The 118,621-nt window shown below is 39.3% G+C and overlaps 1 protein-coding gene across 4 annotated transcripts; it reads right to left on the bottom strand.

Annotated features, from left to right (window-relative positions):
• Positions 1–33,892: 33,892 nt before the first annotated feature.
• TTC39B (tetratricopeptide repeat domain 39B) lies at positions 33,893–110,159 on the bottom strand. 4 transcript variants are annotated; one of them, XM_048291225.1, is made up of 19 exons: positions 110,002–110,158; positions 85,614–85,648; positions 58,974–59,078; positions 56,450–56,581; positions 54,532–54,608; positions 53,383–53,450; positions 51,333–51,397; positions 51,063–51,168; positions 49,650–49,715; positions 47,953–48,061; positions 47,035–47,102; positions 46,888–46,947; positions 46,425–46,586; positions 45,243–45,334; positions 44,827–44,947; positions 42,786–42,897; positions 39,426–39,543; positions 38,214–38,330; positions 33,893–37,845 (listed from the first exon to the last, which is right to left on the bottom strand). In XM_048291225.1, the coding sequence occupies exons 1-19, from the start codon at positions 110,053–110,055 to the stop codon at positions 37,749–37,751; spliced, it is 1,764 nt and encodes a 587-aa protein (XP_048147182.1). In that variant the 5' UTR covers positions 110,056–110,158; the 3' UTR covers positions 33,893–37,748. The 4 variants fall into 4 exon arrangements, with proteins under 4 accessions (XP_048147182.1, XP_048147184.1, XP_048147185.1 ...); XM_048291227.1 differs by lacking the exon at positions 110,002–110,158 and adding an exon at positions 98,648–98,695; XM_048291226.1 differs by having other exon boundaries at positions 37,773–37,845; positions 38,210–38,330; positions 110,002–110,159.
• Between the last annotated feature and the right edge of the window lie 8,462 nt (positions 110,160–118,621).

The raw sequence follows: 118,621 nt of genomic DNA, 5'->3' as shown, positions 1-118,621 counted from the left end.
GAGTTCACAAACACAAAAGTAAAAATGAAATTCACAACCAAACAGATTGCTGGTTATTTTCCCTCTTTATCCAAAAGAATTTTCTGGAGCATTAGCAAGGAAGCACTATACAAGATATTCCTTGGAGTTTTCTCCTAGGAAGCTGAGGTTCTGCTGGTTATCAGGTACAGCCAGAAAGAAACATGTTCAGTTTTTCAGTACGATGTAATTAATGTATATAACACAAGAAAGGAGATGGTCCTTGCTGCAAGGAGTACATCCATTTCCCCTTCCAGTTCAGAGGCACTGAAAAGCTTCATCCAAGACCAAGACACCAGAAAGAGCTTCTCTGCTTAGTCAAACCCTCACTCACCCACAGTCACCAAGTGGCAGTGGTGCTCTGGAAAAGTTGCTGCAGTAGAGAACTGAATAGAGAGATGCCTACACAGAAACATTCCAACCTGCAGACTCTGTAACTCCTGTCCTGCATGTTGTCATACTTCAGAACATGTTCCTGGGTGGCTTTGGTGACTTTGATAAAGAGCCCAATGGTTTGGGGCCCAGAAATCAAAAGATCTGGATTCAGATGACAACTGCACTCTTACAAGCATGGACATGCAACAAAGCAGCCTTTGAGATCTGGTAGTACAGCTGCATGAGGGAAGAGCCTTAGTTGTGGCTGTCTTCCACACTATCGTTCTTGTTCTTGGGAAAGAAAAAGACTGGAAATTATATTTAGTCATTGCTACTGAGTTTTGTGTGACATGGGTTTAACTCTTCTTGTAATCAAAAATAGAGGCATCAAGTGACATTCCAAATGTGGCAGAGGTTTCTATGCTAATGAGTTCAAATTGATAAAGCATTAATTACACTGTTGAGTTTCTCTCCTTATAAGTATCAGAAAACATTCTTTCCAAAAGACAGTTGTCAAACTTGCCAGCATTTAATGAATGTCTCAGAGACCTAACCTTTAGGGAGATATTTTCAGCTCCAAAAAAAATTGATCCCTTAATTTATGAACCATGACATTGTTGTGTTGTCTGAAAAAAAGAAGCTGTGACCTGAAGGGAGTTTTAAACTGCATAAACCTCCAATAAAATGATAGAAAGGTAAGACGTTAAACTTCAGGGAATGAGGAATGTCACCCACTCCACTGACAATAGCCACTTACTAAATACAAGGAAGAGTGTATTTACCCTACTGCAAAGCCTCAAACTAGCAGAAAAATACTGCTATTTATTCAAGTTGCATTTAGAGGTTCAGTTTAGGTTAAGTAGCAGGAGGAATCTTTCCACAAGGACACCTGCCCTTCAATTTCTAACAGGTAAAGAACTTGGCAGAGACATGTCAAGATGCTCACTGGACTGAGCATAATACTGAAACCTAAAAATTCTGGATACTGGCTTCAACTCAAAAGCTGTAGTCCAGGTTCCTGGAAAGTATTTCATATCTCAATTTTCCTACAAAACAAAAACACCACTCAACTCAGTTAGTGTTAAATGATCCACTGATGACTAATTTGAATCAAAGCTATTTGAAGTCATGGTTGATCTTAAGGAGTCAAGATGCATATTCGTAAACTGCTGAGAATCTCAACTAGAAGATGTTCTAGAGAATAACAATGGTATTTATTTCACATACCATGGGAAATATTTATTCATGTTTAGTAAGACTGATTTCTAAAATAATACAGTCTTTTTATTAAAACAGTGTAGTCTTCTGGCAAAACAAACACCACCACCACCACCACAACAGCAACAAAACCAACAGCAACAAAACCCAAACCAAACAAACAACCCAAATAAACAAATAAATAAACAAATGGTCATCTAGTCCAAAAAAAAAACCTAAAAAAACCTAAAAAAACAAAGGAGATAAAGACAGTCAAGGTATTATCTTCATCTAAGTTACAGCAAATAAAACTGGGGTTTTTATAAGTCTGGAAATCTAGATTCTTCGGGTAAAGGAAAAAATTCTATAAAATCTGATTTATGCCTCAAAGTCTTCCTCTCTAATGTTCTCTATAACTTTTTTCTCAGCACCTAAGATTATTACAGGAGGCCTGGTAGAGTACATAACTCATCTTTAGAGTAAGTTCCACATGATCAAATGAAGACACATCATTTGCTTTTGTGGAGTTTCTTCTAAAATTATATGCCATATAAATGGCACAAATACCATTTCTCCTCATTTGGTGCAGATAAGTTCATTAGGAACTCTTTCTGTATTTGTTTAAAATCACAGAATCACAAAATTATTTGAGTTGGAAGTGACCTTCAAAGGTCATCTAGTCCAATCCCATATCCACTGCAACATTGCAATTACTCATCAAGAGTATTAAGTCTCATAGACAGTCACTGTAATGGAGTCTCCTACAGGCCATGTCCCTATTTTCAAATTCTCAGCAATGCAAGTGTTTGTTGTGTGATTTTCTTTGCTTTTCCATAAGAAAAAATGGAGCATAGCTCCATAATGTGTCCCTGTAGGCAAGAGGGCTGGGAATTGTGATTGCTTATTAGGTGTTCGGATACAGTAGGAAAGGGCATGAGGAATGAAAATCAAGGGCATGATGCTTCCTTAGTCAGTATTTTTTGTAATTTTTTTAAGGCTTCTCTATTTTTAGTAACTGTCTCTATGTATGTTCTCCATGTTTGTGGAAAAGAAATGTCTGATATTTCAGTTAAAGTCTAACAAAGCATTGTGTCACAGGTGATACTCTTAATTGAGCCTCATGTAATGTCAAGCAATGTGTCTCAAAATAATCCACTTCATGTTTGGATACGCCTCCAGGGAGTTAAGCCGTGTATTGCAACACAGCAAGCATTAGCATATAAACTTTATCAATCTCATACAACTTTTACAGGAAATATTCTAATGCATCAGTCTCTTACATGGAGCACAGCTGTCAGAAGATCAAATGCACGGTGTCATTGCTGACTGCTTCACTGGCAAATACATGCCGAGAATCTATAATGGTAAAGTTCTTCACCAAATACAAATTATTCAAATTTCTAGCTGTAGAAGGGGCATTAGACATAGAAAATGGCATTCTGGAAAATACAACAAGGCAGAAAAAAAATACTTGGTTTGTGTCAAGCAGATAAAAAGATCAGAATGTTGCCTGAATGTTTGAGACAAATGTGAGTGACATTTCCAGTAAAATGAGTAGCTCCTTTAAGAAATCCATAATTAGTGCTATTATCTCTAATTTTAAAGACTTTGACATTCTTTGTATCTTAGGCTAGACTCTCAGATGTTGCAGAGGAACAGTGAATGGACATCTTCAAAGACTTTGGCATCTTGGCAACCCCTGCAGTCCTTTGCCTGAATATATCTAGAGCATGTCACCACTAGTAAGGTTTCTTCAAATTATAAATCCATAAAGATTAGCATACTTGCTGTAAACCATAAAAACACCTCTTCATACCCATGGTGTTATTTTCAGAGAAGTGAGAGGGACTAGGCACAGCTGGATACAAAGCAGCAAAGTCTTCCTCCAGGCCCTCCAGGGCAGCCTCACTGAGGCATATATGGCCACTGGGGTTGTGGGATTATGTGACTGGAGAGGCTTGTCCCTCCCTGGGCCAGGATTGTAGAGACACATAACAATTTGGTAGGAAGAGAAATTCAGCTACCACCATTCTGCAGAACACTTTCTGCAGGATTAAAAGACATGCTTGTGTGTGTAAGCTTCATCACAAAATTTCAATTGTAGAAATTTTGAGTATTTGTACTTGTGCTCCCAGCACCTATATAGGTATTGATTCTTTGTCTTCAAAGCTCCTGCCACACCCTTCTCGTCTGCAGTAAAAAGATAAAGGTTAGACATTTCAAATCTCCAGGTAGCATGGTGTAAAATGGGGGGTAGCAGCTAAGACGACCATAAGCATTTTTAGCTTTTGAGGGTGGCTAGCATCTGGTCTGTCACAGGAGTCACACATGAGGTCAGGATGAACCCTTTTCTACCCCTTCCTGATCAGAGATCCTAGAGAGGCTGAGTGCCACAAAAATCATCTCTTTGGCAACATCGGAGAGCAGTACTTACTGGAGACCTTGGAGGAATGGCAATGTCCCTTTAATAGGGGAAATAACTGTATTCCCGCTTGAAATGAGCTGGCCTATTCTTTAATGCAGCTAACAAGGGATAGAAAAAACAATTTTTCACACATAAAGAAGCATAGGAGAGAAAGGGAAAACACTATCTTTTCAAAATGTAGGCTAAAAAAAGGCTAAAAATAATCCCAAAAGCCATGAAGGATTGTCTCATGCTGACAGTCTGCCCAATTCTTTCAGTAGTGCTTACAACTGGGCTTCAAAATACACGTTCAAAATGCCCGTGTTTTCCCTCTCTTTCTTAAATGTCTGTTGTTCCATGTCCAGTCATTCCACCAAAACCCACAGATCACATGTCCTCATTAATTCAAAGGGGGAATTGTTCTCATAATTAAACTACTATCCAATTTAGTTCAAACTGGAAGACTTTTAGGAATATTACCTTATTGCCATTAAAGTAATTTGCACTCAGGAATGGTTCCTTGGTTGTTTTAATTGAGATCAATCAAAGTGAATTTAGCGAGGCTCTGGAGATTTTTATCCAAAGTCTTTGAAAACTGAGCCTTTTGTGGGGCAGGGCCTTTATTTTTGCTTTAGACCACATATGGATTTAGACCACAGCTGGTACAAATGGATTTTCATCTCAGTTAATGCTTCTAACGTTTCGCTGACTTTCCCTATTTAGCTCACACTGCCACTGACTATGAAAGATCTGAAAAAAGAGTTTTCCAAGCAATGTCATAGATTTTATTTTTGTATTCTACAGAAGGGTGTAAGTTCTGCAAAGGCAGATTACTTCTCAGAAATGTAGTATGGTAGGACTAATACATAGCAGATACCGCTCCCGACCTTAAGTGGTAGCTCCAGAGAACCCATACCTTTTAGAATATTGAAATTATCCTGTGCTTGTCCTTGCGCATGCTATACAGAGCATCCATACTGATACCCAGGAATGCTAATCTTCATAAAGAAATTGCCTTGCCTCCGAAGTCTACGTTTTTACCTACAGCAGTGCTTTAACTAATTGTGATGACATATTCCCGAAACCATTGCAATCCCTAACTGTTCAGAAGGTATGCAGAAGTCTTTAAGCACAGAGTAGTGCTTTCATCTCCTATAATCCTCTAAAAAGGTTACTTCTGAAGAATTTTCATATCTTCGTATCTTCAAAATTTCATATTGAGTGGGTGAATATCTTGATATTCAGCTGAAGTATTATTAAGATGAGAGGCTAATTAAAGAATATTGAAGGAGCTTTCTGAGATAGAAGAAAAGAATCCCCACTTGTTTTCACCTGCTGAGGACAGCTTAGGGAATTCTAGGAAGATATTTTATTTTAATTCTAACAGCATCAGATATGATTCTTGCTAGCAATGAATGAAACACAGCACCTGGAAAAGTGAAGAATTCTCCAGAAAATCCCCACATGTGGGTATTCCTGTCATCTCTCCACTATCAAAGCCCAGCTGTGGCACAAGCAGTACTCCCTGTTATGTGGGCAGATACAGGCCTAAGGAAGGTAGGACAGAATGGGCAATGGTTTGAGAGATAAAGCCAAAAAGAAAAGAAGATGAGGGGAGAACAAAGACTGCCTTGCAAAACAGAGCCTGAAACCCAGGCACCAGCTATGGCCAACAACTTCTTCTCACACAGCCCAAGGCACACCTTTGTTTCAACACTCTCACCGAACAGCATAATAGTCTTAAGACATGATCTGTTGAGACCAAAGAAATGCTTCCATAGCCTGACACAGATGTACAAACAGATACAAATCCGCAAGAATTTTACAGGAAATTATGCAAATAATGCAATTAAGTCTGGTCATTGAAAGGAAGGAATTACATTATATCTTTTCAAGAACCATGCTTAGGATTACAGTAGATATTACAAAGAGAAGGAGAAAATTCTTAAGCAAGAACCTCTAAATGTCTGAGAAAGAATCTTGAAGAAGTGTTTTGAGTTGTGTTAACTTCATGGTCTTCCATATCTGAAAAGGGAAATGGCAAAAGACACATCACAAAACACCTGAACATGCTATGAAGAACAGAGACTCTTCTAATAATTCAGCATGTAGTCACTGTACTTGGTAGATTCTCCGTTTAAAAAAAAAACATTAAAGGCAATTCTTCCTTCTCTTGCTCTTTCCCTTATTTTTTGCAGTCTTTGTTTTTCCAAGACTTTGAAGGACAAGATTTAGCTCTATTTCAGTTTCACCTGGAAGTGCCTAGTATTTATTCAGTGTCTGTTTCTTACTTGAGCCATTCCAGAATTTTTGCTTTGTAAATTGGTAAGCTGTTATCTTGGTTTTCTAAACCTCTGTTCTTTACTAAAATTTAGATGCTTGGATGCCTTCACCTTGAAATGGTTCCACATCTACAGCTAATTCAGTTTTCTTTTTTAGTTTTTCTATATCAAAATTTCAGGTAGACAAGGAATCAGAAGTCATTCAGTTTCCTCCCTGCACGGGCCAGAGGATGAGCCCAGTAAAAAAAAAAAAATATTAAAGTAAATCTACTTCATTTAAAACCTCTTTCCATCCGAGGTTCTTTACAGAGTAACAGTGAATGATAATGTGAGGTGTCTTTTCTCTTGGTGGTTTGTCCAAACAGAGTTTTAAATTAATCAGACTAGGTCTGACTGAAAAAGCACAAAATGTCTTGAGGCGTGTAGTGTGTTGTCCAGAAAAAAATATGCTTGCAGAAAGAGCTGGGATGTTGTGGAAGAACAGAAATATGAATGAGGGACAAAGAAAGTTGTCCCATTTTCTGACTTTCCCATGCTAAAGGTACCCAAGGTTAGATCCAAACTGTGACAGCACTGAATCACATAAATTGAACCAGCTGCAGTATTTCCAGGCCACCAACAAACCTCATGGAATCATAGATTGACAGAATGTTCTGGTTTGGAAGGGACCTTAAAGATCATCTATCCTAACACCCCTGCCATGGACAGCAGTGTCTTTTACAAGATCAGGTTGCTCCAAGTCTCATTAACCCTCATTTCATAGAATGGGTTGGGGCAGATCACAAGTGTTGTTAGATTGAAATATACAATTACTTTATTAGTACAGACAGATGGACGAGAAAGACAAAGAGAGCCTGGGCAGAGTGATTAGAGACTTACTCAGCCTTAACAGCACTGCAGTATTCAGGGCTGGAACTATGAAAACAAGGGATGTACACAGCTAAATTTAGATTGTACGTCTCAGCCACTGGCAGCTGTGGAAAATGGCATTTTCCAGACTGAATTCAGTGTCACACTGAATAATCTCAAAAAAATAATCTACCTTAAGTTAAAAAATGCTAAGTTCTTTGGAGACATGTGTGACTGCATGCCCAAAGGAAGCTTTTCCTGTGAGGCACCACCATGCTGAGCAAATGCTGCCTGGCTGATGTGGAAAGGGTTCACTTGACACCTGCTGATATGTAGCCATGCCAACACGGAGCTTTGTCCTGGAAGATACAGCAGTCGTGAGTTAAGGCACTAACACCCAGGAGAGATGCAGGAGCATCTGACCCCAGCTCCAGTAGATTGTGACTACCTTTGTCCAGACCTCACTGGCCCTGAAGCAGGGTCAGCAGAGGAGACGGCCTCAGAGCTCCTCAGCAATCAGCACAAGAACTGAGATAGCCACCAGGCTATTTGCAGCCACCAGCTGAAACAGATGAGAGTTTAGAATTGTAAAATGACATTAATTAAGCTTTTATTCAAAGAAGGAATCTCTACTTGAATCTAAAAAACCAGGGTCTTGATCTGACTCTGATTTAACCTCTATGAAAAAAAAAAAAAATAGTAGTATTGTGAGTATATACAAAGTCTTTCAGTGGGTGAATCTTGGTTAATTTTCAGAAGGCTTTGCTCCTTAACCAGCCAAACCAAATACAGTGCCCAATAAGATGGAAGTTCTCCAAAAATGACTTTTTATAGCTTTTGAGGAGAGATAATCCTTTCCTCTGCAGACATATGAACTGACAGATTGTACTTCCTAGCAGTTTAGTCCATCACTACCTGCAGCAATGTTATTGAATATTTAAGGAGACTTCAAAACCTGAAAAAGACATTTCTTACAATACACTTTGGTTTAAAAAAAGTTTTAATGTCACAAATGTATAGACTGCACTTAAAATTATCTGTGAAGAGCACATATTTAAATGTGCATCATAAGGTCACCAATATAAAGAGTATCAAACTCCTCTTCACTAATGTTCAAAGTTTGAACCAGGACAAGCCAAAAGACTCACCAGTGGCATTTACTGGACTATTCAGTCTTGCAGCAAATACCTTTATTAAAACAAGACAATGCAGATTTCAACAAAAACCCTATTAAGAGCCTAGCCAAAAACTGTAGTTTGATCCTTTTAAGTCACATACTCAGGTCACATCTGTAATTACATAGAAGGGAATTATACAGGCAGTATCAAAGACCTCTTACATGTGGTGACAGATGTGATCTTGAGTCGTGATCTTTATAACATAATTAATTTCACTATGTTGAGACTATTGTAGTCTGCTAATTGCTCTTTTGTCCTAAGAAAAGGTATAAAGAATGGTTTCTAAAGGATTTATTGATGTAAAAGAGTTTGAAATCATAACACAAGAGAAGTTTGCCCTATTTTTAAAATAAACAAACAACCACTTATCTCTCTTTCCATGCATGCAACATGAGAAATTTGCTATGTTGGGAGAGAGGGGAAGTATGTTCACAAGTGAAGCCACTTGCATGGCCATAAAGTTTACAGGAAAAGCCATCCAAACACTTTTCAAGCGTCCTTCTCTTACTAACTGTTTAGACCACACATGTGCATCCATAGTGTATGTCCTCTAACACTGAATTCACAAGGAAGTATCATGGTTGGGTGCCATGCCACTGTTGGAAGACACTTTGTGCACTGCTTATATCCTGGGAAAGCCCAGATCAGGGCTGATAGGGCAGCACTCCACTCGGAGAAACCAGCATCAGACGGACCTACTCTTTTCACATGTGCTTCCCACATTGGCTCCAGACCAAAGTGGGAAACTCCAGGCCTCAGCTTGTGTTCTCCAGCTTGGGCACAGAGAGGGCTGGAGGCTGGAGCCCAGTGATAAATACAGACATGGTGTCAGTTGGGCAGGCCCTGGGGTAGCTCAAGATGGAGGAGCAGGCTGCTAGCAGAAATCCCAGCTGTAGCAGATCTGGCTCCTGTGAGTGAATGCAAACAGCATTCCTTCCTCAGGCACAACCTGGGCTGGTCTGTGTCCCCAGCATGATAGGAAACCCATCTCCTGTGAACTGGCAGGTCTGACTGGGGTGAGAGTTGTGTGATGAAACAGCTAACAGTGCATGTTTCTTTCCTTTCACCAAGCCTATTCCCTCCCTTCATAAGGCTGCTGTAGCACTTTTACAGAAAATTGAGATGTCAGCAAAACCTCATCTTTCAAACACTTAGCACAGATGTACAAGCCATCACACGATGTTTTGCTTGTGGCCGAAGAAGGCAATGACTTACATATGCTGTTAACTAGCTTGTGCTCTGGGCTGAAAAAAATAGTGTAAAACAGCATGGTATTTAGAACCAGAAACCAAAACTACAGGATGAAGAAGAGGGCCATTAGTACAACTGAGGGATGCAATAATAAACTGCTAATTACTGTACATTAGCAAATTTTGGAGGGTCTCCATATTTTTAACAAGAATTCATTCTTTATATCCTTGATCTCTTTCTACTGCAACTTCTTAATATAGTTTACTTCCTCCCCAAAGAGGGACTTGCAGAAACAGGGAATTACTTAGTCAAGCTTTTCTAGCCTTTAGGGAAGTATAGCCAATTGCTTTTATAAGCAACGTCTGAAGTTTAAGGGCAAGTTCTTAACCAGACCTCAGTGTTTAATGTAAACTATATGCCAACTTTGGCATAAAAGTAAGATAGTGTTGGCCAGCAGATACCCCTTACTTCTCCCACATCCTTCCCTTTTTCCTGACTTTCCCTTTCTTCTTCAGCACTATGCAGGATACTGACCAACTGGCAAACAAATTGTCTGTCTGATAGAAAACTTTTTTTGTCTCTAATACTGTGACTTTATTCCCAAAGCTGACCTTAACAGGAATGTTACAAACAGGGGTGCAGGAAAGCTAAAAAACCACAGAGTTCTGTTCAGGTTTGAGATGGAAGACCACCTCCACTGAAATCAGTAAAACCTGTGACAATTGTGATTTTTACCTTTAGGACAAGGCTTTACTCCTTAGGATCCACAGATTTTGATTGAGCATAGAGAAGACAATCATACAAATAGATGAAAGACCTTTTAACCTTAACCAGTGTTTTAAAGTCTCTATATACACCAACAGTCCCAGGCAAAACACATTTTAGACCTCCATTTCTGAAATATTTGAGTAGCCCAAACACGTACCAGTGACAGAAAGTCACTATGTTTCAAATCGAAAAGAGAAGTGGAAGGTCTTGAAGTTATAATTTTAAAAAAAAATTCTTAATCCTAATTGATGACCTGTCTCCTCTGTATTAGTGTGTTCAGCCCACGTTTTCTCACTCCCAGTCTTCATTCAAGTCATAGATGTAACCCTCTGGAGCCTCATTCCTCTCAACTCTGAACCTGTGTCCTGACAATTTTTAACACCTTCCTCTTTTTCAGGAGTCTGTCGCAGTGAATCCCCTCAGTTGTGTCAGTACTAGAAGGGCCATGAAATTCCCATGTATACGGCAATTTGCAGCCCTGTGTTTGGATGTCCTCCTGCAATGCTCTGATTTGCAGAAGTGCTGAGCATCTGGCATCCCCTCCTTGCTGGTGCCAGGTGTTAAAGATTTCAGGTGAAACATCACACCATCAGAGGCCTGACAATAAGATCAGATGCAGTATTTTTAGCAGTGTATTAAGTTCAAACCATATTCTATCAATGTGCTTCACAACTAGAAAAATTCAGTTACCTTGATTTTAAACACTAGTCAAAGATCTACTTATCCTTTAGGCCAAGTGTCCAGCCTGTAATCCTGCAATGAATTACTATTGTCTAGGTGGATCTTTGCACTCTCATGGAGCCTCACGGAAATAAATCTTGTTCTCCCCATTCAGAGTTTATCAGGGATCCAAACTTCATCATATATCAGCAATTCAGTAGAAGTACTATCAGCAAGCAAAGCAGAAATCCTGCCAGTGCCAAAAACCCTGCCAAATGGATTGTTGTTTCCATTTAAAAATTGGATGCAACCACACAGCACTGTCAAACAGAAATGCCTATCCTCCTTTTCACAGTGCACTGAAGGATCCCCTCCATCCTCCCTCACATTCAGCCAGGTCCCAGCAATGCAACAGTGTATTCACTGCTCTCTCATTTTGCTAGGCTGAGCTCAGGCAGGCAAGAACTTGAAACCAGAAAGGTCATCCCTTTCTGAGTCTGTTCTACAACAGATGGTTACAATCAGCTTTTCCCAGTAAGCACAAATGAAGAATGATGTTTAAATTCTTAGCATCCTCTAGATAACATCTCATGTAAACAGAAGTAAATTGCATATAAGAAAAGTCTTTAAATGTATTTAAAGGGACTACCTCTATTTCAGCATTCCCCTCTGAAACCAACACCATGACTTCTTGAATATCCACAGCTCAAGGGACCCCACGTTTGTTTCTGCCATATTAACCAAACCAGTTCTTGCTAAGAACACTGCCAAATACCAGAGACAACAGAATATGGAGCAAGTACATCACCCTTCATTAACAAAGTAATTGCCAGAGTTACTATTCATACTGGCTTTGCACAATATAATTTGATTCTGTAATGAGAGCAATCTCTCTTCACTACCTACACCAAACATTCTTAAAATCAAGAGGCCTGTATTACATCCATATGACTAATTAGCATGCCATTCTCAGCCTTGCTAAAACAGGATACTAGTATAATGAAAAACATATTTCTGAAAGGTGGGAGGTGGGAGCAGCTGGACAGGAATGTTCCCGAAAAAAACAAACTGGTAATAATGGCAAGAGTCAACATAGTTGACACCTGCTTCATCATTTAGAGTTTAATGGCAAAAGAAACTTTGTTTAGGAAGTTAAACATAATATTTCTCGCAGCAAATAAACACGTCTTTGCTAATGCTGCTTTATAACCTGCTGGTGGTTACATTTCTGAAGCATTTGCTTACTTTGGAAGAAATTTGCTCCTTCCCCATGAGAAAAGTGTTTCCCATAATTTTTGCCATGAGCAGAGGGAGCTCAAGGGTCAGGGGCCCATCCAGACTATCTTTGTAGGAAAAGCCAAATAGTATTTTGTCTGCTAGCTTACAACCTTATTTTCCCATTCTCTTTGCTCTCATCCTTTCACTCAAATTACCTTTAGGGGAATGTGGAAAAAAAATTACACATTCAAATTTTTGGATCTCCTTCCACTAATACTGCAAAGATGCAAGTGTATGAGAGAGAGAGAAGTCTATTGGAGCAGAAATTTCTATTTTGGTCAGAACATTAGATCTTGACTCTTCAAACTGCTGTAAGGTGTATAAGAAACTGGTAAAATTTTTCTCTCACTAGAGTCAAGAAATTGAAAACCCGGGCAAAAGATACAGTAAAAAGAAACCAGGGAATTTCAAAGGTTGGTGTTTGTTAAACTTTTGTTAACAGCTTTTTATCCTGATTTTAATAGTGGTGTGGCTAACACTTTGAAATGTCTTCCTGTCAGTCAAAGAACACGTGCTGACAACACATATGTGAGCCTTCTTCTGTGTCAGGAGATCCTTCACCTGAACCAGCACTGAGCAGAGCAACTATTTCTGATGCTTATTAGGAAAGAAAACAAGCAAAGAGGCTCTTCTTAAAATCTGAGAAGCAGGTCAAGTAGAAAAGATCAGCTCTTTCTAACAGACAGGAAAGTCAAAAAAGTATATTTAAAAGCTCTTTTATAGGTTATATTTCAGTCCCTCACAAAATAATATAATAATTGCAGTGTCAAATATTTTGTTTCCTGTTCAAAACAGTTAAATATTTACTAGTCAGATTTCACTGTATGAACTCAGTTCATTTTGTGTTTAAACACAAAAAAAATTCACTTTACTGGGAGATGCTTGTTTTGGAGCAAGAAGAATGTAGGTTGATAAAGAGGCACAATGATAGTATAGCATGATAAACATATCTGTAGTCCTCCTTTGTGTTCCTGAACACTGGATGGATGTCTTCTCCCATAGAATAGGAGGAGCAGTTCTGTTAATTCAAAACAGTGTATCCTCTTGAAAAAAAACCAAAACACTTGCTAGTAAGATATCCAGTTTAAGTGTTGTACCTGCATGATACCTATGTTTCTTTTTTCAAAATCATTAGTAGGTTGAAGGAGTCACCATATTCAATTCATTATTTCTATAGGAGCCCTGCAATTTTGATCAAAATAAGCAGGAGGACAAACCTAAATGCAGGCAGAAAAACATCTGTATTTCACTTCCAGCAACACTATAAATTGTTCACTTTCCTGTGACTGGAACTTTTAATCCCTGCTGAAGAAAGAGTCCTCCCATTTTTTCAAACTGTGCCCGGTTTGTGTGATGGATGTAGCTAGCCGTCCCTAGGACCGTGGTCTGTCTCTCAGGACACTGTACTGCTTGCAATATCCACATCTAGGGAATTGCCTTCCTAGAGAGTCTTAGAAAGTTTTAGAAGTCTAAATATACTACATGACTTACCTTGCCCAAAGATGAAACCGTGAAAAGTCACATTATGTACCCTGAGCTACTAAAACTTCTCTGTGATTAATACAGCCAGAGACAGCTAGAGTTGAACCACTGCACTGAGACCTGCTCTCACAATAGGCAGCCAGCCAAGCATAATTTTAGTGTGTGCCAGACAATTCCATGAAAGACAAATAACCATGAAACATCAGGCATATGTCCCTTAGACTATACCTTAATCTGCTTTTAGTGAAAACTAGAAGTTTTCTCAGTGTGACTGAACACATATGACTTCCCTCCACTGCTGTGAACATACTGCTTATTCACCATTTTCTCCAGAGGTAGAAGCAAAGGCATGTGTTTGGTGAGAGTGACAAAGAAACAGTGTTATGACCTCTGGGGTAACTCAGCATACTGCGTCTTCAAGGAGTAAAAAAATTCAAATCCTGAGTTTCTTCTGACAGATACTAAAACTCCCAAGATAGCCAGAAAACATAATAAGTAAAGGCTCCCTTAATCATTTTCAGCACATTGCATTTTATTAGTAGTAGTTTTGTCCCAGGCAAGCATTTAAGAGCTGAAAAAAAAATTCCACATTCTCTAAGACTTAACGATACTTTTTCTTTATTCTCTCAATATTTATTCATCAGCTTTGTGCATACAGAAAAAAAAAAACAAGTTAAGATAAGGCCCAATGGGAATTAAAATAAACCACAAACTGTGTTCCCATCTAGACATTAATCAGGTAGCATTAGTTTGAACTTTAATCCTGTATTAATGAAGTACTGAAAGAAAGAACAAGCCAACAGTGAATAATCACAAATTAATGTTTGAGAGACTTATAGAAGACAACTTGGGACATGTGTATGCTAATATAGAACACTTACCTGTGTAAACAATTATCTATTTAAAGTAATCCACAGGTAACACAGAGACTAAGCCGCAACCTTAGAGTTGCCAGAAGCTGCCACTACAAGTACACTTCAACACATGGTGTGGTCATATCACTGCTTAGACATGCTCAGCAAGAGGATCCTTACACTTCTTCAGCCTACATGAACAATTGTCTCTCTTCCCAAACCTCTTTTGTGGTTAAGCACAAGTCTGGTATAATGGCTAGTGGGTGTTACACAAAATCATTGCTGTTTTCTTTCTGAAACATTAGAATTTTTAGCATGTAGGATTATTTTTGAGATCTTAGGACTTTGCTTCCATGGAAGTGGCAGACGCTACTGGAAATGACAGGTCCAAGTCATGGAGTTTGGATCTGAGTCTGGTCTTGGAGAAATGCAAAGTTCCTGGAGAAATGCAAAGCTCCTGAGGTCTCCAGCAGTCTTTGACTTACAGGGCAGAGCTTCAGAAAAGCAGCTGAACAGGGAAGTATTGTCTGCTCTTCTGTCCTTGTGAGATTCATATAAGTTCCAGAAGAAACAGCTGCTTTCCATGCCAACACAGAAATCTATTCACATGCAAAGATTTGCTATTTACCTCCATGCATGAATTTTTTGTCCATTAAAGCTTAAAAGAGGAGGAAAGTAATACAACAGAAACTTCTTACTCATCACTGGAAAATGTATTGAAAACACTTCAAAATTTGTAAAATATGGGTACACCAATACCAGAGATGTGTTTTAAAGTAGCTGATATGTTCCTGCCCTGAGGAGATCACCACGTAGGGGCAAGCACAAGGGCCAAATTCTGCCATCAAAAGCTGCTAAGCTACTTTGCTCATATAGAATATCAGTGTCTTCATTGGATCTCCTGTTCAAGTGTTTTATGTACTACTACATACATTTCTTATGGAGTTTATGCTTGTACAGAAATTCAACTTTTCCTTAAAGAAATCAGCTGGAATGTTCCCAGTTTTAGTTGTCCAGTTCATTGTGACCCCAAACCACTTTCTTCTAAAATGGATGATAAAAAATACTATCCATTCATCACTGTTAAAAAAAAAAGTTGTCACAGTCTTCTCACTAATAACAAAAAATCCTGAGTAAGAACCTTACCACGTTCTATGTTTAATGATTCTGAAGGCCACAAAATAAATCCTGTGAACTGATCATTTCATTCTCTTTTGCACAAATTTATAATTAAAAAAAAACATTAGGAATACCAGAGTCAACCAAACCTAATAGTATTAAATTGTCTTAGGGAGTTGTCTTTTCACCCCCTTTCACATGAATCTACATACACACATGGCATATTTCAAGCATGGACTGTACAAGGGCATATCAGGTTCGCATCCCTGCCCATAACTTCTCTGGTGCAGTGGTAAAGCAATTTGTTCTGTGTCAGTAACAGCATTCATGGCATTGTGCTGATAAGGAATCCTAGGATGTGATTTATTCCTAGAGCAGCTGTAGTTGAAATTCCAGCTGTGTTACATTCTCTTAGTTAAACCAGCTGTAATTTACAGCCGGATCTTTGCAAAAGGCAGGGAGATACTGGAAAGATGAAAAAGGAAAGCATCTCCAGAGACACAGTACCTTACAGGCTCCAGGGCACTTGGCAAAAGGTTTGGCTTGGTTAATCGTCTTCTGCGTGACAAGGAACATACGGCTTTCACACTTACAAAAGTTCTTGAGAAAGCATCTCAGAGAAGGGAACATTAAACCTCAAGCAGCTACATTTGGTGAAGGGCAAAGGGAGGCAAGAGCAGTATCTTACCTGGCAAGAGCTAAAACAGCACCAAAAATTCTTACTGGATCTGGAAACTGAAAATTACAGCTAAGGGAAATAATATGTTTTGCAGTGGGCCATGCACACCCATCTGGGGAGAAATTCTTCCAACAGTCATAGAGACGGCAGAAAGAAAAAAATTCTTACCCTGTGGTAGATTTCCACACCTTCCCAATCTGGTGAATTTGGCTAAAAACGATCCCCAGGCATAAAATTATTGTCTGTTTAGAAAAATTATATGGCCACACTGCCTTTGGGAGCTGCTAAATATTAAGACAGAATTTGCAGTTGTCAATTGTCCATGGAAAGCTTGTACAGAACAGAGGGCAGGAAGAGGAACAAAAATGGCTGAAATGTATAGTCACCTCTCTGTTTTCTGCCCTTTTTCCTCAGCCCCCACTTTTGGCACTGTGGGAGGTGCAGCTGAGGATGGCAACCCTTCACAGATCCAATGAATATTCATTATATTTTTGAAGTCTTTTGGAAAATGCACTTTTAAGATGAGAATGAGAATAAAAATAACTCCCAAAAATGACATTAATAACAGGGATTCAGTTCCTTACTTATTAGGGTCAGTGTTTGCTCTGCTGTAGAAGGAGGAACTTCAGCCTGTGCCTTTTCTGAGTAAGTCTTCTCTTTTTTATGGAGATACTTTACATCTGGAGATGTAGCTTCAAAGTCACATAAACATATTGTCCAATTGCAGTGGATTTCCAATACAGAACTTAGGAACTTTTCTACTCTCTGAAGAAAAAATATTAAACAAACAACCAACCAAACACAAAAACAAACCACAAAAAAACCCCACCAAAAAACAGCAACAAAAAACCAACCCAACCAACCAAACCAAAACAAAGTAAAAAGAACCAACAACAAATTACACCACCAAAAAACTCAAGTAAATTGCAATTCTAGTATTTAAAACACTGTTCTTGGCAGTGTTTAACTGATTAAGCCAATTTTCAAGACACTTTCAGAAAAAACCAACAATTTATTTCTCCATTTCTTGTTAATCTACTTGCCTTCATTCTCCAAGTCCTATTTAGTTTCAAAAAATATCAGTTGAGGGTAATCATAAGCAAAATCAAACTGACAGAAAATTACACCTAAACTGGAACTACAGAAAGATATACTTTTCATGCCAAACTGAGTACCATTTCTTGTCTCTCACTGTTATTTGACTGCTATGAGGACATGTACACTTGCCAGAGCTGAAGACATTTGACTAAAACTGCTCCTAAACATGAAGGATGCAGGAAGCAAATGCAAGAGAAGATTCTAGGAATGTCAACCCCACCCCCCCACTATTTTACTCTGTTTTGCAGACACAGCCAGACTCGGTGGTAAATAGATTTCAGTATGAGTTAAGGGAAATATTTTTTCTTTAATAGATTCAAACAACCCCGATGTATGTTACAAGATTCAATGTTTTTGCCTTAAGTATTACAGAACTTTTACAGATGGGTATCGTAGGCCAGGCTGTGAATAACAGGTACTGTGCAAATACCTTGAAAATGCCAATCTTGAGCTTGCTCAGAGACAACCAAGAAATTGCCACTGAAAATCTTGTTCTCCTGAAAATTTCTGCATGAAAACTCCAGCTGTCACATTATCTTCTGAAGTCATAAGTGAACAGTGAAATATCTGCCATAAAAAAAGCAACCATCTGTGACAGACCTTGGAATGAATGTCTTTCACTTGATGCTACAAATTTTGGTCGGCCCAATAACAGCTTCTGTAAAAGTATCTCATTTCAGAGCAAAGCTCACTATACAGCATGGATGTCATCAACTGATGAACAAATCCAAACAAGATCACAGTGCAGCTGCAGCAGTTGCTAGAGGCATGCAGTGAACAAAGTGGGAACTCCCACAGAGAGGGCAGTGATTCCCACCTAACACTGGAATTGGGAAAATGTGTGAGAGAATAACATCTCCAGGTTGTAATGAAAGAACAATGCCAACAAGACTTCCTCCTCCTCCACCCTGCAGACCAGAAAGTATTTTACTAGCTAACAAGCAAGACCTCCAGCCAGTGGGAGCTGAGGGAGTAAAAGCTGCAAAATTATATTGCCAGACTTCCTGGATGACTGAGCTTGACTGCTTAATAGAAAATGGAATTCTGACAAGAAGAAATTATAGACTGATGGGTAAACAAGCTGAACTCTGGCTAAATACAAGGCTTGTTGGCTATAAATTTTGTCTTATGTATCAGATCCCAGAAAGTGTTGAGGCAACGCAACGGCAGTAGGTCAGAAAACCATATGTAGTCAAACACTTACAAAGCCACTGTCCTGCATTTTAATTGTGGCAAGTGGGTGCATGTTTTTTCTTTGTAGCAAATTCCAAGTAAAATATACTGATCAAAATCATAAAGATGAATAACACTGGAACATTTCATCAGACCAAGGTGCATGGGATAAAAGCTCCTAAAAAGAGTTCATACAGTGAGTGTTAATTTGTGAGACTATGATTGTGAAGTTATTGCCTGGAATAACTTCCCAAACTGAAAGTGAGGCTAGGTCAATCAAATGAGTACCATAATGCACCAACTCTAGTTTAGCATTTTGTCCCACAAAAAGCACCTGTACAAGTCTGCCTTTTAAGTAGCGACCCCTAGTATACTTCACCCCTAATATACCTCTAGTTATAAATGTAACATTCACTCTATTCCTCAGGTCTTTCTATTAAAACCTGCATATATTTTGAGCAATTACCAATTTTAATAATTACTAATTATGAAATTTTTTTTTCAAATTATCTAAATAATCCTAGGAAAGCTCATAAGGACTGATGCAGAGAATTCGCACAAAGGTTAACAGCAAAGAGTGCAACACAGTGGAAAACTGAGGCCTTTTACAGAATGTGTGCTGAACAAAGTCATTCCAGAAAAATTAAAAACAGTTGCTAGAACATCTCTTCCCAGTGGAGAAATTACTGGTATTCATGGGAATGTTTCATGACATTCCTTCTGAATTTATGTGTAATTCCTGATTCCTTTACAGATTTTCTGCAAAGTGACTTTTTCTAGTCTTTGCATGAGAGGATGAAATAATGAAATCCCACAGGCAGCTTAAAATGTTGCCTGCCAGCCTTCTATTTTATAAATGACCAGCCAGGTGCCTTGTGAATAGTTTCATTATTTGAATGATGCATCTCTATTACTAATGGCTGAAGAGCAGTCAATTGAGCCATGAATAATATCTACAAATCACAAGAGAAATTACAACCAGACTAGCAATAACTTACTTGCAATTGTGCTTTCATGCTTCAAATTCCAGCAACGTAGCCAGATCAGATATCCAAGTGAGAGAGGAAACAGGACCCTGAAATCCCAGGAATGCCGCAGCAAAGGACAGGAGGCATACTTTATATTCACAAGGAAAACTGGCAATTTTCTTTGATTGCTACTCTGAATTTGCAGATACTGCACAGCTAGTAGATAAAGTGAAGGATGAGGATTATCCATTAAAAACAAACAAACAACACCAAACACAATAAGCCAAACAAAATGTATCAGGGCTTCTGAAAGTCATCTAAATTGGGGATATTACTTTGAAATATATTTAAACAAACACCACAAAACCATGAGTCCCTTCCCCCAACTTGCAGCTTTTCCCACAACTGCTTTTGAGGGTCCACTCTTGAAGTTTTTTGGGGTACAATTTTAAGGTTGAGCCGTTCAGAAACAAAAGTTCTCTTCACCCATCTCTGGGAGCATTTCATCTCTAAGAACAAAGGCCCTTCTCCTTCCCTGAGAGCAAAGGGTCCTCCTCATCTTCATCGTTAGGACTATCTCTGGGAGCATCTCTAGGAACTGAGGTTTTCTCCTTTCCCATTTGGAGCAAAAGTCCTCATCACTTCCATCTCTCCCTGTCCAAACTTCTCATGAAATTACAGCTGCATCAGCATCTGCCTATCTCAGCGCAGGTGCTTTTGCTTACGAGCTGAACACTCCACCCCCCAGATCTTCATGGAATTACAACGGGATACTCTGATATATCATAGCTTCACAACAGACTTTCAGCTTTAAGCATCTCCTCTCTCTCTTCCCTCAGGTTTTCAGCTCTTCATAGCACTAAAAGGGTTAATCTCACCTTGGCCTTGCAGCTGGAATGTGGCTTATCGAAGTGGAGGGGGCGGGGGGAGGGAGCCAAGCTGCTCCGGCTGCCCACGGCAAGGCAGTGGGGGCGGTTCCACAGGTGGAACAGGTCCATCGGCTCCAGGATGGCCGTGGCCTGGCCCAGCCTGGCCCGAGCAGGGCCTGGGCCGGGCCCGCTGGCCCCCACACGGGGCCCGCAGCCACCTGTGCCAGCGCCGGAAACGAGAGAGAGACTCTGCCTCGGGGTTTACTATTCTTAAGTGTGGATCACAGAGGCGGTCACAACTTTAAGTGGCTTAAAGAACTGTCCATATTCAAACTGGCCAGCTGATAGGTTCTATCAGGTCACAGAGGAAGCTGTAAGCACCCCTTAGCAAGGAAATCACTTCCAGGCCTATGCTTGCTAACCTATGACACTCATTCTTCTTATAACAACAGTCAGAGGTAGACCTTAAGGACCATGACTGCAAAACCTTTCCCCATTTCTGTAGTTTAAGCCTCTCTTATTGACTAGGAGAGGAACATTTTCCTCACAGCAGTATGCTGCACTTCTGTTTCACTTAGTACTGTCTATTCCTTACTGCGATGCGTCTTAGACTCCCATTTTAGCCCCAACAGAACCAGTGTAACATAGCTTCTCAGGAAGGCTATGAGCTCCTGCTGTTTTGCTTTGCTTTTTTAGGGACCAGTTTTCCCCCAGGAAATATAACTGCCACATCCTAATCTGAGCGCATAGATGAAAAATGAGGAGCTGGTTGCATGCAGAAAGTCCATGGGGAAAAAGAGGAGGAAACAATAGGGCCAGAAAATGGAGAGGAAATCTTACCTTAAACCTTGGGAGAACACAATTAAGATGAACACAAATTCAGACAAGATCAACAGGTTATATGGGGAATATGCAGGGTGTAGAGAGAGCACAAACAAGGAGATAGAAAACAGGGTATTGTACTGTGAATATGATCACACTAGGTGAATATGTTAATAGATCTACTGAGCATGCTGGTTAAAGCATCCAGAAATACATGGTGGGGGAGAAGGAGGGGGCAGGCGAGGGCTGAAAAGGAGAGTAAAGACTTGATCCAAGGATGAGAAAAGAATTAACAGAGTTCTCCCACAGAAAGCCAATATGCTCTCCTCAGTTTAAATGGACGCTGCAGATGTCAGATTTTAAAACAACTCCCATTATTGTTTCAGGATCTCATGGCTGGAAATGCAAATAAACAGGCACAGAATAATGAAATGATCTGCCAGTGGATGCATGGCTTGTCATCATTACCACTCAGAACAGCAAATTCCAGTTCAGACCACAGTTCCATTCCAATCTGATTGGTTTCAGTCTTGCCCCCTCAACACACTTCATTCTTGCTAATGAGGAAGCAATCTCTTTTTCACAGACCCAGAAACATTCCCACACAGGACTTGCTTGCAGTGGAATAGAGGGCCTTTGTTCTCTGTCTAAATTCAGTGTCGTTAAAAACAAGCCAAACAGCTGCAACAACAGTTTCAACCAAGCAGTCATCCCAGAAAATGAACCTCCCTGGTTCTTTTCAAATCTTCTGTTAAAATCTCTCTATTGCTTCTTGTTTCTTTCCCTAGTTTTCTTCACTCTCTCTTCCTAGTGAAGAAATACAACAGAAAACATATCCACACAAAAATAAGCACATTACATGCACAGTGTCTTATACTGTAAATGTGGTAACAAGTATTTCCAGGGTTTTTGGAAAGAGCCAGTCCACAGCCCCTTGTGCTTTCAGCTCTTTTCTTAGTGTTCCTGTGCATCAGATATCCACTTTTTTTCCTTCCAAATGCTCCCAAGACAGATTCCTCTGTAAAGCCCATGGATGGTTAGCAGAAATGTCACTGGTCCATCCCAAGGCAGATCCTGATCTCTGTTTCACCTCCCTACTTACTCTGTGTCACTGCTTGAATTGGATTCCATGGTTCCTGAAACACAGGAGTCCTTTTCATTATATGCTGGAGGGACCTCTTAAGTTTCTTGAAGATCATCCGTGTTTCTGTAGTATGAGGAATGCCATGTGCTCCCTCACACTTAATAATGATACCAAACAAATGGTAGCACCAGAGGATACTTATTATTAAAAAAAAAATGGCAGCACTTTTTTCTTATTTTAACTAATGCTTGATCTATGGTATCAACAAACCAGGCCTGTGTTTCATGGATACATTGTTTTGCTTTTTAAATAGCAAAAAAAGGGGGCATTTTTCCAGCCGCTTATTCAGTAATCTCAAAGAGCAGTACACACAGAAAGGGAATACTCCATTGCAGCAGCTATAGGCTTTTTCACAGATCAGTTCAGAAAAGAAAATGTTTGAATTAGGAGCAATAATGGCTCCTTTTTGGCAAGTGAAAGAACACAAACATTATTTGGATGAGGTCCAAGCAAAGCTTTCCCAGCACATGTTATCTTGTCTGAGGTTCAAGGCCTGCAAAAAAACCCCACATCCAACTACAGCTTGTGAAGTTTGCCACCTACTGAAGAAAGCACAGCACAGCAATACCAGAAAAAAAGGTGAAAAAATTTTTTCTATTGCGCTGAAGCTATTAGATGTTACAAACATATTTGCTCTTGTAGACTGGTCATTAAGGCTTCTGGATACCTCTATACAGATGCCAAAACATCAAATTAACGACAGAAATACTTCTCCTCTTCCTCCTCCTTGATACATAAAACCTTAAAGACAGTGTTTCACCCTGATTCAGTCATAGATTTTGTCTTACAAACCTAGAAATTACTGGAAAGAATGACTCCCAGCTTCATCAGGGAACATAATTTCCCAGAGATCTGACGTGTTGAGATGTCCTAGGTCTCAAACTGCTAGGCAATAAAAATTCATGCTGTAGCCTTTTCTAGAATTATAATGGTAATTTTTATGTAATTCACAGGCCCATTAGAAGTACTATTAAGAAATTGAGAGTCTGCCTTTACAGCTGGAGCATTGAGAAATACTACCTGTTAAAGTTCAGAAAGATCTGTTGTGGCTTGTAAAGACGTCTCAGCATGCTTTAGTGTGAAAAGCATAGCACAGAACACAGCCCTGGAGCAAGGCAGAGGGTGCCCGTACAGAATGTGGAGACATCACTGACAATGACTGGGTTGCTTTCATTTCACATTCACTTAGGCAAAATATGTATAAACACAAAAATGCTATTAATAACCTTAATGGAGCCATGAAAAAAAATGAAAACATCAGAACATAAAAGGTGCAGAAGACTCAAAGCCCATCTTGGTATTTCCTTAGCATGTGGTCATGAGTATATAAATAAAGCCTCACCAAAATATTACCTCCCCACTTACAGCACAGCAGAGAGCAACATCTCCACAGCAGGTTTCATCTGCCTCCTGTCGGAGCAAAAATCATCGGCTCTGGCTGCTCACAGGTGGATGTTGTGGATGAAATGGGAGCTTCAGACAAAGTCTATTAAAGAAGCCCTGTCACTGAGTCACAATATGCCAAGAAAACTCCTTGCTTTCTAAACTCCTCCTCAGAGAGAGGAGTCTTGGGGCAACTGGATCTCATTTTAGCTTCAGACTCTCACCGGTTTCAGTTTTCATAACTGTGTCTCACAATGATGGAAAATCCGATATATTTGTGAAAGATGAGTTATTTATTAAGAGAAATTAACAGACAGATCTGAATCAGAATTACTTTCAGTATAAAGCTAAAAACACTAGTCATCCATGACAAAAAAAAGGCAAAATACACTGTATTAAAACAATTATGTATTAAAGCTAGGAAAAGAAACATTAAGTAGAAGTTTTGATGTATTTCACCACACTTCTTTTCATGGAATACTTCTTTCTCCTTATATCAATCCCTGGGAAGTAACCATGAAGAGACATCCCAATCCATGGGAGAAACTCCATATACTTCAAGTATGTATAAGAATCTAAATGAATGAAAGTGTACTGGACTTTATAGCATAAAGAATGTGGCTGCCAATCATATGCCTCCAGGCCAGTTTAGCATCTTATCTGTCAAACTTTACTTCAAAGTGACAGATGTGTCCTTGAAGATGGTAAGCCAAATTGGGCTTTTAGGATATCCAACACCAAAAATTACTGGTGCCTCCAGTAACTCACCACAAATAGTTTTCTTTTTTTGTATCTTCTGACCGGACCCCAGGCCAAGCAGATAAGCTTTGTCAGGGTGAAGTACTCTGCCCCAAGTGGGCACCTGTTTGAACCTGGAAATCAGAGCTAGCAGCATCATCCTGCACCAGAAGAAATCACACCACATCTATAGCAAATGAGTACCTCTGCCTAAGCATGTGACAGTGACCCCACGGCCCTCTGAATGGAGTGAGTAAGCTGGGCTCACCTCCTGCAATAAACTTCTATGCTAGTGCCTGTGCTGCAGCTGCAGAGCAAGCATTAACACAGGAGAAGTGGTACACAGAAATTCATAATCCTAAGTTTCACACTGCTATGTCACTGCTACGTGAAATTATGCCTAAGTGGAATTTATTCATTTATTTTAAATAGATGTTTAAGTAGCACACATATTTATGCACACATATTCATATGTATGTCTGTATCTGCAAGAATGTGTATATATACACCATGGTAACCGATATCAAACAAATGCATTTTAATAGAGATGTACACGAAGTACGTGTACAGTAAAACAAAGATGCTGAACACGATCCCAGGTTCTGGTAAATGGGTAACATCCTTCAAAGTCTTCACCTCTGACAGAAATGGTTCTGCAAACTAATACCCACATGGATAAATATGGGGATATATTTCATCCTACACAGATAGAAAATCTGTGTTTGGCTGGTACAACCTAAAATTCTGAAATACTTCTTGACAGAAAGCCCATTACTACTGCAAGGCTCCAGGAATGGCACACACATCTCTACCCCAATTACTGCGCACTCAGTATACTTCCAGCTCCACACAAAGGCTTAATTCACTACGCACTGAGCTGGTGTCCACTGCTGTGAACTTCTGTGTCAACACTTTCAGAGCCCCACACTGGCACTCATCAGGGCTGTACAGAGCCCATGGGGCTCTGACGCGGGCAAGGCAAGAGTGCTCTGCTTCCCAGAACACCAGTGGAAAAGGGTAATTGCTGGTCTTCCAGTATATAGGTTGAGAAAATGACTGGGTGAGTGAATGGCTTACTCTTGCAGGAGGCAAATTGAATCCCCTGCTGAGATGTTCCGGGTCAATCAAATTTTAATGCCACAGCAAAGCTGACATACTCAGTTCATACTGTGATGAAGAGAGCAGTGGCTTCTGGAAAACTTGCTCTCAGAAAATCTTATAACGGTGGCCCCTAAAATAAAAGTAATTAATTTTTAAATTATTGTAGACAATGGAGGATAATGAAATAGATTTGTATACTCTACACTTCTTTGGGTTTTTTTCTGGTGGGCTAAATTAACTTAGGGGAGAACATTTTGGTTTTTAAGTGCATTAAAACCTTTACTTACAATTGGAAGTAATTTGCCACAGAATGTCCCATAAAATCAGCTGCATACCCATCTGGCCCTGGTGCCTTATTATCTAATATTTCTTGCAGGTCTTCTTTATTTCTTCCAAGCCACGCAGCTTGGTAACTCTTTTTGTTTTCATAACAAGAGCAGCAAGGATCTGTCAGGAGATATCACCTCTCTGTTTACTGCTATGCTGCCCTCCATGCTCACAGCATGCACAGCTCTTTCCTCAGCAGCCCCTGTTTTACACTCCTTTCTCATTTTCAATGTCTATCTGCAACCCCCCAGTATGAAAATTGCAGATTTGAAGTTTTGCAATGCTTGCTTTCTCTTCTGTGGGTGGAGCAAGACATCAGTGCATCAGGAAGCTTAAGTCCAGTAACAGCACCAAGCTCAGTCTCTCCAGGTCAGCCACAGTTGTGCTCCTGCTCTTCTCCAGAATGGGAACAGACCCCAAGTGTGAATTGCATGAGATCCAAATGGGCAATGCACAAGACTCAGAGAAGTCTGAAAACAATTAACATCCATCAGTCTCAACCACCCCCTCCAATGTCATTTCAGATACTTCTTTACCCTTCGCACCCTAAATGTTGAAAGAAGGCTGTCCAGCCCCCAATACCACCTCCATGGTTTGGATCTGTCATGTACTGTACCTACAGACCTCCATACCAAGGTGTCCTCTCAGCTGGTATTTTGGCTATCTGCCCTGACATGTACTCATGCACCTGCAGGCAGTGCAGCCAAAAAGGCAATTACCAATTTACCAGTTTCTGGAACCACAAACCCACAAGACCATTTTTTAAAGATGTTTTACCTTGGCAATACCAATAGAATTTTTTTAGTCTTCAAATCTTGCTTTCTGCTTTTGAGACTCCTGTTTCCTTTGTGAGTAACCTTTCTCTATATCCTGCAGATGTCTGTATTCAGTCCTCCAACTGATTCTCCAGCAATTAGAAGATTGTCCTCAATAAAACTGCACACATTTCTCAGCTTCTGCTAATCTTATTACAGCTACAGCTATTTCTTTCATATCCTGGAAAATAACTCCCACAGCATTTTGTATTCCCAATTTCAATCAGCTCCTGTAAAGAGCAACCCCTTTTTTCTCTGTAATTTCAGAATCCTTTGTTGTTCGTGTTGTCAAGGATGAGGTTACCTCCTGGCAGTCAGTGCCCTCCATGGCGAATAGTGTCTTTCCCTTCTGAGAAGTGCTGATCTGGTCATTGAAGTTATTTTCTCGGAATAAGATAAAGATAGTAAAGGGGGGGAAAAAAAATCAAGAGGTTGCAAGATCCCATGACAGGTGTTGTTCCAGAGCCTCTGCCCACTCACTGCAAGTCTGGGGCAGCACCATAAGCCTGCAGTTTCTGCTGTACTCATATTGATCCTGCCTCTGCCCCAGTCAGGGAGAATGGGATGTTTTCCTCGGTATTAGTGGGGGAGCCCGAGCAGCACTCTCCCAGCCCTGTCGGGAGACCAGCTGGTGGGTGCTACCTGTCATCACCTACCCCAGCATCCTTCATCAGGAGTATCACTGGCAGCTCTTTCAGGACCTTGTTCTGATTTTGTTGGGCTGGTCATAGAACTGTCCTGAAGCCCCTCTATGGGGCTTCCTTACTTTTAAAAACACACTGTTCAACAATTACACATTTTTCATTGTGTAGTGATACACTTTTATAAACTTTAAAATAAATGATTTAACTGTTTCTGAAGTTGCCTTCCTGGGCAAGACCTAACCTTCAGTAAAGATGCAACCATCCCCATGGCAGGAGGTGAATCAATCTCCATCACTCTTGATTTCTTTTTGGTGTCTGGTTGTAAGACAGACCAGTTTCAAGACTAAGATCAAACCTAGTTACAAATGAGCCCAATTTTAACACCTGTCACTGGAAAAGTGCCACATCACCCACAGTGCCCTCTCACATATTAAAAATAGTGCTCACTGTACAGGTTTTTTAAGTAGGAAAGTTTAGATCTGTAATTTTCTTTACATGACCTGCCCTGTTTAGTTTCCCTGTTCACCAAGTGTAGAGTGTCATCCATACCATCTGTATGAAGAATGCCTGCAGCATGTTAAGAGGTCTGGAATCTCTCAAGCTCAAGGCTCTGTTTTTACACACAAGTGTGCTTATTATTTCCACATGAACATCAGTAAATACCCTGATTATAACCAGCTCCACCTGCAAATCTTGAGCAGGGATCAGCAGGTAGGAACATTTTGTCATTGAGGACTCTTTGAAACTGGGACATCCCAAGCACTGCTGCTGTGTCTCACTGCCCTGGACACAGAGGTGGGGGACTGTGACTAGGTCATTCTCAGTGATAGTGGCTTGTCTCACATCAGCAGAAAAGTTGGATTTCTCTGCTGACCTCTGGTTCTGGCCATCCTGTATCTCATGCTCTGCAGTTGAGCAGGCTCACAGCGTCATTTTTTGCTACTGCAGTCTCATCTTACATGCTCTGAGTGCGAGAAATGGCTTATGTGATGCACCTCATGTCCAGCCAGATACCAAAACAGCAGTTCAAGCCTGGAAAGACTGTTAGCCTGGGGTGCTCTGCTTAGAGGAAAGTCTCACCACAGAAACCACTTAGCCCAGTTCCCAGTGTGCACTCCCTGGCCAGCAGAGGTGACTGTGATCCCCCAGCTGCTAGAAGGCTCACTCTGTACTATGGTGGGCAGCAACCCCTCTGACAGATCAGCCCAAAGCCTGGTGACCCTCCAGTCTCCTGCACAGGGGTTGCTGACAAAAGCAGGTCTGTGACGGAGAACATAGGGTTCTTGTTTACTGGGCTTTTTTACTTTAACAAGGGCACCTTGCAGGGTTTGGCATCTTGTTTTCTCACCTGTCCCTCCTCATGCTCACCATGTGTGCCTGTCATTAACCAGGGTCACTTCCACACATAGCCAAGCCAGACGGAATGTGAGCCAATAGCAGGCCAAGCCAGGTGCCCAAGATATGGGCTGCTCCCCTGGCTGAACATGGTACCCCCCGATGCTTCTGTCTTCAATACAGAGCATTATTGCCCTGCCCTGTGAGCTGCTGGACTGTGCCACACTGTCTGCTCCCTCCATTTACCTGGCAAAGGAGGAGGGCTGGGCAGAAACCAGCTAATGTAGGCTTGAGTTTTCATGGAGTTGGGAGAAGAGAGAGAAGATAAACTTGGTCTTGCAAAGGGTGAGCAAAGACTGTGGAGCAGGGGAGCAGGAAATTTTCTTTGAGCAAGACCACCACCCCTCCCAGCTTCTGTCTTCCAGGTTTGAACTCTGGAAGACCCATAGAAGGCATCAGTCACAAAAGGAGGGTGAAATCTACTAGTGGTGAAGGGCCTGTTGTCTGCTACAGAATCTGGACAAGATGCCTCCAACATAAGACTGAGTAAACACAATTTTGTTCTATAACTATTCTTTTCCTGCCAAAAACTTCTGTCTTCTGTGCATTCTGCTTGGATTGAATTGCATAGTACTCAGACTCCTACCTCAAGTCTCAAAAGAAGGGATTTTATGTGGTGCGCGTTTGCAGTCAGCTATCACAAAGGTATCTTCACTTTGTAAATAAAGAAGCAATAAACACTATTTCCACTGCTGCGTGTTTCATCTTACTTTGTTGTTACTTGCATGTATAAGAGCCAGTTTTGCTGGTTTTTACTGGAACCGAAATGCATACAGCTGAGACTTGAATTTGGACCTTGAAACACTAATTGAGCCCCTAAAAGGCTCAGACACAGTATCACGATTGTTAACAAACAGCTGCTTCCACAAACACTGTTGGAGTTAAACCAATACAAGCAAGATTTTGCTGATGGTATATTGTTTCCTAGGGCCTGATTCTCCTCCGGGGAGGAGAAGAAAATCCTACACCAAGAAACTGCTAAATGGCACAGCAGGCCACTGGGGAACTCCGTATGATGCAACTGCTGCAGTAGAAGCTTCTTGTTTCTTCACAAGACTCTGCAAGGTACTCCCAAAGCCTCTTTAGCAACAAAAACCACGCATGTGTTTTCCAGTAATACAGTACAGCTGGTCACAGGAGACCAGTTAACAGGATCAGACAGTCAGGTTGCACCAAGCACACTGGAATCCATAGGGACACACTGGCTAGATAATGGTGGGTTGTTTGGCACTTATAAAGTAGGTGTTACAATGCAGAGTCTTTTTTGTGAGATTGAGTGGGGCTACTGACCCTACTACCACACAATTTGGGTAGCAGCTGCCAGTATTTAGTTAGAACAGGACAGTTTAAGGGTTCCTTAAATGTTTCCTAAGAAATAGCTGGGAGAAAGAGCCTACAGCTACATTCATCTAACTACTTTCTGACAAGCAATGTTTTTGATTATAATAGTTAACAATACAATGGACTCTCATTGCTATAATTTTTCACCTATTGACAGCTGTCAAATCCATGCTACAAAAGCATTGTAACTTAAGAACTTCCAGATGACCGAGCTATTTCTGAAACTGTGTAACACCCCTGAAGGTTCTTCCAGTTGCAAAGTAAGCACTCTGGGGTTTTTTGGTTGGTGGGTTGGGTTGGTTTTCTTTTTGGTTTTGTTTTTTGTTTGTTTGTGGGGTTTATTTTTATTTTTGTTTGTTTAGAACACCACCACCTCTGGATTACATTGCCTCCACTTAGTTAGCAAGTGAGTACTCTGCACCATAATTTCTCTTACTAGACACACTTCTGTCACAATCGTCGTGATAGAAATCTGTTTTTTATCCTTTCATATTAATCTGTTTGGCCCCACAGTCTAAGGTGACATCAATTGTTCACGTGCTACAGAAACTCCTATCCAACATACTCTTACTTATCCTTCACACATGAATTTCTCTTGAATTTTCTCCTTTTCTGAGTCACCATCCCCTTTCCATGGGGGTAACTGCCACAGCCAGCAAAGACAAGCAAGTATCTCAGCTGCACATGACCCCAGGGAAGCACAGAGCTAGACAACAGTGGAAGACAAAAGATTTTTCTTTGAAGACTCTCCTACCAATTTCAGATAGTCTAGCAGAGAGGCAAGAAAACGAATCCCACTCTGCTGTCCTAGGAAAGCAGGAAAAAAATCAAGGAAAAAAAATTAATGCAAAGGGATGGATCTCTTTCTCCTTTTTTAGCCCCAGAAGGAAAACAGGTGCTGACAAATTATCACTATTGCAATGGGGTTTCATACATCGGAAACACTGGGCATGTAATAGTTTCCAAAGTCCATCTCGACAAAATTTCCAGAAGTCACACTAGAGGATATTCAGATTGGTAGACCTAATCTCATTTAGGTGCACAGGTAAGATTCCTGAAGTTAAGGAAACCTGCTTGTTTCAGAAACCAGAATTCCATTTTTTGTCCTGCCATTGTCAATCAGTAAAATTTAAATTCAATTTTGCAGTGAACCCAGTACCAAAACTGCTATCTTTATTGCAACATACTCTTTGGGTAACACATCAAATAAACACAGAAGTCTTAATAAAAACTAACAAAAAAAAACCCCCAAAAAACAAAACAAAAAACAAAAAAAACAAACAAACAAAAAAAAAAAAACCAACAAAAAAAAACCACGATGGAAAACAGAACATAATGCAAGGTCCACCACTTTACCAAGTGGCACTGAGAACCAGCAGTGTTTAGACAAGAAAATATGTAACTTGATTTTAAATAGATTGCTTGACTCCAAACTCCCAAGGTATCAATGGAGAGAGATACCTCCTGGAGAGAAAGACGTGAGGAGATGGTTGATAAGAAACTCAACAGGAGCTGGCAATGTGCACTTACAGCCCAGATAGCCAACCACACCCTGCACCAAAAGAAGCAGCCTGGCCAGCAGGGTGAGGGAGGGGATTCAGCACCTGTAGCAACAGGACAAGGAGGAATGGGTACAAATTGAAAAAGGGAAATTTAGGTTAGCTATTGAGAAGAAATTCGTTACTGTGAGGGTGGTGAGGCACTGGAGCAGGTTTCCCAGAGAAGCTGTGGATGCCACATCCCCGGTAGTGTTGAAGGCCAGGTTGGACATAGCCTTGAGCAACCTGATTTAAGGGAAGGTGCCCCTGCCCATGGTGGGGGGTGAGGTTGGGACCAGATGATGTTTAAGGTCCCTTCCAATCTGTAAGATTCTCCAAGTAACTATTCACACACAGCACATATCCAACACGTTAAGTTAGCTGATCTGGCTCTTTCTCAGATTTCCTTAAAAGACTGGCTTGTTCACTAGGAAATGTTATTAGTCAACAGCATACAGTATTTTGGGTTGCAGGTTTTATTTTTCAGGCAAGGCTTATTTATTTTCTTCTGTTTAACCTATTGAAATCTTAGCCTGTAAGTTGATAATCACTAGATGTATTGTCACTGGCCTCCAGGGTTCACTTTCACCTTTTTCCCTTTTCTTTCAGCTCACAAAAATCTGATTTGAAGCAGCTTCCACTTCAAAGATTCATTATGAAGTAGACACAATGATTATAGTATCATTAGTATTACTGATTGCAATAAATGAAGTAAGTTGCTTCCACAGCATATGAATAGTCTAATAAAATTAATGTAAACTACAGCACAAGTAATTTCCATTTGGGTTGTGAAAAGAAACTGATCTTAAATTTTATCCATATGATAAAAAAGAAAAAAGGCTAAACTTTCTTCAAAGTGTAAAACGTGTAAAACCAATTAATAGCAGGTGAAGAAACATCAGACATTCTCTCATTTTCAACAAGTTTTCAATGTTCCTATGTAAAAACTAATACAGATAGATTTGAAGCAACTTTACTGATATGACTAGAATTTGGAAAGAGGTTTAAGCCATGCATCTTTTCAAGTAAAGCTTGAGCATGCATATTCTACACCACATGAAATTTTAAACTACAGCTAGATTCCTTTGTAGAATGCTGCTTATGTTCATCGATGCACACAATACAGAACGTCTCTTAAAAGAGAGAGAAACAATCTAATCAAGGTGGGCTGAGTGTTACAAACTAAAGTTTTATATCTGTACCTGAGTATATTTAGGCATCATGTTTTGCCTGGACATAAGTTACATCACCTTGAGTAAAACTGTCATGAAAATAACATAATACTTAAATTCATACTGCCCTCTTTTCTACAACCAAGTTTAATTCTGAAGATCTCCTATTGCTCTGGAACAAGTTAAGCCTAATGTAAGCTATATAAGTAGAATTAACCTAATTTTGCATATCCCGCCACCCTGACTGTAAATACTAAAGTAATCTCTCAGGTGGGATTTTAGTAAAACCTTAACTTTTCCCACAGTCACATGACATGAACACCGAGTATTCTCCGTGCTTCAATAGCATAGATACTGAATCTGGCCCACTGAAATTTTCATGGACCAAAAGACCTGACACTGAAAACAGACATCTCCTACTGCTTACATGTTTGAAGAATTTTTGTCTTTAAATAAGTGACTAGATCTAGGAAGATGTTGCTACCTGGAATTACTAGCTGACATGTGCTTCTCTACAGACTGGAAGTACATGCTTACACTACTAGAAAAAGGCGAGTATTTAATCTTGCAATCACTAAGCATTAAATTTGCCCCGCTAACAATGGACTCTTTTTTTTCCAGAGGGTACTCTTCTACCAATTGCATTGTTAAGAGCCACACTACTTCTTTATCCATTTGTCCTAAAGCATTTATAACCAGATTAAGGAAAAAAACCTGCAAACCAGAACCCAAAACACAATTAAAAAAATCTCCAAACACCAGCAGCACAACAAAAATCCCCCAAGCAAAGAAAAAAACCCCTGTAACTTATTTTATATTTGCTATCTACATTCAAAAGACCCTCTATTCACTCAATAGATCTTGACAGCTTCGTACAACCTCTCAGTCTGGATAGGTTGTATAAGAGCTCTATGCCCAAGGTAGCATGTTCAAACTAGAGATCAGGCCTTTTTTGATGATAATGCTTTGGTAAATCTCAGCTGAAGGTTCTTGATGTACAACTGGAATACAGTGCCAAAGTCAGCACTCGGTAGCACAAGCATATGTGATTTATTCCTCTGAAGTGAACATCCATTCCAGTGCATCACAATGAACATTTCTACATGCTCTTTAAGCCAGAACATACTTCATTCCTCATTTTCTGTTTTTCTGCCCTCACTGCTTACTCATCAAATACCAAATAAAAATGTGCAAATCTCAGTAGATCAGAAGCAAAAAAACTGCAGCACCAGAGCAAATATAAACATTCTTTGTTGAACTAGGCAGTATAAGAATACACAGAAACAAAAGACATGAAACATTAAGATTAGTAGTAAAATAATTGCAAAGTCTAAGCTGAATTTGTTACAAGAAATTACTTGTTTTACACATTACTTTGCAAGATGTTTCAGAAACATAACAAGATCAGATTATTGTACATTTCTCTGGCCATAAAGTGCTACATACAGCTGCTACCCATGTGCATTAGAACAGATATGTAACAATCTTGCAACAGCTTTCTTTCAACATATATTTGCTTTCAATCTCTATTAAAAACTGATGAATAAAGACTTATAAACCATGGTACAACAATCTTTCAACAGATTAAACATTTGGTTGATATGCACAGACAAGAAATTTTCTGTAAGTTTCTAAGTAGGTAATTCTTAATCAAAGAGAAGCTTTGTCCTATAACCAGGCTAATTTTTTATTGCTTGTCTTAAAAAAAATACACATCTATTATCAGAAAGAACTAAACGACCTTTTGTAATAGCGTAACTGTAATCTTAGCCTTGATTGCTTAAACTAACAAATTAAATTTGCCCTTGTATATATTATAATTCCTACTATTATCAAGAGAGGGTATAGCATCATAGGTATATTATCAGCTTTGCTTAGTTTCAAAGTATAATATTCAAAATATTCAAAGCACAATATTCAAAATTCCCATGGAGGATGAGCATGTGAGGTGAATATTATAAACAGCAGTTAAGACTAAATCAGACTGTATTTAAGGCCCAGTACAGTATACAGCAGATTAAAAAAAAAATAATAAAAGCCACAGACCCTTTGTCTGAACCCCTAGACAGAACACTTAACTCAGACATAATGTACTAAATAATACTGCATCACTGATGCATTGTGTCAGGGAGACATGCACTTTTCTGCAGCATTTGGAAAACTAAGCATCTCTTGCAGCTCTGTGGAGACCTACCTTAACTGAAGGGTTACAAATCACTCCCACACATTTATATTTCCACCATTAACAACTTGGAAAAAAATGTCCAGAATAAAGCTTAAAGCTAGGAATCCTGATCAATCCTTCTAGCAAAAACAAAACAGCAGCACAGAAAGGAGACAAGCTCTAAACACTACTTAATATTGAGTCCCCAAAACACTACAGAGGGTATTGCAAATTTGTGCCAATCAGCCTGTTCTCCGCATGAGTGCAAAAAGGCTGATCCAAAAGAACAAAGTATAACATACACAGGGAACTAAAATTGCCTATGGAAAGCTGAACTGAAGGAAACAGTTCTTTTTACTCTCTCTTCAGTCAGTAACATCACCCGTGGCAAAAAGTACACTGCTACTTGCAGCTTTGTCCTAAACTTTGAAAAAATAAGTTTCTAAGGAATATCATTGCTCATTTTTTGTTAATTTTGATTTCTATCTCAAATCACCCATCAAATATTAGCTGTAAGACACTTCCCACAAAAACAAGAGATCAGAGACTACATCATGCTCCATTCTGAGAGTCTGTAGTCCCAGTTTTAACTCTTCTAGAGCAAATACTATTTGGAACACAAATGACAGAAGTTTCACTGGCAATTGTTGACATCACCTTCCACAGGAAAATGAAGCAGACCCCAATCCAATAATCAGATTAAACCAAAATAATCCTAAATGGAACACATAATGCCCACAGATGCATTAAAAGTATTTTCTGAAAATATATGAGTTTATGCTCACTACAGTTTACAATCAGATTTTATATATAAATGGGCAAATCTTTAGAGAAGTCAGTTGGCAACATATGCTAATCTCTGTTTTGAAGTTTAGCTACAGTCAATTGAATATATTTGAAAATAAACATGCTTATTTTATCAGTAATTCAGTGTCTCAGGTATCTAAGCTTCAAACCTACATGTATATAATTTTACACAGTAACTTAGTTACACATTTACAATACGCAGAAATCCAAACCAACAAAGAAAAACAGACTTTGGATGAGGTTTCCATTTTAAACCTGTTATGTTTATTTAGCTAATACTTTTAAACTCTTACTTCTCCTGTAAATATACCACCGTATTACAGAATTATAAGCAATTAAATGACCCTGTTATTTATAAGTCATAGAAGAAAGCTGTGTTCTCAGTAACCTGAGAAGAATTGCTATAGCATTTAGATTATACTGACTGTTCAATTAGAAACTTCAGTTACTCATTTACTGAGGACACATTTTTCACCTATTTCTTTTGTCCTGATTTTGCTTGGGTGGTAGTTAAGGGCAGCGAATCACATACATGAGCACAGGTACTGTGAATTTACTGTGCAGAAGTAAACATAGTGGCATTGATAAAAAATGGAAATGGCAAGTTTTGCAATAGCTAGTGAAAGAAGAGTTATTTGGTGTATACTTATATAAAAATCAAATCTATTCTTAAGAAGAGACAGCTAGAATCTGTGTATCTAAAGAAATGGGAAATGCAATTTGATACCGTTGTTTGCATATAAGCATGAAAAGAAAAATGCGTGCACTTATAAGTATCCCAATTTTACTGCATATTTTTGGTAGAAATTAGACTAGAATATGCACATTTTCTTAACTGCAAATTTAAAAGTGGATTCACTTTTCAATGCACAATCAACTTCCCTTAATATGAATTATTCTCGTTATTAGGAAAATACATAAATCTCCCAATTTTCTATTTACTTTGGTTAGGATCCAAGAACAGAGAATACCAACTAGGGTGCTAGTCTACGATTAAATGATTGTTTCAAAAAGGAAAAGAACAATCCTTTCTCCAGATCCATGACAGGGAAGATGGGAAACAATCAGTTTCCGTTGTGCCAAGAATTATTTGGGGGAGACACCAGGCAAAATTTCCCAGTGCTTTCTCACTGGGAAAGACATCCTGTGTAAGTTCCAATGTGAATGTTCTCAGTGCAAGCTTTTTTTTTTAAACAGGTTAAATAAATCTGTCAGGATCAACTTAAGACTGCTGATTCTACTTTAGAACAAGGACATAATGTCCTTTGTAGCTCTGCTTTTCTACAACTGAAAAATATCCCCCGTAAGCACTTCTTTGGAATCAAACAGACCTGCAAAGACATTATAACTGTAGCCCTGCTTAGCTTCATCTGACAGAGTAAAAATATTGCACTTCAGTTAGGTTCATTTTGTTCCCAAAATGAAATTAAATCAAAGATGACTAATTCTTTCCTCTGGAACACAAATTTTAGAGTATGGTATGCCAAATGTGGGTAAGGTTATCTGCAGACATTGCATTTTTGTTCCAGAGGCAATAAAGTCTCAAGTGTACTGCAGAAAATCAAACTTTCAAAAAATGCAGAAATTATCACCAGTTCCACTGCATAACCAGCATCTGTTCTCATATTAAAAAAAGTGTTTTCATTAAATTTTATTGCACCATCACCTTTTTTTAAAAAAATATCCCCCATTCAAGTAAAATATTAAATTATTTTTATCAAACAAAAAACAAGGTCTTCTTTAAAACAGCACGTAGATACAGTATAGGTGCTATACAGAAAAAGTCTAAAATAACGACACACATAAAATCAGAAGTGACAGAAAACAATCATTATGTTCTTCTCTATGATTAAAAAAAGATTGCAAAAAGATTGTGTAGGCTATTTATTGATGCATGAAAAGCATCCCTCCTCATTCAAGGTGTTGAAGCAGGTGACACCTTCAAGCTGTCAAGTGCTGCATGAATTCTGAAGTGCAACCTGGACTCCATGGAGTATTCCTTGTAGTTGTTTCTGCAAAACAGACAACTTATTTTAAGAAAAGGATGTTTGGACTGGATTGTTTCTACTTCATATGTTCACAAGATAACAGTCTTCATTCCTTCAACAGATTGACAGACAGATGAGTTATGAGACATTTAAAGCTACACCACAAACTGAGCAAAGAAGATTTAGACCAGTACTGAAATTAAATGTCCTGATAAACTGAACCCATGTCTTCAATTCAACTATATTAGAAAAGTTCTCCAAATCAAGAACACAGATTTATAACTACTTGTATTTTGCAAGGAAGCTGTCAAGAAGAAAACATGTGCTTTCATTGCTACAAATACCCAGCTACACTTAATTTACAAGGTCATTAAAAAAAAAAATCCACTTACTTTGCAGTTTCTATGTATCTTATTGCTTTTTCTCTCTCATCCTGTTGTTTGTACAGAAGACCCAATTCATACAAGGTGAATGGCACCAAGTAGCTGTCATATTTTATTTGCTTCTCACTAGAAAACCAGAAAAAATACAGAAATGGTTACTTACAACCGTGTCTCAAGTGACCAGTTAACTTTTAAAAGCAATCACTGCCTGTAACAGCACATAGCCAGAAAACCACTCTGGAACCTTTTTTACTGGTTAACTCTGTACACATAAATAAATAGTCTTAAAGCACTGTAGCAGCCCTAGACATGTAGAAAATAAAGCTGAACAAAACGTAGGTATTCAATTCAGAAGACTATTCCTTTCACCCATGCACTTTATGAAGAACTGTTGTCTTTAGATTTTTTTTAGTATCTCAGCTGTAAAAGCCTGCTAGTTGCCAACTACCTTTGGAAAAAGATTTTTCAGAAATAGTGTTCCTTTAACTTGCAACCAATCAACCCCCTCTGCCCTGCAACTTGCAAAGTGCTTGACTAAACTCCCATGGGATCTTAGAAACAGCAAGAGAAAACAAGACGGCAAGAGGATTAAAACACACATAATTCTCAACAACAAATTCTATTATTTATTAATTTTTCTAAATCACTTGTTAGAAAAATTGCACATCTAAAAATGCTTCTTCAGCCCAAATACTTAGAAACTCCCAAGAAGTTTTCAACTACAACCAGTACCTGACTCATGTTTTATATAGAAAAGCTATTACAGCTGGTATAGATCTGACACCTGAAATATTTGATAAATCCATAAAACAGGAAAAACAACTCTTTGAAACATGTAACAACTTCTCATCTACATGGGGAAGCATGAACTACTGAAGTACTAAATACTGAATTAAAAAAAACCAAACAAACAGGAAACCTAAGTGAATTGTCCTTACCTACAGATAGCTCTGCAAATACAATTCCAAATGTATTTGTATATGTTACCTGACAGTTCGATTTATTTAGTCTAAAACACCACCACATATATAAAGCTATATTAAGTGTTAAATTGCTACAGAAAAATACAGTTTTCTGGTTCTCTAACTACTTTCAGAGGTATTTTAATTCCAGCTCCGTAACAGGATGCTTAATTATTCAAAATTCTAACATGACAGGTACAACAGGAGTATCAGAAATGTTACCAAAAGCTATAAAATCCATTTCTGTTATTTTTTTTACCTTTGAATTACTTTACTGAAACATAATTCAGCTTGCATGAGTCTTCCCAAGTGTTTCAGGCAGAGGCCTTTTAGTAGCTGCAACATGCACACATCATCCACATAGTATTCATTGTGATCTAACAGTAAAAGCGAGATACGTCAAACAATTTGAAGACATCATGAAAAGGAAAACTAGATTTTCAGTATGTATTCAGTATGTATGGAGGGAGTATGTATTCAGACTCAGGACCTTGTTTCTCATGTTCTATATCTCAAAATGTACATAACCTTCAGGCAGGATTTAAAATACTGTCTACTAAAGAAGATGCGTCCATGACATCCTTACCTTTCTCTTAAAAGACAGGCAAAGAAGAAATAAGAAATTGAAACATTCAACAAACAGGCATAAACTGTCATTAACTAAAGATTTCTTACTCTCAACAGCTAAAACTAGAGTGAGACAGAAACCATTGCATTATCTTAACAGCTTCCCCTGTTACAGACAGGCAGACCTCCAGTAGTACCAGTAACATAAAAGAACCACACAAAACCACACTACACCTCTATCTTACAAAGCTCCTCAGAAGCATCATTTTGCAGTACATATTCAAGAAACCATGTTTATTAGTAATTCTATCATCTCCAGTGTTTAAGAAGCCTCAGTAGTAGTGTATAACTTTTGAAAAATTGAATGAAGTTTTATGTTCAATAAGACTGAAGATATCAGATGAACGAGGGTGTTTGAATCAATTCAAAATTTACTTAGCAAGTGTGATCCTTTTTTGTTCCCCTAGTTTGTAGCATTTGCTGGGTACAATGAAGGAAAAGAAAGGAAAGGAAACATATGGATAGACAGATGGCACCACATACATTAACAATTCAGGAAGCAAAACACTCTCCCTTCAGATCATGTTGTTTACAACTAATTGCCAGCTCTCTAAGGTCACGTTCATTTTTTGCTTAATAGTCTGCCAAGAAATCCTATGTAAACAGTTCTGAAACATGCAAGACTAATGCATTTTAGGATTCAGCAAAGTGCTTTGCCACTACGTTCAGCCTTATTTCTGCCTGTGTTTAAACCCAGAAAGTCTTGATAGATTGTAACTGACAGACTGCGCTTTTAGTGAGAGCACAAGTGCAGCACATGAGTACTTTGCATTCTCTCCAGCCTGTTTGTTAGGCTGAGCTATTGGATTCTGTGACTGTCTCCTGAAGGACTCATTCATTGAAATTACGGGGGCATGCACTGATGTCAGTAAGGGCTCGTCAGTCTTTAACAACTTCAACTAGTATCTCCCTGTTATTTCCCAAAAGAATAAAAGCTATTATGCCAAAACATTAACACTAAATGACAACAAACGTACAGGCCAATTTAACACAGACAACCTTGCAATAAATGTGGGAGAACCATCTTTACAGCTGCAGTGCTCTGAAGTATCATTACCAGGATTAAAAAACACACAAAAAATGAATTTTTCTTGAAGTTACATATTCTTTTTTTATGTCTTGGAAATAAAAAAACTGAAAAAGTAAGTTTCCCAGAAATCCTGTGGAAAAAAACCAAACCAAACCAAAAAACCCCCATCTCTAAAGTCTTTCATTTGTACCTTCTACCATCTCTTATTTTCAGCTCCATACAACATAAAATTGCTTTCAATCCTTGAGAGATTCCAAGCTGTGCCTATTCACTTGAAACAAATGAAATAAAAAGCAGTTCTAGGAAGTCTCAATCCCTAAGTGACCTTAGTGTATAATCAACACCCTTTTTTTACAGCATCTTAGCAATCCTTTGATGCTACTACTACTAAAAACTGTCTCTTAAAATTCTATTGTAACCTTGTCATACTCTGCTAGCAGCCTTAATCACTTTTTCTTAGGGATTCAGCAGCAACTCTGGTAATCAGAGTCTTTATTTTCTCTGATTCCATACCTTTAAAAGCAGATCAAGATCACATATATGAAGTCCAGAATAAAATTACATTTGACTGAAGTTATTACTAAAAAAAGACACAGAAAGTATATACACTTCCAGACTACCTCCTGTTTGCAAACAATGAATTTCCATAAGAAAAACACAGTGGTTTTATTTCTGTTGCTTTTATTTTGGTACCTTGTACATCTTCTTAGAGATTTGACAGGAAATTTACTTCACTGTTACAACTGATGAGCACTTCCAGTACAAACCTCTGCATAATACAGCACTGGATTTCCAACAGGTTCTGCCAGAACCCTCCATGTGGGGCTCATGGGAATTACTTTATTTTCAAGTATCTTGCATATCACTACAGTTTTGCTTTAACATTACAACAACAAAAAAAGAAAACATTTGAGATTTAAGAGGCACACTAGCGATTCTGCAGAAGAGTGAAAAGCACCACAAAAAATAAAGGGACCCAACTCAAACATAGCATGCAAGTTACTCTAATTTGGTTTCTTATACCATCCAGATTTGACCATTATATATTTCTTGCATGTCCTTATATAATTTCTTATGTATTGCCTCAATTTACACTGTAAATCATATTTAGATATATCTTACATTTCAGAATTGCTGTTTTAACCATTGGTAAAACTAAGTTGCTAAATTGTTGATAAGTGCGACTAAAATCTGGGTTCAACAGAAATTATTTTTAGTGAATTATCATTTAAAAACTTTCACATGCAAAATGACAGTATTTATTCTAGAAAAACTCCAAAGAGGATTCTACCAAAAAATTCACAACAGGTGACAGCACCCACCTGATAAAATCTGATAAAATCAAGGACTTGTGCAGTAAACCAGTTGCAATAATGGAATTTAAATTCTTTTACGAGTAAGTTATGTGCTGATCCTCTAAACATTACCCCAAGATGCAAAATCATGGTCAAAGTTCATTTTTTAAGTATAGTTTATTTTACAACTAGCAAACGTTTTATTTTGCCAGAAAGTAAAACAAAAAACCAGACTCATTCATGCATAGCACTTTATTATATCTTTTATACTTAGTCATAGTCTACACTGCATGTGTCCTCTGTAATAAAGTTAAGTGTGATATAAATTGGTTTAGAAAAAGTATTTTTCAGACATTTTAGTCATTAGCAGATCATGGTCCAAGAACACTCCCAAAGACAAGAAAAACTAAGCTAGACCAGTCATGTTCTGTAACTAATAACCTCATGTCCTTGAGTTTTCTGTATTCGTCTGCAGCATCACTTGATCTGCATAAAGAACATACTGAAGAACCACTCCTAACTTTCATGTTCAAAATTTCCATACTTGGACTTAATTAGCACATTGTCAAAGTCAACATTCAATTTGCAGAGTATCAGAAGACAGAAGCATAGCAAAATGTCAGCATTTCTTATAAGATTATTAATTCCACCTTAATTGATCACTTACTAGTTTCATTTTGTAGAGCAGTCTCTTCTTTTTCAATTGTTACCAGTAAGTTTTCAGTGAGGTCCGCTCTTTTGCCCACAACTGCAAATCCATTCCAGACATACATCATTTCCTGACCAAAAAAAAAAAAACCAACCCTGAAGAAAAAATTGGTAGGAAAAACTCATGAAATTGCATAAATATTTAACTAAAGAGTGTCTCTGAAAAGGCTGTTGTGGAACATTTTGAGTACATAAAAATACTACAAAAGTTTGTTTTAAACAATACAAAATGTTTATGAATAGGAAAGGAAAAATTACGTTGAATGTGTGTTGGCAAAGTTAACCTGGGTTTCCAAGTTTTGAATGTTCTGAACCTTTTTAATGGATCATACTATCATGTATTTTCACAGATCTTCAAAAATTAAACTGAACAGATTTTATCACATGACAGTTTACCATGACCCACATAACACATCAGCAAAACTGGGTGGTTTAGGTTCAACTTGTGGCCTCTGCCACATGAACTAGAGAAAGAGCTAAAAGTAGTTTCTTTCTATAGGATGATAGTTAAATTTGGTGTGCATTTGAGTGTGTGCTTGTATATACAGTATACTTACATAAGTATGCACACAAAAACACACTCTTGTGTTTATATGTATATAGATGCTCTAATCTATAGACCATTACCTTCCATACAGAGCAAAACTGGAAGTAGATACAACTTTCTGGATAAAAATGTGATTCCAGTAGGCACATCCAACATATGATTTTACTACAATTTCTACAAAATCTTGTTGGAAAAAACTCAAGGCAAATCCCGGAAACAAATCTTCCCAGATGCCTCAGCACAACAATAAGCAATATGCTTGTTTTGATACATTATCACGTGGTAAAACTTAAGGAGAATGAGATTTAAAGCTACCCAACAGGGAGCTTTGACAAGATCTTTACTCAGTCATCACAAACTAAAGCATCATTTGTTCCATTGTAATTACACCTCTGAAATATGAAGCCTAATGTCATTCTGAAACTGATACAATACATTGTTGCAGTATTTCCACTTCCATTTGTATTGTAAATATGTGGGTTTGCAGAAGGAGAAAAAATCTGGCTCTCTCAAAATCTGAAATAGTGTTATTAACACCAACTACATCATGCTAGATTTGTTTCAATTCTGCAGTCTTTTCTAACTTATACATACTGAAATAAACCATACGCTATGTTTAGTTGTGCTTAATCCATAATGAAAAAAATTCTTAAATTAAAAGATACTGGATTTGACAGCAAGACCAAACGTATATACTCACAGCTTACAAGCACTCTGCTGCACAAGCCCAAGATAACTTTTACTTAGTCCTCTACATGCAATTTAATATAGAATAAATTTTAGAACTGGTAGACTAATTTTCTTTGTACTCCTCTTTCTATATCGATGGGCTTTAACATAAGAAATTCCTTCTCGAATTAGGTTTTTCATGTACAGTTGTTGGTAAATTATGCATGTACAAAGATTTTAGCATACACATATGAAAAGTATCATTGCTGTGCACATATAAACAGACTGCAATACTAATGCCACTTAAGTTAAAATATGGGAAATAAGAATAGCATTCATAAAGTATCTTTAACTTCTGCATGTTTTACTCAGACTTAATATGAGGAAGGAAAAATACTACAACCAAAACCAACCACCACTCCTCATTTTTATCAGGAGAGCAAAAATACTGAAGTACTTCATAACTTCCTAATGAGTCTAGAAGACAAGGATTAAAATCGTGCCAACCTAAAGAAAATGAATGCAGGTTTCTGTATGACTGAACTTTTCATGTGAAAAATCTGGCACTTGTTTCGGACTGCTACTTAGTTGGTTACTACCAGCCCCTGATCCAGCCCCTAATACTTTTCATAAAAATCACATTGCATGAATGCAGTACTTCTTCAAAAAAAACTTCAAAAATGCAGACACATAATACCTAACAATATTATTCCTCCCCTGTATAGTGAAGTATACTGATTTGTTTTCTGTTTCAAAAGGATGAAAACAAAGCAAGAACAAATACCAAGACAGGTAGTATCAGCTTCACTGGTTGAGGACATGCATAGCGTCGAGCTTTCCTTACTGCAAACTTCTCAGTTGGGATAGATTTTCCTGCAATTCTCTGTTTTAGACCATCCACTTGCCTACAAGAAGGGAAAACGGAAAACATAAGTTGTTTATTGTTTTTTTTAATCTCATTTCAGTTAACAAGATTTACTGTTTGCCTCTGAAATATAACATCTTAAAATTGTTTTACACCACACAGACCAGAGCTGTAGGATGTATCTTTGCTGATAAAAGCAGTATTTTAAATAGTCTAATGCTAAAAGCAAAGGGAAAAATTGAAACGTTTATAGTTATAAGCAGGAAGTTAAGTCACACAAGACAAATACAGGGGGGGAAAAAGAGTGCACATCCAGCTGCTTTATAAAAGTTTACCTGAATAAAGACACTACGTCCTCACCAGTCCTCTTCAAATCATCCTCTGAAAGCATACACAGAATTGCTGCCTTCTGGAATACATATATTGCCTATTTCAAAAAGAAAAAACAACATATTACCACATCTAATTTGCTGTGTTCAATCAATACACTAAAGACTCAAATCTCACACTCCAAATGCTGCAGCAAAGTGTTTCTAGGAATTCTCAAGCAGGTAGAACTACAAAAGTTTAGCATTCCCTTTGTCACACAGTCTATGCTGTAATTTTATTTTCAATGTATTTACTAATATTTTTAGTTACTTAGTCAGAAAGTTAAAGGTGCCTCCTGCAAAGAACAGGAGAATTTATTATGCAAACCACTGTTAAAGAGATGAGGTTAAATGACCTAACTGTTCCGAAGTCCATTACTGTTATTATATGATCTATTACATGTAGAGACATGCTTGAAAAAAACAGACGGAAATATCTGAGTACTGATTCAAGGAGAGTTCAAAAACCAGGTTTTGCAGAGGAAAAAAAGAAGAACTCTCTTCTATCCATTATGGTATTCAAGACATTTGCACTTCATGTTGAATATACTATTCTCTTCCTCTTTTGCCAAGAATTAGATGTTATAACCCTTTTTCATTAAGCAGAATAAAACAGCAATCTAGGTAGGAACAGACAATAATAATGCATAAAAAATTACTGACACATTGTGCTTGGTTCATACTTTTGAAAAACATTTTTACAAGGAAAAGGTTATCTGATGACCCAGCTTTTCTTGTGAGACCCTGTCCCCAGCAGTCATCTCATATTGTCTCACTAAGCATCTGCTGAGTAGGTGCGTCTGTTTATAAACAACTAACACCGTTTCTTCAGCCAAGTTTTACTAGTGAGTGTCAGAACTTGACCTGAGAGACAAGTTTACAGTTTTTCTATCCCTCCTCTTTGTCTCAGCTCAGGTAAGTATCTCCATTTTTGGAGGGGCCAAAGCATTGTTGCTTACGGTTCTGCTGCTTCAAAGCGTGAAAGAAAAGTTCATCCTTAACCACCCAGTTAAAACATTTTGGTGCCATTGAGACTTTGCTTGTGAGTTTCTCAAGAAGGCAAGAATTACACTCATTGTGCAAACTGAAAAAAGTAACTTTAACTGTAGACCACTGGTATATCACAACAATGTCCACCTGCCCATTTACCTTAGACCACCTGCTCTCTTTGCTGAGCAGGTCTGCATACCGATATGCTTGAAGCCAGTCCTGCTGAAAGGTGTAGCACCACATCAGTTCCCAGTAACAGAGATGATGAATCTGTTTCCACTCTTGCTGGGCTGCTATGCAGTCTTGGAACCTCAACTGCGCCTATGAGTAGTTAAGGAAGAATGATGAAAACTGGCTCAATTACAGCTCCATGTGAGAGCCATGTCTAATTACAGAGCAAATTCTTACCTAGCACCCAGGTGGAGAACACCTGACAAGTAAAATGAGATAAACTTTCCTTTCAGTCTCACTTAAGAGAGAGGGCTGGAATCAACATTGACAATGAATGTGAATAGGGATAACAGCATAGTTAGCAGTCCAACTGATTCTTAGATTAATTAATTGTTTTTCCCCCTCAGGCTGAACACTAAACAAAAACCTTAGAAAGAAAAAACTGATTTACCTTTTCAAAATTTCCTTTCAGTATATCTATTCTGGCAGCATAAAATAGAATAATGGAACCCTTGAAAGGAGATGAGAAAAAGAACCAGTTAGGATTTTGAGCTTAGGGAAGTACATTTCTGTTACAAAATTTATTGAAAATACGCACATTTGGAAATTTCTGGAGGTAGGGTTCAAGGAGACTGTCTGCTTCCTGAAGGTTGGCTTCCCCTGTACCTAGAAAACATAACAAACCAAGCTCAATGTACTTAAAAAACCCCAAGTTTCACAGATTAAGATTTTGTTTTCAAATCCTATTATGACTTTGATAGATCAATGGATGATGGCTTTTATGTGAAAGCAGAATGACTTCATCATTTTGTGTTTCTATAAAACTAAATTCTTTTCCCAAAGACACTAAGTCCTTTTAAGATACTAAATGTCTGTAAGCAGAAACAGACTAGAATTATAGGAATATTCTTTAAGCTGTTCCATTATAGATCCTAGTTATAAATTTAAATCCCTTTAATTGCTTTAGCAAGCTAGGAAAACATTCCTCAGCTGCCTCTTCTCCTAATTTTGAACTCAGTAATGAAATACAAGTGATACTGGAAAAAATGAAGTTCTCCTTAATTTCCTGATGAGCCTGAGGGACAAGGACTGAAATACTTAAAAATTAAAGAATGTGAAAATACATGGCAAAGAAGCATACAGAATTAATTATGACTTTTAGCTCTAAATGGCAAAAGCAATTAATTCTGGGTGTATAGGCTTTTTTCTGGAGATAGTTTTCACAATATCTGATGTTAATTTATGGATAATGACTTTTCTGAACTTAATACTGTTTTGCAATATTTTGCTATCACATATTGAGACAGCCCCGCAAATCAAGCAAGATGTTGGTATAATGCTATCTACCCTCACTGTTTCTGCAGACATAGCTTTGTCATGGATATTAATTTCAGATCATAATTAAGTATACAGCAAACTCCTATTTGGCCACAATTTTGAAATTCAGTTATAGAAATAAATCACAGTATCTATTATAAGGTGTAGCATGACTGAAAAGCTACACAGTGGGTCTCACCAAGGATTAAGGAGACGTAAGTATGATAAACCAACAGGGTGAAAGTACACAGAATGGCCCTCAAACTGCTGCCAGATGCGCCTTCCCGTAGTTGGCAGAGGCCCAACTCCTAAGGAATATCACAAACACATGCAGAATTAACTATGAGTATACAGAGTTACTATGAATTTTTTCCGGCTAACCAAAATTCAGTTTTCGTTTCAGATGTAAGTATTTCATAATGCAGTATTTATTATCTCAAATCCAACACAACCCTCTACCAAAACATTTCCGTCACAGCTAATAGCACTCAGGAAGGAGAAGGCTAATCTAACTCTTAATAAAATCACACATGCATTTCAGTGCTCTGGTGAAATGGGAACACCACATGAACCATGCAGACACACGGGTCTACAACCCTTCCCCATTATTTTCTGACTATGAGCCTTTCAGAATAACATCCTTCAACCCACATTCAGTGGGAAACTCTCACAATTGTTCCAGTGCTACTTGTTGGTATGAGTCTTCCTTCACAGAAAACCCTGGTTATCCTCAATTCTCTTCCATCAAGTCAACCACTACTTTGAGGTTCTGACCAAAATATTACCTCTGCTGATACATCAATGTCTAAATAGAGATCCAGATTCACGGAGCTTTATGCAGCTCTTAACACATGAGACTTCCCTTACTTTCCCATTTACACCCGCAACAGCTTGACTCTTTGGGGATGTAGAGATAAGCTCACAGCTTTCCTGCTCAAGAGCAGTGACTCCTCAGACACAACTTTGCCTCAAAACAAATATTAACAGATCAGTTTTACTGCATAGCAACTTGATGAATTATAAGAGAATTCAAGCACCACACAAAAAAATTGTGATGATATTTCAAAATCATTTGTTCTTTTTCTTACAGCTTTCATTGTGTTTTAGTCAGGGAAAAATGTTTATTATGAAGAGCTTCAGCATGAACCAGGTCTTTCAGAAGAAGAAACAGAACAAAGAAGTTTCTACTGAAGTTTAATTTTACAAAAGGAGAACCATATTGTGGACAAGGTAACAGCAATAAGACCACACGGTGACTGTAGCACTAATAACTTGAAGTTTCATTGTGTACAGTTCTGTGGGTTATTTTGTTAGGTTTTTTTGCATGAGTTTTGTTTGGGTTTTTTCATTTCTTATGGGCATCAAAAAGAGTTTTGAAGAGCTGTAAAATACTTATAAAACAAGTCTAGGTTTAGAAAACAAGGCTATAGTTACAAATACTTTTCTCATCCATGAGATAAAGATGTACCTAGATTCCAGGGTGACACGTGATATTCAGAAATTCTTTTTCCCAAGAAATGGGCTGGGATTTCAGGTGGAAAAATGTAGAACTGTGATTCTTCCCTCAGTTACTGGTGTGAGGAACGTTAATTTCTGACTACATCAACTAAAAAAGAAAGCTGATATCCTCTACTTAAGGATCAGCAAAAGGAAAGGAAATTGCATTGGAAATATCTCCTCTGAAGTAAACTGGTCATTTCCCATAGTTGTTAAAGAGCAGGGTATCATGTGTGCTTTTATGCCTGTATCGTCTAGCCTACTTATCTTTTCAACAACATTAAAATACTGATAAACAATAGAAATTATACTTTTACTGTGGAATATATGACATTAAATCCATCCAATCTTTTATGTGAGAAAAAAATAATTAGAAAAAACAAGTATCAAATCAAATACCCTATTTCCAGAAAATCCAATAAATTCTAAAAGTCGAAGGATCCTTCCTGGTAAAAGTGACAGCATCTGAAATACATTTAAAAAAAAAAAAAGGATAATTAAAAGCACATACACTTCAAAAAAGAAGTTAAATTGCTACAAATGTGAACCAAAAAGGCCGGCTACTATGTTAAATGCTATTACACATTAGTAAAAAAGTAAAACACAAAAGAACTTGAAAGTAAACGTGCGTGCTCTGAATTCTGATGATCATCCAGCATGAAAAATGTAAGACAGAGTCCAGCTGTACTTCTTTAGATAATGACAGATGTTTCTATCTTCAGCTGGTCAGAATTGCTTCAAAATTGTGGGTCTTCTCGAATGAAAGTATTATCTATTTTAGTATTACTTACAACCTACAAATGTCATCTTCCTTTACCATTATTTCATTTTATTGGGAGTATCACAGAAGCTCTGCTTGTTTCTCCTGTGTGAGCACTGAATTAGCAGATCAGTGAGCATAATGATTTTAGAAGTACCAGCTGTTGCTATCATCCTTAAGCCTTCTATTTTATGCACTTTTGTTCCCTCTGTAACGGCAGCCTCTATATCCTACACAACAGAAAACCACCTATATCCTACACAACCATAACCACCTTTCCAATGAGCATTAAGAAGCAGGTCTACTTGAGAGTCAGTTTTTAGAAAGCTCCATTCACCCTAATACATTCTGCCCATCAAACACTTCTTCTGTTAAGCCTCCTACTGAAAAGACTCCATGAAGGAGAGGTCAGGGCACTTATGAAAACAGTTGCTTGAATTTTAGAGTCTGGTGCAGATAGACCTGAGTTCTTCTGACCATATTCAAAATTGGTCATCTCCAGCCTAGAATGATACAGAAATTAACATGCTGGCAGAAATCAACTTTCACCATTGCCATGGCAGATGTGAAAAGGTAAATGTAGCAAATTGTAAAGAAAATGCAATTTTCTTTTGCACGAACTTAGTAAGCTACTGTTCATTCCTTTAACTATAATTATCTATGTCAATCTAGAGTACATCACTGAAGCAAAAGAATGGGATATATGGGGGAGTTAGAATTAAATAGTCACTCCAGGTATTCTGTAACCACAGCACAAGCATCTTAAAAAAATCCTTCTACACACAGGTAGATGCAGCTGTTTTTTCACTTCAGAAATACAAACATTAGTTACTCGCAGAGAATGAAACAGTTCAGAATAAAATAGTAGAAACATCCCAGAAAGCATGCATGCCAGAAGTTGCTGCTGGTTTCATATTTCATAAAACCTCCAAAGCCTATATCTCTATTTTACAAATGTCTAAATGTTAAATCAGTTACAGTACTGTTTATGCAAAGAAAGACAGTCCTACAGAATTAGCCCAATGGCCTTTTTGTAGTGGAAAAAGTCATACCAAGTTGAATGCTCCAATTCCAAGATTTACTCCTCCTTCAAACTGGTAGTACGTTTCATTTTTGCTTTTGTTCCCCTGAGTCATCTGTAGCACCTGATGGCATTCTCTTGCGATGGAGAAAAAAAAGAGGGAAGGGAAACACAACATAGAAATTATATTACGTATAAGGACTATGATTGCTACAAAAATATTCCTTTCTATTTTGGGTGCATTAATACCACTCCAACTGCTTATACCAACATTGAAGTTAAGTGTCTTCTAATATCTTACTTGTATATTTGGTAACTTGTCCTAATTTTGAGGCCGCCTTTGATAAAGTTGATCATATTTTCATCCTGGAAGAAAAAAAATTAACTGTATGTACAATATAACTGTATAAATATAGTGTGTTCATTACACGTAACATATACATAAAAATCTTCCAGCTACATTTACATTTATTTATAAGTCAGTGGTCATTGGAAACACTAAAAATGTTTTTCAGTTACTAGATGTGTCTGTAAGACTAACGTTAACACTTGCTCTAAGTTGTCAGGGAAACATTTCTCTGGTGTACGTTACAAATTTTAATACTGAAGAGAGAGGTGAAAAAGAGAGTCCAAGAGAGCACCTTTTAGCAGAATTTGCAATGTATATAAATGAACCAAGAAAGGTCTCCACCAGATGGTGCTGTAGGAACTGTTTAGAACACTTGGAAATGGCGATTCTCACGCACACAAGGAAGCCTACAGAAACTGGCAGAAGAGAAACTGAAGAATCCCCTAAACAGATAAATCCCATCGCTGATCAAAAGTAAGCACATGTGTTACTTAATATATGGGCTTACTAACCTCTAGAAAAACCAAAACAAAACCACGATGTACATGTCTGCAAAACTAACTTCCTGAAAAGCAAGACAGTATCAGTTCAACAGGATGGTATTTTTTCTCCTAGAGTTCACACAAAAGGGGAACATGTGCTGGCATTTCAGAAATGTACATTTAAATACTTAGGGACAGTATATGCAATGTGGAAAATGAAAAAGCACCAAAAAAAAAGCACCTCAGAATGATCAAACAAAGGAAATGCTGGCTTCCATAAAAGGATTGCCATTTCAGAAGACCCCATCTGTTTTGTCTGAAACACTTCAAGTGTTTCAGTACAAGAATTCTACTTCCCTCTGAGTGGTTACATTTTTGTTATCATCACTATCCTAACATGAATCATGGTCAGCCAAAGACAAAAAATATGGGGCAGGACAGCAATCAGCAGCGTGGGGTATTACAGTCAAAAGCAATACAGAGGTGGGGTTTTAGAGAAAATACACATCTAAGGGGTTTTTTATTATTTTATACAGTCCTAACTCACCTCCTTCAATAACTGTTTCAAAATTCTTTTCATGCTTAAAAAGGAGCCCACCCACCCAACAAAAATACAGAGGGTTGCTTCCACTTGGTTAGTAAAGGAGAAAGCCAGTTATAGGAAAGACTGACATTCCATTAATTTTATTTCCTGACACTTCTGGCCAAATACTGGATCAAGTAGTGCATAAATATTTGCCAAAGGAACTTAATCTGACCTTAGTATCTATGTGCTTTACTTCTTTCTTGTATTTATATTGGAAGAGATTATCTAAAATATATTCAATAAACATTATATATACAATAGACATATGTCAAAAAAGTATGACTAACAGCTCCTGTTTTCAGGAATCAAATTTCTAATTGAATTTGAAAACTCTGTAGCATGAAGTCCCTGAACCACAACCTAAATCAACAGCACCAGACAGTACAAAATACCAGATCTCTCTGTGAGCTGAACTGTTACCTCAGCAATGCTAAGGCATGTCCGTTTTATAATCATTCATTACTATATTATTCCTGACACCACATCAAAGTGCATAGAGAGCAAGACTGCACCGGCAATTACACGTGTGCATCAGCTGAAGTTTTGCTAGCTGTGACACATTCTAGCCGTTTGTGCAAAAAATGACTTGCACTTTCAAACAACACACCTCCTCATACTTGAACGTATTTTTATACAGGCACTGGACACTGTCTGATGTGATGCAAATCATTGAAACATACCCCCTTGCATAAAACACCAATATACCTTAGGGTGATACCTTGGTACCTGAATATCAATAATGTCTTTGCTTATTCACACAAAGAAAGAGAGAACTTTGCTGAGCAGCACAGAATTTACCATACTTTCAATCATCGCCATGAAGTAACTAGCAAAAAATTTGGTTTTGAATATCACATCTATTGTTGGAATTATGTTTTCCAAGAACTAATCCCTGTCCATTACACTGCCACACAGAATCAAAAACTGCCTTTACCTGTACGAAGGTGAGAGCTGCTTTCTGTAATAAGCATTCAGCATAGCAGATTTCAGCATGCATTTCCTCTATATAAGAAAGAAAAGTTATTTACTATCAGCAAAGTCATTGTCAATATTGTCTTCTTGGGGTCAATGGAACAAACAAAATGCTGCCAAGACAAGGGGAAAAAAAAAAAAAGGCAAAATTCTGCTGTCGCAAATCCCAAGAGAATTCTTCTATTTCCCTTCTTCTCAGACAAAACCTTGTCAGAGCTGACCTCAGTCTATGGCAAAAGCTACTTGAAATCCTGGTAGACGGTCTCCTGTACTTTTCATTGATTCCAAGCTTAATAGCCTACAGCAACTAAGTCTTTCAGCCCTCCTTCTATGTATTACAAGAAACTTCTGTAGACGAATGCTAACCCTCACTGAGGCTTAGGCTTTTCCTACATCCACTGAGACATTATGAACAGGTTTTCACCCAGTCATGCTCAACAAACTGAAAGCCCCAGGCAGACTTTCTGTCTTCATGCAGCACTAAAGTACATTCGATTTAACACACATGACACGAGTTGCTCTGCACCCATGCTGCAAGACCAGCCACATGCACAAGGCTGCAGTATGTACAGTGCATACGTGGTGAGTTTGATGTGTCCAAGTATTAAAGAGGATTCTTGTGCCAGGTTAGAAAAAAATGCATACTTGATTCTGCCCAAATCAGAAATAGGAGATCAGCATTTTCAGAGCCATGAACAATGTACTGATACCATTTCCCAAAACACCTTAAGGCAAAACAGACAAGCACAAAACTTGTTAATATATTCAGATTCCAATGTAACTAATGACAAGGATGTATTCCTTCGCATCAATGATTCTTAAAATTTTGGGAGCTGTCTTAAGTCAAAAAAAAGAAATTTCTCTTCAGTCCTATAATGCGTTTTGAAAGGCATTCCTTTCTTAATTCATGCATGCTCAGAGACCAAAAAAATTAGGCTGAGTTCTCCACTGAAGCTTTGCATTCAAATTAGGAAAAAAAAGATTATATACATGATTTGCATGTTTATTACTGTAAGACATTAGTCAAGTTACAGAGTTAAGCATATTTGTACACACTGGTAGGGGTAGTTTTGAGGTTTTTTTCACTTTTTAACTATTATAAACCACTTACCTTCACTCAACTGATCCACTGTCTGTTTAGAAACCAGATTGGACAAGGATTCCACCACTGTGCTTCTTTTCCTGAATCTAAGTAAGTGTGCATGGACGAAAAGAAACCCATACATTTCAACACAAACCTGAATTTAATTATTGGAATTCTTAATAATTTCCTACCAAAATTTACAGAGATTCTTAGCAAAATGATCATTTGTCAACTGTTTAAATTCTTTCAGTAGTCTAAAGACTTGCATGCCTCTAGGCTAAAAAGCCTACCCAACATTAAATGCATGCTTGCAACTTCAATTAATTTACTTTAAATGTATGATAGCTTCAACCCCACTTCCACTCACTGCAGAGGTGTCTCTGATGCTGGGCAAGGCACCTGAACTGGACTTCGAAGTTTTATAAATTTTTTTTTTCTGTTTCTTAAACTTGCACTCAGAATTAGAATGAAAAAATCAAAAGGAGGACTGTTTTCAACATAAATGCTTCAGTATTTTATGGTGGTTTATGCCAGACAGAATGCCAAACAATCACATACTTTACTTCCAAGAGATCTCAACTGTACATGGTTTAATTCCAAAAATTAAGTTTTGACAAAAAACTACAAACAACTCAGCCTTATGAAGAAGCTAGAGAAACAATTCTACATTTAGAAAATGAATGCACTCTGTAAGCCAGGGAGTCACTGATTATAAATACTAAGCATTAGCTTGTAATTTGTTTACACTACTCTTCACATTGACAATTGTGGGATCCTGACAACAAGATTATGACATTACAAGTTAACATAATGCATACAAGAAAACAGTCAATTAAGGTGCATGTAGTTCTGGTAATTCTTCACCTTTGAACATTTAATTGCCTTCCTCTTGCATTTTTATGAGTTTTGCGACAGACTAGACCAGAGTACTTGTGAATTAAAGTTCGTATCCTGCAGAGATGAAATCCTGTATTGCGGCTGTCTAGACTACAGGGACATCTAATCTTCCAACACACCAAACAACATAGTTCAGATGAAACTGCAAATTGATAGCACACCTAAAAAAGATGTGGGAAGTGCAGACCCTTTCTCTTCTTAGATGGTATCTGAAAATGTTTTCTCATTTCCTTTTTTTTTTTGCCATTGCTAAGATGATGATGTTAAATATCTAACATTTAGCAGTCATTTCTTGGGAGATCATTTGTGATAAAATATGGCCTAACCAATACGATGAAGAACCCATAAAGCAGAAGTAATTTCTATTTTTGTCAGAGGTTTTTTAAACACTTTAGCTTTCACAATCAATTTTCTAAGGTTTCTTTAATTAAAAAAAATAATGATCACTAATAACTTTTATTTTCTATTCTATTTCATTGCTGTTCAAAGAAAGAGCAGAAGCAAAATGTTCGGTTCAGATAATTTCTGATGTGAATAACAGCTCTTTAATTTTAAGTAAGCTAAACACGTTTGTAACAACAATAAAAAAATTTATTTGGTTTTTATAAGAAACATTAGTACAAGCTTAATTGTATGAGACTATTGGTTCAACCTTTGGAAACAACTTTTTAAAAAAGACTGTTTTCATGCTGAAAGGAAAAATTCAAAATACAGTCCTTTAAATTGTTGGAAAACAAAAAGTCACAGATGTCAATAGCTTAATAGTGTAATGTCAGGTTATGTGTAGGTCTACACGGTGAACCAACCATTTAATTAACTTTAGTGGCTACTAATATCCAGACACAACAAGTCTGTTGTTTCCACAATACTATGTGGAAAAATATCTTCACCAGTAGTAATTGTGTAGTGGGACTTACTCCACCTTTACAAATTTAGACCACTATCATACAGACAAGAGTCTGCTTTAAAAGCATACAGACAGCTGAGGTACCTCACAAAGAGTACTTACTAGATTTAGCATCTCGTAACAGTCATTGCTTGGGCTTACCTTTGGCAGGTTTGCAAAGCCTCCTTCATTGTAGAAATTCCCACCTGTATATCCTGCTGTTCAAAGGTCATAGCAGCTTGCATAACTAAAATAGTACTGTATCCAAGTGCATGGTACATACTATCTTTGGACCTAGGGAAAACATGAATCTTATGTATTTAAGTGACACTTCACAAATTGCAATACAAAATTAAATGCAGAGGCACTTGTATTAATTTGTGAAAAGACAGAAGAATTAAGCAGGATAGTAACACACATGAGAATATAACCTAGTAATATAATCTTCCAATGGATGCTGCATGTCTGCCTCCACAGGATAGTGTCACAGCAAATTCCAGAAAATATCCCAATAGGGTTACACAAACATGTAAACTTAATTAAATACCATTTACAGTCCACTGGTATATCTATTTTTAATTTAGTTAAGCCTTGACATAAATAGTCGTTCACACGCTTTCACTTAATGTAAGGACATTTTTCTAACATTATTACGTGATCCAAAGACAAAATCGATATTTGTGTCATAAAAATGTCAGTACACATACATGCTCAGGTCTGCAAAAAACTACACTGAATTAGTTTGGCTTTCAGAATGTAATTATACCATTACAAAAAAAATTGTTGGAAAGGGCTTACGGAGGTCACATACAATTCCAGCAGCATTATTGCCTACTTTATGTCAGGCAAACTCAGGTTTTGCCTAAGTTTCAAGAAGTTCAGGAAAATGAAGACTGCATACTCCTTTGGCAGTCTCTCTGGGTACTGTACTAGTAATGTATATTCTTCCAGTGTCCAGTTTGAACCTCTTAAGTCTCATCCTGTGGAGACCTAGGCTTGTTTTACCATCCGGCACTTTGGAGAAGGATGCCTCTGCAACTTTCCCTCAACAGATCCAGACTGCTGCTAGATTAATGCCCAACTCTCCTTTTTGTCAAACTGAACCAAAGCCATCTGAGTGAGCCATACATTCTAGATAAAACATATCTTCTAGATATGCTGCTAGCTCTCTATCAAATCATCTCAACATCTCAACATCAATCCTCAACATCTTTTCTTCCTTCTAAATCAAGGAGTCAACTACCAAACGCAAGACAGAAATCTTAAGCAGAGTCAAAGACAGACCTTTGGGCTATGTTTTTATTTCTCAGGTATATCAACACTCTATAATTTTTACATTATTTAAGGACTTAACTTTCAATAAAAGGCTATTTTTCAGTAAAACAATTGCATTTTTTTTTAAAGGCAGCTTTTTGTTTCTTTGCTAGGATAGGTCAACCTTTGTGATATACTAAATAATCTCAGAGTTAATTAGCAAACATCACTTGAAACAAATTATTTGCAGTACATAAAAACACTAATACAAAACAAGGGAGTTTTTTTGTTTTACAGTATATAAAAACACTAATACAAAACAAAGGAGTTTTTTGTTTTACAATGCAAAATGAAATATACAAAAAACATTTGGGCAATATGTGTGTGCATGTATCTAGCAATACACTCAGGCACAATCTTTGCATGTAGAACTTATTTTGCAATACTACCCAAAAATAGTTTTAGCATACACACAAGAGCAGGTGGCCCTTCTCAAAGCATTATTCTGTTACAAATAACACTACACAATGCTCCAAAAAGAGAGCTTGAGTCTAACTATAGCTAATTTTAAAAGATGATATCCCTGCCTACCACATTCCTCACCTGAGCTCTCCACAGCACCAAAAGCAAACACTTGATAGCTGTGTCATCCTTCTGATGTTTCATTCAAAGCTGTTCTTGAACTTGCTCACACAACACCAACACATCACTCTTAATTCATTTTTACTAGCACTTAACTGCAGAGCAAGAACATTACTTCCCTCTATTAACACAGGCTACATATCCCTCTTGCCAACACATCCCTCAGTATCCTGTGGTTTTTTCAGACACAGACAGAAGAATGGTGGATGGGATTCAGATCCCAGTAAAGATCAGCCACCCAGACTGCCTCCCCACAAAGTCACAGATAAGACAGGTTTCACCTGTGAACCTCTCCGTATTCTTTATCCCTACATCTGCACTGCCATGCTTTTCTTCTCAGCGGAGGAAAGGCAACATGGGAACAAGCAGAATTAGTCAGAAGATTGAAAGATGAGCTTAGATAAACACCAGACTCAAACATAATATAAAACACAACAAAAAGAGTATTCTTTGGAATAAAGCTGGAGCTTTGTTCCAGCTTTTCTGTATTGTCAAAAGCAGTTTCATTGTAAAAATTATTTGATCAAAGATGCATTAAACAAGGTCTTGCTCCCCAGCTTTTCCCCACAGCTTGAATGATAAACTCTAACATAACAATTCAGTGCTTCATCAACAGTTTTTGAAATGGTTTTAATGACCCAAAAAATAAATAAAAAAACCCCAAATATGGAGAAATGCTTTCGGAAAAAAGAGAATAAATTTAAACTACTATCTTCAGAGGCTTTAAATTAATCTTCAGGTACTAGATACTATCTGTTTACAACAACTTCAGCAAATAACAGAATCTCACCATGGACGAAGTAGTTCCAGCGCTTCAGAGAACTTATTGTTTAGAAACAAGTTCAGTGCCATTGAACATTCTTCCAAAGCACACTTGAGATCCATCTTGGATGCCCTAAAAAACAGATTCTTAGTTTACTTAAATTGTAAATATAAACAAGAAATAAAAACATATCTTTACTTTATGTAACACAGAAGGTCTTTTATAGTGATTTTGGTTTATTTCATTTTCAAAATTTAGCTTTTCAAAACTAAATCATATGCTTAACACTTTATCTATGTTACACAGGTACACTCTCTGCTTATTTAAATGATGTTTATGGCTTTGCCCTCCTATTCTCACCAGAAAAATTCTCAAAACTTATCAGTGTGTCCAAGCTCTCAATCTTTCCCGACAGTTCAAATGCTGTTCCAGACTGTATTCATATCAGAATCTCAAGAGAGGTGACAAGGTAATATTTTCATCCAAAAAAGCAGTAAACAGACACTCATTCAGAAAACAGGTATACTAAAAATAGTCCTGTCAGAAACCTGTAGATATATGCCTAAAGCTTTTGTTCGTCCTAATTCACATCAAGTAAAATCACTTGCACTTGTTTAAGCAGAAGCCGTCTCAACAAACCCACTCTTCGGCCAGTTCTGCCTGAAATACCCGGAGCACTCACAAATTATTCCATGGGCCAAACTGGGGACAAACTGGACAATCATGGTAGTGATGTACAGCTAGAACTACACAGCCATCAATGTGCACAGCTGGATCTGCAAAAGATAATCTCTCTACAGCTTTAAAACAACAGGTTTAAACTAGATAATGGGCTTTATCCAAGTAAGGTTAAGCAGTGGTAAGCAACAGATCAGGTCAATGGGATAAATATTTAAGTACTGACCAGAGGAGAAGAACTCTGAAGGAGGAATTTCAGAAGAGAACAACAGAGGAGTGCAGCTGCTCTAAATCTAAGAGCAACACGAATACAAAACAAACAAAGAAAGAGGTGGACATGAAAATATGACTGGACAGGGGTTTTTTTACCCTCCAAAGAACAGTGTTAAAAAATAAAAAAAGGCTCACTTATAAAGACCAGAAGTTTTTTTAAAACACTCAATTTTATTAGCTAATTCTACGAATACCATCTGCTAGTGAAAAAATGCCAAATAAGTATTTTTTAGCTAGATTTAAAGGCTCATTTTTTTTTTCTAGTACACAAGCAAAGACCTGAGTTAGTCCCTTAATAACGCATCATCCCTACCCACTGCGTGTTCCCATGCTTCTATATCTTCTTTTCACACTTGTATTTAACGAAACTCTTTCACTTCATCCATGCCTAGTTAGAGTACTCATTCCATTTGCTCTGCCTTTCCTGCTAGGAAGAATGGGTTAGTTGTTTTCAAAAGTTTTTCAAGAAGGTAAAAAAAAAAAAGGGGGGGGAGGATTTTTCTTCTTTTAAATACCAAATTGGCAGCGGATGTCTTTAGGAGCAAAATAAAACACCACCACCACCACCACAACACCAGTAAATGAAGTTCATATCTACCAGACAGCAAGAATGAGTTTTTATTCTTTCATATTTGCACACTACAACCTATTTGTGACTAGCGCTGAAGCAGTGGCCTGTTCCAAGTGGCTTCCCATACAAATGCCAGGGTCCATACCAAGGTGAGTGGAATCTTCAAAATTACAAAGGGCAAACGGCCCTTTTGGTCTCTCCCCCTTGCAGACATGTTTACTAACTTTGTGGTGGGCCAAGAGCTCTGTCAACTGTGAGAACAGAAAAACCCCATGCGAGGCAATGTTCTGCTACACAGAGTATAGAGAGTTACGAACAGTCATCTGAAGTCCGAGAGGGAAGAGAATGGTAAGCAAGACATCTATAACAACAGAGTTCACAAAACAATCTGAGGGAAGGTGGATCACTGGTAACTACAGGTAATTTAACAACTTCTATGTTGTAAATCTGCACACTTCCTGTAACCAGAAACTGCTGGAACTTCCCATTGAAGGAAAAGCTAATCTTTATCCATTTAACACACCATGGATGTGATACCATTTTAGCTACAAGTGTGGACAGTTGGCCATCAGGCTCCCAAATCCCATCATACCACCAGCTCTAGCATCACCACAGTACATATCAGTATTTGCATAATGATTCCATAAACAAGGTCTTTAAACAACCTGGCACCATGTCAAAACTATCTCTCCCTAGTTAAATGGGTCAGCAGCAGATCTCTCCAGCACCTGGCTATCACATTCTTCCCCTCTTTTACAGACTAGCTCCCCTGATGCTGCCTGTGTGTGACAAAAGCCTGCAGACAGGGCAAACATTATTCCTTAAGTCCATATATTGACTGTTCCCTACATCAAGCACACTTATGAAGTTACTTTGCCACTTCAGATAGAAAACTTGGGAAGCTAATTTTCTCAAACTGTTATTTCTGGTAAGTGAATCATGTTCTCTCTCTACCAGCATGTCTCATTCCTGTTTCATTACTCTTTACATACATTTTCTACTGTTTTCCTACATCCAACAGCAGAGCAACTTAACCAGAAGGATTCATTTCAACTCAGACTCATAACTTGATACCAGAATAGTCAGAAGAAAGGAGCGCACTGACTCAGAAGCAACTTGGCTATCTTTGCTGGCATTTCTGTGCAGAGGCTCAGAATAAGCACATTTCCTCTTCTACTCTCAAAACATCACAAACCAATTCTACAGCAAGTTACTAGACTGATGAACAGTTCAGTCAGTAATGCTGACTCACACTCTCTTTCTGACTCACGTAAGTTTCCTTCTATCTTACTTTTTTCCCTACCTCCACATAGTTTTCCTGGAACTGACAGAAACTTTAACATTTTATTCACATTAGATGAGCATATTCTTTAATTTACCCCAGAACAGTTTAAATTAACACTACTTCAGTGATATTATTATGGATTTAACACCTAGTGTTGTGGCTTAACTCCAGCTGACAGCCAAGTCCAGGCAGCCACTTGCTCACTCCCCTACCAGTGGGATCAGGGAGAAAACTGGAAGGGTAAAAGCTAGGAAACTCATGAGTTGAGACAAAGACAGTTTAATAGGGAAATAAAAAGCCATGCACACAAGCAGAGCAAAACAAGGAACTAATTCACTGCTTCCCATGGGCAGGCAGGTGTTCAGCCATCTCCAGGAGAGCATGGGCCCCCATCACATGTAATGGGGACTTGAGAAGACAAATGTCATCACTCCAAATGTCCCCCCTTCCTCCTTCTTCCCCCCACTTTATATACATAGCATTATGTCATATGGTATAGAATATCCCTTTGGGGCCCAGTTTGGGTCACCTGCCCCTGCTGTGCCTCCTCCCAATATCCCACATACATGCAGTCTCCTCCCCAGTGTGGCAGTACAAAAAGCAGAAAGGGCCTTGGCTGTGTACAAGCCCGGCTCAACAATAACAAAAACAGCTCTATATTATCAACCCTACGTTCAGCACTAATTTGAAACACAGCCCCATACCAGCCACTGTGAAGAAGGTTAACTCTACCCCAGCCAAAGCTAACACTTATCCACCCCTTATTCCGTATTCTTTACGTCACACCAGGTTTCACGCTTCCCAATATCCCATCACCTTCCCTACTTATCTGTTACAATAGCTACACAGACATCACTCCCCTAGTCTGTGGAACACCTCAGTCAAATGTTCATAAAATGCCCACAAAAAAAAAAGTTTGTTGAATTCAGTCACTTTGGCCTTCATCCGTGGTAACACCTTTCCAGCCAGGCAAGTGATGTCTTGCCACACTGTAGCAACCCAGATGGGTTTACCCCTAGGTTGCCAGTTATTCTGCTCCCACTGCTGCTAAGACCCCCACAGGGCCACCACCCATGAATCAGCACAGAGGTAAAAAAAAAGAATTGGCCATTTCTCTCGTTCAGCAATGTCTAAGGCCAACTGGACGGCTTTCATTTCTGTGAACTGACTCAATTCATGTTCCCCTCCAGCAATTTCTGTGACTTGTCATAGAGGACTCCATACAGCTGCTTTCCCACAAGACAGAAGGATTCATCAGTAAACAAGGCATGTTGCTTCTCAAGTTTCTGAGAATTTATTATATAGTGGGGCCTCTTCAGCACATGTCTGGTGACATTCCAAAAATCTCTGCCTTCTGGCCAGTCCATGATCAATTCTAAGTTTCCTGGACAACAAGGGTTTCCTATCCAAACTCCTTATATGATCAGCACAAGCCCTTCACTCCATCTAGCATCTGCTACATGATTTATAGAGGAGACCCTCCCTTTGCCCATCCAATTCAACACAGGTAACCGTGGTGCCAGAAGTTGTATTTCAGTACCAATCATCTCCAAAGTGGCTCTGACACCTTGAAAGTTCCTTTTCAGTTAGAGCACAGTGGGCTTCAGATCCTCTGTATGCTCAGCTCCAAAAACCTAGAGGTCAGCCTCAAGACTCCCCTGGTGCTTTCTGCCAGAGGTTCCAGGTAGGTCCACTCTCTCCAGCTGCAATAAAAAGCACAAGTTTTACATCTCGCCCAAGGGCTACAGTGTGAACTATCTCCTACTTGATTCGTTCAAAGGCTTGTTGCAGCTCAGGGCCCTATTTGAAATCATTCTTCTTCCAGGTCACTTGATATATAGGGCTTAAAATCAGACTGCAATTTGGAATGTGCATTCTCCAAAATCCCACAACACCTAAAAATGCTTGTGTTTTCTTCTTGTTAGTTGGTGAGGACATCACTGTTATCTTATTCATAACATCCATTGGGATCTGACAGTGTCCATCTTGACATCTGATTCCTAAAAGCTGGATTTCCTGTGTAGGTCCCTTTAGCTTACTCTTGTTTTATGGCAAAACCAGCTTTGGATTATTTGCTTTCTTTTCTCAAAAACCTCTTCTGCTGTATTTCCTCATGAAATGGTATTAATACATTGCAAGTGTTCCAGAGCTTCACCTTGTTCCAGCACAGTCTTGATCAGTCCGTGGCAGATGATACGGCTGTGTTTCCTTCCCACGAGCAGTCGATTCCAGGTACTACTAGACACAGGTGCAAATAAAAGCAAACTGTGGCCTACATTCTGCTGCCAAAGGGATTGAGAAAAATGCATTAGCAATATCAGCTGCACACCACTTGGCTGCCTTTGATTCCGGCTGTTATTGAAGTTCCAGCATGTCCAGTACAGCAGGACTCAGAGGTGATGTGACTTCATTCAGGCCACAACAGTTTACTGTCAGCCTTCATTCTCCATAGGACTTTCACACTGGCCAAATGGGGCTGTTAAAGCATAAGCAAGTCCTTCTGATCACTCATCAGCTCTCTAGGCGACAAATTAGCATATAAATGGGAATTAGAGAGTCTATGTTGGTGAAATACAGCTTCTGGTGCACTGTTGTGGTAGCAATTGGCACCTGCTGTTCTTCAACCCCAGAACAAAAGGGACATCTGAAATATCCTCCATCTCCAGGACAGGTATGCTGGAAGCCCACTAACAGCCTTTCGAATCCTTGAGATATTCCCTCTCCTGAGATAGTCTATGCCAAGGATGCACAAAGCCTCTGGTCCCGTCAAGACAGGGTACTTCTGCCACTCATTCTGATCAGGTTAATCTCAGCCTCCAATACAGTCAGCTGTTTGGATCTCCCTGTCACTCCAGAAATCCAAATAGATTCCATCCCCACATAGCTTGATGACATTAGGGTACACTGTGCACCAGTGTCTCCTAAAGCCTTGTACTCCTGTGGGGCTGCTGTGCCAGGCCATCAAATCCACACAGTCCAATAAACCTGGTTGCTCCTCTCCTCCCCCCACATGGAGGCAGGGCCCTTCTAATACTGGTCACAAGGTTCTCCACTAATATCTTGCAAAAATGGAACTTCTCTCCATCTGTTACAATCTGATTTAAACCCAGAAGAGCAAAAAAACCTAAGTCTCTGCGTATAAAATGGAAAGAACTTTCAAGGTTCGAAATATACCCAAAAAACATGATTAAAACCAAACAAGGTTAGATGTTGGTGCCAAAAAATTGATATATTTTATTTAGTAGTAAGGGAGGCAAAGAGAAAGAAAGAGAAAAGAAAGAAAAAAAAAAAAATAGAAAAACGAGTTGTGCGTGGGTGATGGGGGGACAGAAAGAGAGTGACAGAGGTTAGGCAGAAGAATAACACCCTTCTGCGAGTCCCAAGGACGTCTCGTTGATCCCCTCCATCTGGTCTTGGTGGTGACGGTCCCTTGCTGCTGTGCCATGACATGCCGGAAGGTATAGAATCCCGTGGATTAATATACGTTTGGGCCAGGTGGGAACACCCACGTGCCTCCCTTGCAGGGGGGGCCAGTTTGACACCTGCAAGACTCTGGATCTATTGCATCATGCTGCAGCGCTCTGGCGCAGTGTCTGGGGACCCCTTGGGGGGGCCTTTTATGGGCCATGTCACCCCCTCTGTCCTTCATGTGGGTGCAGCTTCTCCCCAGGTGAAGGGGCCCCTCAGCTGGGCTGGTCTGCACAGCAGAGGATGGGAGTTCACTGCCTCTCACCTGAGGCTCTCCATCACAGCCAAAGCCTCTTTTCCCCCCCACCCTTTGAGGTGAGGGTCTGTTTGAACCTGGCAGATGATAGCCCTGGGGCTGTTGTCTCCACTCCGAAGGTGTTAAGCATTTCTCTGTGAACATATTCCTCTTCCCCAGCTCTGAGCTGTTACTTCATCTGATCTTCATCAGCGAGCAGTGTAGGGCCTCGTTCAGGGTATGGTGGTCTTCTCTGCAGCTTTTGCAATACAGTTTTGCTATAATAGGCAGAAGTTCTTCATGAAAATGTTCAATTCATAAACGATAACATTTCAGTCTCTGACACCGTGGAGTCAGTAGTATGATTGGACTTTTCATTCTGCCTGAAAAAGTGTTCATGGGAGACTGAAACAGCAACTTCCCTGGAAAAACTCCTAATTATGGTTGTTTTTCCCTGCAATTCCTGCACCCGTGCATCTAGTATCGATGTAGGTTATCCATCCCACTTCATTGTATCATCTTCGTGGTCCTGCAGGTAAAACCACAGGGTACCCAGTGGTGTGTATCTTCTATATCCTCTCTCTGGAGCAAGAGGACGCCTGCTGTCAGTTGGTGAAATACAGGCCCACGCAGATCAGGAGCAGGACGTAGTCCCTCTGAACTGCCGGAGCTCCTGAGTCAGTTTATCAGTTAGTGTCACTGGTCACCAATCTGGTATCTATATTCAGTACTGCAGGCACCTTTGTGCTTTGGGAGTCACCTGCTGGGAACAATTAATAATCACATCTTTGTTCTTTTTTCCTCAGAGGAACAGCCTATGGGGGAGACACCTTCTCCACAGATGCAATGATGGAGGAAGGAATACTTTCTTCATACTCCCTGAGTTGCCAAATTTTATCACTGGCTGGTGGTGGTGCATCATCTTTCCAAATTACTGTTGTCAAGGGATTTCATGCGCCCTTGCTGCACTCTGTAGAAATTTCTGCCACATGGGTAATTGACACAAGACGTAGTCTGGATCTGTGAGGACCTGAGCATCGTCCGCATCAAAATACATGATTTCTTGCACAGATAATTCCCTTAGGAATTGAGTAACACTCTCTACTGCAGTTCATCTGCCTAAGTTACAAGGAATATCATCTTTATAGGAATACCTTTCCCCTTCACACTTGGTAAGAATCACCTCCAGAGACTAAAGACTCGTGTCTTTTTTCCCATTGCTTTGTCAATGTCCTTAGCAAGTGATCCCAGCCTGGCTTCCTTACCTTATCTCATTCCACACTGTTGGCTCCATTGTCCCACCAGCAGACCAGACAGGCAATAATACAGTCATGGATGATGGCTGGAATATTTTCATGTCTCCCAGAGCTCACTTAGGGATAGGGATCACATCATGTCTCTTCTGGTTCCTGTTATGGCCTTGATAATGGCTCTGAAAAATCGCCCTTGTGATGGTCCTGCTTCATCATCTTCACCCTCCTTGTCCTCCTTGACTGTTTTGACTGGGTGACTTTCATGTACATTTCTTCTGCTTCTGTGCAGGAGCCACTGACACTGACCCATGTTCATTCTCTGCTTCACTGGTTTCAGTGGCAGTGCCTGTCAGTGGGAATAGAGCAGTCACAGTGTCTGTCAGGTGGCTGGAGCAGCTTCAGGGCCTGTTGTCATCTCATTCTCAGATTTAGAGACCTTCTTTTCCTCCTGCAGGTACTGAGCAGTGTTGAACATGGTGACAGAACACCTTTTTTCAACATTTTACTAGTTTTTCTGGATTCTGCACTTGTCCAGGGGTAAGGTGCACATACTCTGAAAGTTCCCACTGCCCTAGATACTGGCCCATACAACCCCCCCCACACTCTGCCGTTCTGAATTATCCAGATTTCGGGCAGATCTCTACATAATGTTCTTAATTATTTGTCTGACCTTAAACAAGGCCTGAACCATATGCAACAACATGCTGGCTCCCAGCAAAAAAACCCAGGCTGGTTTGAAGGGTAGTCAAATGATGTCAAAAAGCTTTAAAATCTTGACCACTGTAACCAGCCTGGAAGGAAGGAAAAAAAGGAGGAGAAAAAGATACAGGAAGCTGTCTCTCCCATAGGCTGTTCCTCTGAGGAACAAAAAACAAAGATGTGATTATTAATTGCTCCCAGCAGGTGACTCCCAAAGCACAAAGGTACCTACAATACTGAATATAGACACAAGGTTGGTGACCAGTGGCACTATCATATGATATACGCTGATCCTATGAAATACGCCACAGAGAACACGTACTGCAAGTAAAGCACTGCTGGTATAATACAGACAAAATACCACAAGTATCAGAGCAAATAAATCCACATTGTAACCAGCAACTATTAAACCAATACAATGAATGTTTATAACAATCTTATTTTAACACATTCTGGTCAGATCTGTCCTGATCTCAACCCTCTGTGCCCCACACTGGACACCAGAGGAGACTGCTGTGGTTTAATCCTAGCCGGCAGCCAAGCCCCATGCAGCCACTCACTCACACACACCAGTGGGATCAGGGAGGGAATTGGAAGGGTGAAAGCTAGAAAATGTGTGGGTTGAGATAAAGACAGTTTAATAGGGAAAACAAAAGCTATACAGACAAGCAAAGCAAAACAAGGAATCAATTCACTGCTTCCTATGGGCAGGCAGGTGTTCAGCCATCTCCAGGAGAGCAGGGTGCAATCATGCATAATGGTGACATGGAAAGACAAACACCATCACTCTGAATGTCCTCCCTTCCCTCCTTCTTCCCCTCACTTTATATACTGAGCCTGATGTCATATGGTCTGGACTATCCCTTTGGTCAGTTGGGGTCACCTGAATCATAGAATCACACAAAATTAACTACGTTGGAGAAGACTTTGGAGATCACCAAGTTCAACCTACGACTGAACACCACTGGGTCAGCTACAACATGGCACTAAATGCTACATCCAATCTTTCCTTAAACACCTTCAGGGATGGTGGCTCCACCACCTTCCTGGGAAGCCCACTCTAACGGCCAGTCACTCTTTCTGTGAAGAAATTCTTCCTAATGTCCAACCTGGACCTTCCCTCATGCAGCTTAAGACTATGTCCTCTAGTCATGTCACTGGTTGCCGGCAAAAAGAGCCCAACCCCCACCTGGCTACGGCCTCCTTTCAGGCAGTTGTAGAAAGCGATAAGGTCACCCCTGGACCACCTCTTCTCCAGGCTAAACACTCCCAGCTCCCTCAGCCACACCTCATAGCACTTGTGCTCCAGACCTCTCATCAACTCCATTGTCCTTCTCTTTACACACTCCAGCATCTCAACATCCTTCCTAAATTAGGGGGCCCAACACTGGACACAGCACTCAAGGTGCAGCCTGACCTGCGCTGGGTACAGGGGGACAATCCCTGCCCTGGTCCTGCTGGCCACACTGTTGCTGATCCAGGCCAGGATGCCACTGGCCTTCTTGGCCACCTGGGCACAGCTGGCTCATGTTCAGCTGCTGTCAGTCACCACCCCCAGGTGCATTTCTGCCTGGCCACTGTCCAGTCACTCTGTCCCAGCCTGTAGCACTGCCTGGGGCTGTTGTGGCCAAAGTGCCACTTGGCCTTGTTAAACCTCATATTGTTGGACTTGGTCCATGAATCCAGCCTGTGCGGGTCCCTCTGCAGAGCTTTCCTATGGTCTAGCAGATTGACACTTGCACCCAACCTGGCATCTGCTAATTTGCTGATGGTAGCCTTAATCTCCCCATCCAGATCATCAGTAAAGATATTAAACAGGACTGGCCCCAGCACTGATCCCTGGGGGACCCCACCAGTGACCAGCCACCAACCGGACGCAGCACCATTCACCACCACTCTCTGGCCCGGCCATCCAGCCAGTTCTTAACCCAGCAAAGGGTGCTCCTGTCCAAGCCATGGGCTGCCAGCTTGTCCAGGAGAGTGCTGTGGGAGACAGTGTCAATGGCCTTGCTGAAGTCCAGGTAGACACAGCCTTCCCCTCATCCACCAGGTGGGTCATCTGGTTATAAAAGGAGATCAGGTTGGTCAGGCAGGACCTGCATCTCCGAAATCCATGCTGGCTGTCCCTGTTGTGTGCCACTCCAAGCTCCCATGCACTCCCAGCCTCCTCACCACTGCTGTAGTACAGAAAGCAGAAAAGGCCTTGGCTCTGTGTAAGCTCTGCTCAGCAGTTACAAAAACATCTCTGTATTATCGACCCTGTGTTCAGCACAAATCCAAAATACAGCCCCATACCAGCAACTGTGAAAAAAGTTAACTCTACCCCAGCCAAAACCAGCACAATCTCATTCACTTCAAAATGAAAAAAGGAACAGAAAAATGTGCTATACTGAACATTATACAAAGATAATAATGTCACATTACAAGCAGAATAAAATATTACTCTGTTACAGTCCAGACATTTTAGGGATACTTTTTCCGCAACACGCGACATTTTTTAAGTTTTCCTCTCACTACTATTTCAAATTTCTTTTATGAAAAAAAGAGGAAATGTTCTGAATTCCAGCAACAGTTTGTGTCTCTTGAGCTTGGTGCTGAACTACTCATGAAACTGTTCCAATTCAGAGGGGATATACTGTCCATAAGCAAGTTATTGGCAACTTTAAGTAGATTCTTCTAATAAACTACTTGGAACCACAAAAGAAAAAAAGCATAAGAATATGACCTGAAAACCCCCAGATACACTGGAATACTATTACAATGACAGTCCCCAGGATGTACACAGACAAGAACATTATTAATTTAAAATGTCAAAACAGTTTACAGCTTAAGCCACTTTCCTTTTTTCCACCCTCTACAGATTAATTTAAAAGGGAGCATAACTACTAGCCTAAAACAAATGAAAAGTCACTGTGTTAGTATTTCAAAGTTATTTAAACATGAGTAATGAGTTAGACAATGACATCTATCTCTCCACAGCAGGCCTCAGTGTAAGAGTATTCCTGAAAAGCCAATACATAGCTAAAGTTAAACATTAACTTGGTACATGTTGCCTGTCTTTGTATTTGCAGAAGATTTAGTAAGTTTTTAACAATCACCCCAGGCGCAATGATTTACCAACTCTTCTCTTGGAAGGGGATTCAGGAGCTAGAAATGGGAGAACTGCAGAAAAAAAATTACCTGTAATCCACCACTGCCTTCCACATTTTATATTACATATTTAGGACTGAGTCCCACATCACTTTATTAGTATCAGCTGCACTGAAATGTTCAAGCAACACTTAACTACCATGAATAGGGATTGAAGCACTTAGTTTTTAAACTTCTAAAAGTAGAAGTTTTGTTGGCTTTTTTTACAACACAGCCAAAATAATCAGCCTTATCTGATAAACAAAATTGCATTGCCAGCAAATTGGTTTTGTTCAGCTACTTTTTTTATCAGTGGAAGTCTCACTACAGTTACTGAAAATATTTGTAATTATTAGTGGGAATAAAGCAAAATTTCAAGTAATAAAGACCACAAAAATGTGAAATTAGCAATAACAATTTAATTTTAAGATAATCATATTAAGATGCAAATCTGACACAAACTAAAGGAATAAAAATAAGGTACTCTAAAAAATGCAGGGTATACAGAGAGAATGCTATTTTGAGTATAAGTATCAAGAAAACAAGATGCATTACAGTTACGAGAACATTTTCCCAGGACATAAATACCTTAGCAAACAAGTAACCTTTAACATTTACAGAAGCTTAAACAGAAGAAGAATCTTTTAGAGGCATTTGTTTCCATAAACTTAAATAAAAACCACCCTGTATGTGAACTACAGTACCAACAGGTAAAGCAGCAAGAAGCTACCATCTGCAGTACTCTTCTTGAGCAACATTTATGCAAGCATCTGCTAGAGTATTTACTGCCAAGCTAATGATGACAAAACAGTTTTTAAATGGATTGCTCTCAATTGGTTCTTGTCTTCTGCAGGAAGATTGTTACGTCAAATAGTCATAATACACTGTCAAAATCTGATACTGTAACGATTCAGAATGTTTCTATACTTCCTGAAGTAGCTTGTTCCCTTTGTAGCAATGAATGGGTTCAAAAACACTCGATTTTGAACTGTTTACGTTCTACCATGTCAAAAAGAATAACTATCTTTTTGTCAGTTTTGAACAGCCACAACATGACTTCTTAATGGCAAATAACAGTTGATCCTCACTAGAATCAATTCCATGGTTCCATTTTCTTGGCTAGAAGGCTCTGGGTATTTTTGAACACTGCTCTACTTTAACTTCGCCAATCCGTTGAAAAGCCCAAGAACAGAGGTCATTTTAAAGCTTTTTAGCTGATAGGATCCCTCTTCCTCTCCCTCCATGTATCAAGGGGACTATGTGCAGACACACTGTGCTTCTTCCACACGTGTGGCACTGAGCTATGTGCTGATGTGTACTGCCATGCCTGCTTAGCATAACATAAACTCAAATCCAGCCCTTTGAGGGCTGGAACCCACTGTCTCTCTGGAAGACTTTCTCCCAGACAACATCAAAAGCTGCACTAAAACTACACTACCAAAGGTCACAGTTTACAGGTCACAGAGATACCATTAAATCATCACTTCATGTTCATGTCTTGCATAGCTTTACATTGCCAAAATGCACTTGATGTCCTCTTGCCTGGTTTTACTATATATCAAAGATCCAAAACATTTGAAAAACTGTCACCACCACATAACTACTCTTTTTTTAGACTCAAATGACCCAGACACCTTTTATTACTATAGCAAAAGTCTGTTCCTGGCATCCTTCTTTTTGCTGTGTGTTTTAATTTTAAACTACGCTTCATGTTAGAAGTATGTCACTAGGACAAGGATACCATCATCTGTAATTCTGCAATATTTAAAAATCATGCTTTAAGAAAAAGGAAATTGTTAAGGAACAGGTTCTTTGTTGTTGTTTTCTGTCAGTCATCAGACATCCAAACACTGGAAGTCCTGTCAGTCTACTGCTACTTCTGTCTCAGTGAACTGGAAAGAGTCATCCTTTACCACAGTAGAGACACTTCTTCTCTGCCTAGCTCTGTAAAATACCAGTACAAACCCCGTATCTCTTTATTTTCTTCAACTATTTAATCTTTCACCAATATGTGTCCATTCCTCTTGTGATTCAACATCTCGTCTCTATAAGGTGTCATATTCTTTCAATAAGCTTTAAGCAGAAAATGCAAATCCTCTCTGTGGGAAACAAGAAACATCCCTACCACGTTTGTCTAAGGAAACACCAGTGAACTACAGTTCTTAGGACCTATTTAATGTTCCTCCAAAGAGAGGGCAATCTCCTATGTCTGAAAAGTTTGCAGGATTGCTTATCTCCTCATGAACATTATTCTAATGGTTTGTCCTTGAAATATCTATTATAAGGCTGCATTTGATGTTTTTATATGCAAAGCTAGCAATTGCAAAGATTTGAAATGTCTAACAGGAACTACTTTCACATTAAGACTAGCATACATTGATGTGTATTTATTACATCTGAGCAAACATACAGAAAACTCAGATATTACTTTTGCTATCTGGAAATATATATTCAAATAAATTTCTTCATATTTTGAAAGCATCGGACTCCTCACCACTAAGTTTGTAATTTGAAAAGAAAAATGGTTTTTGCATCTTATCCCTCTCATCCACCGCTCATATACAAGCCAACAGTAATACTTCAGTTTTCTGCCTAGAGTTGTGCCAAAATTTAGTTTGGATCCTTTCTCAATGGACAACATTATCTGCTATAACTTTTATCAGTTATTTGCACAGACATAAAGCTGCAACACAAGTCATCAGAAGGTGAGATACTTGTAGGAGTACTATTTACCTGCCACAGAGCAGTGGGTTGCACTCGTTCTCACGGCAAAAGCCCACCAAGAGTATCACGACATGAAGCAAAATAACTTGTTGCAAAATACTACTGAGATATTCTGTTAGGTCTACATTTTTCATTCTATATCGTTTAGTGAAGGATGGCTGAAGGTAATACAATCCACTGACACATACACGAAATGTTCAAAAAGCAAAAGGAAATAGCTTTTTAGTTCTGCTGGATTTTCTTATACAAGGGACTAGTCTTAAATCTCACAAGTGAGAGACTTCTGTATGATTTGGTTTTAAAGAAATACAAACGGAAGTGCACGATCTTCAGGAACACTTTCCGCATCAAGTCTGAAACTAAGGAATTCTCATGAAAGTGTATTATTCTGAGGGACTACTGACATGCAAGAAACTGCACACACACCTCAATCCCACAGTAGGCTAGAGCTGGCACATATCTTTCAGTATCTTGCTGGACAGGTACAGAACTCAGCCTCTGCAGGGCCATCAGGCAAGCCTCATGAAACTGATATTTTATTCTTTTGCCTATGGGCATGCTAGGCATACCTCTCACCCAGAGAGTAATTCAGAAATGCAGAATCAAATGGAGTAACCCATCTCACAGTTGGACATTTCTTGCTGCTAACATATTAAAGCATATTAAACCCTTGACATTAAAGGGATCACAGTATTTTGAAATGGCCCATCACATCCAGTTTATGAACCAAAAAGGATTTTTAAACCTTTTTTGTTAGTTTAAAGTAATACTGGCAAGATACAAGATCACGTGATCGGTATTTTTTCTAATGCAAACAGAAAAATTGTTGCAAACTCTTTTACCATTTTACCTAAAACCCAGTCTTCAACACCACTTATAACTACACAACTGAAGAATGGCTAAAAGCCGTAAGAAAAATGCTGTAAGCCATACAGCTAGGAATTTGGAATTTTTTGCAATTTATATAAATCATTTCCTATCCTAGGCTATTACCATTATTACAGAAAGTCTGAAAACTTCAGCCATCTGGTCAGTACAGCAAATGGTAACTTATTTTACCCATGTATTAAATCCACTAGTCATACCTCCATAGCAAATTCTACATTCATTATGCACACATCCCTTTTTATGAGAAGCACAAATTTTAGGTAAATAAAATATTTATGGTAAGCACTGAAAAAAAATTTCTTGCCAATGCAAGGCAGACTTTATTCCTCTGAAGGCTCACTGTCTTCACTGTTTCAAAACTTCACGAATGGACGAGATAGTCTGTATGCTAAATATTCATTTAAAAACCCAACTGGCAGCCAAACTATGCAGTGCTGTGCTAGACAAATTTGCAGAAATTTGCAGAAATTACTTCCTGAAGTAGATTGTAGGTAGGTAGTAGATAGTATGCAGAAATTACTTTAAAATTATAAAATTTAAAATTAAATTAAATTATAATTTTAAAATTTATACTAAAATGCATTCAACATCAGCCAACTTTTCAAAATAAATAAATAAAAATAATCAAAAAAACCCACCAGAAAACACACAACTGATGAACATCCTTTAAATGGTTATTTAGTTTAAAATACATTAGGTTACATAGTCCAGTGTTCGGGTAAAACCATCAGGGTAACACACTTATTTTTCACTTATTCCTCCCTTAGGACTTCCTCACACTGTATTTTAAATCTTATTCTGTAGCAGAGAGACAAAGAGCACTGTTTCTACTCAAGCCCTTCCTGAGTACTAGCTTTCATTTGAATTTTCAGAGACATCTACCAACCCACAGAGCTGGTAACAGCAGCACATGATGCAAACACCATGGTAGAAAGCAATGCAGATCCGTGTGGCTGCATTTTCCTCCTAACACTACCTGACTATGAGACTGCAGCATTTAGCTGGCTATTTGTAAATCTGTATCAGTGAATTTCTGGATCACTGCTGCAATACCAAGGGATCTGCCTATACGATCCTTTGAATGATCAAGCCAACTCACCACTAGGGCATATTCCTTTCCTTTAATGGTACTGGGGTTTTTGTTTCAATTTTTGGGGGGTTTTGTTTATTGTTGGGTTTGGTTTGTTGCTTGAGATTTTTAAAATTAAATTATTTCTCCTCCCTCATCTTACAGCTGTGGCAGAAAAGATGATGCAGAGCAAAAAGAAACAGTAGCTGACATTACACATTTGTATACATAAAGAGAAAGCACTGAAAACAGTTTTTCAAAAGGAACAGCTGCGGAAAAGGAGTTGGAGCTCTCAGAAAAACAGAGGCAGTGAGAAGGGAAGAGATAACTGAGGGAGGAAAAAAAGAGGTAGTTGCTCCTATTGAAAACCAACCATTATTAAAATAACATGCATAAAAATGAGCTGAGAATGGCTTTACATTTTTTATCCATACCTTAGCATTGTCAAAAAAAAGGTCAAACTGATAGCTTTTCATAGACTACTGGAATTTCACTAAGAGAGGATTTTAATTGATCCATTATTACACATTAACAGGTATAATGTTACATTATAGGCAAGGACAAGCATAGCAGATAAAAGCTCTGTCTTACAGATCAGAAGCTGGGGGCAGGGGAAAACTGCTAGTATTTTAGGAAAAGTGTTTGCCCCCTCTTTCTTTTCATAGCTGGAAGTTTCAGTTTTAGCTCTTCTAAACTAAACAGATTTACCTACAGATGACAATGTTCTATTTTAGGAGTTATTACTACTCACAGCAGTAGAAATATTAGTAATGCTGTCTTACAAATGAAATGCATTAAAAGACCATCAAACAAACAAAAATTTTTTATACAAACAAAAATTCCTGCTTAGAAGTCTTATCTGATCTTGAAATTTAGATGTCAGATCACCATGTGTCAGGAGACCAATAATGTTTACTTACTTTACATTTTCATGTAAGTTTTGTTTGCGATCTCCAATTTATGACGGCATGCACTGGATTGCGTCCTAGTCAGAAAGCAACCCAGCATCCCCAGTGCTGCCTCATGGCAATCTAACATTTGACTACAAGAAAGTGATCAAGAGATTTAGCTTCCAAATATTTCAGTGACTGAGGGAAATAAGGGAACGAGATAAGGGAACTTTCCTAGTGGGCTGTCTTATTTAAAACATGGATTTTGCTTATCTACATATCTATTATCAATGCAGCACCTGAACAATCACAAGAAAATACTGACTGGAGTATGCCCACATACTACTCTACAGATGCAACAAAACAACAGATTAAGCACAAGGGAAGAAAATCTAGGCAAAGGTGACCATCTGCTTGAATCTCAGGTGCCACAGAAAATAGTGTCAAGATGAAGCTCATCTTGCTGGCTCACCATCAACCGACCATTGCCAACAGAGTCTACTCCTCTGAAAACAACACAGGCTACATTTCCAGCCACTTTACTGTCTTACTTGTATTTAAACACCAGCCCCCCCCCCCCCCCCCCACCTTACCCCCCCCCCCAAAAAAAAAAAACAAACCCACAAGCATGGCCAAATGTTTCAGTTTTTGACTGATCATTATTCAGATTCAGTAAGCCAATAATCAATTTATTTCCAGTCAGGTATTTTTATCATTTGAGAAACATCAGTAGCTTAATCTGACACCAAGTTCTTAAACTCAACAGCAAATTGCACTGCACATGGACAGAAAGGGAGACCCAAATTTCCCATAAGGACTCAACCATATTGTGAAAGCAAGCCATGCCAACTACTTAGGTTACTATTCACCCACCTGAATAGGCATACACAGTTCATCTGATCACTAAAATGATTACAGAATAATCCTATTTAAGCATATCAAGCCACTCCAGCATGAATTTGACACAGCAAAATATATGTAAGCCTAAAAACTGTCAGCAAAACAGTCAGATCCCAGGCATCTAAAACTGACCACAGTCTGACTGAAGAGGCAGAAAAATCAAGTGTCAGTATTGGTTTGCAGGTAGAAGAAAAAACTAATTTACACTATCCTGTTCAACACTGATGGGAATATACGGCAGTATAAAAGGTTATCAGATTTAATCAACAGAACTCAGTGGTTAGACAGCATTTTTAAAAGAAAGTTTGAACACGAGATCTTTGCAGGTAAACTGAGAATTTACTATGTTTGAATACTCCTTATCAGACTAATAGTTTGTATTAAATAATCCAGCTGAGATCAATGCATGCAATATGGTGTACAAAAATGTATCAAAAAGGATAGATAGCAATACTGCCAAAGCTTAATTTACACGATGTTGATACAGACAAATAGATTTCCACCAAAAAAAAAAAATATAATTTTGATCTGTTCAACAGTTCTGCTAGAAAGTAGGTCTAAGTAAGGCATGCTGACAAGAAAATAGGTTGAGAAAGAACCTCCCTGAAGAGCTAGCATATATAAATAATAATGACAGCTTACTGGCAATTCTACATGAAATGAATAAAAAATTCACTTATCTTGCTATGGAAAAAAAAGAAAAAATAAATCATGCTGCAAGTAGGACACCAGATCAAGCCAGATGTTTATGGGACTAACACTGCGTCACACAAATACTGGACCAGATCCAAAGAGACAATTACAACAATGATCCTAGCAAGACACTTTTCCTAAACTTCAAACCAATTTACTTGAATTTATTACGCAGTGAACTTAGAGCCCATGCTGGAGGTATTCTGATATAACTAACGTCTCTAAAAGCATACTGCATTATACTTAACATTTAATACTTTGAAAGCACAGCACTGCATCCCATGAAATAAATTATTTATGTTTAAGTAAAAAATTATATAACCTCAAATGGTTAAATCAGCACAGCTACCAGGAGCAGAAGACATAGTCTATAAATGGAGAAAGTAACTGTAAGTCTGATACTGTCCTTAAATTACCACATTTTAAAGAATGGCATCCCAAAATACACACCTTGCGGTGTTCTACAACCTACAGTATCTGAGCTGATTAAGCACTGACATCAGCAGTGAAGCTTCTGCTCTCTAAAAGCATTGTTCACCACTGCAAAGTGCAGTGGAGAAACAATTATTTCATAATCCCCATTGTGAGTATATCGTTTTTCCTTTGTCTTCAAGGAAATATATATTAAAAAAACAATGCTGTAGTTTGACATACCTGCCAAAGCAAATTTTCACAGACAAAATCTCATTAATCTTACTACCACATTCATGATTTCAAGGACTATTAGGCAGAGAAAATATACTTACAGGATTAATTCAGTCAACTTCAGGTAAGTAAATATAGTCCTTGTGTAAAAATAAGTGCTGCTTCTTTCACTCTATCTTTTTCCACTGTGCGCACACACAAACAAACAAAAAAAAAAAGCAGAAAGACAAAGAAAAACATCAAGAGAAAACTGATTCTGTTTTATTTCTCAATATCCATGAGTTTTCATTAATGAGTTATCAAGCAAAAAGACTAAAAGTTTCCATGCCAGCAGCTGGAAACACAGGCACTCTCCATAGCCGAATTCAAAAGAAATGTCAGTGAGAGTGGCAGCAGCTACAGTCAATGCTGGAAGCTGATGCCTCTGCAGGAAGAGGATGCTGGGAGATTCTCCCAATCTGTGCTGCAGCCTAATTCTAATCCATCACTCCTAACTGCAAGGGGAAAATGGAGACGAGAGGAACACAAAGTAATTTATATTTAAAGACAAAAAAGGAGTCACCTTAGCATTTCCTGAACATAAAAAAAAAAGAAGCCACCACTAAAGTCAGACAGAAAAGTATGCTAATGAAACTGCAGTAAAGTATATTAAAGCAACTGCAGAAAAACTAGATCAAATACATGGGAGTTGATAGCAAGGAACACTGAAGAAAAGTAACTAGCTCATGACTGATTTTATTTGACAGTACTCAAACTTATTATCACTTTTTTTTTAATTAACCCTTCGACCTTTTTTTCCCCCCAGAAATCCAAATTTTTAGTTTGAGTTCCACAACCAAAACGAATCACTAGCACAGAGAGCTGTTCATAAACAATTCTCTTCCTGAATATCAGCTGCAATAGAAGAAAGCAGGAGTCAAAAGCCAAACAGCTACAACATAGATAGTTTCATCCCCTTGGTCTAATCTCTCTAGATGAGATATGATGAAAGCTCAGTACAGGGGAGCTAAGCAGCAGAAAATTAAACTATGTCCTTCACTATTACTTTCAAAAAGTACTCTTTAAAGCTATACCAACTGAACTAATAGCACCTATTTCTGGCTATGTTTACTGTTACAGACTGAGATTTACTCCCAAAAATGTCTCAAACAAATTTTTAAAGCAAAATGCAGGAAACCACAGCTGTGCATTTACTTATTTCAGGTGCATGCTAAGAAGTATCAGCAGTAAGACTTCAAACCAATTTATTTAAACAACTTACTTTTGTTAAAATGCTCTTGTAACATACTGGGAAATAATTGCACAGTATTTCCCAAAACACCTGAGGAAACCAAGAGCTATGATCAGATAAAAAAAAGGTTTTGTAAACCTTGTAAACCTTTCGAAGAGATGATATTGACAGCTGTAATTTACGGACAACAGCACCTTTAAAATCAGGATATTCTAACTTTTCCATAAAACTTGACCCAGTAGTGTTAAAGACCAAGGAGTTCAGAGATATATGTCCAAGTTCTCCACCACGTCATTTGAAGCAGTGCTCATATGTATTGTCAGTTAACATACTAACAATATTAGGGGCAGGGAAAGTCAAAGTGCCAGGATTTCTGAGACCTTGCCTATACATGAAGGGCAGACAAGTTTCAGTCAAGGTTGCCCAGTCACATAGAAGTCAACTCAATTTCCCAAAAAACATAGAGTGTTCTGTGTTAACATAGCATCAGTTCCAGAAAGTCCACACTTGACGGACTATTTTCCAGAAAAAGCTGAGTGAGTCAGAAGCACATTTCCACAAAGCTGACCAAAGCATGCTTTTTGTCTGCAAATATTAACCCACGCTCAAAAGTTTTTCCCTGGATTGTCTTATAGGAAAATAAACTAGTAGACATTCACTACACCTTCCACTCAGACTGATTCCCAAAATGCTCTGCGATGGCTTTTAATCATCACAGATGGGGAAGGGAACGGATGGACATGACACAACCAAACCAAACTACCAAAACAACACTATTAAAAATCAGGATTTTTTTTTTTTGATGGCTTAAAGTAAAGGAACAGGCAAATCTGGGTTTCAATCTGTTTTCCTTAAAAACTTCTCAACATCTGACCAAGTCACAGCCAGCAATTTATTCTTTTTCTTAATCGATGAGTTGAGTTCCGTTTTCTTACCTAAATCACTTATGTCTTAATGGTTGTACCACCAATCCAAAAGTCTACAACACTTTCCAAATCTCAGAAGTTATTCAGAGAAGGCAATTCTTGAGCTGCAGGACTACAAATAGTGTTAAGCAGTCTTTATTAAAGCACAGAAAAAATATTATTTTCCTGAAATACGTTTAAAGAAAGAACATACAGATGTGATCATGCATTCCAGCATAATATCAAGATTCCAGTATGATAATTAAATAAATTCCAGAAGTCTCCAGAAAGCCTCACCCCAAAAATATTATGTGAGTTTAACGCCATGTTGTTAATTAATTTGTAATGAAAGAACAAGCCACAGAGCAGCAAACAAGTATTTAGGCTCAATTAAGACAGATTTCTTTTGGTAAACGTGGGATAACAGAAAAACAGGCTGTGGTATCTTTCTGTTCAGCAAAGGCTTGCAAGAGAATGACAGGGTGTGGAAAACATGCAGAGTTTTGGGCAGTTCTGTGTACAATGTCCCTGAAATTATTTGTTTGGCTTTGGGTTTTTGTCTATCTCCTCTCCTCGCTTTCTAAGGAGCTATGAACAGAAGTGGAATTGCACATTTCAAAGTGAACTGAAGATACCAATAAAAACAATAGCACAATGTGGCCTTAAGTCTTCTACTCAAATACAAACACAGAGAAATCTTACAGCACAGGCAAAAGGTGTAGTTGCAATAAACATGTATTAGGAATGACATAATTACTGCCCAACCAAAACCTTTCAAGGTTTAAAAATTTATAACCTTAGAAGTGTTTGGAGTGGGGAAAGATTAGAGAGAGAAGCCTGCTGTATCACTAAGGCTGTTCCAAATCTTGAAACTGACAATATAAAGCAGCTACTGTGTCATATTTTTATATTTATGCACCTTTGAAAATATTATCTGCTAGAGACAAAAACTGCCTTTACTGGAAATTTTTTCCACTGACCTTGTAGGTCAAACATAAGAAATTAAAATTTGGTCATTAAAATTGTCACTGCTGCTTCTCACCATCTCAAGACAATGTCAGAATGTGAATTTAAATTTATAAAGACAGGAACTGCTCCTAAAAGTTGTTGGCTCCCTGAATTAAAATTTGAATTTAGAGCCATTTCCTGAACTGTTCAATTTCATTCACTGACAAAACACTCACATGTTCAGGTATAACTGAAATCTTAACTACACTTCTGAGATTACAAGGATAACCTGATCTAACTTCCTTAAACACTTCTGGCCCTTAATCTATCACCCCAGTAATACCACACAGAGCTGCTTTGGTAGGATCAAGGATTAACAGTATACAGCTTTGGGCAGGCAAAGAAAATGCAAAAGAGAATCGATGAAGTATGCCTCCTTTTGCTGAAATTGATAAGACAAAAAAATCCAAGGAGTTCCATTCTTGACCAAAAATTATCTGTCTGCTTTGCTTACAGAATGCAAGCTCCCACTTTTTCAATACTTCATGTTTTAAACGTGTTTAAATGAGATCTCACTATCTTTCCACTGATGCCATAACTCACGGTCTGGTGTCTGAAATTTCTATATAAATAGCACAACATGAAGACTTCCTCTGCATATGAACTGCTTGCAGCAGTCAGACAGACTTCGTTTCTTCCCAAAGACAACTACAAAGCATCGTCTACAAACATAACCACACAGCTACCATAATACAGTTGCTCTAAATGCTGCTACTCATTTGTATAAGCCTCTGATATTGCGGTAGTAAATAAAGGCACTATCTTTGCCTTTACCTCACAGAGAAAGACTGCACAGCAATCTAAAGAAGATTGCATGGACAAACATAACAACTTGATGGCTACTTATTCCTTTCATGTACAGATGACATTTTAAGGAATAGTAAGTAAAATGAGATGGGCAGAAGTGCCAACAGAATTAATATCTCATACATGTTCTAAACAATTGAGAACTTCAGAGGATAAAATACATACAGAAATCAAAATAGCAGTGGCAAGGTCAGTACATGCTAAGCATAATACAGTGATGGTTAAACACTTTTGAGAACTCAAACCACTTTCAATCTAGTTGTAAAGCCAAAGACTAGACAACTTAGAAAATTACACTCTGGCAACAGGAAACATTAATACCTGCATTCTACAAAGAGATTTTCAGAATAACTTCAGGAAAAATCAGGTAACAGAAATATATTGAAAAAAATTCATAGAAGTAGAGAATTATCTTGTTCAGTAAGAATAAAATTAAAGTTGCAGTTTTTCCACAGTAAAGTTTAGGTCTTGATGAGGCATTTTTAGCAATAATTAAATAAAAGAATAAACCACACACAAATCTGTTCCACCTATGTATGTTTTTGAACCTGTAGATGCTTGGCAGGCATTAGGTAACGTTGTGAAACATATCCACCCAGCCCAAAACTTGGAAGCAGACACTCTAGTGGAAAAACGGTAAAAAGAAGCCAACCACGACAAAACTTCTTGGCAGAGGCTTCGATTTCCACAACAGAAATCACAGTTTGTCTCCAGTTACTCAGTTCCTTTTACAACAGAATATGCCAATCAAACTAGTTCTGAGTTAACGCAAACAGGAATTTACTTCAACATTTATTCCACCTATTCTCTTTGGAAGGTTGAAGATGCTGTATCAAGTGTTATTATCAAACCAGTACTTTGAAAACTCAGTTACTTCCGTTGGCAGAGAAGATATTAAATGCTAGTGCTTGTTTTAAGTAAAATGGCAGAGTGACCTACTGTAATAGCCCTTCTTCAGCTTTAGCACCAGTGAACAAAATTTACAGTAAACAACTCTATTTAAAGGTTCCTTCATGTTTCTACAAAGCAAGTATTTTGTGATCATTGCATGTTTTAGATTGCTGTTTATATCTACAGTAGCTACCATGAGTAGAAGATGACCGAGGAGTCTAGACAGAGAATCTAATACATTTAAACCTCTGGAGCAAAGACTGATTTCCTCCCGGGCCTGTCCTCAGATATGACAGCCAGCACATGACATCTAGGGAAGGATTTTACCATATTAAGATAATTCTTTGCCCTTTCGACATCTAACCTGCACAATATATTTAAAGAATATAAGTAAGCAATATAAGTAAGCAATATATTTAAAGAATAAAGCCAGTTAAATTCAAGTTGGATTAGCAAAACCATTCGCTGGCATCTACTGGTGCATACTCTATACATATTTCACACTAAGGATTGCACAGTGACTTATGAAATACTATGAAGATCTGGTTGTTACAGAGTCTTTCCCAATTCTCTAAACCAACATGATGATCTGACAAAATCTGAACCAAAACTGATCTCAAAAGTAAACATGATTCTTTGTTTACACAATTCTGTATTTAAAAAAAGTCTATTTTAGATAAATTCAACTGGATATAACTAACGGAAATAATGCCAAGCATATCATCACAGAGCTCTAACAATGCCACCTTCCTACCTAAAATAAGGGAGAATGAAACACTGACACATAAAAATGTTGAAAGTGAATGTTATCAACACCAAAATCAAAAATAGATACAGCTTCCCAGAAACTTAAACCTCTGGTCATTCATTGTTCCAATATAGTGATGGAAAAACTACCATCAATTCTAGATAGAGAAAGGTCAGGAACAACCAGTATGGCACTAGATTTATGAAAGGCTTTACACCTCAGGCAAACAACTAGCATCATTTGAAAACTAGAATCAAAGCACTTCAAGAAAGATAAGACTGAAGACTTCCACAAAATGTTCCAAGACCCTTTTCAGTTCCTTAGGGACATTTTTTTAAAACAGCTATATCTTCTGAAGAATTTGAGAAAGGAGAGTTTAACCCAGTGAAGAATCCTGCCCAGTTACAAAAGAACATACACATTCGCTGCGTTTAATGTGATGTTTGCGTCTCATTAATATTCTCTCTGTCATCTTGCATTAACTGTTCTACATAATGGTTATTGCAGATGGAAGCAATACCAGCCAGAATAAACTGACATCCTAACTTCTTTTACAAAAAGTGTCTCAATAAGACAGCTATGAACACAGCAGAGACACTCAGGACAAACAAATCAAAGCTCTGCATGCCAGAAATAAACAACCATGCCCAGCTCAGACATCAACAAAAAAATAGCAAAACCATTTTCTCACAGAAGGAAGGTGTGTTGGATAAATATTTTCATACAGTATTTCAAAGTCACTCTCTTCCCTGTCCCAGGGGAAACAGCGGCCAAAGAGAGAAGCTACCTGATCATACAAAAACTGCCAAGCAGTCAAAGGAAGAAAAAGCAATCATTAACATGAAGAATTCTCAACCTGAACATATCGGGTTCTTATTGTTTCATGACACTCAGAAAGAAACGTTCAATTTTACTCATTCTACACAAATCAGACCTACAAACGTTCTACACAGATCAGACCTTACTACTCCAGGTAAAATACAAATAGAGGGTCTGGCAAATCTGTAAAATACAATTTGCCAAGACCATGGATGTTTTGGCCATGAAGTTCAGTCCAAAGCTACTTCTGGGTCTAGAAGTGTATTCGCAATTTGATGGTATCAGCTGAAGTCCCCTTCTCACATGCTTCATGGCACAAAAATGCAATAAAATCCTAGAGAAAAACTAAAACCATTTATGAACAGCATAACATGTTTTCATCACACTTTGAGAAAGGTGTGGCTTCAGCATGAAATCTAACACCAGAGAAATGACTGTATCTCACTTCATTAGGGGAAAACATCTGTGCAGCAGGACATTATAAGACACAGCAATTTCCATTTGAAAATCTTGCTTAGATGGTCTTGCATAATGTGTGATCCAAAGTTTTCCTAATAATGTTAAGTGACTATTTTTTCACCACACAAAAATGTCTAGAGCTGTCAGTCTAGTAACTAAGCTACTAAATGTTCTATTTTTAATTCCTTATAATTGTCACAGTTGTAGACAAATACTTCATCACTAATATCAACTTAATTACACTTCCGTTTCTCAACTCTTGAGGACTTTAACTGCTCTGAAAGATGTGAATGTAGTCAGTGCATATAAAATGATGTTTCCCTGGAATGATGTGCATACAGTATTTGATTTCTGTATAAGGAGTTTTAACAAACACACATTTTAAAACACTCTACTTACACGGGGATGTTTTCATAGGCATCTTCAAAATTTTCCTGCAGAAGAAAAAAAAGAAGTTTCAATCTAATGTGCATGTGTTTTGTAAAACAGCAGAAATTTACCATTACCAGATAGCACTTACTTCTGCAACATACAGTAATTACCAGAATATTCACAGCCTACTGACTATTTGTTAAGTTTTCAGTGCAAATCATTATACAGAGAGATTTCCTATGGGCCTATTACATCAGACTACAGCTAAATTAAACCAAAGATCTTTTCCTTTTCAGACTCTAAACTTCTGCCATGTAAATCACAGAAGGCAATACAGGCTTATGTCTCAGGAGTTTGTGCAGCATATCTGATGTATTCAGGATGCACTAGCTGAACAGTATATCTACACATGAAACAAAAAGTGTTCTGTGCATATACCTGATATGCAGCTTGGCCAGAGTGTATACAAGAGATGCATGGGATACATGAGAGACAGTGTGCACATACAGCCAGCTCACACATTAATATTTTGTGAACAGCTTAGTCCAGAAATCTAAAAGTTGTTTCTTTCCAATTAGATTCAAAGCTCTTTCAATCTAGGTTCAAATTTCAAATTGAAATAGACGAACAAATGCACAAACGTAAAAATGAACAGAACAGCTCATCTCAAAGATCACTTATTTCTGTATCCAGTTTCCAAAATTGGGCTGTGGAAGTGTGTAGCAAAGACACATGGGCAAACGGCCCTCCCTCACATATCCCTCTCCACCTCACACTTTTCAACCTTTGGCAACTCCGAGAATTTCAGGACTAAATACAGTTTGGCCATCTGGCGATTTTCAGTAGATCTCTGTTCCAAATACCAGTCCAATTGCCTCGATCCCAAGTAGACTGTTTTATTCATGAGTTACAACATTAATAAGCAATTTCATGAGCCTGACATCCATTTTGTGCAAAATAAGAATTTCTACTTGAACTTGGCTCCAACTACCTTTGTTTAATCATCCCTAGCTTTATATATATTCAAAACCAGTAAAGAATCAATTCGTACTTGCTCTTTCTTTGCCACTTACAATTTTGAAAGCCTTTGCTACATCATCCAACTCATCTCTCTTCCGAGCCAAAGACTGCTACCTTACTCAGTCACTATTCAAACAGAAACTATTTCCTACTTGTAACTGTGCTTTCTGCTCTTTCTGTAAGAAAAACTGGAAGCATGATGGAAGAGATTTTTAACATATCCCAGCAAGATATCTAGAGGAGAATGACTCCCACTTCCATACAACCCTTTTCAGTTAGCTGTAGAGAGTCATAACATCTCTCCAGTGTCTTCTTTTCTCTAGGCTAAACATCCCCAGCTCCCTCAGCTCCTCCTTGGAGGACTTTTGTGCTCCAGACCCTTCACCAGTTCCATTGCTCTTCTTTGGACATGCTACAGCACCTCACTGTCTGTCTTGGAATGAGGGGCCTAAACCAGAACACAGAATTTCAAGAGTGGCCTCACCAGTGCCAAGTATAAGCTTGGAACTTAAAAGAACTCGGAAAAAGCCAAATAAATGATCCTCCTGATCTGAGGAGAACTGGAGTTTCAAAAAGCTGAATAGAAACCAACAAGAACATCCTGAACAGAAACTCTGTTACCCACGTCTCAGCCCAGACACTGACAGAAGTCACTAGTTTTCTAATAAACTCCTTCTCTAAAGACTAGTTGCCTCCTTAAGCCACTTCTGGAGACAAGAGAAGAAATTCAGCAGAACAAACAAGCAAAACACACTTACAGCTTTTTGAGCACAATTCTATTTCTCCTAAGACAGCAAACTTGAAAAGCAAAAGTCAAGGACTTTTAACTGTCAAGTACTTACTAAAGAACAGTAATGACTGGAAGTTTGCATGCAAAAATATCTGTGATATGAACCTTTTGCAGGCTCTTTCAGACCTTTATACAAGAGCAACACCTACATACAGGAAGAAACAGAGAGAGAACGTGCATTCTCTCTAGGTAAATGCCTCCTTTGCCTGGTAGCTTCTGAATTTTGATCCCTGTCATCCACACTGGTCAAATGGCTGTCCAAACATTTAAAAGGATGAAGTACAACCTCAGTAGTTTTCCCCAAACACCAAGCATAGGGAATAGTCACAGCCTTTCAAGAGGATCCTCAAGGAAGCTAAAAACAACATCACTGAAGGTGGCTTCCATGCTAAAAAACCCCAAAACAAAACAAGAAAAAAAACCTCAAACCATAGGTTTTTCCTTAAGTTTCCCACATCTTCCTACTCCCACTGCATGCAAAATGGGTATTAGAAAATATTCAAATGGATATCTTGGTCCCATTTCCACAAACTCACACAAGTTTGCAGTTGACTCTACAGACTGTCAGAGATTCCCGATGTATAGACAAAATCTGGAGGCACTAGAAGAGAAGCCCAGCTGTTTTCTACTCCATTCCATGCCCATTACAACAAAAGAGTGACGTGTAAAGAAAAGGACTGCAACAGAGTTACCTAGAAAAGCTCCTCCCTGATCCAAGTTCTAGGACTGATCACATTCCTATCCAGATATAAAAGGTTTAAAAAGTACTCAGAACATACTAACTTTTTCCCCAGTAGTCTGGCAAAATCTACTTGTAAATTAAGCCTGTTTAACAAAAAAATTGAGTGAAGTTTAACATAAAATACACAGCATCTTAAAGACCTAAAGCCTTATTTAATATACAAATGTGTACAGGTATGCATATAATATATGTCGATATAAAAAATAAAATCAAGTGATTGACAAAGTTTGTCTACTCTTCAGAATACAGAAGGAGCCCAAAAACACGGACAGATACATTCTTGTGCATTTAGTTAAAGCCTAGAAAGTTTCTATTTTCAAGTGCTCATTCCAACACTGCAAGTTCCAGCTGACGCAGCTGAAATGCCACAGCAGTTTCCAGAGGTGCTCATTCATTTTGGTCTACAGTAAAGCAGACTACTTAATGCAAGGGAAGTGTTTTTACTAAGCACCAATGAAGGCCATTGTCAGGCACTAGCCATGACAAGTTCCTTCAAGACTAAATGTGACCTCTACACTTTAGCACAGTTAGCACAGAACATCCCTTCCATTATTCACATGGTGGAATAGACTGAGCTGGATTGCAGTCCTTCATTCATTTCCTCTGCCTGATCCAGGTCGGTCCTGCAGCAGGTCCCAAAGGTCCTGCTCCAGTATGTCCTTGCTATAATGGCATCCTGTCCACGGGACATGCACACAGCAGAAATCTTCAGGAAATATGAACTGTAGTTAAATCCACAAGAAGGACAACAAAGCCTTTTTTCAGACATTCTACTCAGAAAAATAAATATATGCACATGTAAGGTAGTACCAAGAGAAAGAGTTTAAACACTATGACTCTCAATACAATGCTAGTTCATGCTGCAATCCACAGATTTTTAGTGCAGTTTTTCCAGAGGACACGTTAGTACAAGAATTTAAACCACATAACTATACATAAAGCTGCCACTAGATGGCATGACAGAAACTGACTCAGACCTTTCCAGATTTCAGAAAATCCTTAGCCCAATATTTAACAAAATAAAGCTGTCTCAAAATTATGTTTCTTGAAGCGCACAGCTTTTTGGGGTTTTTTTGGTTGATAAGTGCATTGTTTCTTGAAATCTTTATGATGTATCCTTTTCAAGACGCAAGCAGACTTAAAAACAATTAAGTTTACATAAGTTAGAGATACTAATCTTTTGTGAAGCGAAGAAAGTCAGTCATACAGAGACATAAATGGTCACAGTGTACTAACTGAAAAACTGAAGAGTTCCTGTCCTCCAGCAATGAGAGCAGAAACCATACACAGCAAACACTTCACCTCTCAAGCCTCACAAAAGTAGCATCTAAGGGAGACTCTTCAACTCCTGCTGCTACAACTTCAACTAATATAGGACATCTATCAATATCTACATTTTTTTCTAATGCACTGGCAAAATTTCTTGCCTTGCTTATTAGAGAGATCCTAATATCAAATGTGAACTCTACTCTCTTCCACATTCATCATAAATCAACTCTAAGGAAATTTCAGACTACATCCCGTAAGTCCTAAATTTTTCTTTTAAATTCACTAACTTTTTTGTCAAGCTAAACACTGCTCTTTTGTTTAAACACTGCTCTTTTCCAAGTGAAGCAGGCCAACTTGATCAATCCAAATTATTCCTTTAAAATCCAGATTTATGACAAGATGACTGCCAAGTAGGGTATGAAGCATCTAGGTTCCCCCCACTGAAAACAACATAACTTCAGAAAATAGGATCTAGATACACCAGCCACAATTTGGAGTCCACACTGATTGGGCAAAGAAAAAAGCCCCACTGAAAGCATTAGCTCAAAAATATAAACATAACATGAATAAGGGTCCTTATTAATTCAACAGACAAATGAGAAAGTAACAATGAAAAAATTCTCCCCAGAATTTAATACTACTGCTATACCACATTATTTGTCCTTGTCATAGCTTTTTTGTCAGTATTAAATAAACAACAGTTCTAAGATTACTTGAAAAACCATAGACTTAACAGTAACACCCTCGTTGGGAAGCCCATATATTAAGACATTGCAAAGGATGGGAATCTATGAAAACAGTTACGTATTTAGCAAGCACATGCACGCACTTCAAGATGCTTTTGAAAAACAAAACTTCTATTCAAATATGGGTACATCTAGTTACTTTTTTACTCTTTTGCCTTTTGTAATTCAGTCCCATCTCAAAAAAATTCATCCTTCTCAAAAAACAAATCATTGCTAGGTGAAAATTATGTACAATAAATCCAGTCCTTGGCCTCAGGCATGCTGCCCTGCCTACTCACTGCCTGCAGCTGTCCATAGGAAGCTCAGCTACCAGTTTGGAGGTTGGTGATTAGATTCTACATAAAGAGAAAAAAGGCTTCACTGAGAGATCCAAAATTTCTCAACTGAAAAGAAGGGATAACACTGAGCACCCAGGCTTGTGCAACTTTAAAATAAGTAAGTAATCAATGTCTCTCTTGTGTAATTATTGGCTTGTTGCACACCAGTTAACAAATCTGATTTTTATGAACAATAATCTGAAACATCAAATGTCAGAAACCACTACTTCACAAAAAAGAATGATGGAGATGAACAACAGAGCAACTCACTGGTCTTAAAGTACGAAAGTTTAGCTTGTGATACTGCTCAGTCCAAAACAAATACATTCAGCTAAGAAAATTGGGTTTGATTCACCTGCAGTTAGGAGAAGTAGGGTAACACACCTACACACATCTACAAACTGCAGACAGTATCTGAACAAACTAAAAAAAGAAAAGTAGTTCTGAGAACTTGACTCATGAAACATAATCTGTTATGGACACCTTTCCTGCATACTAACAATCAGGCGACAGTGTCACAAGGACAGAATTCAACTGTTGCTTAAATGGGCAGTTGCATGAGAAAACACTACTTAGGACTGCATATTTTTCCACATGTCAACAAAGAAAAAAACCCAGCATTACAGCAGGACCCAAAAGCTAATTTGTCACATATCTTCAGCTAATTCAAAAAGTATTGATGTAAAGAATAAGTATTTTGATGAGCCAAATAAAAGTTGATTTCATCTCAAAAATACAGGATGCTTTTCACTTCCTAATATTTCTGTTGAACTGACAATACTCCACATTATAAAGGACTTAAAAAATCCTAACTTTTTAGCTGCTTCATTAGACCTCATAGTAATTTCTTACAGAAAAGAGCAGTCTACTCTACGAACCAGCAGAAAAGTAACATGGAAGTTAAACTACATCTTTACGTTTACCATCAAAAAAACCTCCCAGACACAGGAGAGAAACATCATTTCAATGTTGTCTTGCAGAGAAACAAACTGGGGGAGTAGAGGAAGGAAAAGATATCTCCAACTCTTCATCTCTGTCACACATGCTTTATTTGACACTTTGACACCAGATCCTGGTATTAACAATTAATAGCCTAGGAACAGAAACACATGAATAACACTCAGTTCAAAGGGGAAGGAGATGATGAAGCTGTTACAAAACAGGAAAATTATTTCCCCTTGCCAGAGACAGAAATAGCTTTGAGGCAGCAAGAATGGAATGGAAATGCACAAGTTCTGTTCTATAATCAATTCTCACATCAGAAGTAAAAAGTGAAATTCATTTCTTTAGAAGAAAAAATGCCCATCTTTTTGTGCTTAGTTATTATTTCAGACTTACTGGTTTGAACTATAAACATAACTCATCTGCTTTTTAAAAATTCTCAAGATTATTTGCCTAAAATACCAGTGTTTTTCCAGAGAGCTGAGTGGATAGACAGTGGTGGCTGTTTTGGAGGAGCTGTGTTTTCCACTGCAGATGAAGAACTTCAGCAGTCAGAAGCCAAACATCAAGCTTGGTAATTCAGACTTACTTATTCACTCTCATCTAAATGGAACATTCCACATTCAAGACATGGTTGGAGGTCATGCTTTAACAAAAAAAAAAAAAAAAAAAAAAAACAACAAAGTAAAACCAAACCACAAAACCAAAACAAGACACCAAATACCACAACCCCAGAAACACACCCACACACCAAGAAGAAACCAGGAATTGGTAAGGTAAAGCTCACTTTTGCTAGAAGTTAGGTTAACTAAAGAGCTGATGAACAATTAGAAATTAAAACAAATTTCAGTGTCATTTAGCTCAAAAATTAGATGTCAGTAACCACAAGAACAAAGGTTTCTCCATTACAGTCTGGAAAGCAGTGGCCTTTTCATGCTGCTGGTCCCCCAAACATTTCCAGAAGATACAAGAAAATTGAGTCTTAAAAAAAAAAAATCTACCCTCCATTTTTTACAGAGAACAGAAATTTGCAATGAAAACAACTGCAATAATTAAGAGCAGCTAATTGACATGTTATAGAAAGTGGACAATTCCTACTCTGCCTTCAGCTGCAGGCAAGCCAGACAATCCTTAGACAGCCATACTGTATAAACCAGGGCAGGACCAAGAACAAACCTCAAACGAAGGAACTGCAGTCAGATGTCGTCGGTCAGGCTGGTTGCGTACCACAGGCAGCCTCAACATTAAGGTTTTTCTGAATATACTTGTAAAGATGGGGCACAAGGCAGTCACACTTTAATAAACTGACATCAGTCTCACTTACTCTGAACAACTGGATGATCTTCTACTGTTTTAAACACCTCTCCCTCATGACTGAAAAGTGGAAATCAGCAGATTCAGTTACACACTCACCAAGGAAAGAAAGCATCATGACTACTTTACTTTAATTGACATACAAATGGCTGCTGTCAACAATTATCCACGTTCAGATTCATATCCAGAATGCTGCACATAAAAGCAGAATACAGTTTCAGTTAAAGTTCGCTAAACACCAACACAGCTCTCCTTACTGTTTACAGTGGCACCTTCTTGCCATTTGACCTGCAGTTGCTTCTGCACAGAAAGCACTTCTAAGAGGCAGAAGAATAGGGTAGTAGCATAGAACTTCACTGCTGCAGTAAAGCTTTGATCTTCCTAGTTGATCATCTTTCCTGTCTGTCTCACACAAACCTGCTCGGTCATCCCCAAGACCAAGGGAGTGTCATGTAGTTTCTATTTGTTTGAAAGTGGTACTAGAAAAAAACAAACCAAAATGCAACAGAACAAACAAATGACATACTCAACCAAGAGTACAACATTCAGTATCTTTGTACCAAAGTGCACTCCTCATTGAAAATCTCTACAAATATTGCATATATCTCTATTCTGGTCAGCTTCATTAGACAAAACTGATTGCCTAGCAATCCTAAACTGAAAGGCAAGTACAGACAGATACCTTGTCTGGATACATCTTCCTATTGTAAGAAGAGAGACTTGAGAAGAACGTGAAGGCAACTAAAGAGCCTGAGAAGATAGAGAGGATACATAAGCATTCACCTCAAATCAGATCACTAAGTTTGTGTTTCCTAGCCATAGGAAAGATTATTCAATCAAATTAACTCTTCTTGTAGCAGGCAAGCCTCTAAGTGTTGCAAGAGCTTTGTGCCAATATCATTAGTTTTCATAAAAACTTGTACCATCATTCACTCATTTCACTGAAATTGCAAAAAACCACACTGAAATCAAAGAGCATTTTAGGATGCTATTTATTATGTCCATAAACTTAGCAAGATCTCTGCTACATCTTTCTAGTCCTAATAATTCTAACACCATAACCAGCAAGTACTAGGTACATCTGTATTTTCCAGGACACTGGACATAAACATGGATGAGATATCACGGCTGAAAGACCAATCTGATAAAGACTTTCCTACTTTTAGCCACATGGCTTAACAATAAAACTTTAGTAAACTTCTGCCAGCTTCCAATTAAGACTATTCAGTTATTATTATCATTCAGTAAAAGACGTAGACACAATAGAATTTCAGAGACAGGAACAGAGGGTACTGTCAGACACTAACTGAAGGTAAAGCAGCAGAAACAGAGCAAGTGCTTACTCTCTTAACTTGCTTGTAAGCAGTCAAGGCATGAGCAACTTGAAAGTCACTAGCCACACTGCAACTCAAACCAAAAACCTTGGTCTTTCCCATTCTGGCAAGGTTAATATTTCCCAGCCAGTGACTTACCATCTATTTGAGTTCATAACTGGCTATCTTCTATCAAGTTTAACTTTCCATGAGTGGGTAACACAGAAACTTCAGCTCAGTTTAGTCAATGGATCACTAGACAGTCTGCTGATAACAAAATGTTATCACTTCAAGAGATAGGATGTCAGTAGATAAGAAGCCAAGGTACTTTTTGCCCTCACTTGAGTCAACACAACCTACCAAATAAAGTAAAAGCTACATAAACAGGAAAGAAAAACGCAGTTGAAATACCCATTTAACAAACACCAGAAAACACAGCTCTTCTTGGAGCTGGAGTATCTTGCTTCCTGTCTCATAAGGGTAGGTCTATTTAGCAGTCCCATCTAACCTTCCCACCTTCATTTCCATATTTCAGTGTTTGTGATGTGACTGATGAGGCAGAACCTGACAGTTTTTAGTTACACATATCCAACTTATATCAGGATGGATCAAACACAAAGATATAGTGAAAGTCAAGCTACAGTTAAAAATTAAGAGACAGTTTTGAATCAACATAAGAAATAGACACAGTGGAGTCTACCTCCCAGTAAAGTAAAATATAGATAGCCAAGAGGACGAGTGCATTGTGTTGTCCTGGACTTTACTAAGCAATTTCATATAAAGATGCTTGATACTTACTGCTTCCAGTAAGTATCTAAAGCTACCCGGAAAAACCCTAACTATGGTTCACCATGCACTTAATATAGACCTATCCACACAAAAGCCAATTACAGCTTCTTTAGAGGGATATTTTGACAGTGTTCCAGAACGCTTATCAACTACAATGGAATCAACAACCCTAAGTAAGTCTCATTAAAGATATACTACCATGCAACTGGTGATATTAATACTTTCCAGAGATGATGCCAAACTGGGGAACAGAATAGGTTTACCACATATTAAAAACGATTTCCCTATGATTAATAATGGCCAGCTTTGCCTATAACTAATAAAAAAAGATTAAACGGGCATTAAAATGAGCATCTTGGGTTTTAACCTTCCCCTGTCTTCCTCAGGTTAAATATCCTCTTGACTATACAACTGGTTACTCATTTGTAAATAATGTGTCAGCAGTTGCTGCATATTTAGCACCACAAGGTTACAGTTAAAAGCAATTTAAATGGTTTTTCTTAACTGTTTCATTTTCTGTAAAAGAAGATCTTGCTTCAGTAACAGTAATTCCAACAACCCTATTTTTGATAAAATTATTCTTACTTCAGAACATCAAAGCCTCTATATTTTCTGATCCATTAGCAGTACTAACTGCAGTAAGAGAAGAGACCTTTAGAAGTCAACATTATCTAGACTTAAAAGTGGTTGTAATACAGGATTAAAGCAATGACTTTTGTCCAGAGCACAGCTTGTTGTCTCTGTGCAAGACCAGCTTTCATCTCTTCTGGAAAACACTTTATTTATTTTCATTAACAGAAGAGTATTGTCTCAAGGTTGTGGTAACTTAACTTCATTACTAGTCTAAAATTACCTAATTATTAACTGATTTATGTATGTGTTCTAGAGAGTTTGTTCTTTCCACCAGAAAAAAAAAGCCAGACAAACACCTAACACAGAAATACAGCGTCACATTCAGACCAAGTGTCACATTAAATTACACTAAGCAGAATCAGATCTTGACTTAACCAGCCATTAAGCTAAAGTGTTAGTTCTTCCTGGGCTCTTTACAAGTGAACACAAAAAGAACACATTCTCATTTAAAGTTACAATAATTCTTACCAAGAAAAAAACCCAGAAAAACCTTACAAGTAACACAAAAAATTCATTAACAAAGTAACAGCCTATTAATGCCCCCTAAATTTTGGTAATGTGTCAAGTGTTCATGAAAGTCTACAGCTTTCCTTCTTCAGTCAAAACCCCCCAATGGTATTTCTTCAGGCATTGCGGGACAGCTGCATGATCCAGAGAGACACGGAACAGACTACACTGGTGCACTGAAAGCAGCCTGTTTCCCCGTCAGAAGTTGTAACATTTAACATACATTGACAGTTGTAGTTCCACCCCCCGGCATGCACATCCCCCATACAACTTACTGACCTCTTGGGGAATCTATAGCCTTTGAAAGTTCTAGCTGGAATGTAATAACAAGGACAGGATAAATGCACAGTTGTTACCAGATTTGTCACTCCTTCTACCCAAAGGGTCAGTTTACCACAAATGTAAGTTTACAGTATGTCAGTGCGTCTAGGCAACCATTCATGCGCACATGCTCCCTCCTCCTCCTCCTGAGTACTCATGGGCAGTCAGAGTTCCTCTACAGCAAGCCACACCACAGGAAGTGTCTCTGGCTCTCGTGAGTCACACTGTGCCAAAGGAAATCCCGCATCACCACATGACAGTCCAATCCAAAGCACTGAACCTCCCTGTGCACGCTTCTTCCTTCCGCCAGCACCCAGAGACACAGAACATAAAATAGCCAAACATGTTACAAGAGGCGTAGAGAATGGCTTTTAAATTATGGAAGGAGAAGTATCAGAAAATTTTTCCAGGCTGCCAGGAAACTATTTATGTCATAGCTGATCTCTGCCTACCGCTGGTATCTTTATCCATTTTCACTACAGCCCACAGTCATTATATTCTAGAAAGTTTTTATCAATTTGTAGAAGCTGTTGCAAAAGTCTGAAATTTCACACGGATTTTTTAATTACTTCTTCAGACCACGCCAACACTTACCAAAGGGTGAGTATTTTTTAATGTTAGAAAGATACCACTTAGGCCAAATTCTGCAACTATTAAAATCTAAGTTCAGCAGCTACCAGACCTCATCTACATAAACTGAAGAGACCAAGTGCTATGGTATGATCTACAAAGATACAAACCACAAAACTAATACAGAGTTTAGCCTCTCAGCATAGAACTGCTTTATCTCCTCTACAGCAAAGATCAGACCCAAAACAAAGAAAACTGACTAGAGACAAAACTTTCAGTCAAGGACAAGAGGAGCATGTTTCAGAGACAACTGCAAAGGCAAGCTCTACATCCTTGGTTGCCATCACAAGATGTAACCTCAGCTTCCCCTTCCTGCACTCCACCTGCCCTCCTAACACCAGAGTACTTCCACAAACATCAAACACAAAGCAACATGTTATGCGAGTTTAAAAAATAAAAAAGAAACTAAGCCAAAATATTAACCACACTGGATGTCAGCTCTTTCAAGGATGTCAGGTGACTTCCTTTCTCTACTCCACTGGAAGGAGACACACACACAGAAACACTGACAGGAATACAAGGCAACTGTACAAATGCCATTAGCCAAGATAAACTGCTTTTTGTCAAGAAACTAGCTAACACAGGACCACAAACTACGTCCCATGTTGCAACTCGAACTACTCAGAGAAAGCACATAAGCCACTTCTACTAAGCAATCTCTAGTCTTTTTCCCCATGATCCTTTTTTTACAATACCTTCAGTTGTGCTCAGGCACAGCTACCTGTGATGACACACACGTAAGCTGAACATCCTGTCTGATTCAGCACGAAACTCCCAATGCAAGGCATCATGAACACAGAGTTGTACAGTCTATCCAGTAAGTACTTGCTTACTTTCCATTAGAGACATGAACATCCTCCTCTTCACTCACACACATTACTATTTAAAATTACAAGCACACTTTTTCACTGTTCCAGTGTAAAAACTCACAACAAGCACTAACTGAGAAAGCAGTTAGGAGTTAGTTCCATGGTGGAACTCCAAACTGCAGAAGAGAATAAATACAGAGCACAATTTCCCGGAAGACCCTCCTACCTGGGACCTGATTTGTGACACTGGCATGACCCTATATTTCTGTTTCCAGTTCACAAAAAAGAACAAAGCCAGGAAAACCTGCATTTAGTTTGCACTTCTACTCCAAACATATAACTCAATATATGCAGCAGCTAAAAATCCCACCGTTCAAGTAAGTAAAATGGACTTCTAAACAGCCTACCATTTTTTTTTTTTTACTTGGGTCTTAAGACTCCTTTGGTGTCACTTGCTGAGAAATATGCTCACTGTGAAGCTTAACTATACAACTTCAGCCATCCCTTCAATTCGGCATGACTTGAAATTACATAGTTCACACTAATCAGAAAATACAGCACTTTGGCAAAGCATCAACCCAAGTCTGCCATCTTCTAAAAGTGAATGGCCATGAGCTACCCCATCCTTTCCAGAGCTATAACCATATATGGCTCTTTAATCCAAATTACATTAAAAGACAGACACTGAGCCACTACTGACTGTCTCTTTCCCAAGGTTATGAGGACACTTTGCTTAAGCTCAGTAGACCACACCTTAACAGAGCCAGCTACTTCAGTGGTGTCAAGTAGGACTATACAGGACAATATGTTTAACTGGATTTCGCAGAGCTGCACACATTTTTCCTGCTCAGATTCTCGATCTGGACACAGGATAGATTTAAATATTCTTTAGCACCATGCTGAAACCACCAAATCTTACCTTAAAATTCCTCTTCTGGTCCAAACCACACACTTAAATTTAGGTAGACTGCTTTGTCTCCAAAGTTTAGTTACTAAGCTTTTCACACTTCCCTTGACAAGAAACACAATAATTAACATTTTAAGATTATATCTTTATCATCTATTAACAATAATACAATATTTAGATTTAAATGGCTCAAACACCACTGTTCTCCCTCAATGCAGTTAACAGCATTACTTTTCAAAATACTTTTCTTACTGGGAAGAGACAAAAAAGCTGTACCTCAGGAAGTACTCAGTTATGCTACAGTTTATCAAAAAAGTCAAAAAGCACTCAAGCTTCACATCCCACATTATATATGGCTTTTCTCAAAGTCATTATTTTAAATTGGTTTTGCAACAAATTACCGTTTCCCCAAATTAAAGTGGGAGGGGTTTGCAGAAAATGTGGAATACTTCAGTTTTTGCAGGTTTCTTCAGCTCCTTCTAGCCAGCTGAGCTAGAACAACCTCGAAGATCTGTGTAAGATGCCTCCTCTGCTGGTTTTGGCTAGAGTAGAGTTAATTTTCTTCATGGTGGCTGGTATAGAGCTGTGGTTTGGATTTGTGCTGAACACAAGATAATACAGAGATGTTTTTGTTATTGCTGAGCAGGGCTTACACACAGCCAAGGCCTTTTCTGCTCTTCATATTCCAGTCTGGGGAGGAAGCTGGGAGTGCATGGGAGCTTGGGAAGAGACACAGCAGGGGAAGGAAATTCAAACTGACCAGACGGGTATTCCAGACGATACGGCATCATGCTCAACATGTAAACTGGGGGAGAAGAAGAAGAAAGCAGGGAAATGTATGGAGTGACAGCATTTGTCTTCCCAAGTCACTGTCACCTGTGATGGAGCCCTGCTGTCCTGGAGATGGCTGAACACCTGCCTGCCCATGGGAAGCAGTGAATTAATTCCTTGTTTTGCCTAGCTTGTGTGCACAGATTTTGCTTTCCCTATTAAACTGCCTTTATCTCAATCCACTAGTTCTCTACCTTTTACCCTTCTGATTCCCTCCCCAGTCCCACTGGTGGGGGAGTGAACGAGCAGCTGCATGGTCTGTTGGCTGGGCTTAAACCATGATAAACCTAAAAATAGGTGGATTTACCAAATCCACAACTGGTAATTCTACTTCTCCACCATATTTCCAGTGGCAAGCTCAGGTTTTGCCACAGGACCATAGAGTAGCCATTTAACCATAAATTACTATACATACTAAAGGGAAAAAAAGAAGAAAAAAATATTAAGTATTTTCCAGCCCTGGAAACTTAGTAAGTTTGCAGAAAAGGAAAAAAAAAATACAAAAAATTAAAAAAACATGGCACAGACATGAAGTTACTAAGTTACCTAGCTGCTTCACTGGATTTGGTAACAACGGTCCTAAGAGAGAGAACCCAGATAAAACATCTTCATCCTCATCCATTATTTATTGGTGACAATAAAAGTGAGTGTGATGTACTCTATAATCACTATAATCACACTTCGCACAACTAAAGCTAACAGAAATATTTCTTCTTTCCTCTGGGCACCCACTACAAGTTACAGACAAGTATTCCTACTCACCTACTCAACACTACACTTTTTAGAAGAACCAGTACTGCCAAGAGGTGCTGGACACACAAATTACTATCTTCAGAAACAGGTTTTCCACAAACCTCCTCTCTGTTTGGATGACAGACTGTCCTCATACACCCCCCAGTAAGAGGATTTCTGCAGAACAAGAGTGTGTGTGAGGTTAACTTCTGGGGATGACAAGAAATCAAAGCAGTGCTGCACACCCAAACACTGGCTTGCAAAAGTTTATATACCACTCTATTGCAAAGTGAATGCATAAGAGAAGTGGAGTAAAAACATGATACACTCTCTGCATCATAACCAAAAATACAGTTGCTACTAGGATTAGATTATCTTGCTTTAGTATGTGGTAACAGCATTACCTCTTTACTCCAGAATAAGATGACAGGCCAGTCTTCACTCACTTGATAAGAAAACTTTACCGTTACCACTTGGTGTTTGGGCATAAGTCCACAGGTCTGTGATATTTACTTACTGTTGACTTAGCAGAAACCTTTTTTTGAACCTGAGAGGGCTTAGAAAAGCAGAAAGAATTTTTAGCTCTCACACACAAATTCTCACATTTCTGACTATTTAAGCAGACGCTTGACCAACTGTGGCACACAGATCTTGGCCACGACCAGGCTTTTATCAGAACACACATCAACAGCAGTGTGTATCCAACTCTCAGACTGCTTCTCAAGACTTTAGCTGCACAGTTTTGCTCCCTTTTCAAAATGAGTGCAGCGATCCATCATTTATGTTCCCTCTAATATAATACTGTTTCTATTGATCCAGAAGAAACAGCATGTTTAAAATTACTGCCCACATAGGTGTGCTGGGCCATATTCCTGCCAGCCTGACACATGCAACTGTGATCTTATCTCCGCCTCCTGTGCTGGTGCCACACAGGAAAAGAAAGCCATACTAGCTGCAATAGCAAGGAAAGTTTCAAATAAGTCCTTATGGTTAGGCAAGCTATAGGAGATTTACTTAAGACAGGAGGCATAAGATCAGACATGCCTATCACCTAGTCCTACGTTGAGTCATCCTGGTCCATGCTGCTAAGTAACACATAGTCTGCCAAGAAGCAACTAAGTTCCTTTTCTATTTCAACACACAAACGGGCCCAACAAGAACCTTTATCCAAACCAAGGCATCAACTTCTAGCAGTTTCAACAAGCTCATCCAGTCTAAAGGTTTTTCCAAGCATATTGGTGCCAATATGTCCGCAAAAGAAGAACAAATATTTGCAGAATCAAACGTGTTTCCACAAATTCATAACACTCACATAAATTGACTGGAACTACAAGAAACAATCCATTCCCCTTTAAGCTTATATATGAAACAGAACTGTCTTTCTAGAGCTGTGGATGGCTCAACTCCAGCAGTGCTCAAGGCTAGGATGGACATGGCCTTGAGCAACCTGCTCTAGTGGGAGGTGTCCCTGCCCTGGGAGGGGGAGTTGGGTCTAGATTATCCTTCATGTCCCTTCCAATCCCTTAACATTCTGTGATTCCACAGTGGCTGGAAGCTTTTGGCTACCATTACCAAGACAACTGTACAATTTACAGCTGTAATGACAGTAACTTCCACTGCTCCAAGAAAAGGCTACATTAAAAGATATTGGATGCTTCTTCCCACAGTAGAATAGAAGCAGTTCAATATACAAAGAATACCCAAAACCTTAAGAAAAAAAGCTAACTCTCCCTTTTGGTTATACCATTTTCCATTCATATACAAGTATCACCACCTCATACCCCTCCTCAAAAAAAAAACCAAACAAAAACCAAACCAAACCTCAGAAAAGAGAAGTAAAAGCAAATTTACTTCCTTTTTCAAATTCACTTCATAGATGTATAGCTTTCCCAGTTTACATCAGCTCTGCCTCCCTAAGAGGCACATGGTGCTTCCTACAGTGACCCCACCTTTTCCCATATCTTCTGCACCTTTTATCTCTTGCTCTGAGAAGAAACAGCTCACAGGTTAATAATAGTGAATATTAAATGAGAAAATTTAATTGGAACACTCCATACTCCTTTTTCCCTCCAGAAAATCAATAAAGGCTTGGTTTTTTTACGTACCCAGCTTTCAAATCTGGTCATAGTCAACCAAGGAACTCAAATGCACGACTCTAGGAAGCCAAATAAGAAATAGAAAACACAAAAAATAAAAGTAAGCCATCTCAGAACAACATAGGTAGTATAAAATTGGAGTACATGTCCTTACTTTGAAGAGTAGTCACAAGGAAGGACAGTACCTTTCAACAGGTACACCTGTAAGTAAAGCAAAGTTTTATTTGAACTTAAGAACCTCAGAATACTGGAAAGGGAGACAGCAACCTAATTTTATTCAATAAGAAAGAAATTACTAGTCATGTTTAGTTTTCCACTTGTGCTGCTGAAATAGAATGGTCCTCATGTTAGATGCAAATGTGCTCTGACAGTAGGAAAGACCAACATAGAACCAGGAAAAACAGATGAGCCATGTGCCAAAGCAGAACACTCTGGAAAAAGCAAACAAGAGGAGTACAAATTTTACATTCTTCAGTTGAGCAAAGTCTACTTCTCAAAGAAATAAAACCATACAAGTCAGATGAGGATGTTTAAAAAAAAAAAATTATCCCTCAAGAGAGAAAGCATCCCCAGTACTGCTTCCCAACTCTGTATTTCCAACACATTCTTCAGTTCTTAAGGTGAAAAAGGCACCACAGTAGCTCGCTTTCAGTTTCTCAAAGTCTCTGTGGAAATGCAGCTACCACTGTCTCTCCCTACTGAGACTCTTCTTCCAGGCTGAAATTACCACACGAAACTTGTGAAGAATCCTCAGCATAAACATGAGAGAGGAAATACCCAGTGCTGCACAGTTCTACAATTTATTCTAAAAGCGCATTATTATACTAAGCTACTGATGTAAAGAAGCATACCACTAGCAAGTTCTTTCATCGTAAATGCAGCAGCTGCTGCAGCAGTGGATTAAACCCTTGAGTACTTAAACCAAGTACTAACTGGGTTTTGAATTAAAGACGATGCTGCTTTCATTTGAAATTAGCTCTGAAGATCAACTGTCCAGGCTGGTAAAGCCAGGCTATACAGCGCTTATCCCTGCTTGGGCAGTTCAAGAGAGTACAACATGCATCGTAAGACCTTTATTACCTCTATTTTCCTTAATAGCTTAGTTTAGAGGTGAGGCACAGATTAGCTGAATTGGCCAAGCTGTCCTTAATAAAAGCCTGTCACGGCCTGTACCCACAACTAAGCCAGCAGCTAAATACATGCAGATGGTCTCTCACCCCACCACACTTCACATCCCCCACCCCACCCCTCTGGCAGGGCTGTGTTTCAACTCCAGGGCAGTCAGTTTCAGGTGCATCTGACACCTCTCCAAGTGAAAGCAAACTGTGGCCTACACTCTGCTGCCAAACGGATTGAGAAAAACACAATAGTGTCAATTGTGGCACCACTTGGCTGCCTTTGATTCCGGCTGTTATTGAAGTTCCAGCATGTCCAGTACAGCAGGACTCAGAGGTGATGTGACTTCATTCAGGCCACAACAGTTTACTGTCAGCCTTCATTCTCCATAGGAGTTCCACACTGGCCAAATGGGGCTGTTAAAGCATAAGCAGGTCCTTCTGAGCACTCCTGGGCTCTGGAGTTGACCAATCAGCTTCTGGGCGAGAATCATGGTGTCTCTGCTGGGGCTAGGAGAGACACCAAAAGCCCACTGGTACCCTGTTGGGCCCCTGAAATGTACTCTCCTGAGGTACTCATCCTGTGCCAAGGATGCACAGGGCTTCTGGGGCCATCACAGTGCTTTTGCCACTCATTCCCAGTTAGGCTCACTTCAGCCTCCAACACAGACAGCTATTGAGATGACCTTGTCACTTGAGAAGTACAAATAGGTTCTGTTCCTTTATAGCTTGCCTATGCACTGGTGTCTGCTAGAGCCTTATACACCCTGTGGGTCTGACATGCTAGGCCATCCGATCTACAGAGTCCAATAAAAATGGTTGTCCCTCTCCTCCACCTGGCTGGAGCAGAGCCCCTCCACTCCTGGTCACTGGACTGTCCACTTACTTCATATAAAGAAAACAGGATTAGAATTTCTTTCCATAGAATTAGGAATAAGATAAGACCTTCCACTCTGGTGAACTGTCCACTGGAGACAGAAGGAGCAACTTTCCTGGTAAAAAAACCATTTGGGATTGTTTTTCCCTACAACTCAGGTACCAATTCCTCTAGGGTTTAAGACAGGTTTTCTATCCCACTTTCTCATGTCTGCTCTGTGATCCCTCAGATAAAAACAGAGAGCAACCCACTGGGTCTACCCTCTACATCCTCTCTCTTGAGCAGAACACTTACTGTTAATAGCAGAGATACTGGACCATACAGATGGAGAGTAGGATCTATCTTCTTTTTGTTGCTGTAACTTCTGGAACAGTTTTTCCCATTTTTCAAGCAGTTTTTCCACAGCAAAGTCCATAGTGACTCAGTACTGCCAGAACGGGCAAGCCACTCTGCCACCATCACTGCCTCTTTGTCCCCCCAGCTACCCAGCCTTGTCTCATTACCACCAATAAACTGGCACACAACGATGGTGCATGGTGCACTCTACACAAATTACCACCACCATGGATCATGCACACTGGATTTCACCTGGATCTGTGGGTAACTGCACATTGTTTTCATCATAATAAATGATCTCTAGCATGGCTAATTCCCTCAGGTACTGGACATGGTGGTCCACTTGCCTGGGTGACATATAACATCTTCCTTGAAGAGATACCTTTCCTTCATACTTGACAGGAGTCACCTCCAGAGGCTGATGACTTGTGTCATTTTCCTAATTGCCTTGTTAATGCCCCCTTCTGCAGAAAGCAATCCCAGCTGCTTCCCTACCCTAAAATTCCAGGCTACTAGCCCTGTTATTGCAGCACCAGAGCAGGCAGATAACAATGTGCTCATCTGGATGATGGCTGAAGTCACTTCACATATCCCACGGCTCACTCAGGGACAGGTACTGAATTGTTCTCTCTTTTCTGTCTTTTTATTCTGCTCTTGGGATAGCCCTGCTTCACCCAACTTTACTATGAGCTGACTTCTGTGTCCATTTCTTCTTGTTTATACAAGTGACTGATACCTGTAAGGGTTGTTTCAGCTGCAATGCCTGCCACTGGAGTTGGAGCCTGTCACCCTCTTGCCAGATTTAAAGACCTTCTCTTCCCTCCGAAGGTACTCAGTAGGACTTTCCCCTCATTAAGCCATATTGGCTCTGTCCAATACCTGCACTGTCCTTTGGGTGTTTTTCAGAAATTCCCAGAATACTGTTCTCCACACTTACCGGTCACTGAAGTAAGACTGAGAGGCCTGTAGTTTCCAGGATCACCTTTGTAGTCCCTTCTCTTGGGAAAAATGTTAGCCAGGTTGCAATCAACCTCTCCAAATTCCCAAGACCATTTAAAAATCACTGAAAGAGATCTTGCAATGAATGACATCAGCCAGCTCTTTTGAGTACTCTTGGCTGAATCCCACCAGGCCCCACAGACTTTTAGGGATCCACCTGGGAGTTTTTCATTGTCATAGCCATGCTCCTCCAGCTCAGGGTGCTGGGACATGCTTAGTCCATTTTCAGTGTTGACAAGAGAGGCAAAGAAAGCATTAACATCTCAGCCTTGTCTATGTCCCTGTTTGTGAGGTGACCATCCTCATCCTGTAATAGGCCAATGTTATTTTTGCACTGCCTTTTGCTACTGATATATCAAAGTAAAAACCTTTTTTTTTTTATTCTTCTGACAGTCACGGCCATCTTTTAACTCCAGCTGAGCTTTGGCTGCACAAAATTTCTCCTTACAGTGGGGAGCATCTCTGCATTCCTCCCATGTTACTAACACAATGCTTTTAAAATTTTATTCTAACGTGTTCTAGTCAGGTTTGTTATTATCTGAACTTATCATACCTATCGGGCACCAGAAGAAGACTGTCATGTTTTAACACCAGTCAGCAACCAAGTATCACACAGCCACTCATTTGCTCTCCCCTCTTGCCAGTGAGACAGGAATGAGACTGGGGGAAAAGGTAAAATCCATGAGTAGAGATAAAGACAGTTTAATAGTGAAATAAAGTAAAATAAATAATAATAATAGTATAGAAAGGGGTAAAGAGGAATAAAACCCAAGAGAAAGAAGTGATGCACAATACAATTTCTCACTGCCTGCTGACTGATACCCAGACTGTCCCCAAGCAGTGACTGGCCCCTTCCAGCCAACTCCCCCCAGTTTATATACTGGGCATGATGTTCAAGGGTATGGAACACACCTTTGGCCAGTTCAAGCCACCTGTCCTGGCCATGCTCCCTCACAGCTTCTCCTGCAACTGGTTGCTGGCAGCACATGAGACACTGAGAAAGTTCCTGTTTTAGGGTAAGCACTACTTAGCAACAACTGGAAATCACTGTTATTCAAAGGATTCTCACACTAAATCCAGAACACAGCACAGCACCAATTAACTCTATCCCAGCCAAGGTCAGGACAAAGCCCTAGAGCTGACCACACCAAGGGTACCAAATCACCTTCACATCTGTGTATAATCTTTAGTCTGGCTCCCTTTGGCCAAGCAAGGAATTCTTTTAGCATCTAGATGCTTCTTGATCATAAAAGTTTATGATCATAAAGGTCTATTCTGTCTAGCCACAACCCTCAGATGCACAAGGACCCCGGCTGGGTTTGTGGGTTAATTTTTTTTAATTGATAGGGAATCCCCAAGTAACCAAGTAAGCTGGCTTTAAGACTTTGAAAAACCAGGGCAGCAAAGAGTGAACTTAATGGGAAGCAGATCTGGCCCGCTATTTTAAGTAATCTTTAGACAGGTGGGGGGGGAGGGGGGTGGGGTGAGAAGAGGGTGGATGGGGAGAAGAATTAAAGTTTTGCTTGAAGACTCTCCAGTGGCTAGGAATGCTTTGCCCTTAACGTTTACTATATCTGTCCTAGATTTCCAATCCATTCCAAAGGAATACCGGTATTAATTCTTTTACAGGGTGAGTTCAGTGTCATATAGTGGTTTAAGTGTCGACGGTATATCATGTTTGAGTTCACAACTGGCCACACCATAGGTGGATACTTTGCACACAGCAATCAGGAAACTGCCTCCTAGTAGAGAATGATCACACTTCAACACCAGGGAAGTAACAGTGAACTCAGGAAAATCGTGAGTTTAACAACCATTTATTTTCCCAGATGGCATACCCGTAACACTGTCTCATTTATACAGCCTCTTAGGTCTCTGGTTCCTCTTGGTGGGTTTCTTTTCCTTTAAATAAAAAACACCAATGGACTAACACACTTGCGTTAGTTGAGTTAAAAAAAATCACAAGATTTATTTACACTTCATACCATTCCCACTCCTGTTCCCACTGGAAAGGCACAGCTGCAGGACAATGAGACATAAATCAGGAAAAAAAAAAAAAAAAAAGATAAACATGGTATCTGGCACTTCCTTGAGCTGCAAGAAGCATAAGGAAAAGCATAAATTTTTTTCAGGGACAGCTGGAGTTGGGGAAAGGGACAGCTACCTGGTACCTTATGCTTGGACTTTAGAAGAAGGGTTCTTCTTTGTATCCATCCTGTTAAGTAGGAAACAACTTCAACATTTAGCCTAACATATTCCTCTTCAAAGCTTCAGGGGTGAAGAAGCATTCACAAGTCCCTGCAAAGCAAAATTCTATGCTAAAAGCTATGTTCATATAGTACTAAGCATGTGCACTTAAATCAGGAAGCAGAGCTCCCATCTGCCATATTCTAAGTAAACAGTATTATTTAGATGCACGTAGCTCATAAAAAAAAGGCTTATAGTAGTGTTCTGCTACCTTTGTTTCTCAGCATCATAGACACTGCAAACACCAAAAAAAGCTAAGACGCTTAAAAACAATTACCACATGCATGAAATCACAACAAGCTTATCAGTAAAGAGACTACAGTGAACCTGTAGGCAAAGACAGTGTACAGTGGTCTAGATAACTTCTGTTACAAAAGCAGTGACCATCTCCAAGATCAAGACAATCATCTGCCCTCTCCTCCTGAACTCTGGAATCTGATCAGGAAAAATTGAAGTACTTTCTCCATTACCACTACAGGTCTGTTTCAGACTCCAAAGAATCAAGCACTAAGCAAACCAAGCACAAGCAAAGAGCATGACGTCTTTTAGGCTTATACAGAGAAAACTACACTTTTTGCAAAGTATTGCTCAAATAACGCCTCTTTCATGTGCTTTTATGCCCACCTTTCAATTTTTTTTCTTGCCAGCTTATTTTCCTCTAAAAAGCATTAACACTTAACACCAAACTCAATGAAGTATATTCTTTCCTCCTGTTCACACAGAACAGCTGGGCTACAACAAAGTTGCTGAATACCTGTTATATCAAGTCTGAATTCTGACTGTTTGCTTACTGAGAGCTGCGAGAGCTAGTTAGCAACTTTTTTTTCCCTACTCTGGAAAAAAATCTCGGCTTCACAGAGATGACTCTATGATTTTGCAGTGATTCACTCTAGTACACAATGAGATTCAAGCATTTCACATCCTCTTCACTGCTGCCACATATAACCTTAGGAAATAGAAACTTTCACAGCATGTTCTGAAATACAGGCTAACATATATTCCCGTCTTCTAACCAAGAACAAGAACAAGCTAGTTCCACTGAACTACACAGCATAGCAAGTCCTACGTAGACATTAGTCACTTGCCCTGTTGTACAGAACACTGCCACACCTTAGACATCGGGCACTGAATAAAACCCAGCCTATTACGTACTCATTCATAAATTGTCTTCAGCAAAATCTGGGCAGCTGAAGAAGCTGCTGGATGCACGCAACACTAAAATCGTTCATTCTAGACTGTGCAGTCCAAAATCAAGTCAATATTCCCACACACGCATGCCAGGACTGCGATCTACTGCGTTTTAAAGCACGCTCCAGTTAAAACTGCTTCAGTTTAGCAGTACCATTCCCAAAAGCTCATCTAGGACAATTATTTACAACCACCAGCTTCCCAGAGGTGTTGTCAAGGAACCCTGCTACTGTGTTCTCCTAGACTGACAAGACAACAAAGAAAATCTTCAAGTTCAAGCGATCGTTTTAAGGGATTTCTGCCTGGGCTGTTTCAAGGACCTTTTATAAAACAAGGGCGAAATTACAAACGCAGCTTGTATCAACAACAGCTCTGTCCGACTGCATTTCCCAGACCGAGAAACTGCCCACGGAAGACCCCACGCCCATGGGGCCCTCTCGGACACCCCGGCAGCGAGGCCTCGGCCGCGGTGCAGAGCCGGGGGTCGCCGCTGCCCGCACACCTGTCCCTCGCCCCCGAGCGCGGGTTCGCGCCTGCCCGCCCGCCCGCCGCCGGGAGGGACGCACACCGGAGCGGCGCCACGGCACACTGGCACGGAGAGCGCAGGAGCTGGGGTTAAAGAAAAATTAAAAAAAAAAAAAAAATTAAAAAGAAAAAATAAAAGCAAAAGAGGGGTCGCGGGATGCGGGAAGGGGCTGCCCGCGGCCCCACCACCGGCACAACTTTCCCCAACTCCAGGCGGCGACTCGCCCCAGCGGCAGCCGGGCCTGCCCCTGTCCTGTCCGGCCGCCCGCCCATCAGCCTCCACCGCGGAGCAGGTGGGCGACAGGGACGGCCACTGCAGCGGAGCCCTCGCCCGCATCTCCCCCGCCGCCGCCGCGCCGGCGGGGACGGCCGCTCGCTGCCCGCACGCCCGGAGCCCCTCGGCAGTCGCCCTCCGTTTACCTCCTCGCCGCCGCCGCCGCCGCTCTCCTCCGTGCCGTTTCCTACGCTCGCCATGTTCCCTCTCCGCTGCCCGCCGCGAAAGATCTCTGCGGCCGCCGCGTCCCGTCCACCGCTCACAACCCAGCGGCGGTGCCGCCCCCCGCCCTTCCCGGCCGCCCCCGCTCGACCCGGCCTAGTCCAGCCCGGCCCCGCTGCTCCCCCCGGTCCGTGTGGGGCCGCACCCTCCGCCTCCTCCTCCCGCCCCGGCCACCCCGCGCCTCCGGCGGCCGCGCCCCCTCGTTTGCATGGCAGGACCAGGACCCGCCCCCGCCGGTCGCGCCCCGCTGGCCCTTGGCGTCCGCCCCCGCCGCACCGCCCGCGCTGCCTCTCGGCCGGGGCGGCACGGGATGTCCCGGAGCCACCGGGCCCGGGGGCGGTCGGAGGGTGCGTCTGGACGGGTCGGAGCAAGCGGAGCGTCGTCCCAAACTGGTGCCGAGGCCCCCGTCCTTCCTCCATCCTGCAACCCCATCTCCAGCAACGCTGCGGCTTCGCGCCACCGTGATGGGCTTCACTGGCCGAGTTGCCGCAAAGATTCTCGCCGGCGTTCCCGCGGTGTCCTTCCAGTCCCCGAGTTTCGTGAGCGGCAGCCCGGTTCAGCACACCTGAACCAGCGCAGCCGGACTGGTGTTCTGTGCCGGGCGGCAGCAGCCTCCGCCGGGGTCTGCCGCGCCGCCCGGCCAGCTGCTCCCGGGCAGGGCAGGGCGGGCTGTGCTCGTGTCTGGAGGGGCCTCGGGTAGCACTGCGTGCACACCCTGCAACTCCGATGTTGTCAGTCAGCTACAGGTATTCCATATCTGATGTCCGCGAGAAACGTCGGCTCCCAGTGGCCAGGCTCTGTGGAAGAATGGTTTCATCACCGTGCTGGCTAACTTGCAAAGGAAGTTCACAGAGCAGCCAGTTCTCTGAGAACTCTTAAGAGTCCCCCACCCTGTCTTATCCTGTGTTTAGTTCACAGTATCATAATGCTGTTTGCTCAAAATCTACCAATTTCCACTTTTTCATATTCTGCCAGCTGAGGTCAATGCCTACTAAAAGACAGGTAGCATGATGCCCACTTCCTACTGGTTAGTTCTCTGTCACAGCCCTTGTTAAAATATACATAGATTTATGATAGTCTGACTTATTAGAACCAGAGAGAGATTAAGAGAGAAAGAATTGAACAGATTCAGCTAACCAGGAGGTAGATACAGTCTAAGAGCTTTTTGCAAGACTTGGGAACACAGTCTAGATAGACACCAGGTCCTTCAGTCTAAAAAGAGGCAGAAGTACAGGCTTTCAAGGTAGACTAACAACTGAAGTGTCCTTACTAATCTTACGTAGACTGCTCTGCTATATCTGCTATTTTTACCCAGCTCAGCTAAGTAAAAAGGGGAGGGCAACCTAACATAAATACGTTCTTCTTTCCTGCAAAATTCAGTTAGGGTAGCACAGACACACTGTTTTCCCTTACTCATGTTGCACTTCAATGAGTTTCTTCACTGGCAACTTTTTGGAAGATACTCCAGTGATATTAATACTTTTCCAGGATTGAACTGAAGCACTTGAAATATACCAATCGTGCAAAAGCAGCAGACAGGCTCATACATGCTTTTTATTTGACTCACAGCACAGTCATGTCTGCCCACGTTAGCTCCACCTGAAACCATTTTTTATGATGCTGTTCTCAAGAATTATTCTGCAAGTTATCATTCTCTTTTGAAGACATGATTCCCTTTCTGTTTTTCAAATCCAAAGGCAGTCCCTTTGAAGTATCCTTTAGCTTAGAGCAGCATTCTAACTCCATTTCACACCTAGTTTTTAACCACTATTATTATTTAATGGAATACTGTGGAATATGTAGTATATGAGTAGGATAACTAATACATAAGGTCTCAATGAGAACTAATTATGTCATTCTGTAGAAGCCACACATCTAAGCAGTTATGCACTAGCAACGGAGAATAAAAACTTAGCACGATACCTTAAGTTCTTGTAGAAACTGTTAATGGTCTATAGCACCAGCACTTCCAAAGTTAGGCTGGGGAAATCACATTAATGTGCAGAGTTTCTAGTCATGGGTAGTTACTCTATGTGTGGAAGACATAGCTCCGTGAGTCAGAGGTTCAGTTAATGTACTCAGCAAGCTCAAGATCAAGAACTAGTTCATCACCATTTTGGCAAAATTAGCTCTTGATAGGTTTCATTTATATTATTGTATTCTTTCTTCCCCACCAAGTCCTTCAGTTTATTTATACTCTTGGGCAGATTTAGGGCTATATATATCAATGGCCTTTCTCCAGTCAGAACAAAGATGTGTACTAAAATAACCATGGAAGAGATAACTACATCAAATTGTGTCTGATTGAGGTAGCTAAGGCATGAAAATTGCTGCTGAAGTCTGAATACAAGCCCTGTGAATGGCAGAGCCATTACTGAGTTTTCTTGGTCTTTTACAAGCTTCCACAGTGCATGCTTTTACTACAGTCTTTGTAATAATAGTCAAAAAGGACATCTCAAAGCCACACCTCAGCTGGCTTTAATCAAGTTTAATAATTTATCCCCTTTTCACTTGAAATGTAAGCATTAAAAAAAACCCTTGTGAATTCCTACTACGGTTTTCCATTTGTAAAAAAATAACCAAAACCAAACCCACCACTTCTGAAGGAATATGAAAAGGAAGTAATAGGTCTTAATCCTCTGAGAAGCCTGCAGCAGTTCTCAGCCAGCTCTATCCATTTGACTGTAGGTGTCTTGCAGCAAGAATTAGGATGTTTATGAGCTGATTACTAATCTTTCAAAGATCATTCAGGGACCATTCCTGTGCATGTGTTGAAAAGATTTTGCTGTGATCTGACAGAGGAGGCACAACCTTGAGAGTCTGTTCTCCTCTGTCAGGTATAGCTGGATAAAGTTCCCACACCGGAAAAGCCTGCCTACATTTTCGCCATCTTCACAGCCATCACTTGCATGCTTCTGTGTGTTAACACTATTTGGATATTTTATAACTTTTCTAGTGTATCCTTTCACAGTGTAACTATTCGCTGTGAATTCTCCTCATTTTAAGAATTCATGGGACAATTTGGAAAAAGAAGTATCTTTCTTTTTTTTGTTTTTTTTTGAACTTCAGCAGTTAAATACAGATCTTACTGAAGAGTCCTATTCTGCCCCTCATGATCAGATAATAGAGAAGAATAAAATCCAGCTCAGTATAAACACTTGGTACTGATACGGTTTTCTTGAGGACTAGAAAATAATCCTTGAATTTAGGCTCTCTGTAAAAGAAGCCTTGGAAATTGCCCTAGCAGTCTGACAGCTACTTTCTAGTGGAGTTACTCTGTTTTAGGCTTAAACAGCAGAACTGTAAATAACACTCACTAACCAATTAGCAGATTCCCTGATGGAGGTAGGGCAAGTGAGCAGGACAGAAACCAACTCCCGCCTAGTTCCAGAAGTACTGTTTCATAAACTACCTATTAGAACAGTGAACGCTGTGTGCAGTACAAACTGTATGTGACTCTACCCACAAAACTACCCTGTGAAATATTTTTTGAGAGAGTCAGAATCACCATATTTGAGGAATACCTTTCAAGATCAAGAGAACGGAATCTCCTACTGCTGCATTGAGTGAGAAGCTGGCTAAAAAAAAAAAATTAAAAAAAGCAAACCACAGAGACATATTTTTGAAGCAACTTGTCAGAGATACTAAGTCATAAAAAAAATTAAGAAAACCAAGATGTAACAGCCAAGAGCAAAAAATTGCTGATGGTGTATTTCCCTTTGGACTATAACTGCCATGCCATAACCTCTAGGCAATCGGGGTTTTTTAAACCAGCACTTATTTTGCCAACTGAGGTGAAGCAACACCTCTTCTTGATGGTAACCAACTGTATGAAAATATTATTTCTTTCCAGAAGCTGAGCTAGACTGTGACACAAACAGTATTTCAGCCATTACTATAGCAACAGAAGTAATCCCTTTAGAATTAAAACCCATGAGAGTGCATTGCTGCATGTATGTAGTGGTATGAGGAGGCTAAGGTAGATTCTAAGATAAATTCAATTCCTGCACGCACACACACACACACACACACACACACATGGTCATTTGCCACTACCGATCCTGCAACAAGTCTCAGGTTTTACCCTAGACCCCAGGAAGAATATTAACTCTCAGTCCCAGCACCCATTTTCCCACATCCAACTGAAAGGAGAGTGTAGCAAGACACAAAGCAGCCCACCTAGCTAAGTAAATGCAACAATTAAAGGCACTAGAATAAGGCAAGTCAGTATGCTCAAAACACATGCTCTGGCCTTGGGTCCCAACAAAACACCAAAAGGGCTGAACTAAGGAACTGAATCAACACACCAACATACAGTTTTTACAAAAGATGTGAAAGAAAGTTGGTTTTCCAAGACACCTTCTGGCATGCGTGGAGGCAGTACTACAGCCTAGAGTACTCATGTTCTGTAGACTACAGATATGGACATCAAGTAAAGCTTAAAGTACTGGGTTGTTACACTTAAGAGTGAAAATGTTCTACCCTCAGTAAGCAGGCATTCTTTTAGAGAGCCAGAGTGGTTTCAAACTCCCAGATCTTGTTTCCATATTTAAGAGTGGTGGCCATCTTGAAGTAAAGCCTCTTCCTTTCATCAGACAGACATTTGCCTTTACTCACCAGACTAGCATGAAGCAAGTATTGCAGGGAGAGAAGGACATACAAAACCCTGAGACTGGGAGAGAGTGATCAGGCATTTCAGCACAAACAGGACTTTGAACAAGATACATAAGAAAGCCTCCTCTGCTCAGGGAAGCCCTGCCTCTGTCACAAAGCCAGGGGAAGGACAGCAATGAACTTTAGACATGGTAGAGAGATTTACCTCAGTTACCATGTGACTTGTTTCTGTATACCTGAGCCAGGTTGTATACGTGATCCTTGATGAAAGCAGAATGCAATTAACTCACACAGATTTCAGGCAGCCTCTAGTTCTTTTACCAATGTATCTACACAGACATTGTTTGCATAACAGTTTCTAGCAACATTTCTACAGGTGCCACCTCCACCTCTAGCTTATGGACTATATTTGGATTATTTTCTATACACCCTTATAAGCTTCCTAAGGGAGAACCATCAAAGATGCCCCTAAGAAAGACTACTTAAATTTTCTAGCCCTAGAAACAGACATATCCCCCAACACTTACATACCACATTTTTCTTGCTCCAGATGAAGTCAAGCTGTTCTTAGGCTGACACCATTTTAATGCACAACTTTTCACAACAGTGTAAGTCACAGAATACCTGATCCACCCTCTGCTGAATGTACAGCCAGGCTCAAGGTTAGCGCAGGTTGCACACAACACACGCCTTAAGAACAGCTAATACACCACGTAAGTACAGACCTCCAAGCAAAATCTGAGAGTACTCAGAGTACTCAGGCTCAACAGGATGATACATGAGGAAATCGGTAAGCCATGCAGAGTGAAGAACACCAATAAACGAAAAACAAACAAAAAAGCCCTAAAAACAAAACACCAAAGCATTCTTTTAGAAGGCTTAAAAATCACTCTGTTTTCTCTGATTTTAGACAACTAAGCCAAAGATCTACCTGGCAGTTCACTACTTTTCAAAGCGTGGGTATGCATCCCATCACCTACACTCCTATCTTTACAGGTCAACATTCTCTCTTCTCAAAATTCATATCCCATTCCACCCCACTCCCACTCTATGACATTCCATTCTATTTCATTCTATTCCATTCCAGCACATTCCCTTCCCCCCCCCCCCAAAAGAAAAACGAAAAGTTCCCTTTGTTTTTGTAAGTTTTTGTATGTTTTCTGTTTATCCCCCCTTCTGCTCATTTATCCAACCAAAAGCATTTTCTAGCAGGAGCTTCAGAGGTTTCCCACATAACTCCTTGCATCAGGCCAGATGATTAACCTTTTCCTGTCCTACACCTGATGGAAGGTATTTATCTGATCTCTTGGCAGTTTCCTCTCCTCTCCTCTCCTCTCCTCTCCTCTCCTCTCCTCTCCTCTCCTCTCCTCTCCTCTCCTCTCCTCTCCTCTCCTCTCCTCTCCTCTCCTCTCCTCTCCTCTCCTCTCCTCTCCTCTCCTCTCCTCTCCAGTTCTCTGCTATTTCAGTAAGATATTCTCTGTACTTCTCCCAGTCTTATCTCTAAGCCTCTTCCTGTTCATGATCACATTTCATTTCATTGGAAGCATTTTGATATTCTTTTTCCCATCCTCTTGTCAAAGTGCATTTTCACACAATTATAGATTAATAGAGGTCAGAAATGACCTCTGCGACTGTTCTCATCCAGCTGTCCTTTTATTAAGATATAAAAAGACACACTGAATTATGGTATTTGTTTAGAAAATAGAATACATTCATGTGCCATCACTAGCCCTGACACTAGCATGATGCTTGATGTTTGTATGCCATACTGTAAATGATAGAACACCTCTTCCTGCAGAATGTCCTGCTAAATAAGCCCTTAAGGATGTGCCTGCATTGCTGCACCAGGGTTAATTTTTAATTGGCTCTTTTTTCCCTTTGAAACTTTTGATTCTATTTACAATCTAAACTGTGTTTTGTCATTTGATACTTTTATTAGTTTCAAGAAATGGAACAGCTTTCCTGTAAATCCTGTAATAACTGGAGCCAGTGGAATCTTTGAAATTATATTACTTATGTAGCTGACTCCTTTCCATGTGTTTTTTCATCACATACTATACTATTTGAAAAGCAAAGGAAAAAGCTGTAACTGCACCTTACAGAAATGTTCTTTGCCTTAATAACAAAAGTTTTCCAATATATGCTTGCCAGAAAATACGTCGCATCTTTTGTCTATTCATTTTGCTTTTCTTTCATTGCTCCAAAAACAACATGTTCAGGATTGAACCAGCTGAACAGATGGTTGCTATGTGTCCAAGTCATCAGGGAATGAAAATGCCTGAAAGCAACCCCTTCCTCCCCCCCACCAAAATAAAATCTCTGACACCAAACCCAAAATGTCACATACACAAATCAATGTTCTTTTTCCTACAAAGAAAAAGGATCCTCATTCAGAGAGCATAATTGCTAAATTGTATCCAAAGGCCTTCCCTTCACACTGTTGGAAAATACACTTACTGATTTATTTATTTACATACTTGTACTTTAACTCTTCTTAACTGATGCATTATCCATGTTATAGATGCTTTTTCCAAAAAACACAGACCTACAAAACAGACACAATTCCTTCCTCTTGTCATGTAGGCTGCAGCGTTTGGAAGCTCCTAGTATAATGCTAGGTCTGGTCCCTCTTCAGCAAAGAGATTTTGCTGCAGATTGGTTAGGAACTATCTCTGTGCTTTGCAGCTAAATGCATACATTTAGCTGAGAACAGCCTAATGTGTCTCATCTCAGAATATAAACCTTGTTCTGTACATCATGACATTTGGCTAGTATATTAATAAGACCTCCTGAAGGTTAAATATAACTGTTCTGGCTTCAAAATTCCACATTAGCCAATGGAGAGAAAGACATCTTACAAATAATGTGAAGTGCTGTATTCTCTTACTAATATTTATTAGAGTGAACAGTATCCCTTAGTAATTTAAATACAAGTATTTCAGGTTTCAAGTACTTTGTTTCTTGAATTTACTGTAAATTTTAACTGTATCCATGATTTAATTAGTTCATTCAAACCACCTGTTATTTAAAAAGTCCTAAAAATGCAAGACTTGTGTAACAGATTTCTTTAAAATGTTTTTATTTACTTTATTAGTTAGAATTTAATAAATAGATTTAGAGTATGAACAGTTATAGATAAATCCAAGCTTGCCTTGTCCATATTTTACGTTTTTTGTATCTGATGTGGTTCTAATCAAGAGCCCAGTGGGCACGTTAGTGTGATGCTGTGCCCAAACTAGTATGCTTCCATGCCACTCCGGTGTGCAGTTCCAGCTTTCCTCCATTAGGGCTGAAAATATGCATTCTATATCAAAATGTTAACATAGTACTTTGTGGGAGCTCATTTGTCCAGTGATTTGGCAGACTATCTGAAAGAACTGGGAAGTGAAGATAAATACTTCACAAAGGGATCTGAGGATAAGTGGATTTGTGAAGGACTATGCAGAAAAAGCAAGCATCTGGTGAATTTACAGTCTTTTTGTAGCTAATTTTGGGCTTCCAGGACAAATGAGCTAATACATCTTGTAGTAAGCTCTCCTGTAGCTATGCTCTTTGTGAAAATATTTGGTTTAGCCATGTGCTGACTAGAGGCCACATGCAGACCCTGATAGGAAAATCCGTGTGTTATGGGTATGCATTTACTTTGATTTTAGAAACCGTGAAACCATTAGGAATTCTCTTGGATGGATGGAATTCTTACGGATGCTTCTGTCTGCAATGAAGATAAATTCTCTCAAGTAATTCTGGCTTGATTAATGTCCTCAGCTTGTGTGGCACAAGTCCAGAACACGTCAAAACATTGAATAAAGGGTAGATATTTCCCAAATGAGCATTTTGTTTACTGGCAACATATAGTCTAAAGAAAATTTTCTGTTCATGCATCAGCAAAATACCAAATGTTGAAGAGCATGTATTCAGAGATTAATAAAC

Source organism: Corvus hawaiiensis, chromosome Z (genome assembly GCF_020740725.1).
Source record: "Corvus hawaiiensis isolate bCorHaw1 chromosome Z, bCorHaw1.pri.cur, whole genome shotgun sequence".
Classification (NCBI taxonomy): domain Eukaryota; kingdom Metazoa; phylum Chordata; class Aves; order Passeriformes; family Corvidae; genus Corvus; species Corvus hawaiiensis.
The sequence above is the reverse complement of the archived record's forward strand: the minus strand, read 5'-3'. Positions and strand labels throughout refer to the sequence as shown.

Excerpts from the sequence above, each read along its gene's own strand:
- TTC39B (XM_048291225.1), bottom strand. The coding sequence starts at position 110,055 with ATGGCGAGCGTAGGAAACGGCACGGAGGAGAGCGGCGGCGGCGGCGGC. Across the intron at positions 85,649-110,001 it reads GCGGCGGCGGCGGCGAGGAG|GAAAATTTTGAAGATGCCTA; the intron begins GTAAACGGAGGG and ends TTTCTTCTGCAG. Across the intron at positions 49,716-51,062 it reads GAATTGGAGCATTCAACTTG|ATGCTGTCACTTTTACCAGG; the intron begins GTATGACTTTTT and ends AATGTATTTCAG.